The sequence below is a fragment of the Apteryx rowi genome, unplaced genomic scaffold, assembly GCF_003343035.1.
Source record: "Apteryx rowi isolate R43461 unplaced genomic scaffold, aptRow1 scaffold_601, whole genome shotgun sequence".
NCBI classification, from domain to species: domain Eukaryota; kingdom Metazoa; phylum Chordata; class Aves; order Apterygiformes; family Apterygidae; genus Apteryx; species Apteryx rowi.
Genome location: NW_020450874.1, coordinates 29,948 through 159,104, shown reverse-complemented (window position 1 = coordinate 159,104; position 129,157 = coordinate 29,948). Strand labels below are relative to the sequence as shown.

The 129,157-nt window shown below is 38.1% G+C and overlaps 1 protein-coding gene across 2 annotated transcripts; it reads left to right on the top strand.

Moving 5' to 3' along the window:
* The first annotated feature begins 34,227 nt into the window (after nt 1-34,227).
* Nucleotides 34,228-83,003, top strand: SNCAIP (synuclein alpha interacting protein). Of its 2 annotated transcripts, XM_026083467.1 has the most exons (13): nt 34,228-34,234; nt 34,791-34,893; nt 40,523-40,595; nt 48,050-48,081; nt 50,402-51,292; nt 52,942-53,121; nt 56,402-56,515; nt 62,138-62,263; nt 66,235-66,404; nt 72,298-72,390; nt 74,871-75,933; nt 77,696-77,766; nt 82,436-83,003. In XM_026083467.1, exons 2-13 carry the CDS (start codon nt 34,837-34,839, stop codon nt 82,518-82,520), a joined length of 2,955 nt encoding a protein of 984 aa, XP_025939252.1. In that variant the 5' UTR covers nt 34,228-34,234; nt 34,791-34,836; the 3' UTR covers nt 82,521-83,003. The 2 variants fall into 2 exon arrangements, with proteins under 2 accessions (XP_025939252.1, XP_025939251.1); XM_026083466.1 differs by lacking the exons at nt 34,228-34,234; nt 48,050-48,081 and having other exon boundaries at nt 34,787-34,893; nt 50,430-51,292.
* Nucleotides 83,004-129,157: the final 46,154 nt, after the last annotated feature.

Here is a 129,157-nt window from a genome sequence, read left to right as displayed (position 1 = left end):
GGCCGGGGCGGGCTGGGCTGGTGCCCGGCGCGGTAGTCGGCTTTTCGTGTCAGGGCCGTTCCCGTGGGGCAAGGGCGAGCCGGGCTGCCGCGGCGGCGGCAAGGGGAGCCCGGCCGGGCTGGGGGAGCGAGCCCCTTCTCCTGACGGGGAGCGCTGCCAGCCGGCCCCGGGGAAGTGCTTTCCCAATGAAATCAGGGCTGAATGTGAGGGATTTTATTAGAGCTAAGTATATACATGATGTCAGTTCTCCGAAGTGCCACTGTAAAAATCATTCTAGTGCAGCTTCTCTGTGAAATCTGAAGCCAATGCAAATTTATTTCTGTTCTGTTCAGAGCCAGACGTCTCTTGTGGGGAAATAGCCTTAAGCACCGTATGTGTTTCACTAGCGCATATTAAATTTTAAAAGAGAATTAAGTGGAAGTTGCCTGTTTATAACTGCAGGGAAACGTTAATGGAAGCAAATACTAAGTTACCTGTTAGAAAAACTGCGTTTTCGGTTACACTTTGGTCAGTCCAGGAGTTTGTTTTTGCAACACCAGAGGTCAAACCTCTTTTTCCTACTGATATCAATGAGAGTTTTTTTTATGTGAGCAGATGCATTTTATATGAAGAAAAGCTTCAGGATCAGAACCTGATTGTTCTGAATAGAGATTAGTTCCCGAATAGTCTCAGGTTTCATTGTCAGTGTTATCACCTCATGGGATTTGCGATGTTTGGCTTAAAGCCACAGCTTTAAGAGACAGATTAATCGGTCACAAGTGCTTCTCCAAAAAAAAAAAAAAAAAACCCAAAACAAACAAAAAACCCACAAAAAACCCGCCCTCCTAGTCCTTATGGTTCCATAGAAAATCTTGGAAGCATGGCCTCATTGTCTACCTAAACAATCCAACCACAAAAAGTAACCAGAAAAGTTAAAAAATATTCTGAAGCAAATCACAGGATTGTTGGACCCATTCATGATATTTAAAAAGCTGAAGAGAGGAATACAATCATAGCATTGGAAAATAAAAAGGATTTTCTGTCTTGTGCAAATAGCTCTGATCCTGCAACTAGTAATTATGTTCAATTATGTGCATGTTTTTAAGTCATTGTACAGTGTGCTGTTGCAGACTTTCATGGGATCCTCCCCTAAGCAAGTTCAGTGAGTATGTGTACTGTATATACTCCTAAGGAGCCACAAATAATATGATTCATCACCTTACTACCACCCATAAACGTGAGCTCTTTCAGCCAAAGATCCCCTGCAAATAGCTCACGGAGCTGCCCGGTAGCATGGTAAGCCACCCAGTTTTCTCTTTAACACTAAGGGTGTGAGTATGCCTGTGTGTGCTGTATCTGGGGCCACACTTTGAGGTTTTTGCAACTAAACTTAAAATCTGATTTTAAGAGCAGGGTTGAGGTGTCCCTCAAGAGGGAGTTTAGACACATTCAGAAAGACTTTTTATGTGAATAATAAAATTAGAGTTTAAGCTAACTTATTGTCAAAAACCCCTCTATCTCACCACTGTAGTTATGCTTTCAGTATTATGTATTTTTTCCTTTACACATCCATTCAGTTAGCACAGAGGCTTAGCACCCATGCCTAGTGTAAAAAGGAATAATTTTCAGCACTCTTCATAAATTGTGGTATATTTAATTTCTGCACATTTTCGCATGTCAAAAACTGACCTATGCAAACAGGGTCATCTTTTTCACCCAATCATTAACCACATCATAACCCAGCAGTTCAGTCATCTTTCAGATCTTTATGATTTCTAATCTCTGTCCCTGACTCAATGTGCTGCAGAAAGCAAATGTGGCTTGTAGTTTGGCCAAAAGACAGATAAAATAGAACCACTTCAGAGGAGGTGGGCAGTGGAGAGTGATCTCCTAATCTGAGGAGACTCTAAGGAACTGGCCTGTTAGGAACTCCTTGCTTGAGTGAGTGGGCTGTGCTATTTTAAGTGGCGTTTTAGAATAAGGAGATAGGCAGTCTTTCAGATAAGCAGATCACATAGTAGGTAGTAAATTTATATTAAACAGAAACTTACCAAAATTTTTTCTGTAATAAGAGAAAATGACATAGTAAGTATGACTTGATTTCTTTTGAGACCGCTTCTAAGTTTACAAAAAGCCACATGTAAAAAGATAGACCAGTTGGACAAGGTGACTGAATGGTGTCTTTGAAGATGCAGTTCCTCCTTTGAGTGCGGGGRATAAGTGATTTATTTTTTCTTTATTTTTTTCATGATTCTGAAACCCATAATAGTATCACCTTGGCACCAAATATCTTCATATTATGTAATCATTTCTGACAAGGCATCACCAGAGTTTCAAGGAACTGAAGTCTCTCTTACTGCGCTTCTGCTTCCCAATTGTCTGGTCTTTCTGGGAGCTGAAACCTGTCCCCATGGTAAAGTCTGTAGCACAAGGTGGCTCTGGTATGTTGGGATCACCTCTTCCTCCATGTACCTGAGGTATGATACTACTCGTGCTGGTATGGCTCTCATTCTCACACAGTCCTCTTCCAGGACTTCCTGGGCCTCTTGTATCCACATCCTCAGCAGCTGTGCCCTGCTTGAACACTTTGCTGATCTGAAGCAGGAAGAGGAAAGCATGACAGCCCCGCTGCAATCGTTCTAGTTTCTGTCCTCTGAGATGGAGACGTGCAGGTAGCACTCTGTCGGCACTGAAGAGATACTAGCAAGTCATGGAAGCACTGAGCCAGAAGCAGCCCTGTGTGGGGGGCACAGCTGTCACAGAGAACAGCACAAGAGTCATACCGAGAATAACGCAGAAATATTGGTACATGCAGTTGTGCATCATTTGGCGTTGTGTGTAGTTGGAATGGTGATACAGATATCAGTATACTGTGCGTCACTGGCACAAGGAGGATTAGTTCCAATGGGCTTTGTGGGCTGCAGCGTATTTTCTCCCCTTACCCTATTCTTAAACACTTCAGCTGACCTGATGGGACATGCAAGTAGAGCTTTATTTCCACCACTGTCTGTCCCTCATTCCCCTCTTGAAGCTCCAGGAGCAATCCATAAATTGCTAACGTGGTTACAGGAGCGAGGAGAAAAAGCGAGGGGAGAACCTACCATTTTGATTTCAACTTTATTAGAATAAACATACAACTATTTCAGGGTACAGTTAAAAGTAAAATTTCAGGTTCTTCCCTCTCTCCTCCTCCTTCCTCTTGCAACCATGTTAGTTAATGTTAAGTAAAATAAAGAAATTTTTATATTTTTCAGCTTAAAATATTTGTGAGGAACCAGTTTGCCCATGCTTTACTGTATATGACTTGGAAAATACAGTGATTTTATACAATTGAAATGTATATTTTCACTGGTAAGATGAAAAAAATATACTTCTCAACAATTTTTTTAAACATGAGATCTTGGAAGGGAATGTAGTTGTTCTTTTCAACCTCTGTCAAAAGAGGACCATAACTAAATTAAAGGAAATAAACACGTTTTCTTAGATATCAGCAAGAGGACTTGGAGGGTTGTGTCTAGGGTTGCACTTTTTCTGGCAGATGTATTTTGTCTCTCAAAGAAGGCAGAGGAGATAAGCTTACATGGAGCAGGTGCATAATAAACACAAGGGAATTCTCTTTGAATGCAAATGTCGTTATGTAGTAGATTTATTTGCACAGTGGAATTATTGGAAACATTAAAATAGAACATATGCATCAGATAACTTATTGATTTAAAGTCCCAAGAGAGTTTTTAACTGAGAGAGAATCTATCAATTACTGTAGTAGAAATATCACCAGCTGCTTACCTGTCTAAGGTGTAATTGTAATTTCATCTTCTAAGATAAAGTTGCAAGTGCTTCCTTCACAGGTATGAAGATTTTACAGTTACCAAAGAGAAGACAAGTACAATCTAGCTTTCATAGTTTGGTAGTTGGGATAATCCTTCATTAAGCATATTTTTTTGTATTTTAAGGAGCATTTACAGAAGTTTTATTTGGAATATGAATTTGGTGGATTTTCAGTTTGTAAAGAATAACTGAATAACGCTTGAAAGTGTGCTTGTTTTTCTGGCTAAAATGTTTGTAAGGTTTGCTCTAAGCATTTCCTTTGCTGTTCCATTTCCTCCCCAGTTCTTGTTTGCAGTCAAAATGCTGGCATTATTTTTTCTTCGTTTACGCTGGAGAAAAAGGCGTTGTCTCACTTTATCTTTTAAACTCAATACAATGTGTTACATGGCCTCTCCTAGTGGATAACTCCCCCTTCTTCCCGTGTGCACATGCGCACACAAGCGTGCGCACGCACACACATACAACCCCATCTGTATTATTGTTTTTCTGTCAATCTGGGATTTACYCTTTAAAATGAAATTACCATCAGGAACTTAACACTTCCCTTCAACTCTCCCATTTTAACAAACTTGTTTATATCTGTGAGTAGAAATTAGGCTYTTCTGCATAGCTTTCTCACACGTGCATGACAGCACTATACACAAGATTATGTGTTGTAGTTATGTTGCTCCATGGTTATTCACCCATGTAATTCTTTTGCAGGATCTAGCCATAATGGCTGGCATTTTTCTTAAGTAATGGGGAAATACATTAAACAACCCAGACTAAAAAAAATAACACTGCTGGCATATTTATACATACATGTACACATCTCATGTTCTCTTTTATAAAAATCTGTTATAGAACAAGTTGTATTTTAGTACATATTCTGCCTTTAGTATGCTACACTGGGAGTTCCAGTGGTAGTCACAGTAGTAAACTTATGAAGAGCCTAAGAATTACTTTCAAATTGGCTCAAGCTTTTCAATATTGAAGTTGCCAGCATAGTGAGAGATTTATTAGAATATATGTAAATGTTGTCTATAAACTTTTTTTTTAACTTTTTTTTACATTTTTAAAAAGGAAAACCAAACTTGGAAACGTAGGGTACTCAGAAGAAAAGAGTGCTAGCAAGGTGTACAGACCCCATATATTCTTTGACCCACACTTCTATTGTGCTTAGACTAACTATACTCAATAGATTTTTTTCTCCTCTTGTACATTCAGATAGTCTTAAGGTACGTGCTTTAATTATGTTGAATACTAGAATAGTATCATTTTGGAAACTCATATTTTGAGCACTGGATRAAGTACAATATTTGTCCATGTTGCTAGGACATGGGCAAAAACTTGTCTTGAGTTACAAAATGGAATCACCAGGAAATAGAGATATACTTACATCATTAATTATTTGCTTTTTATTAACCTAAACCAGATTTTAAATTAGAGGTAAGGGAATTTTATAGTGGCTGAATATAAGCAACTGTGAATAAGTACTGTAATCTTGAACTCCATCAATGCTTTTTACTCTGTATCTGTAGAATCGTGGTTGCCTGGACCCCTTGGCTGACATTGTTCATGTTTTGATTAATGGGCATTCTAGTGATAGATGTGACTAAAGAGAGGCAGTGTACCCGCAGCACAAGCAACAGGTTAGGAAAAGAAGGCTTCAGCTATTCACTGCCCTTTTGAATGTGATACATTCTAAAACATCTTGATGCAGTATTTGCTCAAAGCAATTTGATGGCATAATTTTCAGGAGGCTGAGTTTGTTTGTATTTTTCCATATGCATGCTTGTAGTTATCTGTGTATGGTGTATTGGGTTATCCTTAGGAAAAGGAGAACTGCCTTTTAAAATCCAATTATGATAACAGGAATAGACGTTATGATTGAACAGTCCAGATCTTTGCAAAAAAAACACTGGCAAACTGGTTAGCCACAGGTAAAAAAAGTACATTTGTGATATACTGTTATAGAGTGGATGGTGCAGTTCCAAAAGTTAAAGTTTGGAGGTTATGCATGTAGTTTAATACATTTATGTTGGCTAATTTTCATTTGTGTTAGCGTATCATGTTGTATTTTTGGTGAATGGTAGTGATACTACTTTAGGTGATACATTGATTCTTTAATTTTAGATTCAGGATGGCTGTATACAAATAGCTCAATACAAAAATCTTTGAAACAGATATTTTGGGGAGCGTGAACATCTCAGGATTAATATAAAGTTGTCATTTATTGTTCAGCATTATGAATCTGCACTTGGTAAGTATGACCCAAATTTAGCAGTTATCTTAACTGCTCAGTAGTGCTTTGAAAAGCATTGATAATTCCAGTTTAGTGGATAGATTTTGACACCCTACTTGGTACCTAGAGCTGTCATTCTCCAAGACTGAACGGAGATAATTATTAAACTCTTACCCACCTCCTTACAGTTGTTCTTGAGGGTCGTGAATGAAGCACATTTCATTACAAACAACGTAATGAAAATTACTGTTTTGTCTGCGATGTTCCCCAAGTGGATGGGTTAACTTATTGCCTCTTTGCACTTCCTATTAAAGCACTTGGTGAATCAGGTCTTGAAGGCATTCCATCCAACAGCATTTCCTGAGTGTCTGGACTTTCAGCTGTGATCATGTGCTGAGGTGCCTGGGTCTGAACAGCTAAGCAGAGCATGACTGTGCATGCACTTAGGCTTTCTGCAGAGAGAAAGAAACACGGGGTTCTTATCCCTGCTCCCAGAACTTTCTGTATTTCACTAGCCTGCTTCTTCCCCGGTAGATTAGCCCATATGTAATCCTGGCTGCTGTGGGTAGATTGCTACCAGAATTTTAATTGTTTGGGTTAAAACTAGCTTGTGTATTTTTATATTTTCCTCTTAAGGCAGTTAAACATGCTGAAGAACTACATTCCTTCTGAACTTGTGCTGTGGTCATGATTTAGCAAAATGCACACAAAATCTCCTTTGAGCAAATCACTTGGTACACACTCAGTTTAAGAATGTGCATAAATCCTTTTTGTCACTTGCTGGACAAACTGTGATAAACTGTGGTTGAGGGGCCTCTGTGACTTCTCTGTGTTTGTGGCTCCTTGTACTGCAAACCAGTTGGCACCCTCCCGCATAAGAAAGTAAGTTCAGTGTTGCTGCTGTTTGTTCCTTAAGTGATACTTGGGTGTTGTGCACTGATCCCAAAACTGCTATGTKCTGAACACTTTTATACTGCTATTTTATAATTGCATCACTGATGAATGAGAGTAGGAGAACAACAACTGGGTATGATGTTTGTGTTTGAGAAGGTGAGGGAGGGGGGTGGGATGACAAGGATATTGCATATGCAGAAATGGTTTTCACAGCTGTGAGGGACTTTGGCTCTTGTCTTCTCACTTTCAAGCTGATCTAAATTTGATAAATTTGGAGGTGAAGTCCTGAACTTAAAGGACTTATCATCAACTGCTGGGTCTCTGCATCACAGTAAGTTCTGCCCCTATTAACAACAGTAGTGAATGAAGACATTATTGATATCTTGATGTTCTTCTGAAATAACTGGCCTTGAAACAGTAGATAACTAATGTGTCTGCTTAGATTAGGATTTAGGCATACAGCATTAGCGTCTCATGAAGATGAATGAGTGCCATTTACACTTCCTTTAACACAGTTGCCTCCAACTGCCTGCACAGTATAACAGTGTCTCTTATACAATAAAGCTAGGTGAGTCACTGTACCTGCACAGTCAGGTTAAGCTGGCCTGGCTGCGTGAATCCCCACAGAAAAGGCCAGTGCTTGTTACTGTGTTCTCCAGGAATACAGGGGAACAAAGTTGTGCAGGGAGAGGAATTAGCCCAGCCAATACAGTTTACTGAAATGGACACACTCTCAAGCATATGTTCCTCATCAGGTCCCCCATATGCTTTGCATGTATGTTCCAAAGCTTTTCTATTTGCAAATACAGATTTTAGATGACTGTAGCTACAGTAGCACAGTTCTCTGGATGTGTACACTGCAGTTGAGATGTGTGACTGCAGCACATGTGGACAGATCTATACTAGCTTTAATCTATAAGTGATGCGAAGACATGCCCACCTAGACTTAAGAAAGGGCTGTCCAAGTCTGCTGGACAGATTGTTAAGCCATGCTGAAGTCTGCTTTCATCTGTCTTCACTGCTGTTTTTAACTGTACTATTTAGATTACCACTAACATGGAGATTCCTACACATGCTGAAATCTATTCATGACTACACGTCCACTGCTCCCCTACTAGTGAGCTTAGTTGTTTATGCCGGAATTTGTCATCTTGTTATCTGAATGATTTGGGACAACAATCTCACCTTTGAATGGAATTATAGAAAGGGTGCCAGAGCGTGGGAGAGATTTCTGACCGTTTCCCGCTGCAAAACTCATGTTATGATCTGTTCCCAGAGTGATTATTTAGTTCAGCCTTACAGAACCTCCAAACCAAGGCCACAGATTTTTGCAAGAGCTAAAATCCAGGTAAGAGTCTAAGTTGACTGAGCAATGTTATAAAGCTAGCATTTTACAATGGTCTTTGAATTTAGAGCACAATTATGTGAGAAATTTTGCAAAATTATGTGAAAAATATCAGAAAGGGCAGTAATGTGGCTACTTGTGAGTTTATATAAAACGTATTTGTTCTATATAAAGCACAGCTCAACTTTATTGAAGGACTTGTATTTATTTTTAAGAGAAGTTATCGTGTATTTTTTTTCTGTGTTTCTCTGCTAAGAACTTTCCTTGAATTTTTTGTTTGTTTGTGTTTGGTAATGGATGTAATAAGGGTTAGTTTTGCTTTGTCAGTCAGATTAATTATTAAGTTATTCCACGGTCCTGCCTATGAAGTATGCTTATGATTAAGATATTGTGTTGCAACAACTGTGTCTGACCACAGCAAGTACACTTCCCCATCAGCTTTTAGTATCTTTTTTTTTCTTTTTTAATTTGGAAATATACTTTCCCTTCCTCATTTAAAAAAAGAAAAGAAGAAAAAAAAGAAAAGCTAATCTGTATCTAAGAATATAGTCTGAAAAGATCTGTTGAGTATCAAATTCTTTGACTGTGCAATTTTCATGCTATTTAACAAAGGCAAGGCAGAAAAATCACTTAGAAAATGAAGTTAGGGCATAGAAAGATGAATTCATGCAAATGCTTTCATGCCGCAAAAATATGTCACATAAATGTGATTATTTTCAAACAAAGAAAAATAGAAAATAGACTATAACAAGGCATGTTTCTGTGGCATAAGACATGTCATAGAAAAAGGTGAAGCTGAGCTTTTCAGTCTGGTAGAATGTTGCAGCTTACTTATCTGCCAAGAAAATATTTTGTCTCTAGATAAATGGACTGAAATAAATAAAATATTCTCTCATCTTTTCTTAAACTGTTCTTTAAAAAAGTATTTCTTATGTCTGAGCTTGACACCCTCATGAGGAAAGAGAGCAGCCTTGGTACATTGGATGCAGCACAAGAATGCAAGTATATAGCTACAAAGCCTGATTCTTGCACCAGGTGATCTTGAATAAATTATCTTTTTCATTTATCCACCTATAAAATAAAGATAAAAGATTTTAGAAAGCTGGGGTAGCAGATATTTTAATAGCAACATTCTTTTTAAATGCAGAGATCTAACAGTGCGTAATGCTTTTCATCATTAGAAAGACTTGGCCCCTTCTTAAACAGCTCCAGCACCTTCATAGTTTGAAGCAGATAACTGGTAAAATGTTTTGAAGTCCATAATGTTATTTTCCACCTTTTTTGCATATAGATTCTGTGGGAAGCTACTTTTGCTGGATATGGGACAGTTTTCTTGTGAGCCGGTCATTAATATCCATGGTCTTCAGACTTAGGCTTGCAGAGATTACCTCCCCTTGTGTACTTAGCCTTCTTCAGTTTCCTCTGCTGGCCTGCGTGATGCTAGGGGAGCCTTCCTGCAGGACTCTGCTCTAGACTGAAAGCTGGTTATGTGCTGGAAGCGGAGAACTTGCTGTGTCTTGTTGCCAGTCAAACTGTTGAAGAAAAACAGCTACCATCAGCAATAACGTGAGTGCTTTAAAAGACTGTTATGACAGTTATGAGGTTAGGTACTCTTAAATTTAAAAAATGGGAGAGGTAAAGTTTACCATGCAACTTTATGCTGTCTTTGCTCATTCCCTTTCTGGCAGGTTGGGTTGTGGTCAGGGATGTTTAGCAGATATCCTTGACTCATCTGCAAATAGTGCTAGAAGGCACATAGATACCAGAGTAMGCAACACTGGGAAGAGAAGAAATGACATTGTAATTAATACAGGCAAGTCAGCATTGATCAGTTAATATCCCTGCTTCTGTGATGGTGTTCTTGTATGATACTAGGCAAGCAACCCAAACCATTGTGTGGCAGGTAGCTACAAAAACTGTATGCTTTCACATTTGGGGTGCCTAATCTGATACGTAGAAGAAAGGAACACTCATAACTGCAGCTGAAGCCAGTGAGAGTTGACTCGCGCTCCTTGCAGTAATCGATAGGGTCTGGAGATACTGACAGATATGCAGGTACCCTCATATGCTGTTTCTAATCCTCGCACTTCTTCTGTGTCATTTGGTGGCTTCATGTGAATTCCTATGTCTCTGTTTCCATTTTCTAAATAGGGATAATAATACTTTCTCATCTTGCAATGGAGTTTATGAATAAATTAATGAATGGTTGTGAAACACCCAGACAATATAGATGAGCATCCTTGAAAAAAGCAGTGAGGAAATAAATGATCTTCCATTCAGTGTACGGCTTACATAGACTAAAATAAGTAATACAAGCTAGCTAAATGTGGGATGGGGGGGAGAAAAAAAACAGAAAAATTGGAAATAACAATCTAATTTTTGAAGTATTGATTATGTCTTGCATGAGGCAGGGATCCTTTTGTAAAACACTAAAATGCAATCATGCAATTAGATTCGGTATCAAAAGGACAAAGAGGTGAACAAAGGGATGTCCCATATTCATAAATCTTATAACTTTCTAGTTTTTGATGTAGTGACATTTATTTCTCTAACAGAGTTTCAAAAATGTAGTTTAATACTTGTAAAATGTTTTAGGAATCTCTAAGACAAGGCTCTGCAAAATCACAGCTTAAAATAATATTACTGCTTTTATAGTTAGTATTTCTACCATCAATCTCATCCCATCCTTTGGTTAGAGCATTAACATCTGTACCACTAAGTGCTAATAGTGAGTCATATCTGCTGCTTATATTGTTTAAAACAAATAGTATTGGTATCAACATAGCAGTGCTCTACATGGTATAGTATTGTCTAGGTGCAGAAGTTCAGTTGCAGTCTACTTCTGATTTGTGTAATTAAAAAAGTTGATGACAGTTTCAGAAGTCCACATTCTGATCTCAGTGTCACAGATGTAAATCAGGAATAATTTGACTGTTCGTCACTAAATTTTCCAGTTTCCACCAAAATTCAACTGAAATCGAAAGTTCTTGCTATCTTTATTTTTGACAGTGTTTGAATTTACCACAGTTTACACTGTTTAACTTTAAAGAATTATAGCAAAAAACATCATAGGCTTTGTCTGTAGAACCAGATATGAGAAATGGTCACTTTTGTTTGTCCTTTCTTCATTTTAAATTTATCAAAATATTTATCAAAATAAAGATATTTGCATAGATGTTAATAGTCAAGTGCCAGGACAAATTATGAAAAAAAGTGAATAATTTAATTTGCAGTAAAATTGTTGAACTGCTTTTTAATAATATTCATTGGTTTTAAAAGTATATACCTGTAATAATACTTGTATACAACCACATTTATGTAATTCATTAAGTAGTCTCAAATGAAAGTGGGCTGATTTGCGTGACAAGAAAAGTGAGGTTTTTATGAAAGAACTTCTAAGTTCAAGTTATGTTTTTTTGGCCCATGGCCACAATATGCTTAGACATATGCTCTTCATAACGTGCCCTGCCTGCGGCTAACTCACTCTGAATAAAAATCTGTTGCTGGTTACTCACCGATGCCCCAGATCCCGAGTATAAGTAAAACCCGCTTTACATTGTTGAGAAGTTTCACCTTTAAATTTCGAGTATTTCAATTTGTATCCCTTTATATTTTGCTTGTTAGAATTTATCCTTTGAACCATCTAGCAAATTTTGATGTGCAAATGGTGGGGCAGTAGACTGGATTATCCAAAGGTTTAAGAAAAAAGCCAGGGCAGAGTGAAGACTTAATAATAGAATACTGAGGACAGAATAGGAAAATGGTTCAACCCTGGTCGTGTTGCAGAGAAATAGTCCTTTCATGTGTGAGCAGGGAGATGCAAGATTTTATGCAAGTGGTGGATACACCTGACATACTGTGACCCTTGCAGGGAGTGTGAATTGCGTAAGACTTTTCCCTTGAATTTGTAGTTAAAGCTAACATGAAACAAAAATTCATCATGGGACTAAATGCAGGATATGTGTTTTGGCAAGCAAATGTAAATGAGGCAAGTTCTAAATTACTAACTTTTAATACAACATTTGAATGTTATAAACTTAAGTGAATGCCATTTGGCATTAGTTCTTTCCCAAGATGTTTCTAAAAGTAATTGCACAAACCACTGTGGGATTACAAGGTGTTGAATTTCTAATGGATGATTATTGAGTTTGGGTTGAGGAATTTAAATGAGAAAATGAAAGATGCAGGGAAGTGTTTGAAAGATGCCTTTTTGTGATCTTAAAAATCAAAAAACAAAACATGACCTAACAGATGCTATCAGCATTCAAAATATATTGAGCAAAATTATCTCAGATTACTTAGTCTGTTGAAACAAAAGTTATAAATGAAATGTGTTCTTCAATGAAACAAGAAGCTTAGGAAGATTTATGGGGGTGGTATACTGACTAAATTAATTCCTCTTTTTTCTCTGATCAGTGCCAATGTAGGAGATAAGGTTAATAAGAGTGTTGCATGGCATTAAGGAGACCAAAGCAAGGATTTGAGCACTGTATTCGCAAACCAGCACAAATGCTGTGAATTAATTGAACTGGTTTTACTGCAAGTAGATGCCTCTTCTGAAAGATCACTGCCCCCATGGTGCTGTCATTGATTCAGTGGAAAAGCGAGAGACCTCAGTTTCTGATTTAAAATGAGAGTGCAGTGAGTCACATCTGCTTTATTAGAGACCTTGACACAGAATTCCCCACCTCCTCCCAAACCAGCACATGGTCTGGAAAGACTGAGCTCTGCTATGCTTGATTTCACCCTAGCATAAGTGCTGGAGCTTACATAGTAGTGGTAGTTGCAGTAAGCCCTTTGCTGCTCTGTCTTATTTTGGGGCCAAGTATCTGGTTCCTTGTGGATGCCATTACTAGGGTGTATTATTTTTGGATTTTTACACAAGAACTAGGCTACCAAAAGAAGGCATCTTTTTTTATTTCTGTAGTTCATGAACTTGTAGCAGCGCTACAGATGTCGAATATTCATTACCTTTGCCAAAATACTTTAGAAGTTGTGAAAACTTTTATGGCACAGTACTTTTCAGATTGTACCTGGAGTAAATTGTGGCTAAAGCTAAATAACATGCACGTCCATATGCATCAGTTTCTTCTCAAGTTGATTGGAAATGATACGTAACCATTAATTTTCTCAGTGTTATGTTTAATTTTCCTGAGAACTTGTGTTTCTGAATTCTTGCTCTAGTAAATATAAGCAGTGTGTGTACACTCACACGCACCTTCTCAAGTGACCTTTCTTTGCTTTGGTAAATTTTTAGGTTATCATGAAGTGTTTTTAGGTCATGCCTGGGCTATGCATTTTCAGCAGCATTCAGAATAAAATGGTTGAATTTTTGTTTTCCTGTACGTTTTCCATACAGGACAAGTAGTGATTGTTGTTCTGACTAATGGTTCATAATGGAATCATGTTGGAATACTTGATGGGAAATGTGTATATGTGAAGCAAGACTTTGTTAGTATTCAAATAGTTAATTCCCTCTTATTTGACAGTGTAACTAAATAGCTGCACAAGGCTCTCTTGTTTCTTTGCTTACATTAGCAGGATACAGACCGTGTCAAATAATTTAGGAGCACCGTAAGTTGATCTCCCAATTGTCATTTAGTACTTTGCCTCCTGAATTAAGCAAAAGGAATAAGCATCGGTTTTCATGTGGAGTGCACTGTATTTCAGTCACTAGTATTCTTTGAAATAATAAAGTGAACTGCAAATAATCTTGACATGAAATAGCACAGCATTTTATGTCTCTCTTTCAGTGGTCCAAGCAACCATGACTTGATTCGTATAAGTCTTTGGTTCAGTCTCAAATCGAAGTTTGATGGAGGATTTACAGAACTGTTGGACAGCACTAGTACTTGTACATGATTGATGCAGTGTTCTATATATATTTTACAGTTCTGCATTATAAATTATTTGGTGTTTTAGTATTAAAAACAGATGACAACCTATAGCTTTAGTATTATGTATGCATGGAAGATGGATATATACCCCTGTATACTGTCTGTATTTGTGATTGCTGAACCTCTATACTGTATTAAAAKGTATTATTCATTTCTGCCAACAAACATGAGTCAGTGGAAACTGATGGGTGCAATCATTTGAAAAATGCGCATTCACAATTTGCCTGTATTCATCTCAAAGTTCAGGCTGCAGATGTGTAACCATTCATTTTACTCTTCTCAGTGATGCGTGTAAGCCTCCTGAGGATTCACATTTATGAATTTCCTGCATTGTTATTGATATTTAAAGTAGACCAGATAGGTGACATGAAATAAAATTTGTGTCTTACTGATATGAGAAGTAGTTGTAAAAAAAAAAAACAAAAACAAAAAACCCTCAATCTGATTTTGTTAGTTCATCTGCTGTGTGTTCATTTGTAAAGTTAGAAATTTAGTTTGCAGTGGTTGTCTTTTAGTAATCACAAATACCACTGTATATGTGTTTTCTCCAAGGGCTCACACTTTGCAATAAAGTGTTGGTCGTCTCCCCCCCTCCCCTAAAATTCTGTAGGAAGTAGAGAAAAAAGATGGGTGTCTTTTAAGCTTACTTTGCTAAGCGAGATTTTCAGGTCAGAGTTCACATTTCTAAAATGACTGAAGTACAGATTTGCTAATTCGTGATGTTTCTACTCAATTTTTTGTCATACACAATCTTGTGATCTGTATGTGAATGTATTATTTTAACCTAGGTTTAGTGTTGTAATTAAATTACTGATATTCAAAACAAATATACTTGAAGACTTCTTTGGGTAGCTCTGTTTAAGAAAATATTTTCATAGAGTATAGGAGGTACAATGGACTAGTTACTAGCTGTCCAATTTAAACAAGAGACTTTGTACGTTAATTGCTCCAAAATACATTAATGGCAGAGATCCCACTGTTACGCATGTTCTGTTTTATTACTGATTGATCCAGATTGTGCTTCTAGTCTAATTTATTCCTATTCATAGCTTGATAGGAAATCTAATTATTCCTTTCCTTGGTTCAGTTGTTTTGTTTAGTTTTAGACCATTCGTTGATCTCTCATCCTTCATGTATGTTCACCACTTCAAGCAAAGAGTTTAAAAAAAAAAAAAAAAAAAAGGTCCCATAGACCTTCTTAACAGAGCTGCTCCTTATATGTTGTTGAGACCTTGCAATTTCAGAGCTTTTTTTATTGGGCCAGTGCCATGTGGTTAATCATAAATTCAATGTTACAAGAACTTGCATAAGAAAGGATTGCAGTATCAACCCATTGCTGTGATTTTGGCTCCTGAAACAGAAAGTTGGGACCCAGGAACAAGTTTTTTTTTTTTCTTCCTTTTTAAGTTTAAAAGCATATGAAGATTGATTGCTGTGATGGGAAAAAAAGTGAAAACTCTGTTTTAGCTACAGTGTAATAGTGTATAGTGTAATATAATGTCCCCTGAGTGTGTTCTAGATTTGCAATTGCAATGTGAAAAATAGTTTTTGTGGGTTTTTTTTTTGTTGTTGTTTTTTGTCTGTTGGTGCTGGTGAAACTTATTTTTCCCTAAATGCAGTGGTTTAAACCAAACAGGATGCTTGAAAAATTACAGCATTTACAAAAACTTCTAGAAAAATTTGCAAATCATAATCTTTTCTAGACGTGGGGCTCCCAGATGGGAGCATAATACATAATCTGCTTTGAGGGAAATGGCTTCCATAAAGCTGAAAAACTGAAAAAATAGCCAATATTGTATTTACCTCACCATAATTCCGCAGAGAGAAGAAAGTCATTCCCTTTCTAGCTCTGAAAACTAAATTTAGTGTATGTTAATGAAAAGATAGTCATCTTTTTTTATTACATCCCTCACTCACACCCTATGGAATACTCTGAAGTGCCCTGTCCTGGCTGAGAGAGATGGTGATTTGGAGCCAGTGCAGCTAATGCCAGAACTGCTACTTCATTCCTTGGCATAAATACAAGGATAATCAGCACCTACTCTCTTCTAGACTCAGAGGTAGCTTTTCAAAGATCTGAATTGAGAAGTGCACACATCTCACATCTTTTAGGGTCTCAGTTCTCTGCCCCTGAGTTCAGTTTTTAAGATTTACTGACTTGACAGCACTGTTCTTCAGTCCAGTAAGTGAATCTCAGCTACTTTAGCAGCCAGTCCTTTTTAGCTGTTTAGTGTAAATCTGAAGTTTAGTCTCTGTAGCATATGAGGTGGTGCATGGTATTCAGTAGAATTTCTTGTTACATGCATTCCTGTTTTCCTTATATACACAAACATACAACACTATTTTCTGTCATAGTGGGCCTGCCAGCTGATTCTAAAAAAACACATGGATCTTAATTAGATCCAGTTTCTTCAGCATGGAAATAACTGCTTAAATGGTCCTGCTTTATTTTTAGAGAATTTGCACAAGTCTTGAGTAACTTTCAGGCAAATGGAAAGTCGGGTCATCTTGCAGAAGAGAATGTGATTTAGTAAGTATTTTGGTGATGGGCTCTGTTAGTGTGTGAATCTATCAATTAGAAAGACACATTATTGTCTTTAACATTTATGGTTCTACAGATGTGCCTAATCTCTTATGGAAACTCTCCCATAAGTCCCTTAGTAGTAATGGTGTTTCTTTGTGTGAATCTACAGTCAAGTAGTCCCTTTAGTGGAATTGGTATAATCTCTGTGAATTATAACTTCTTTGCTCTGATACTGACCTGAGATGCATATGAAAGAAACTGCTTTTTTATGGTGTATTAAATATGAAACTATTACAGTTTGGTCATGAAGTAGTTTTACATCAGAACTCCATCTGAAGGTGGACATAAAACACCTGACCAGACAGTTTCATTGAAGAGTTTTTCTATCTGGAGACCTTGTTAAAATCTTGTTGTCAACTGGTAAACCACCTATTTTGAAAAAAATGATCATCTCTAGCATTATTTCACAAGAAGGTCTTTGTGTTAAATACAAAAGAAAGAATTGAATTATAGGAAGCAATTCTGTGTTTTATTGTCTTCATAGATACTAATTTTCTCTTGTTATGTTAAATATAACAGCTTTTTTTACTATTGTTTTTGTGGTACTGAATTGGTATGAACTAGATGGCTTTGTCCTTTCAGACTGCATACCATGTTTTGCAGTGATGTCCAGATTCATCCCACTTAACTGAGATGCCTAAGTTAGAACTCATGTAGGGTTCCTCTATCACAGATAACTACAAATAGGTGGACACCATGAGCAAACAGCCCACCTCATTCAAAATCTGAATTACCTGTGGATGCCTGCCTTGCATTTACTATAGAACAAACCTACTGTGATTAGCTTCCTCATGTAAACTTCCCAGTTGCCTAAAATGAGGTGGAGTGAATCCATGCCCAGGGTTCCCATAGTGCCTTGGTTTTGCTTATTAAGGTTTCTGTAACAGTTATGTTTCTGTAACAGTTCAATGATAGAATACTTGCACTGTGTTCAAACTGCTGTACCCAGTAGTGCTTCCTAGCTCATCTTGTAGATCAGTTGTATACCCACCCAGCTTCCAGGTCTGTGTGAGCGAAAGACCCCGGCTCGCGCGCTCCCTCCCATAGTGACTGGCTGCTGTAGACAAAAAGCCCAAGTGTWTGGGCAGGAAGAATGCAATGCTGAGCTCTAGCCAGTTCACTGGAGGAGTTCAGGAGAGCTAAGTTCACAGAATAGCCTTCAGTTCTCCCATCAAGGGACTGCTCCCACCAGGCAAAAGGAGGAAAACTTGCATGTGGCTTGCAATTCCTACTCAGTCCCAGGTTTTGCAGGGAAAAATAGCTCATGCCTAGCGCAGAGGTACTAAAAAGATTGTCTTTCCCCACAGTTCATCTGATTGGTCTGCTTTTGTATAGCGTGGTTCCTCAGAGATAGAGCCTCCTGTTTCTGGTGTTTTGCCTTCTGTTCCCATCTGAGTTAAGACTCAGTTAAGAGCAGGGTGTTAACTATGTGGCAGTAGAAGTGTAGTAGTTCTTCATGTGTATCATTGTAAATCCCACTGTTAGGTTGCATATGCCTCATGTATGTGTGATCCAGGTCTTTTGGAGCTGCACTTCCTTTGCTTCCGTGTGCTTTTCTGCAAATCCACAGCAGATGTTACTGCTACAAAACTCAGTTTCTCATCTGCGCCTGTGACTGTGCTGGATCTCTGAGCATTTGAACAGCCGCTGTTGCAAGTGACTAAAATTCTTCATAAACTGTCAGAACATTCAGAACATGGCTGGTAGCAATAGAAATTGTGTTGGGTCCAGAACCTTGGGCAGATTCAGAATTCATTTGCCTGTGTTACTCTACTTCTCTAAATTCAATATAAATTGCTTTAAAGCAAACCTTGCAAAATATACGTCTGAATAACAACCTATTCTGTCCAAGATGTGTAGTGTAGTTCACATAGGAAAAACCCTATGATATTGTGACTATTCACAAGAAAGAACTGATGGTGGTGACAAAAAGAACATGAACATTTTATGTGAGCTTGAGTAGCCAATTAGGAGACTGAGCATGCTGCAAACTAAGTACTCTTTTCCTTGCCCAGCCAGGGCTCTTCATGAATTGTAAGGCCTCGTATCTTATCTCCTAGGACTGTTCATAAGAACTGCAACTGACTTCTGACTAGCAAGAGCCTACATACTGGAAGACAGATTTGCTAGATAATAGGCAGCCTAAGATCATATTTGTGAGAAGCAGTTAAGTGCTGAATTGACATTGCAATCCTGAGTTCTCTTCCAGACTGTACAACTATGATAAAGATCAGTGAATCATCTGTAGAATTGAAACTCCATATGAACATCCTGGACCAGAGAAGGTTCCCAACTGTGTTGCAGTGTTCCATAATGCAAATTCATGGATTGGCAACCTTTTCTTCTGTGTAGCAAGATATATGAGCCAAGAAATCCTTGTTCCTCCCTGCTTACCAGATGTAATACCCCCTTTACCTTGCAACAAGTGAATGGAAGAGGTTGAGGCTGGTTTGAAARGAACAATCTCTTAAACAGCTGCAACTGTCACTGATTTGTTCTGAATAGTATTAAAGCTGTCATCTCCTGCTGGAACTGGGACAGATCCTACCTGGAGTGTTGTTGCTTGTTTCAGTTTACGTGTATGGGGAAAAATAGGTAGTAACAGGAATATTCCTTTGTTGGAAAACTTGAATAACAGTCTTGTAACATTGCCTAGCCAACTGCACTTATTTCCAGTAAAGCRACTACACTTGTACGTTGGTCACATGCCAAGACAGATGATGTGTTTTATAGATGCCGAAAATTATGTTAATAAAACTAGAAATTATATAATGCTACTATCCCCAAACATAAACTTTCCTATGACAATATTGTTTACTTAAAAACTAAACATTATAACATTAATGCTTAATTATGTGCCCAGATTTTAAACTAAATCTAACCAATCAGTGTTTCTGCTTACTTGTCAGTTGCAGATAACTAAATATTTGCTAGTGAAGTTAAGCTGCTGTCTGCCAAATGTTCTCAGTTAGACTTTTTTCCTCAGTAAATAGATGTATTCCCAGTTTCTCGTTTTATTCTTTTATGCCCTCCTAGGACTAGAAGTGAAATGTTACTTGTAATTTTTAGTGGAAAAAATGGAGATTGTGGTATTTGGACATGCATGCTTTCAGTAATTGCTGTCAACAGATTGTACTAAACATAACAGCTGTTCCTGGTAGGCCCAATAGTCATTACTACAGAAGAGTTCAAGAGTGCAGTGCAGGCTATCTCAGTGGAGGTGGAGGAGTTGGAGGAACTGGAAATGAAGATGGTAGCTCAGGGATAAGAGCTTTCTGTATGATAAGCAACTCAGGCATATAGTTTGCGTAACTTAAAGCACATTCCCTTTCAGAGCTCCTCCTGTGCAATACGGTTGCCTAATTTTGCTTGTGAAGGCCAGAGGCTAGGTAGGAACTAGAATTTGAAATCAGCTAACACCTGCTGGAGATCAGAGCCATCTGTTTTTAGCACACTTTCTTGTTGCATTGAGCTGAAATGTCGTAGCTGTAGAGGAAAAATTAAGCTACTGATAAGAGGAAGAACACTTAGTCTTACAAATCCGTCACTTCAGAATTATATCTCTGTTGTCCTTTTTTGTTTTTTCACTTAGGCATGTCTGTCCTTCTCTATTGTAAAACTACCTAGTTCCCACTCTCTAGCTTGCTATTTAGTTTGATACCTTTATGAGTGTGACATTCCTTATTCAGTGAAGTTTGAGTAGAATATATAAAAAGAAAATAGAATGCGTCTTTTACAGTTTTGAAGGGTYCATCCTTATTAATATTTTTGGGTTTTTTATCAGTTACCTTCAAAACTTTGRAACCAATACCCCAATTTTTTCCTCCATTTGAGACTAATTTTTGCGCCATTCAGCTTCTTCATATGCTTGAACAAGAGGCACTTGACTGTTCCTTTCAGCTGCAAACATTTCCTGTTATCCTTCTCCAATTTTTCCTACTGTTGTCACCCTTGTCCCTCTATTCTGGTGATTTTCCAGACAGTAAGGCCGCTTTTTGGCTCCTTCGTTTCTTTTCGATGTGTCCTTAATTAGCAGTGACACCCACTGAAGTAGCTGGAGTCCTTTAGGCAGAGCACTTAAAATCTTGGGCTTTAAGGGAGTCACATGTGATGGAACAGAGAAGTCTGAGTAGTTGTCTGGAGAATACAGTCCTGGATGGAAAGTAACAGAAGTGGGAATGATAAGTTTTTCTGACTGTTTGTTTTAATAACTTATGGTGTGGAGTCAAACCCAAGAGATAGATTTAAAATTTAACAGTAGGACATCTGTGGTCTAGTTTTGAACTGTAGTAGCAAGTCATTGTGGCCAACAAGCATCCAAAGAGTTCAAAATACTATTGCAATATTTTTGTATGTGGTGAAGGAAAGCACACTGGTATAAAAGCTAATCTTACCATCTGCAGTGTCTCAACGTTGAGGGCGTCAGTTATAAATTTCTGTACGTTCATTAAAGGTCTGATTTTTTTCTTCTCCTCCTTCTGTAGCTTCTGTATCTTCTGCAGCTATTTCCACTTATACAAAGTGTAAATGAGAATAAAATACCAGTAAGTCAGAATGGAAGAGTTCTACATCTACTTTGTACAAGTATAGTAAATTACGCAGTGTATAAAACAGGAGTGAATCCCCCTTCTTGGTATTTCCTTATCTTTATTGCCTTTTAAACACAGGATGTAAATACAAATAGTAAAAGTTAGTATTGCTCCAGTGAGTGGAAGACTATGAAGCGTGCCTGTTTATCTGTGTGAAGTATAGTTTTGGAAAAAGTGGTTAGGAGGGGAGTTGATACATTCTTTCAGAGACATGTACAATAGTCCTAGCAGATTTCCGACTGTTACTTGTTCTGGTTTTGGTATAAATAGATAATTGCAGTAGATGATACTGATCTGGTATGTTCAAGGACCACATATTTAGAATAAAAGTTCAAGATAGTTCTTGCATATTTGTTTTTCTCTGGTTGCATTCAGAATGCTCCCATGTCTCATGTGATCTCATTTTCTTTTTTAATTGAATTGTCTTGTTTGACACTAGAGGATGAAAACTCAGAAAAGWAGTAGTGAAGAAAATATATCTAGGAACTGAGGGAATCATGCTGTCCATTTTAGATTGCAACAAGTGATTACATTGTTCAAGTGGCAGAAATTTTTAAAAATTTTCATAATGAGTGTTCCTTATTTACAAATTTGTGACTTTTATATGTCCCTAATGGCTTATAGATATTTAACTGAAAGACAATTAGTAAAGGAGCTGTGTTGATCTGTTTGTGTTCTTTTTGATATATCAGTCAATAGTAATAAAAAAAAAACTGTAAGATCAATTTCAAAACCTCTTAGCAACCACATAAAAAAAATAACAACTTTATTGATTCTCAGATAATTGTTCTGGAAGGTACGGTAGGAGCTTAATGACACAAATGTAATGAAATGCATTTATCAATGGATTGTGTGGTGGTTATACTGCATTAGGAGCCTCCGTTAAGGTACTGACAGCGGGGGGGTCTGGCGGTGAGCTTTCAGGGGCTCTTTCACAGACTTACGAAAGTGGAGAAGTCATGCGAATTGGGGAGAAAACAAATATTGCAGAATACCTGTAGGAAAAGGCAGAAACAGGAGGAAACATAAGAGCTGTGTTGTCTTTATTAATCTAGCAAGTTCCTTAAAAGGGCATGAAACATAGTCTGTTGTACATATGTTCTAGGTTTTATAGGAGAGACTTTGTGAGAAATATTTTCTGAGCCTGCTGGGATGTAGTCAGGATTATGGCAATTTCCCATAAGAACATGTGTTTACCAGCACCAGCTTCCTTTTGAAACGCTGTAAAAAGTTGCTTTCATGAATAGTGTTGTTTTTTTCTTTTTGAACAGGCGAAACAAACAGGATATCTTGGTCATAATGAGCAGCATAATGAAATGATAAGTACGTCCTAATTGCAGCTTGTTTATTTAATGGTTATGCAAACAATTACTTTAATATATGTTTCAGTTTCTACAAAGCCTAAAAAGCTTTAAGCAATGTTGTCTCTTTTTGTTCTTTTCTCTGTTAAAAAATACTGTAATTTTTAAAGAAGGACACTAAAATGAAAAAACACTGAAATCATGGCAATCTGTAAAAATGTATACAAAATGAAAAATCAGTGATCATTTCTGCCTTAAGTTTAATTGTCAGCATCAGATATTCTACATTACTAGTGTTATGATATCCAGTAAGCGTTTGAAATGTAAACTTTTTTTTTTCACTTTTACATAAATTTATAAGCTAGCAAAATACTAAAAAATAAGATCTTGGAGAAAGCAGTAATGGTTAACAAACACCCACCAGTACTAGTGTGTACACTACATAGTATTTTCAGGTACGTTTCCTGCTCTCATTTGGAATGTGTCAAACAGGGAGATTTCCATTATTTCTTTAGTAGTTTATTTTACAGTCTTAATAGATGTTACCCATAAGATGTTTTCCCAATGTATATTTTTTTTGTTCTTGGAGAAAAATGCTAGCTTGCCATCATCTTCCATCTTAATTAATGACTCTTCTTCCTTGATGTTTATACCTTTAAAATACTTTAACATTTACTACTTTGATCCCGCTTTGTGCAGTGGGTTTGGACTAGCTGATTTCTGGAGGTCCTTGCCGACCTGAACAATTCTGTGATATTTTGGGGGAAAATGTTGTTCAGTCCATGGGTTATTTCTTAGGGTATATAAAGCTATTAGAAATGTCTTTCCTGATTTYCCCCCCCCACATACACACTTTTTCCTTTTGAGAAAGTAGTGCTTTTCTGAAAATGGATTTTTGTTGACTGAAAAAAATATCTTACTGAAACAAGGTTCGGGGTTAAAATTTCTGTTTGTAAGTGCACTGTTCCACTCATGCATCCTCCTTTTTGAAAGCACTGGAATGTCTCATATGAAAAAATAAAGCGTATTTTTAGGGGGGAGATACTGACTTTTTGTAAGGAAAAAGTGGCCCTTTCATACCTGAATGGTAAGAACATCATACTTTGAGTAGGGGTTTTTTTTTATATATATTTTGTATATCTCCAGATGACAATTTTAAATTTACAAGTAGATAATTTTAAAGGAGACTTCAAATTTCTGCTACAGCAGAAATACTAAAACTAGTTCACTACATATTGAGTAAAATCACTTTGTCRTTGTAGTGTCGCACTGTCACAAAATTTTTAGTTGGAAGGCTGAGCAAGTTCATTTTGGGAACAAGTCTTAATTTAATATGACATGATTAAATATATAATAATGCTTATATAGCCTATATAACCATTGATATTAAATATAACATTATGTAAATTATAATTGTTAAATAATATATAATCGTTAACATCATTAATTATGTTAAATGTATAATCATAAAATGGTTTAAAGGAAGAAGCAGAAGCTCATTACTGTTTAAAGAGTCTTTTTTAAATGAAGTGAACAGCCATCCTGCCCAAATAGGATGAATCTTTGGCAGGAGGTAGTAGTCAGCAACTTAGTAGGTAGAATGAAAGTAGAAATGGAAGTAAGTTAAGTAAAACTACAGGATATTTTCTGCTTTTGGCTAGTTTGGTGTGCTTTAACAGAAGATTGCTGAGACAAATGGATAGTGCATTGTTTCATTTTATATTCCCTCAGAGGGAAGTTGGCTTTTTAGGTGGAAAATTATTCAATAAGGAATGAGCATACAGAAATTATTGCTTAAAGTTACTCTGTGGCCCCTGTATGCGGGTAGTAGAATGACAGGTCATAGAGGAGAGGAAAGGATGCTGCTGCGACGCGCTCAGCAGCACCTGTATCACTGGGCTTAATACCTCCGTGAAAGCACTGCTGTTCCACTGACCTGGCTGGCAGGTGGGTGGGTGGCAGCGACAGACCATGTTCCAGATCTCATGCAAAAGTGAAGATTGTTGGAAGCTGAAGGAAATCACACTTCCTCACAGTTGAGCTTGGGATTGTGTCAAAGGCAGCAGTTGTACGTTCCCCTCCACGTGTGCAGAGAATCTCTAGGGCAGACACAGTCTCAAAGACTACAGAAAGAATTAGCTGACTGGAAAAGTTTACAGATATTTTCTGCATCTGCAGTTGACATGAAAATCATCCTGCCTGAAAAAGTTGCCTTACAGGGGAGAGTACAATGAAGCAAGCATATTACTCTGAGTGTAGGGTATTTCATATTATCAGTGAGTAGCTTTGTAGTAGTTCAAAGGGAATACAAACATAAATTAATCAAAACGGCAAATCAAAGGTCAGTCTTTAAACAGATCACTGACCTCTTATTTATTTTGATAGTTTCATTGAGAATACGAGGACAGTGCATTAACTTTTGTACAGTCCTTGAATCATGTATGCTGTTACAGTTTTAAGATAACAAATACTAATTTTCAACTCCAAAGGTTTCTCCTTCAAGGCTAATTAAAACAAACAAGTTTATTTTTCTAGGCCCCCTTCCAAAATGCAAGTGCATGCATTCTGACTTAATGCTTTGAGTCCAATATTCTTTATGCTTGAATCTCAAAGGAACTACAAACTGTGGAGTGGAAAGGATGGCACTTACTAGGAAAAATTCAGAGTTATTCTCAGTGAGCTTATCAGATGTCTTCATAGCTATGTTACAATGCAAACAACTTTTCAGCTAGCACTGAAACACCACTCAGTAGCCTTGAACACTGCTTTCTTTTTGTTAGGTTGTTTTCTTTTGGAAGTGAAGAAATGAATTTAGGTTCTTTAATATTAGAAGTAATGCTTGTTCATGAGAGCACTAAATGGAATAATATTTAGAAAAGCAGGTAAAGGAGTCTGTAGGGAAGCACCCTCTAACAGCCAGATACTCCTTGCCTCAAGGTAAGTAAAGTCTTAGCCACACAGGGATTAATGGCAAAGCTTTCATGTACTTTAGTGGAGCTCAGATGTCATCCTCTGAGCTGTACTTTGCTTTTGGAATAAGTAAATTATGTGGAGTACTATTCAGGGTGCTAAAAAAGCATGAGGAATTGACTCTTAATGAGCATACTTTATCCTTGCTCTGTGCCTCTTGACATACAGATTACTTACAGACTGCATATCATCAATCATTGTAATTGTTAAAAACATTTGATGTTAACTCAAATTGTGGTGAATTTGCTGTGCAGTTCATGAAGGTAGAAGATAAGGCAGGTGAACCACACAGTATTTCTACCTCCACATGACTTCTTTAAATAATCTCTCTTAAGACTCCATGGAGTCTGAACCCAAGTTGTTTTATGGTCAAGGTTGGATAAATCTGCAATCTTGAGGTCTAGGTAGATAGCTGGGAGAGGTCTGTCTCTGTTCAGCCAGAAACAATTACATTTGTTCTCATCTAAACCCAATGCTAAATGTGCATGGACTTCGTTAGGAACAGAATTGGGTTGGGTATTTCTGTCTCTCCAAGGCTGTGGATGGATTGTTTCTGTATGCCCATAACGCAGGGTTTTTTTTCAGGTAAAAATTAAAAATAGCATCTTTTGGTTGTTGGAACAACATTGAGCTTTGCTGCATTCCCTACTCCTGTCCTATCAGTGTAACTTGTGTAGTACTTGTGTGCTGATTAAAAGCAGTGCTTTTACTTTGACTTGATTCATAAGTACCGTACTATTATAAATTGCTGCTGCGAACTTTTGAACTCAGGGAAACTTCTGAATAAATGTGATAAGGGATAAGGTAATCCCAGTCTCAGAATTCATTCCTTCACTGAAATAAATCACATCATTTTTCAGTCTCACTGTTAACTTCACTTTTTTTTTTATGATAAATTGTTATTTCAAATTCATCTTTGCTCTTTAAAATATCTCCCCTCTCCCRTTAAGCTTCCCTCCTTTATATTTTTATATTTTAAAGTTGACTGGGCAGATAATTTCCTTTGCGTGATATATTTTTCTTGGCTTACATAAAAAGAAGAAGAGTAAATAAAACAAACTAGTACAAAAGAGGTGCTCAGTCAGTGAGAGAAAATCCAGACATTGAGTGGGACAAGTAATAGAAACAATGTTATTTCACATAGTGAGAAAAAAGGCTCTGGGAGCCCTAGAAGGTAACAAAATTGGTTGAACAGTGCACTGCAGACTGCATTAGAGTATCACAAACCCTCATATGACTTATTAGTGTCAAAATAGTATCACAGTATGTCAGGTTGTCATTTTATTTGAATGCATGAAGCTAAAAGGGAATGCTTCAGTAGCCAGTGAACCTCAGTTTGAGCTGCAGTGTCTCACTTTACAGTCTCAAGTTATCTGTTTGAATATGTATTGATTAAACCCAAGTAATTTCCCCCTTGGAGTTAATAAAGAGAATGTAAATATGAATGAGAAGCTAGGGCTTTGTAAGAGCACCTGTATTTATAGTAGAAAAATTATTGTTCATGCATGTGACATAAAGATGGAGCTTCAAGCTTTCTATGCTTTTGGTGCTGGCTTCTTCTGTTCTGCATTTATGGCCTCCAGAGCTACCATCTATATTTGGTGAATAAAGACGTTTCAGTTGTTGCGTGGATCTTCTGCAAAGCTTCCGATATGACCTTTTCCAAAGACTATTGCAGCATATTTGCATCATGTTTATTGCTTAATTGGATTACTCTTGTAACAAGGAGCTCTGTTCATAGACAAGGATGCAGACTATGTAAAAAAACCAGACAAACATAAAATGATTATATGATCCCTGTCCCAAAGAACATACAGTATTTAGTATGAGGCAGTGCACAGATGAACACCAGGGAGCATAAGAAGCGGTAAGACAGTGTATGACAGCCGGAAAGGAAGTGGTCTTTGCCCAGACTAGCTTTGTTAGGACCCGCTGCCCAAGCTTTCTTGCTTACATCAATAGTGCATCTTCACTGTTTCCGAAGTATGGTAGTGGTCCTGAATATATTAGAGTGCTTTCCTTACACTGCGTAGCAAATTAGGGCTACAGGGCCAAATACGTATTTGGTAGAACTCCACTATAATGGGGGAATGAGGAGGAGTGGAGGAGTTGAATTCAAAGTCCCAGTTATTTCCAGCTGCTGAAAGAAAATGTGCCTTCCTGAACTGTGGATTTTAACTGGGTGCTGAACTTTTCACTGTATGCTAAATAGATTTAACATAATGAAAAATTACACTGTTGTATTTGTTTGAACAAACTTGGTTTTATGCTCTTAATATTTCTAATGTTAGTCAGGGAATAAAACTCAGACACTTCCCAGGTTTCAAGCATTGCTTGATACTTCTTTATACTGTATACAGTGCTGAAATTAAAGACGTAAAGCCTTGCCTTTCTGCCTGTAAAGTTTGTTCATAATGAGCTACTGTAGCATCTGATGCTCAAGAAAAGGCAATATGTGTGTGTGTGCGTGTGGGGGGGGTGTTTTTATCTCAGACCTATAATTGTAAAATTTAATGTTATCCTGTAATTAAAAGCTACCATCACGACATTCTGGGATTTAAAGCTTAAAACTTGAATATTAACTGTTGCACATGTGTGCTTAAAGAAACCTAGGCTTTTGACAACCACTATAAAAGTATTTACAACTGATTTACTTTATATTTGATTGAAAGTTTAAGTAGATCCCCAAATATTTTGGTGTAGTAGTATTGGGATGCAGAAAATAACATACTACATGGCATTTAGCAGCATCTTTTTAGAGTGACAACTGAAGTATATATTTAATTGAGCTGATCTTTTTTTTTTTGTTCCTATTGTTTATGTATCCATAAATAATTAAAATGATGCATTCTCAGTTACCAGTGGTTAGTTGTTTGGGGGCAGGGGGGAGGGAGGGCTCAATAAATATTTCCCTTTATATACCTCTGTGGATTTAGTCCGTCCTGTGCAGTGCTGAGACCCTTCTTGACTATGATGTTGGATCGGATTCTTTTCTGAAGCTACCAGATTCCCTGCATCTTTGCTACAAATAGGTCACTACAATCCGGTTACACTTTTTTTACTCCACAGCATTGCACTGAGCGAACAGAACAAGAAACTGAACCTGGTGCTTATTTGCTTTCTGCCTGCCGTACCAGTGTTTCCATTCGCTCAAGTTAATCAACAAAGAGCAGATGCTCATCTGTATGGCCTTTCTGCTGCCTTAAGTACGTGAGCGTGGCTAAAAGCATGGCCACAGGCTTCACAATACAAGGTCAGTGGCGGGACTGGCTTAGTGTTCCCACAGTCCCACATCGCGTCGTCTTCATCCTCGCGCTGCCCCACAGCAGCTCCTTGGCTTTGCTGGCGTGACTACTCGCGAGGCTGTGTTGAGCCACATTGGAGGCTTGATCTAGCTTGAAAAGGAACCCATGAAAAATGTCACCTGTGGGTAGCGCACACCATCAGTTTACATTGGACTTCTACTTTGCAGAAATTCTGACTTGTTCCCTGTACCTATTACATTGTTGCTTTCTTTTTGCCTTTTACTGTGAATTACTTTACTCTTTTTTCCCTACTCACCTGATTGTATTTTATTTTTGTCAATAACAAGATTTCAGTTCAGAGAAACTGGTTTTAGCTGGGAAGAATAATAGCAGAGGAAATGCTATGTTTTGGGAAAACAGAGCTCATGTTTGAAAAGGAGAAGGTTAATTTCTTTTGTTCTGCTCTGTTTTACAATCTAATCATTGTTTAGTATCTGTTACAATACGACATATGCAAGATATTATTATACCAGTGCTACTATTACTGCATTTCTGTGTGCTAATTTTTGGTTGGATGATTTCTTCATGATTTCCTAATGGAAATGTGTCATGAAACAATAAAAACACTTTTTCTTGAATACATATGGATGAAGTATTACAGGGTTTTCTCTTTTCAGCTTTGAGGTCTATGAGCAGACAGGATTTCTTTTACCTGTATAAATATATGTGTGTGTGCATCTTTCTCTCCAGGCTGAAYTGCCAGAGAGGAAACACATTTTTCTGGCTGAAAATTTTACAGAATATTTAACATCCAGCTTTACTTAGTTAAATATCAGAAGTTTCTGCTAGCATTTTAGAGAAAATAATCTGTATTGCTCTGATGTTGAAAGTAAGTTGTTCATCTGTTGTCATCCATTGCTAGCAGTTGCAAGTTTAATTGCAATTAATTTTATTTTGAATTTGACCAGTTGCTCATGATCTGCTTGTGAATGCTGTTCAGTTTGTTTATACCTCTGGTGATATGCTGGATTCAGCCATTGCAAAGCGCTCAGAATAATCACAGCTCTGAGTACTATCCTCACCATATGGTTTGCATTATATATAGCATAGTTTTACTATGTTAAATTGTATCAAGAAGCACACCTCCTGAATAAGATTCCAAGTATAGTCATGGGAAATCTTATTTGGTCATAGTATTTGTTCTCTGAGGTGTTGCCCAGTTTCACCACATCAAGAAAAGACTGAAAAGCTTATTTTAGAGAGCAGAATGCATGAGTCTTTTACCCTTTCTTTACACATAACTGAAGACTGTCTTCAGACAGAGAAGTTTTCCATAGAGAAAATGTGTTTGTGTTGGTTACCAGTTTTCTCTTCAGAGTTTTGGCCTTTCTGTGTTTCACATGGTCTTTATATTTTCAGAAGACAGAAGATACCATTTGGGGGGAGGCAGTGTTGCAGGACTATCATGATGAATTTTGTGCATCTCCAGGTGAAATGCAGTCCTGCCGTCAGCCACTGACGGAGGCACAGTTCTTTTGCTTCTGTGGCTTCTTGCATGCTCAGTAGCACCAGCTGATGGAAAAGAATGCAAATTTAACAGCTAAGGGGAAATATTCAGTGGGAAAATTGTTGCCAAAGGTATAAATTCTATACAGCATTTCCTCCTTCTACCCTACTTTAATTGCCATAAGTCAGCTCCTGATGACTGTTTTGCCAGCTCCTGACTTCTAGCTAAGCAGTAGGAAAATGAGAGACAGTTCTGTTCACTTTCACCATCAAAGGGAGAGGACAGTAGCAAATCTTCTGTGTATTTACTGCTGGCCCGTTTTGCCAGGTTACCTCTTCATATTCCCTGAAAACCTCAGAGACAGTGAATTACAAGAGTTGGAGTTTGCAGGCAGCCTTTATTTAAATAAAGAATCACAAACACACTTTCAAATGCACTGGATTTTGAAAAAAATAAAAAAAAATAAAAAAAAMCCAAAACTATTAAAACTGTTTTTGAAATATGGCAAACTTACATTGAACCCTCAATTTATTATATTTAAATTAGCAAAAGAAATTAACTAGGCTGTGCCCCCTGCTAAAGTTTTAAAGAAAAATGAATATTTAAACTGGTGGACTTTGCTGGCTAAGCACCTGCAAACAGACTTGGTTGAAGTGTGAAACAACTTTTGACCACAGTAGTTGTTTCTGTACCTTTAGAGAGAGTATTTATTGTGTTTCTGTTTATTTGGGTAATAAAACTCAATGATTAGTTCATTTAAACTTGAGACATCTTGGGGGGTATACAAAAGAGAGTATATTTTCATCTTTCAATTTGGAACTAAAAATTAGATTTGAAAGGACGAAATCTTTTTCTTTTGAAATCTTGAAATGTGTGGTAACCAGGAATAGCCAGTTCTTTTCTGTTGTTAAAGCTATGCTTCCTTTCCAGTTAAATTCCAGTTAAAATTCCAAGTTAAAAACTCAAATTCAGTGAAGCTGCTCTGGCTGTTTTTTAAGCTATTTGTATGTGATATGGTCCATAGATGTCTTTTACCATTAAATTTTGGTATTTTGATTTTCATTCTTAACTTCCTATATGTACCACCTTGTGGAATGATACAGGGTAGATTCTGAAATCCTGTAATTTGTGCAATACAGCACATATGCTGTTGGCGTTTATTTTACTTCTGAAACTGACTGAGTTTGAGGTTGTATCAACAGCCACAGTGATAAACTGGCAGCTCGTCTGTACATCTATGGAGGACACTTAGCAAGGTTGGTGAGCTATAGAACCCACCTCAAGAGCAGCATTATCCTAAGAAGATCTGTGTGTTCCCACCCCTGCCCCCCAAAGGAATGGCAATGACAGAAAAAAATGAGAACCGCCCAAACTGCTTGTTGTGGGAGCATGTTTTGACAAATGTGCTTGCTTTTTGCAGAGAGTCTATGACTCAATATGTTTTAGTGCATTGGATAATACTGTATCTTCACTTTTTGAAGAATGAGACAGTGGTATGAAAGTGAACTTAAAGCCATTCTCCCACGAAGTACTCTCTGAAAATTGTCTCAATTCTTACAGTAGGAGGCATACAGAAGTCTCAAGTGACAAATCTTAAATAAATATTACTTAAGCAACTAGGATCTGAAATTATGGATCTCTGAACCTCTTGCTCTAATGCAGATGATCACATCCCTAAAATGAGAATGAAGTTCCTTCTCTCATTGCAGGTGTTACTGGGGTCATTCTTTTCCAAAGGAGTGATGTTTCTAGGTAGTTCTGGACAGAAGGGCATAAACTCATTTCATTTTAAAGTTTCAGTTTTCTGTAAGTGCAGTTATTATTTGATTGTACTAACTTATATAATTGCATTTTTTTTTAACCAGTAGACAAGCAACTTCTGAAAAATATTCTTCTTCAAACCATTCCCCAACTCTGTCACTTTTACTGATACAGAAATTTTGTATTGGTAGTGAAAATGATCGTAGTTAAGAGATTTCAGAAATTTTCCTTGTGCAAGTTCTCTAGAAGCCCGTTGGTTACTTTAATGGTGATATAATTACCCTCAGGGGAATAAAGTAGCCTGCTGTGCGTTCTTTTTTCTCCCTGTTTCTCCAGCCTAGTTACTCTTGCATACTCTACCTTCTGTGTCCTTGGGTTAGCCTCTGTTCAAAGATCATGCCTTCACTTTCCGCTTCAAGCAGCTTGCAAAGCTATTACTCAACACATCAAAGTCTCATTTCCTATTTCTCACTGCTCTCTGGAACATAAACTTGGCTAGGTTTTAGGGAGGTGTGTAGTGTACTCTGCAAATACCATTAAGCATGTCCTTGCAGTCTTGTGCCATACTAATTGTCACCCTGTTCCCTTGCCCTAATCTGCTCATCTGCAGGATAAAGAAGATTTAGTAGTTCTGCAGAATCTGTTTCAGCTCTTACATTGCTCACTATCACATGGTTGACAATAGAGGAGAGGTTCTGTATGATGAACACAGTAGATATACATATAGATACAAACAAAGCAAGACTTTTTTTTTTTCCTGGGTCTTGTGCTTGCAAAAGCAACTTGATTGTTAGTTTTGTGATGGTATAGATGACAGAATATTTTACTACATGTAAGCATTAATGTCACCCCAATACAGCATGTTAAAGCACAAAGTTTAAAATATACAGAAATTTTATGTTTCTGTTCATAAAGCACAACAGTTGATTCCTTTCACTGCAAGGATTTTGTCTTGATTTTAGTGGTCTCCTCTAAGAATAAACTTGGTATTTGGGGATTGTTCAAAATGAACAGTTTCTAATTAGGTTCACATTATAGCCACTTCTGTTTTCTCATATAAAGTTGGAGTGAAGGCTTTACACTGTTCTTTTTTCCTTTTTGTAGCCATCTCCTTTCTCTCTGCTTCACTCAGATCTAACAACTACAGTGAGAGCCAAAAATAGGTAGGTGAGGTGGTTCTTACACACTGCCTTCCTCCCCAGCTACTCCTTACATTGCAAGGAGGGGAAATATCTAATACATTAAAGAAAAGCCGTGTTTTTTTCATTTAAAGAGAAAATGATACTGAACAATCCTTTATCTTCAGTAATTTGATGAGAAATAAAAATTAGGTTTTCCAGCTTTTGCAGTTCTGCAGCAGAAAGCCTGCTTCTCAATTCTTCTTTTAATAGTTTTTCAAGAACAGCTGTCTTAAGACCAGCTTTGTGGTTGGGGGGGTGGTATGAAGGAGATTAATGATTGAGGTTTTGTCTGCCAATGAATATAACACCTGCAGAAAAGTATTTTCTTCAAAATCCTTATGTTAGGGCATTCTTAACCACATATTAGTGATTCATACAATGATTTTGTTTAGACCTGCACAGCTGAATTTTCATTATTCATAAACATGTTTCTTGCCAGTAGTCATACAAATAAAGTGGGACTGATATTTTTTTTTCCTTCAGGCATTTCCTTTTATTTTGTACAAGTACTAGAAGGATTAATTTGCTTCCATAATAATACTTCTCACATCATTTAAAAATGCATTATCACCTTTCTTTATTGGCTGACTTTAAAACAGCTTCCTTTTCAACTTTCAGTTCTGTTCTACTTGTCTTTAGTGATAATGCATGCCTTCATTCTGGTTAGGATTGAGAAAGTTATAAATGTTTTATTGTCCTTGATCTTCTGAATTGTTTAAGCTCCAATATATTCAGTACTCTATATTGAATTTTCCAGTCAAATTTCTTGCTTTGCTCCCACGTAGAATTTTCTCTTCTTTTTGCCTTTGCTGTGAGGAAATGATGAAGAGTCCTGAGAACAGTGCACTTAGATATATTTCTGCTTTATCCTTGCTTATTGTTTTGAGGGAGGTGCAGTCGCAGACTGAGAAGAGAGAAATCATCCATCTGTAAAGCACTGTCATCTTTCCACTCAAGGATGTTCTGCATCGCATGTTAGTCTGCTTCCGTGGAGAGGTGGACATAAGGTGTGATAGGATTTTCCTTCCTGTGGACAGCATGCTTCTCTCTTCTCTGCCATCCTGAACTATAGTAACACAAACTTTGGTAACACAAGTTGCRACGTTCAGGCCAGTAAAGTAATAGCATCCTTAGGAGAAGGTACATCATTAGTACATCTATAGTTGCAAGTCAGTGAGAGATGAGGGTCCTCAACAGCTTGGATGTTTACACCTATATTGAACTTCTGGGAGGACTGAGGGATGCGGGATCAAGTCTTTATGACTTCCAGTTTAATTACTACATAGTTATCCTCTCCTAATAATTGGAATGGCTTCTTCAGGTATGCAGATTATAGGAGACAAATCATGTTTAGCTTTTAAGATAAAGTTATGAAAGACTTTGCTATGTAAATTAAATGTTTTCAATATTCTAGTAACTCTGTTAAAACATTTCTGTGTGTTTTTGACACTCTAGCAGATAACCCTTTTCTCTTTTCTTAATTAGGTCTTTGCTACTGTTCTGACTCACCCAAAATGTCCATAGAAGAATAATGGAAGCCCCTGAATACCTTGACTTGGATGAAATAGATTTTAGTGATGATATATCGGTAAGTCCAAGTCTTATTTTATTCATTCAAGTTGAGACAATCTTAGGTATCTTGGTCGTGATACAACAAACAACACTTATTAGAAGCCACATTTCTTTTTGCCTCATATATAGGAAAGTTTAAATTGTTTGAATCCAGAATAAAAATAAGTTATCTTCTAAGAGAAGTCTCTTGTGACTTTGGAAGAACTACTTCAGTTAGTAAAAGTTACTTGCAAATCAAATTAATAAATCAGTATTATTTCTGCATTGCTTATGTACTCTGTTGTCTTGAATGAGTTACATGCTCACTAAAGCCTTAGTCACCAAAATGATACTTTGCCTGTTTTTTTAATTGTAAAGAGTTCCCAAAGTAGAAACCTTCCTGCCTCTCTCACCTCAGAATTGCTCCCCCTTCATATGATTTGTTACTCAGCCCTTTTCCACAGCAGCCATCTTCAAATCCAGCAAGGTTTCCTAAAATAGGTGTGATGTTGCTACTTGTGACATTGTCAAGTGCAGCAAGAGGCAGAAGGACYTTTGGGGATTCAGAGACAGCACTGATCCTAGCGTTACACCTAGCAACTGTAATTGTAAGCAAAAATACTGCTCTTGTAAGTTAGTAGTTAGTGCTTCTTATAGGAAGCACTGATACAGTATATTACCTTATTCTTAATAATACTTCTGCCAATGTTTCTGCTTTATTTGTACCAGACCTGCTAACATGTTGAAGGTCTGGTTAACCAGGGACTTGAATACATAAATTAAGTCCACCGTTATCAGAATTTATTAATTCAATCTTCAGGTCTTGTTTACTGTCAAAGACAGTATGACCCTATCTCCCCCTGCATTCTTTATATACATATAAATATATAATATAATATATATTTATATTTTAACCAAAGGACCTTGCTTTCTCTGTAGCATTTGGGACTCTTGATTCATTTTAAAACATTCCAGATGCTTTATTTGCAGACAGATTCCTTTTGGAGAGGATTTCACTTCTACCTATTGTAACACTGAATTTTTATGAAAGCGGAAGAGGGCAAATGCCTGAGATATTACAAGACAATGAGCCAATCCTGAGAGGATACCTTATTCTGGGCAACTTTCTTTTTATTGCTGTTATATGGTAAATCGTGTCTTGGTATCTGTTTCTGTACTTAATTTTGTAAAACTCTAAAACATGTTATATGTAACCTCTCCATGTCTCTCCCATTGTGACTGTTGCTGCATACTGGTGGGTTAGGTTACTCACTTTTCCTCTGAACGACTCAGACTGCCTTTTAACAGGCTGTTCTCTGATGTGATGCTGAACCTTGAATTAAAAACTAGCACAAATTATAGAGGTAGCAGTTTTACTCTCCACCTTTAACAGGTAGGGGAACAAAGATTTGTTGCCAGAAGCAACATAAAAAGGGAATTCCTGGTTATTCCAATACTGTCCTCATCTCTTAGTGCATATAATACACAGATACCTGGTCTCCACATTTTACTGTTAGGCAGCCATGGAAAGAGCAGCTGCACAGCATTGGTGTTAGCAATTTAAATTGTTCTTGACAGCCCTCTGGTTCTAATCCATTGCAAAAAAGTACTGACTAAAAATAATGGTGGCAAGAACACTGCTATAATGATGTACTTGTAAAAAGTACATGCATTAGAAAGCCACTGTCTTAGCCCTGATCCTTGTAGACCATTTAAGCCAAAAGGACCAGAATGTAATAATTGTAGAAAATAGACCAGGATCTGTTTTAAAAGGCAAATAGAGACTTAAATGTTTTTGGTTTGGTTTTGATTAATATTGCATTTGTAAGTAAATAAAACTGCACATTTCTGAAAATAAGATGCTTATTTTGCAATCTCAGATGGTGCCATTGCACATGAATCTGATACAGTTGATTTGAGTGTAGCTTAGACAGAATAGGTTTATGGGACTCTTGCTTACATTGCACAGAAATAATCTGTTCACAGTGACATTAAGCAGCCAAGCTGAATATTTTTGTTAATTTCTTCAAGAGTCAGTAACTATTCACACAAAGGAAGAAATAAAAAAATTAAGACCTGTGAGCTGCATTACATGTTAGATACACTTTAAAAGTATATTTTAAACTTCCCCTTTTTCCTTTCACTGCTCTGATTTTGCACATAAAATTATCCCTGCTCATAAGTTGTATGGTGGTGCTATAGTTACTTGAAGGTTTCCTAATCCTTTTGCCGAAGTGCGGGATCTTTATTGCACTGGCATATTATGCAAATTGAAATGATTTTATTTATCGGTTTACAGAAGTAATACCAAATGACCTATAGCAAGGGCTTCTGGTGCTAGATATTTGTAAACTATTCAGAGCTGAGTTCATAGGTTATTGCTCTGATTATTCAAACAGCTTTGTGTGAATGAAAGACTGGCTCTGCGATGGCAGTGCAGAACTGGACCTAACTTGCAAGTTTCTGCTATTTCTTGGATACAAGTGCATCTTGCACTCGAGCGGTGCTGCATAGAATGGCCTTGCTAGAGACTGATGTTTTCTTCATCATGTGTTATGTTGTGTTAAATGTATTCAGTGTGTTAAAATCTGAGAACCATGTTAAATTTAAAAGGTTGGCATTTTTATTTACTGAAATTCTGTAGTCCAGTTTACATGACTAGTTTTGTTTGAYGAGAGAGGTTCAATTCCTCCCCTGAAATGATAGTGTCTGTTGAAGAAAAACAGGTTTATCTGCATTTGCATTAAATACTTGTTACCATCACTTGTCTCTTGTTTGCTGTTATTACTGTTCTTCCACCTTACAGAGTTCCCAAGGGGTTTACTGAAATTCACTATGTCAGGTTGGAGGCATGCTTTAAAAGCAAAAAAACCATCACCACCAACAACAGAAACAAAAACAAATAACCCAAACCCCAAACAACAACCAAAATGCTATTACAAGCATTAGTCTTGTAAGAAGCTCTTTCCTGTTTCTGAATTCCACCGTCGACCACAAAATATTTTTATAAAATAGCAGAAAGCAGAGTATGCATTGACTAACGAAGCAATCTGACGTGCTTATCTCTCACACTATCACTTATGCCTTGGGGCATGGCCCTCAATTCTTTGTTGATGTGGTTACTCTTTCTCTAATGGGGCTAAATAGAATAAACATCACTTTGGAGAAATGGAGCTTAGTTTGGTATGTAAAAATAATTTAAGATTATTGACTGAAAAGTGGAAAATAATTAAAATGCTATTTTAATGTCAGTGAGACCCAAACAGTGTACCAGGGAAGGGTTGTGAKTTCCACCTCTTTTGCTGTCACTTTGTGATACCCCTAGCAGTCTTGAAATTTTGGCTTGAAGAAAAGCTAACAATCATTACTGATAGTTCAGAACTGGAGCTAGAGTATGAGAGAAGTTAATTACAGAGGGAAGCACTGGCAATGGATTGTGCTTATGGTTGGGAAAGGTCCATTTTAAAGAGTAATTTCAGTTGCTTCCTGGCATCTTTATAGTGTTTCAACTGAAAGCCAGTCCTCTGTCTTGACCACAAAATACAGATGGCAGAAATGTAAATGTACAAAAGTCTTCTTGAAGACAGAGGAGAGTAGGAGGAAATCTGTTAATGAAATCAAATCAGTATGAGTTAAATGCATAATCAAATTTATAACTTATTTAATAGATTTTTGTTGTTGGTGGGGCTGGTAATTGAATACATTTTAATGCAATGTTGAAGCAGAAAGAAAATTTGTTCTTCTGGGAAAGTATAGAAAAAAGAAAGAAAAATGGCTGTCTGCTTTTGAGGGTGCCTGACAAAACACATAGCAATGGAATACAAAAGGCCTAATTCTAACTGAATTACAGACTGTGTAATAGTTTAAACTGCACCAGCTGGTCTTATGAAGCTACCATATTCCTTGGAGACATGTTCCTTGGATTCTCTTTAAGAATCTTGCTAGACCAGTTGAGCTTTGCCTTCTGAGTTGTTGTGCTGAAACAGCAAGATGTATAGCTTAACAGCTCAATCTTTATTAAACAATAACTACAGTGAAACAAAGCACATGGTGTTTGTGCATGTGTATGTTTAACTTGTATTAATTTGTATTTAGTAGCATCTTTCTTCCTGTCTCCCTTCTTCTGCTGTTTGTTGCCTTAGACTGTCAGATCTTAGAGCAGTCATCACAGCCTTATATTCAGCCCCATGTTTAATGGGGATTGGAGACACTGGGTAGTTCTGTGGAGTGCTGCTATGCATTTTAATTAATAAATTCAGTGTTAGATACTGGGAATGCTTATGAGAGATTCCTACTGTCATAGCTGAGTTTTCTCAGTATCTCTGTGAATCGGGCTGTCAAAGAGAGAAAAAGGCATTGGAAGTTTTTGAGGCTGAATAAAGTAACTATGATCTGTTGAGTAACAGTCTTACTTAAACTCACTTGCATCAGAGAAGTAAATTACTTCTGCRATTGGTCAGATGAGGTTTACATTATATTATTTTGAAGTAGATTGCCAACTGTTTGTTAGAAGCAAATTAAACTTTGAATGATGAACTGTCAACAAAAAGCCAGGACAATGGATGACTATTTCTTTTTTGTGTGGAAAGCTGATGTTTTTATGTATAGTTGTTTTGCTTCACTGGTCAATAGCACACCAGCTAAAAATATCTGCTTCTTTTAAACCATATGGTGCTTATATATTCTTTAAAAATTTTCAGTTGTGCTAATCCTAAATGCTTTTTTTTCTGTTTTTGTTTCCAAAATACTGTTTTTAATACTTTCATATGTTCAAAGCCATTGATTTTTCACACACATAATGATTTTCATTTGTTTAAATGAAGATTTCTGTAAGACTTAAGCATTAGATTAAGGAAGATTTGGTATTAAATAACTTAATTTCTGTATGTCAGAACTTGTAGTTTTATAGCACTGGTACATGTGCCTTATTCAGGTTATTCCACAGGTTATAAGAGGAAAAATTGCTGTTTGGTATGTATAAGCATATGCCATCCTTGTTCTTTCCCTTTTTAAGGTTGAATTCAGAGAATAACATACTGATCAATATCAGGTGTATCTGTCACACCAAAGTAGTAATGCATATTTGCTTTAATAAAACCTAGGTTAGAGAAAGGAGCCTGTGGCTTGATATGTTTATGTACATGCAGCACACTGAAATCAGTTCTCCAAGGTGAAAATATTCTGCATTACTTTTACCTACTGCTTTGTAAAGGCTTGAACTCCAAGTCTGTTAYGCATGAATTATCATGCAAAATAAATGCTGTAATAGGTGCCCAGGTGAGTGAAGTGAGACCCTTGAAGTTTACTGTCTAGCCTAGAGTTATTCTCGCCTTTGATATATCTATGCATCCCATGGAGAGAATGGATATGCAAAGGATATTTGTGACTTGGTCAGTGGTAATCTACAGGAAAGAGAAATCTGAGTTGGGAGGGCGCTCTGCTGTAGCTTAAAAAATCTGTTCGATATCCTTTGAGGTAGGACATGGTTGTGTAGGCCAATGACACCTGATTTCTTTCATGCTGCTTGTGAATGGCATCAGACTGACAGAAGTACCCTCAGCTTGGTAAGTCTAGGCTATGACCATGACATTAGGAACCAGTTGAAAAGTCTTAGTTTTTATCTTTTTAAATGAGTTACTTCATATACATTTTTGCCTTTCTTTCAGTATTCCATAACTTCTCTCAAGACCATCCCAGAATTATGTAGACGGTGTGATTCACAAAATGAAGACAGATCAGGTATGATGCCCACTCCTGTCCACCCATCATTTTCCAGACTACTTTTAACCATGTTCAACTTGGCAACAATTGCTTCTTGGCAGTGTTCTGTTGTTTTGTTTTCTTTCATTTTTGTGCAGCTTTCTGGAAGCATGTTTTTTTTTTTTTTCAACAATGTTACTTCATTAGAAGGAAAAAAGTTCCAAAAAAGGATTTGGCTTTATACAGATAAATGTAGGGCTTCATCTCAGCAGCTCCAAACCGCAGTATATGCAACAATTTACTTGAAAACCCGAGAAACCATTGGTGACAAGACGTAATAATGTAGGCGCCAATGAAAAAATGTTGGATACATTTACTACCCATATGGCCACGACTAGTTTGAGGGATGATGTTTTGCCAGAGTCTGAAACTCTATCAAGGATGCTACATGTTAGAATCTACTCAAAGGCATACTGTAATAGTTAAGATTAAAGCAGGGGTTTTGAGTTTAATAGTGTAAACTAAATGAAGAATCATGGCATATAGATGAGAACCAGCTGGGACCCCGCCCCCCCACCCCCCCGACAAAAAGTGCATTCAGTGTTGTTTTTCACTCTGTAAATCAGATTAATCCTCTTTTGTTTTTCTCTTCCCAATGGACCAAAATGAATTGGTGAGAGGTACACTTTTTTGTTGAGCTATGAAAAGTTTATTATGCTTTCATTTGATGCTTTAATTGCACTTCATTAATGTTGTTGAATCTAAGACATTTATAACAGAAACCTGAGACCTGAAATTCGTGGGAAGATAGAAGGCTTTAAGAACTGTGCTGTACTTTGGCAACTTTTATTTTTGTATTTCCTTTCAGAGAGTTGTAAATTACCAAGGTTTGTAACTAAGTTGAAACTTTCTAAGAGCTACTTCTTCTGCCAGAATCATTAAAAGCTAAGTCATCACAGCCCTATGCCGCTGCCCTGGGGAATAAAGGGAAGTGAAGCTTTCCTTAACATGTATACTCTGAATGTTACTGCCTGCACAGGGGTGGGCAGTGATTGCTCACATAGTGCTACCTGCTGCAAGCGGAGAGGCAGAGAAGTGGAAAGGGAGAAGACCCTTGATTTTTTTTTTTCCCCTCTCTCCTATTGCTCTCTCCCCTTGCTCTCTTTCTTTGCGTGCCCTCATTCTTGCTCTCACTCTTTTTCTCTCTCATGCTCTCTCACTCTCTCTTCCTCACTTGCTTTCTCTGCCTATCAGTATGAACAGCTGATTATGTGCTTGTGGGATGTAGATTCTGCAGAAAGAGATAAAGCAACAGATTCACTCAGTTGCTCCAACAGCAAGGTGAACTGGAGAAAGAGGGCAAGAATAGCCACTAAGCCGTTTTTTGCTGGTTGGTCTTCATGAAGGCTGCTAAGCCAGAGTGGCAACTTAACTAAGTCTGCTCTGTTTTCAAGAAGTGTTTAGTTTTAAGAGATTATCCTTAAATTAAAATACAAGCCAAGAGCAAGGATGGAGCGTTGGTTGTGAGCTCTTCTGAAAGACACTTGGACATTGACAACTTATTCTCAATTGCTCAATTGTTTCATGATCCCCTCTGCAGGCAGACATTTTCCACTGATGACTTTAATTACATCTGCATTCATCTGTTGCTTTGAAGAGCAGTTGAGAGAAGTAACTACAGGCATTGCTGGAAGACAGTGGTAACACCAGGAAGTCTGCCAATGAAACTTACTTCAGAGCCTTGTTTGAAATTCTTGAATCAAAAAAGGAGTTTTTAGCACTGATAATAGTTTTGGCAAACTGAAAATAGTACTAAAATCTATTTTTTCATTCTTTTTATCACTTACCCATTTTGGTGAACTGAAAATAATACTAAAATGTATTTTTTCACTCTACTTATCACTGAATAAACATATACACTGTTGAACAGGAAGGTATCACTTTACATCCCTGCTGAGACTTCACTGAAATATCAGTCAAGTTGCACTCTACAAGGTTCCCATCTTCTGTTTTTCATAGTTGATTTTGATGCAGTCAAAACGATGCATATCATGGACCATTAAAAAAAATCAAACAAACACATTCCCAAAGTTATTGTTGCTATATGCTGTTTTTGATCAAGATRAATTTTATCATAAATCCTTAGTATGCATGGCAGACCTGCAATTGTATATTTATATTACATTCACAATTTAAATGATTACATATAGAGTAACTCAGAGGTTTTACCACAAACTGGTCCAGCCCTCTACTTCATACCCTCTCCTGTTTAGTTAAAGATTGTATTTTTCTTTAAAATAGAGAAGAATGTGGAAGTAGAACTATCCAAGAATTATCTTATAGATGAACTAAAAGTTAAGTGCAAGTTACTAGTAGGACTACATAAGTTGAGATCCTAATAGCCTTAAAAAATAAGGATCTCTGAAAACTTTGTCTCCAAAGAATATCACTAAGACAATTAAGTCAGAAGTATAGAGAAAAGTTTTAACTTTGTATTTAAATATATATATAAACATGTAGACAACCATATTCATCACAAGATTGTTTGCACTGATTTAAACCATACAGCTGATCTTTGTGGAGTTAAATTTTTTAGTTATCTTACAGATAACATGGGGTCCTTATTATTCATTGTTCACAGTTAAGTTTAGTAAATAGCCCTGAGATCCCACTTGCTTTCTCCATTTCATTGAAATGTTGAATAGTATGTTAATAACATAGGAAAATGTTAGGTTACATTGTTTTCAGATTGCTGTAAGCTCCTTTAATCCTAGGCAAACATATCAGTGCTTACCAGTCAGTCTGTTTTCTCATGGATTTCACATAGACTTTTCAACACACTTTTTTTCCACCCCATTTCTTTCTGCCTGTAATTTTTGGTCAAATTACTTATTCTTTTGGACAAGAAGAGATTAGAAAGTCTGAGACATGATTTCCCTTCATATCCCCTCTTCCTGCTTATATCGATCAGCTTCACRTTGTCATCTCCCTTTACAGGAGCAGACTGGTTGAGGATCTGTGCCAGCGGGAAAGTGCTGTATTTCCTTCCTCACTTCTTTACAAGATTTGCATGAAACTCATGCTGTTAATACAATCTCAGTACTGACTTCTCTGTGATCTTCCTTGGATATAGGAATTCTGACTCAGGAAAATTCCAAGGGATTCTTGAGATCAAAGTATATGTCTCACTACCCCCAGGTTACCAGGTGTAAGATTTACAGGGTAGGAGAAAAGGTGTAGGGCAAATGCTGGCTTATTCATCTTACATGGACCATAATGCATGTTTAAGGGCAAGCATAAATGTGAATTAAATATGCATCTAGCTACCTCATTTTTCTGAAACGAAATGACTGACCAGCCTGTCTGTTGATTTCCAGTATTGTCTAATGCAGAATGATGAATTGAAACAGAAATCAATCCTTTATGCCTTTCTTCTTAAGCATGAAATTAGTTGCTTGCTTTCTGGGTAGATTTTCTAAGGGCACTTGAACAAATGGTTCAGGACATCTGTGTTCAACAAGCTTCACTGAACCATATCATTGTGTTAAGGTATATTCTGTCAGTTAGGATGACTTTTGGTTGTCATTTAAATGTATGCCTTGAATGAGGACAATATTCTACTTGAAATCTTTATTCACATGTTGATAAAGTTCACCTTTGGTCTCCAGAAGGTATCCTGCTGTACTGCTTTATTAATTGCCAAATTAACTGTGGTTCACAAAAGTATTCAGAAGGTTGCTTTCCTATTTAGGAAAATTAATCAGTGAATATGGTAATTGTATATTCTCCAGTGTTTCAGGTTGCACACAATTCCTGTCCCAAGCTCTTGGTAGTTTTTTAACTATAACTTAAATTATAGCAAAGCTTTGATTTGGAGTCAGCATTATTTATATAGCATTAACTTCTGAGAGTTGTGTTCCAAATATGTCCCAGGTAAATATGTCTGAAACAATACAAAATTGATTGGGTAGTTCCAGGCTTTGAAAAAGTCGTAGAAGACTGAAGGATTTTCTCAGRAAAAACAGTAATTAGAATCATGAGTATGCATTGAAACTTGTGATAGCTATACAGACTCTTTTCCTAACTAGTTTTCACATCTTTGCTTTTTCAATTTTACACATTATGTGCCATGATGAGCTCTTCTGATTTTTCATTAGAACTTCCCATGTTAGTACCCATTTATATCCCCAGATCAGTCTGGAGAAGGGTAACACCAGTTTGGAATTGGGAGACCTCAATTTGTCCATTCTGAAAATTTCTTTCCCTCTTCTACATTCRCTACTTTGGAAATGACAGCTTTTACAGTGTTCTTCCTCAAGCCAAGATAAGAAAAATGATTCATTTGCTAAGGCTTGTGTTAATGTATGGATCACCTAGAAAAGGTGCAGTTTGAATTATTATTTATCTCTATTGCTGTCATTTCCTAACCCTTTCTTTCTTCTTTATAATAGCTTCAAATTTCACTTACAAAAGGGAACAAACCCACTCTGTTCCTCTCTGTTCAGGGTCATTCTTTAGTTCAGATTCTYGTGCTGTAGAACTTGCATTAAAAAAAACAGAAGTACTCTTGGAAGCTATTAATATATTAAAACTGTAAAACAGTGCCACCTTCAGTTAAAATTGTTAAATATTATTTCAGTGATATTAATGAAATAGTAAACGGAAAGATAGTCAGAACTGGTTTTCATTATTTTATTGATGTGTGAAGGACATCCCTTCCTCCCTCTCTTGGAGTTCCAATACTGCTGCCATTGTTGGAGATAAATCAGTGTTTAAAAGTGTGAGGAATTTTCTGAAAACTTTCATAGTGCAGACAACACCTTGGTGTCTGTAAACAAAGTCCAAGTCACAGTGCTCTAAACGGACCTGGAATGAGTACAAGTCTTAATTGATTCAAGAGGCTCTACTGAAGTCCTATCACAAGGAAGAAGGTCAGGCATTTCTTTTAAAGGACAGTAAAACTCAACATGTGAAACTATGCATATACTTACTGCAGGCCCTCAAATGATTATATGGTGAATTACTGCATTTAAAAATATATTTTATAGACATAGACAGCTGTCAATACTAAGCCCAGGTTTCCTTAATGATGATGGAAAGTGGAGTAAACCCCACAGTAATAGAAATTTTAGAGCAAGGAAGAAGTGTTTCAGATATAGGAAAGTYATTTGAATCCATTCATCTTTCAGTAGTGATGGAGCCAGTCTAACAGAGAATGCTCTTGTTTGTAAACAAACAAAGCCTAAATGGTGAAGAAGCTCATTGCTGTGTTCTTAGCAAGGGTAGGGAATACCTCCTACTGTTTTGTACCAGAAGATTTCTGGGCACATGTTGACAAGTTCTTAGGGTGAAAGCCTTCACCCAGCCTCTTCTCTTGCGTCTTTGCAAGTTTCACACATTATTTGCAGTCTTGCTCCTACCTGGATGCTGGTTGTGCTCTTGTGGGATGGTTACATTGTAATCATAGAATAGCTTAGGTCAGAAGGGGTGTTTGAAGGCCATCTTGTCTGGTTACATCAGGTTGCCCAAGGACCTATTCTCCCTAGTGAATGCTGCGATAAGAAACATTGCAACCCAGTTACTTTGAGGAAGTGTGCTTAGGGAAGCAATTATAGTGCTTCCAGTTCTTTGTCAAAAAGAAATAAGCGTGATTCAACCTCAGAGATTCATGGACATTTGAAAGATCTATTAGGCATGATAAAAGCAGCAGGTGGTTTCATCATATTCTGCAATTGGCTGTGAGCTCCAGGCCCCAAGCAGCATGTTGTTCGCCATTACTCACAGTTTTCCTCTGGTTTGTGACTGCTCAGGTATGGAGTTTGCAGAAAACAAAGGTTGAAATACAGAGAATTTAGAATTAGCACAGTTTGGAGGCAGATCAGGCTGTTGGGCAGAAGCAGCATTAACAGCATCGATGACTGATTCTGACAGCTGTTGGGATAAAAGAAAGTAATCTGTCTTTTCCTCCTGGACAGTGGTTCAGCACAGCTGAACATGAGATACTGCTGTTTATCCTGAGAAAGAACAGGGATAGTAGGCTAAACAGTCTCAAAGATTTCAATGAGGGATACAGTGTAGCAATGGGCTTGCCAGATCCAACCCACAAAAGAACAGGAGTGAATCAATGTTCATTTTTATTCCTGTTAAATGTTGCTGTGTAGCTGTCCCGTGACTGAGTAGAACAACATGACTCAATTGCCAGCTCGTCTGCAAGTGGCTCAAATCCTTGTTTCCGCTGAGCTGCCTGCCTGTGCCACTGCCAGTTGTATGGCCCAGTTGTTGAGCAGCAGCAGTCATGACTACAGAATGTTGGTCAAAGCTTAAACTTAAATGAGTCTGTGGTGATGGTGACAGAAACGCACAGTTAGAAGTTTGACCATTCCCTGAGAACCACAATCAGTCAGTGTTCAGTGACTGGGAATAGATCCCGATTCCTTGTTAGGTGGATCCAGAAAGATCTTGCATTGCAGCATCTTTTCAGTACCACTTTTCAGTATCTTTAGTTCATCTCATCACGGTACTGATGTATGATATACAGCCCTTGCCACCTCCTGTTTGTGTCACAAGTGTTGTAAGCTTCATGAAGCCATCAGCAATAAAAGGATGTTACTGCACGCTTTTGGCAGGGAGGTGACCTCTTGCATGCACATCAGCAAAGAATTTCAGTTGTACGTTTCCTATTGGACTGAGTAAAAGTTGAGTCATTTGTTATCTTCCTTTATACTCAGGGCAATTTAAAGCTATTCTAATATTTGAGCATTTAAACTGTAAGCATCACAGAAACTGCCTGTCACAAGGGTAAGGTTTCATCTGTGTATGACAATCATGATGACTGGACAATGCACAGGCACTCACATACCAGATGAAATCTCTCCCTCTCACCCCTCCACTGCCTGGATTCAAAGATGGCATCGAAGAATGCTCTGAAGTCAGCAGATCCTTCCAGTTGAAAACATAAAGATCTTTTTTAGAAAGTTCCAGATAGATAAATTTTGATTTCTAAAATCAAATATGATGAAGCAATTAAATTGCCAGAGAAGTTGCTTCCTAATTGTCCCCTTTTCTGACTATTCACCCCAAAGCAGCTCTAGGATGCAAACAAAAACAAACAAACAAACAAAACCCCCTATGAATACACCTACAGGCCTCTTTATTCACTTCTTGTATTTTGCCTTTTTTAAGAGCAGAGAGCACAATATATGGTCAAGAACTACTTTTGCAAATTTGACCCTTGCAGGTTTTTATCAGACACCATTTTCTTTAGTGTTGAGGAAATGCTTTGCCACCTCAGCTCTGTCAGGCAGCATTATACTTCTTTATTATGTCGGTGAAAAGTCTCCTAAGTTCTTCTGTTCTTCTTTCTTTGTACTTGKATGATCCCATGGCTGTGTTGACTAAGTCTCTGATCATTAGTGCATAAAAGTTAGGGTCAGAATTTTGACAACATCTTCGGAAATAAGAAATTTTGTCATCTTTGAAATATTGGTGCACAGAAGCAATATGGCTCATCCAAGATGATATTAGTATTATTTGATGGATTTTGGATTCAAGTTAGCTGCTCCAGGTTCTAGTCCCCTGCCTTAAACACAGACCATCCTGTGCTGTTGTTTATAAAGGAATCAAACAGTATTTATTTGACCCAGACTTTCAGTGGCCCCTGCCTGACTTCATAAGTGTGGAGAGATGAGCAAAAGGCTTTTTCCCCGGAATGACTGTTAGGACTACTTGCATAACAACCCCTGCTGTACTGGTGCTTTGGAGGACATAGGCACTGCTTGCTTCTGCTTCCTCAGGAACAAGCATTCAGGGTTTCAGCCATGCCCTAGTCCACTCTGGCCCGTGGTCTCAATCTCGTGTGTAGGGGGAGCCATGCTAAAACTGCCTAAGCTTGGGTGCAGCATATACAGCACCCAAGGAGCAGAAAATAGCTCAAAGAACGATTGAGTCTACCAGTCTGATTTGCATTACTCCCTACTCCTTATGTGGTTAAATGCCACATTCTAATCCTTTATTAAATGCACTGTAAATTCATCATCCTAATTAAGTAAAGAACATGTTCCGAAGTTGGTAAAAATATTGCTAATTGTTCTCAGTGTTCCAGTTTTCTTTCCTAGTGCCAGTGTTTGTAAAGAGTTGCTCCACCAACATATTGGGGAGAAAAGCAACAAAGAAATGTCAGTGCCTTACTCCACTTGTATTGAAAGAAAAGAGAAATACATGACTGTGCCATGATCGAAGACAGATTTGTAACAAAGGTCATTGCTTCTTTGCAGTGTCAAGTTTTACAGTTTTATCATCAGTGGTTTATGTAAATATGTGTTATTAAGGTTAGAAAGTGGAAGAAGCCAGTTCAGCCTAGCAACAGAATAAATGTAAGCTTAAAGAAAGTGACGACAAACAAAATGTTGATGACTTTTTCTTTGTCTAGACCCCTGTGTTGAAAGCAGTGTTTTCATAAAACTCAGAGAGAATTCATTTCCATACAGAGTGCTTAATAGTTCCTGTCAGAACAAAACAGCTGGGAAACATATGGTATCCATTTCCCTGTATCACTTGGAAAAAATTTCACATGTAAATAAAACCAACATAAAAGTGTAGGCCTTTGAACTTAGAATCTTATACAATGCATAAATAAGTCAGTACAATGCGTTCTTTGTATTGGCCCACTGTTACATGCCTTTTGATTATTATTTTTAATTTTTTCTGGGGAAATATACTTCTGAGCACTTTCAAAAGTATTAAGATAATTTTCAGACCATCATAACTACTAAGCTATACTAATCTTTCACTTCAAACATTAATATTTCACTGAAAGTGCCTATATCTGTTTCTTTAGGAAGGTGTTCATGGCAAATTGTGTTTTTTGACCACAAATTAGATCCCACTGATAATGTAGTTAGCGTGTGTAATAAATCTGCTATGTTTAAATTGTCTTCTTGCCTTTGAGAATGTGTGAACTCTTGGTATACATTAAAAGGGCCATAGAAAGGAAAAAGAGACTAAGGGCTTTAGTAGTTTTATTGGAGTCACCCTACTGAAAATAATAAAATAAAGAAAACTCTTTGCTTGTGTGCTGCTGATTATGGAGATCACGAATATCACAGACTGGGAATGTGAAAGAGAAAAGTTCAAAAGGAGTAAGCATTCAGGTGCATTGAGCTCCCTTCCTTCTCTGCAACTCAGATTCCCTAGCTGAGCTGTATATCCTGCAGTGCGCTGAAGATAATGCACTGGAAGTTCCAGAGCTCTGTGTGTGTGTGTGTGTGTGTGTGTGTATGTACGTACGTACATTATGGGATGGAAAGTTTGACTAAGAACCCCAAGATACAGAGAAGTGGAAAATGAGACATCATACCTGACTAAATAGGTTTAATTTTCAGATGAAAACAGATTTTCCAGTTCTTGGAAGGAATATCCATCTTCCAGAGAAAACAGGCCATTAAAAAAAAAGATAATTGTTGCTGTTGTTAAAACAAATCCACTAAAAAAAGTTCAAGGAAAGAGAATTCTGACCAACCCTGTTGTTGACCTCCCAAAAAATCATCCTACTTTTCTGATTATCTCCATGGAATAAAAATAGCCGAAGGCAAATTAACATAGTCTGGCAAGGCTGGCATGAATGCCACTAGCCACCACTCTTACTGGTGTTGATTAAAAATTACTTTTTTTGTAAGTAAACCTTCTTCCTGTTTAAGGTTTCTTTTCTGCAGTGTTAATTTCTTCAGCTGTTGTAATAGAGTTGTCATTAAATCTGCTTAGATGTGAATGCAGCATGCTCTGTGATTCTTGTTTCTAGTGTTTGGCCAGGTCTATCTTTAAAGATGCTGTATCATGTAATAATAAACAGTTCTCAATCCCATTGCTCTGTTTTAGTTTCCAGCACCAGCTGGAACTGTGGGGTCTCAACTCTTATCGGAAGTGCACAGAAACCAACAGGCATTGCAGATATGTGCAACAAATTCAGACCGGTGAAGAGGGTTTCCCCATTAAAGCACCAGCCAGAGAGCTCCGAGAGCAACGAAAGCGATGACCAAAAGAACCAGAAGGGGGAATACCAGAAAGGCAACGATTCTCAGTCTGCACCTCYGAATGATGACCAGAGCCCAGGAGAAGGAGAGAGCCTTAAAAGTAAAAACATTGAGCCTGCTGTTCTGCTTGGGGAGCTCGAGCACTATGACCTGGATATGGATGAAATTTTGGATGTGCCTTACATTAAGTCAAGCCAGCAACTTGTTCCTTTTACAAAGGTGGCTCCTGATAAAAAACTTTTGGGTGTATGTTCAACAGTGAACGGTGTCAGTGGAAAGAGCTGCTCTGCAGGGAACGCAGAGAACTTGCCCGCCAGCATGACACAGTTCTGTGTTCTGTCCCCCRTGAAAGGCTCTCAGCTGAGAAAAACGCAGCCCATTGTCCTTGAGCAACACAAGCATTTAACAGAAGAATTGGAGCTTTCCCAGCCTTTAGTTAAGTGTAGCTCCATCCCTGAATCTGAAGCCCAGGGCAAGAGCTTCCTCAGCAGGACATTTGTTGATCCTCAGGCTCATAAAACTGAGAAGAGTATGCCAAACTGCCATCTGAGGACTTTTCAACTGCAGACTGCAGTGGCAGAAAGCAAGCAGCTTGAGGAACTGAATAGGAACTGGAGCAGCGCAGGGGGCCCAGAAGAGAGGAATGAAGAGGTGAAAAAAAGTAAGAGCATCTTAAACATTGTAAAGGAAGGCCAAATATCATTACTGGTAAGTATCATCTTAATTTCATAATCTGTGTAGGGTAAGAGATTTCAGTGATGTAGTTGATAAAGTCAGCAAAGCTGATGAAGTACATATTTTGTACTGCTGCTCTATTTGTCTGGTATTCACCTTAGAAATTGAGCATATGGGTTTCCAAACAGCAAGGTTTCATCTTTAAATCAAATACGTAGCAAAAACAATACATCCATTTTATGTAAACATGGACAAGATTGCTAGCTCATGCAGTAAATTGATATCATATAAAATGCAGGGTTTTAAAACATGAGATCATTTGAATATCAATTTTAAATCTTAATTGAGTTCTGCCTTTCACAACATTTGTGAATTACTTTGTTTAGTTATTGGTGGTTTACCTCAGTTGCTATTTAGAGGCCGACCATGGGAACAGAGGGGCTTCTGTTGTATTCTGATTATTATTCAGGAGTGTTAATGCTGGCATATTGCAACAGCATTCTCGGGCAGGAGCTCTCTCTAAAGCCTCCTTGGCCTCTGACCCGTATGAAGTTTTTAGTTAGGTCTAGTGCTGTGATCAGACATTATCAGCGATGGTTTCCAAAGTAACTAGGTGCAAGTTAGCACAATGATGCAGAACAAGCGATCTCCACTCAGAAGGGCTGTTGGAGGCACAGTGTATGTGTAAGAACTGTTTTTGTTAGATTTTTGTTTAGCTTTTCTGTTTAACAGCTAGCTCAGGCGCAAAGGCAGACTTATTCAAAGACTAGACAGAGGCAGAAGAGTGTATCAGAGTGCTCAGTAAGAAAAAAAAAACAGAGAAGAAAAAAAATTCACCTAAAAATGGGAATTAAAAAAAAACAACTGAGGTTATCCTAGGTAGATAGATAATACATATTTTTTCTGAACAGGCCAAAACTTCTGACTGAAGTAGACTGAATGAGTTGTGTGCTGGCAAGTCTACACTACTCTAGGAACTTATTGCTGTTACTCCTTAACTCTGTCTTCCTTCTTCCATTTCCTTTCTGGATTTTCTCAATCCACTTGTTTTCTCTTAAAATTAGATTTGGGCAGGATTATATATTAGGTCATGGTTATGTAGTACTTTGTTCAATATTCCAAGAGAATACTATAATACAAATTTTATTATGGAAACAAACTACCAAATAAAAGCCTTCTGTCTTGTGTTTTAACTATATTTTAGATTGTGCTTAGCACAAGCTGCCACTTTTACAGTGTGCAAAGTATGAACTTTTTTTTAGGAGTCATGGATGTTTTCTGTTCAATTACTCATCAATATAATGCCAAAAAAGAAAGAAAAGAAACCAACTGCAAAATACACAGAAATTACAAAAATGTGGGAGTGTTTGCAGTTACGTTATTGAACACACTGGTATGGAGATGTAAAGCTACACAAGACCTTGTGCTGTTACATGGCAATTACATTATGAAGAGAGAAACTCCACAGTGAATCAAGCCAGTAGGCATCCTTCCTCTCTGTCCTATCTCTAATAGTAGCTAGGGAAGTGGAAAGCTCCTGGTTTTGAGAGTTATAAAAGAACGTGCCTATAGGAAAATATCTTTGGCTTGTATCTTGCACAGTGAGGCTTAATGTTCTGTGTATGTTTTTATCACTAATTGTAACTGATATAATGAATTTTTAACCATTTCTTTTTTAACAGCCACACTTAGCAGCGGATAATCTGGATAAGGTTCATGATGAATATGACAACAATCTGTTGCACATAGCAGCATCGCAGGGACATGCAGAATGCCTGCAGCATCTCACTTCCTTGATGGGAGAAGACTGTTTGAATGAACGAAACATTGAACAACTAACTCCAGCTGGGTTAGCAATAAAGGTGACTTAGTCTCTCTCTCTCTACTGTGATGTGATATAAAGGTGATTTAGTCTCTTTCTGTGATGGCTGTAAGTAATACATCCAACAGAATGTTTTTTTTCAAGCGTTTTGTTAAATTAGAGCAGAAAACATTTCTGCCATTGGCTGGTACAACAGAAGCAATTAAAAATGCATTACTGTGCAAGATACAATGTCTGTTGTAAACCACTGGCACTTCATATGTTGTTGTCAGTGCATATGCATTCACTTTTAAATCAGTTAACTGGCTCCAAAAATATTTGCTTTATTTCAAGGAGCTTTTATTTAATTCAGACCTAATCGTTTCTTTAGACAATGTAACAGTTTCTTAGGGTTTTTTTTTTTTTTTAACAAATAACTATATAACCTTGAAAGACAAGTGTGAGAATGTATTTGCAAAGCCTGATAACGCTTTGACTGTTTCTAACAATGGTTTTTGTCAGTGTGCCGCATCTGAAGGTGAAACTTCTTGGGAGTCTAGAGCAATTGCATCAAAGTTAAAATTTACATCTTGCAGAACAACCTGTCATAAACTGCAAAAATTAATGCCCAAACTTACAGGAAAACCTATTATGTAGGAAAACGGGAAAATGTACAGTGTTGCTGTGCTATAGTAAAATACAGTGGTGTACCAAAAAGCTGAGATTTTAACCATACTAATTCTGGGTCTTCAGCAAGTAAAATTGAATGGTTGAATGCTATCCCTCAGCAAGAAACAGAAACAAGCGTTTCTGTCTCTTCAGGGTTTTTAATTGTTATTTTAATAGTTATTAATAGTTGTTATTAATAGTCTTTTTGGAAAGACTTTAGAAAATGATGGAGGACTGGTGGATTCCAACCTGTGGGAAATGATTTTTATTCTTTGAGAGGTGTCAGTCATTCCAGTGACATAGTGTCCTAGGGCAGGAGTCAGGGATATATGTAGGTATGTGTATGTGTGTGTGTGTGTGTATGTATATATTTTTTCTTTTTTTCTTTTTTTTTTTTCTTCCCCTGGGACAGGCCATATGAATGAGAAATTAAACTGATATTTAGCTGGTCTGTACTACTGAACTGCTGTTATAAAATGAGGCATTTAGCTTCAATATTCTGGCCCATGTCTAGTCTGAAGAGCTATGGTTTGCCAATCTAAAGTTGTTCTACAATTTTAGTTGGAAATGTTTTTTTCTCCTGTTTTTTTTAATCTAGGTAGATGATGTATTTATAAGCTAGTAACATCTTGTATTTTTTCTCCTGAAGGTTGGCTTTCTTAACAATAAGCAARGGGTTCCTTTAGAGTCTATAACATTTTGGGCATGCTTTCACATTTCTAGAAATTTGTGTAAATATAGCTGAATTCTCCCTGAATGTGATGGTGCTCGGGCACAAGTGTTACTAACAATGACCTGCATGGCCAGAGTTGTCCTGGGTCTTTGCAAATGCTGTCTCAAAACCTTAAAATTATTTGGCAGAAATAAACTTCATAGTTCCTGCTCCTTATTTCCAAAATGCTTTGGGCCCTGGTAGAATCAACTTTATTCTTCTTGCTCTTAGATTATACTGTTATAACTGCAGTGTTCTGTAAGAATCATGAGTATCAGAATGAAAGAAAATTTGTATGCAGGAACATAGATTTCCATGGAAGGGGGTTTCAATAGGCGATTTACTGATGATGTGCAACACTTTTCAGTAAGGAATGAGTTAATTATAACAATCTCGTTTAAATCAGAACCTCTTTCTGTGCTTGAGTTATGAGCTAGAGTGAAAATAAAGCGGTGTGTTATGGCCAGTCATATTGCCATGTTGACAGTTTGTTTTATTCATTTTGTTTATTTAAAGCGGCTGTGGAAAAATCCTCTGCAAATTAGCAAAATTGTGTTATTTAGTAGGTACTTCATTTTATTAATTCATTACCTTAATTTTAAAAGTACCATAAGATTATACTCAGTTGTGATACAAAGGAAAACACAAGGAATATATAAAGTTATCTGTGCTAACTAATATTTGAACCCTGATTTGATGTATGAGGGTTTTTCTGGAGTGGTTAAAAGAACACAGTAGTTTTCGTTGTTTTACTTCATTTTGGAAATTGAGAGAGATAGAAGAAAGTAAGTAAAGTAAAAGTGGTGTGTGTGTCTATGCACATGGCACATATGCAAGGAATAACATAACATTTTTATGTTATTCCCATATCATTTTAAAGTTGGTTAATAATTATTACATTCTTTTGCTTGTTTTTATAAGAATCAACCTGAAATGGAAGTTTCTTTCCTTCCCAGGATATATTTTTTCATTTTATGCATGCAAACAGCTTTATATGTTTCATGTGTTGACCCGTGTGAAGTCTTTATCAAGCACTTGAAATGTTTGTGTTAGCTATAAGGAATAACGTGGCCTTTATGAAAATGACCATAGAAAAGTAAGTAAAAGAAGGCCAGAACGTGGTTATGCCAAACTGCATTTACTCAGGTATCATCACTGAGAGGGGACACTGCAGCAGCAAGAGAAGCTGGTAAAAGCTCTTGCCTTTACACTGGGCCACAAGCATGCTCTGCAGGAGATGTTCATCTGTTCCTGCAGCATCCACATCCTGCTTCATAGTAACTTGCACGCTACTACCAGTGTGCACAGCAGCTTGGGAATCTTGTGCCCAGGCTGTAAAAGGTGTTCAGGGCAAGAACCATCTTCTTGTTTGTGTTTGTACAGTGTCACGGTTAGGTCCTAATCCAGGAGGACTAGGTGTTCAGATACTGCAAGTAATACATAATAATAACCGAGCATGCATTTAATTACTGAACAGTGAAGACTTTAGTGTGTAGGGAGAGAACCTGTTCACTCTAATCCAGCGAATAGTCTCATTTAATCATTGAGCCTTGCTGTATGAGTGATGGAAGCAGAACTATGTTTTTTTCTGAATGTCTGAGAGTAGGGGGCAGATAGTGTGTAATACCATTTCACTGCCTCTTGAACTGGTGTCCCCTGGGGTGCCACTCAGCAAAGGTTCTGTACCAATATGTATACACAACTGTAGTTTTAGGAGGTTAAAGATGGAAAATGTAGGGCAAATTTAAACTGACAGAGTAATATCAATAGCCAAGCTATATTTGATCCAGGACAGCAGGATAAATAAGTGCATTACGTGAAAGCAGATAAAAGAGCACACTTTCAAACAAACTATAATGTTGTAACATATTAGTGGTTCTGATAAACCCTTCCCTGTTTGGTAGCTGTGTTTGGAACTGAAACAGGTGGAATTTTTTACTTTGTTTTTTTCTTTATTTAGAATGGTCAGCTGGAGTGCGTTCGGTGGATGGTGAGCGAAACAGAAGCTATTGCAGAATTAAGTTGCTCAAAAGATCACCCAAGCCTTATTCATTATGCGGGTTGCTATGGTCAGGTATGGCTTTCATTCACTTTTTACAGAGATTGATATGCTCATACAACAATTTCAATTAAAAGCATCTCTATAGCCAAATAAGCATTCTGTGGCTTTTAAATGCAAGTGTTCATAATTACTTCAAAGTAGGAAGATCCAGAAGACTTCAAAGAAAGCAAGATCCTTTCCCATTTAATCTGCTTATTTTTTCAGTATTTTCTCCCTTAGGTCATTTTTTTGAAACTTTAAGTAATGGCAAAGAAAAGATTAGATGGCATATTAGGCTAACCTATCAATCGAAGAACATCGAGGGAGTTTAATCATCTCATTCTGGTCCATAGAGGGCTCATTGGCCACATCAGAAAATCATCAAACACTCTGGGATAGTTCACATTCCCTTCCCAGGAGAGATTCATTTCAAAAAATTTTGGCAAACTGTGACAGTTTAGGAATTCAGTATATTGGCACTGAAGTCAAGTGTGGTGAAACTTGAACATCATCTGTCTAGCTCTAGCCAGTTTTATTGAGAATTACATATAAAAATGTGTTGTAAACCAATCCTGGTCCACACCTAACTTATCTGTAAATCTAATGATGGGAAACCTCAAAAATTCAGCTTTCAGTGCTCTGCTAACATCTGGGGAAACATACACCACTTAATCGCACCACATTCTCTTCCCACAAAGTCTGTTTTTCCTAAACAGACCTTGCAATAACCCCTCTTCAAAGGACCTTCTCCAGGATCTCATATGGAAGGAATAGTGATCCATTATTGTTCTCTAATCTCTTTGGTGGATGGGCCACTTTCTCACCCGATGCTATTTTTTTTCTCTCTTACCAATAAAGAGAGAACAAGCAAAATATAGCCACTCATCTTAAGAAAGTTAGCTTTTTATTGCGACATGTTTCTGCTTTTAATTGGTCCTGTCCAACGATGGGTTTACTGGAGGCAGAGGGAAGGAGAGCAGGCAAGTGTGGGAGGCTAGAGAGCTGGAAGTCCTCCCTTTCTCCTGGTGCTTCCTGAGGCAACACAGACACCCTCATTCACACACAGACCAGAAACCTCTATTCCTTTTCTGCCTCCCACGTACTGTGCATATTACTGGTGCAAATTAGAACCCTGCTGGAGATGCCGATTGATTCTGTCCTTCTGTGGCAAGTTTGGCCTGTAAATCTAACACTGAATATAAGGCAGCTGGGTGTCTGGTCAGAACTGGGTTCGAGAAAGGAGTGTTTGTTACTGGGAAGAAAGTTTGGAAGAGAAAACTTAATGTGAACTTAGGTTCATGTCTTCATTTGAGTTAGCCTAATTTTGCCTTCATCTCTAAAGATGTTTACACAAACTAAATCCAGTGAAGCTCTGTTTTTTTCAATGGATTTATGCTGTCTACTGCCAGGAGCAGATCTGGCACACTGTAACTATATTCCGTTCAGAGCAGGAAGGAAGCTCCACCAGTTAAGAAACACCAGCTACAATCAGCCACCCATGAAATTTAAAAAGGTGATATAAAAATTGCTGACAAATTTTCATAGTTCACTGAATGTGAAAGAAAGTTCACATGTATTGTCAATTATCTTTTTTTTTATATGCAATCCATAAATGTCTTGCAGACTTGAAAGAATACTGAGGCTGAAGGGAAGCCAGACTAWCTTACCCAACTGTATTAAGAAAAAGTTGTTGAGAAATTCAAATGTAGGGTTGGCGCTAGAAGGTTTAACTTATTTTATCATTACTTACATGAGAGATAATCTGTGTAAACACTGATCTTGGCAGAATTACAAGAGTGCTATTTTTACAAGGAAGACCTGTTGTTCAAACATTTTCTAACGGAGTCAACCCATCCATTATTTCCCAAGGCATTACGCATACATGCCATATTCTTCTTCAATAAATATCATTTAGTATGGGCAGCAAAAGGGAGCTTATTTCAAAGCTCCTATGTTAATCGTGGTCAAACCACAGTCATGGCCAGACTCCAAATACAGCTCAACAATACTGTGTTCTTCATCTCTCTCTTATCTGCTTTTATTCCATGAGAGAGGGACTGTATAAGTTCATGTGATGGGTGAGGAGAAGAGCTTAATGCCAGCCTGCAGCCTGGTCTGCATACCTCCTAGCAGCAGCCTCTTTTTAATTATGGAGCCATGCAACCATGGAGGGATTTGGTGAAGCAACCTGGTTGACAGAAATCCCCGTATCGGGTGTAAGTTGTTGGTGTATTGCAGATCATGGACCAGCTATGTCTGGCACAGGCACCATGTGGTAGGAAGGAGATGGTGCTGCAATCCTAGGTGCACTTAGTAGGTCCTGACTAAGAGCTTCACAGGGATGTAGTTTCTTTCCAACACAGATGCTGCAGTAGCAGGGACTGCACAGGTTAGAGAGAGAGGGTGGGGAACACTGAAGGGTTTGTTACCGCTGGAGCTCCAGTGAGCCTAAAGCTTCAGGGGAACCAGAGCTGCAGCTTGACTGAGAGCTTAGGAAGGGTTTTGTGTGCCTCTTGGGGGTGGTGTAGGGCTGGAGGCTGCAATGGAGAGGAGTGTGTGGCAGTCAGGCACACAAATGCCTAACAATGCACTTCTTTGCACCTCAGGATGTTTGCTTTTCCCTATCCAATGTCATTTTTGCAGGGATAATTTGTGACCTTTTCACTCACCCCATAGTTCTCTATTCAGAACACCTAATACCTACTGTGAAAGCATACTGGGAAAGGGAGCTAATTTAGTCAATATCAAGTAATGGGGCTAGGGTTAGATGCAGAGTCACTGCTTTTCACCATGCTAATCCTTCCATTTGTAGTCCAGTTAGTATTAAAAATGCTCTTTGTTAACTGTTCTTTCTGCTCCAGAAGTCAGCTGTGGGAGCTGAAGTCTGCAACCTGTCCCCAAACAGAAAGAGCATATTGTGACATTTTTTCCAGAGTCTTCTCTTTGGGGACATTTGACTTGTAGCTCCAGAATATGCCAGAGGGTTGTTAACCACTGTTACAATATAAGATAACTGCAGATCTTAAAATTATTAAATATACTGAATAACTTGTCAGTATTTATCAGTTCCTGTTGCATAACAAGTATATGATTATTTTCCATTATCTTAATCTTATAAATGAATTTTCTTACTATCTTTCATTTTGTTTGAATAAATTGAGTTGATGATAATATATCTAAGAACACTTTTCTTCCAAATACATAATGTGGGTGTTACTAAAACAGTCCTTTGATGCATGAAGTTTTCATTTTTTCTATATGTAAGTAAAGAAAATGGTAGTTTTCCCTGTCTATGTCAAGGATACATCTGTGGGAAAACAGTCATTTGAGAGAAACACAAACTATTTTAATGGGCCTCTAAAGTTGTGCCTGTGATCGATTGATGCACAGACACTTCCAAATACAGATGATTTCATTTAGCCATCCAGGCACTTGATTTCTGTGTCTGATAAGATAAATGCCTAGAAAGCATAGTTTGTTCCATGCTGACTGTGGTCATAAAATTACAGACCATGCTCAACATTTTGGTCCCTATTAAATTCTGATGAAATACATAATTTCAAAGCTTTTGTTGTCTTCTCATTCTACAGAGAAATTTCTCTAAAATACTTTTTTTAAAATTATTGAAACATAACAGCAATTCACAGGAGCAGCATAATCCTTCTCCGCTGCTGGCTAACACCACAGACATCTCTAGAAATTGCTCCAAAGTATTTTAAAAGGGATATGTGATCTGAAGTCATCCCTCCATGCTGGCTCTCAGCTGTATTTGGCATTCAGCCAAGAGAAGTATGAGTATCTATCCCTTCACCCCGTAATAAAACCAAAACTACTGTTAGAGGGGAAATACAAAGAAGATAAATTCCAGAAAGACTAACCATCTAAAGTAGTGAATGGATATCAAGCTGTTTGAATGGGCAGAATCATTTGGAGGAGACCTAAGAAGTCTGAGGTCCCATCTTCTTTCCTTGATGTTAAAATTTCCGTGGCCTTTTTTATACAAGAAGGGACTTGTGCCCAAGATACATAGGCAAAGCTTCCTTTCCCCATGTTTATTGTTTCTCTTTCCTACTTGATTACTGTTCAAAATCCTAGAGATGCTGCATTTCAGCACTGTTTGTTTAGCTGTGCCTCAGTCTTGCCCACACATGTGTTTGCCTGTGTGTGAGTATGTACTTATTGCCAAAACTACTGAAGTGCTTAAGGTTAAGTGTTTGCGCTGGTGTTTGCCAGCAGCAGCATCTACAAAGCCATTTGGAGCTAGAGCTCCTAGCCAGTATTGCACATGACAGATATAAATAAATATATAAAAGGCATAAAATAGTAAAAAGATATAAATTGCAGATAATAAAAAAATACATGTTTAGGTAAAAAAAATTGAGATAGAAAGTAATTTATTCTTTATTAAGATGCAAAAACTGGGAACACACCTGCAGTCAGTTATCATCTAAGGGAGCTAACATTTTTATGTAATGCATAGCAGTGTTATAGATTTTCAGTACGTATCACATTCAGAAGGGCACAATCAAATTTAATCTAGAGAAGCATGGAAGCTTGCTAGGGTAGGGAGTAGAACAGTTTTCTGAAGAAACCTACTGGAGAAAATAAGAAATAAAATAAGCTTAGTGCAAATATGTAAACTCTCCATTGTTATAAAGGAAGACCCCTATAAATTGTATATTACACATGTGTGCACACACAAAAAGCAATGTTAGAAAGAATTAAGATGGCAAAGTCAAACTCAGGAAATCTAAAGTCTGCCTTCTTGTGTGTATGTGTATGTTCCCAGTCCCCTTTCTGGCTGGTCATAATTCTTGCCTATGAGCAGCTTCTTTTCAGGTCTCCTTAATTCATTTTCCTCTTCCCCAGATTTTCAGTCCTAGTCTCCTTTCCCATCTATGACTAGATTCTTGCCAGATCCTTAATCTAATTTAATTCCTTCTTCCCATTCCTAGCTACTAGTGCTTCTTCCATATTGCAGATTCCTGCACCATGCAGCACCAGCTTGTTTTCTCTCTCTCTCACCTCAGCTCCCAGGCTTCCACCTGCAAGTTTGTGGTCCAAGTCTCCCCATCCTTCTCAACATGCAGGCACATACGTATCGTCCACTGGTCAACACACTGAGACTGCAGGATAGACAGATTTCCAGCTTTTAGTTCTGTTGCTTCTCCTCCTACACAACAGCCCAGAGCTGGGGCATGATAATAGCTTTGGAGAATCTAGCTGCTCGGCTCTGTGATCTCTGTGCATGCTCCTGTTACGGTTTTTTGAAGGGGCTTATGAAATTTCACCAAATTTTGGCAGATTTTCAGATTGATCTACAGGCTGTTTTGCCTCAGGTCTCATCTCCAACATGAAGACACTCATGCTTTTCAATGTACAATTGTCAAAATGTGTTACGGTGCACATATTTCTCCTAATACATCTTGTCTTAAAGTGAATGAAGTATTTTTGCTTATTTTCTTGAAAGATCCAGCTAGAGTTAGGCCCATGCTACACTAAGTCTGACAAAATTAAGAGGGATTGAAAGCAAGGATTTATAATAGGAAATATGGGACAGATTTAGTAACAGGTGATGCTACCAGTGTTCCTATAGTACATTTAATTTTCCATTATTTCCTTCTTTTTGTGACTTTTCTTTCCCCCTCCCCCTAGGAGAAGATCCTTCTGTGGCTTCTTCAGTTTATGCAAGAACAAGGGATTTCACTGGATGAAGCTGACCAAGATGGTAATACTGCTGTTCATGTAGCTGCTCAGCATGGCTATCTAGGATGCATACAGGTATAGTACTAGCTACATTTACATCAGAGATCTACTTCAAGTCAAACTTGAATGCTAACAACCTTTAAAATGAATATGGAAGATCTTATAAGTAGGAGAAAAACTTAATACCTTAAAATTTGCCAGAAGAACAAACTTTAAACCAGTAGAACTCAGACTGAAACACCAGAAAGCTCTATATTTTGAATTCTGTTCTCAGTTATGCTGTTGTAAATCTAAAGTAACCTTTGCATTGCAAGAAGAAAACATCGTTATGTTGTTCATACATAAGCAGCCAATGAGTATGTTTTTATGCTAAGAAGGGGTGGCCAGAGTAGATATGTGTACTTTGATATCAACCTTCTTACTATTCTGACATTTTCTTTCTGTCTCTTTTTCTTGTAAATAATTGCAGCTCTCCAGCTTAAAGAAAATCTAACAGTTATGCTTTATTCCATGTTAAAAGATTTCCACTTTGAGCAAGCCATCCTTATCCTTTGAATATATCTGTACTAAAAAACACAGTGTGACGATGATTTCTAATAGTTCTCAGTGAATAACCTTGACCACTGAGAGCAAAATAGTTCTGTTGTACAGGGCTGCTGAAATGGTTAATTTGCCCTGCTGAAAAGGCTGACACAGCTACAGTGCTTTTGGGAGCTGGATCTGAAAAAGCTAGTTTGGATGCCTCTATATAGTACCAGTGTTCAATGTAGACATACCAAAAAAGCTGCAGAGTTGAACTAGATGGCTAGGTCAAGCATCTCTACTTTGCATTGAATCATACAACACGGATGTACCCATTGCTCATGAGAGTCACTAGAATCATTACTCACAGGAATACTTTCCAATATTTGTTGTCATCACTTTGAAAACTGTTTGGAGAAGAAATAATAATAAAATTAACTTAGGTGGTTGCAGAAAAATACTTGAGAAACAAAGTAGTCATCAGAGAAGAAGAGAGAAAAAAGTGGATAACCCCATGGCAGAAAGCCAAGAAACAGAATTCAAGGTGGGATTAAGTCAAGAGGGGGAAGAAAACATGTCCAAGAAGCAGTAGTAATTCTGAGCGTCTGAGACCTCAGGTATATACAGAGACTCTGAGAGCTCAGATAAACATGTTAAACTTATTGCCACACATGAGCTGATAGACAGCAACCCTTAGAGCATAGTGAATGCAGGGGATATTTTTTTAGTTCAGTCTCAAAAGAAATACAGCTAGCCAAGTCTAGCTAGCTAACCTCTTTAGAGAGCTAAAAATATTTGTGTGTGCTGTTCCATTGAATCTACTGATGTACAGCTGCTTATTACTATGGCAATTTATTTATATGCCTGGACACAGAGAAGACCTAATTATATGAAAACCAGTTTGGGAGTCTCACACAATAAAAAAAAATAAGTGGGTGATAACTGAGCTGAAGGAGTAGACTTAGAAGAAAACAGTTGCATAGGTTTGGAGGACATGGCCATCTCTGCATTTTCTCAGCTGATGGGACATCTTTCTTTTAAAGATGTCAGAAATATCAGAAATCCTGTACAAACTCTTAAGAGAATCATAGTAAAGAAATCAGCACATTTGAGCTAAAGCTAGTGTTTTTATTATTATTTTCCAGACAATTGCTATGATCAGCTGGAAAAAAAAGTGGATGGAGGAAGTAGTTGAGAGTGCTGTTGTGGTAGATCTGTGTTTAGGGCTGCTAATTTTTACAGTGTCTCTTCAAGATGTGCAATGGATTTGAAGGAGAAATGAGTAAATTGTTTTAAACAGAGTGGTGAATTCTGCAGGCTATTCTCATGGATAAAGCTAAATCAAAAAGAGAATAACCCTGCTTTCCCAGTGAAGAATGAACTTTAATAAATGGCCTAGAATTTGTAAAACTGCTTTACTGTAGATCAATTTGAATATCAGCAACAAACGTTTAGTGTTGGTGAAGCAAAGTCATAGGAAATAAATCATGAAAATATCTATTCACAGCAAGAATATACAGTTAGTGTATGTCACTAACACTTCAGGGTGCTAAGTGCAGCTGATACTCTGTTGTGCTATGAAACAAAATAAGCCCGCTGTCCAGTGAGCTTAACAGTCTAGTTTAAAACAAATCACAGTGAACAACTGGTAAAAAGGAAGAAGCGATAAAGTAGGGGGAATGTAGGTAGCCATACAGAGGATGCAGTGTCATTGGCTTTCAGTGATCCCTCGGCCCTCTTAGTCACTGTTCTTGTGAGCAAGTGACATTCTTGTCTTGTTCCAAATTATACTATTGTTTTTTACAAGGTCATAACTCCCCACTTCTTGATATTCTTTACCAGCAAGTTAACCCCAAATCGCTGTCATGAGCTGCAGTGCAAGACTATTCAGAAGTTTTCTTTCTATACAGATTCAGTAGACAAGAGAGACTACCATTCCTCTCTCCTGTGAGAAAATGTAATGGTCTCTGTGCCTGCTATTCTGAGTCAACAAAGCCACACTAAACTGTAGGCAGACTACCAACTCCCTGGCTCTGCCTGGAAAAGTCAATCAGGAGCTGAGCCACCCTCTTCCTCTTCTGCATGTGTATATTAATGATGCTGTAGTTGCTGGATACATTATGGTTTTCTTCAGCATTTTTTCCAAAATGCTACAAGCAATGTGTGTGTTTGAACATTACTGAGTACAATTAGGTCCTATTCTAGGCATTACAGTAAAGCAAATAGTATATAACAGTGATTATTACAAACAAACCAGAAAAAGTGAAGGTTTGGTTTGAATTCTTGTTTCAGTTATTGCATCTCTTGAGGTCAGCCTGGCAGAACTTCTTTTTCCCTTGCAACGCTCTGGATTCAAGTCCCAGAGGTCACCCAAATGCCATGCTCACAACCTGAACAGTTCTCCAGAAGTAAGCTGGGGTCCTCCACTAGGACCGTGGGTACCACGGGGTACACATCAGACTGCGAGCTCTTATTTCACCTAAAGTCTGGACGCTGACAAATATTTCAGGATCTTTTAAAAAGACATTAGGGAAAAGCCAAGCAAGTACAAAGCAATGAGACTTTCAGAATCAAAAAAAAAAAGATGGAAAAAGTCATTGTACATATTTCTTTCTACAAAAAGGAAGTTGTGGCTGTGTGACCTACTGGAGTTATTGGAAAGTATGTGCCATGCCTTTCATATCCAAATGTCCCTTGGCTGAGGAATCAGGACATTGAGACTGGTATACTGATTGTTTTAAACACAGGGATTCTGCTGTGGTAGGAAATTGAGAGCTAAACCACAAAAAGAGTCAGCAAATATTGTAGCAAAGGAGTTCCTAATTCAGATTCTTAGGATGTGTTGCAATATGCTGCAGTGCAGAAATCCCCAGATTAGCAGGCACCAGAGCTTGTAAGCATTTACAGCTCAGCATCACCCTTTAAAAACYGGCTAGCAATGTGTTGGTGCTGCCATGGGCCCTGATCTTATCCAGCATGGATGTCCTCTGAATTGCGCTTGCTTGCATCTCCTGTACTAGCATCAGCATGTGCAAATTTAGCACAGTGTTCAGTCATACATAGAAAAGTTCGTCTGAAAAAGTGTATTGTTGTATCTCAATGGAGAATCAATAGATACCCAAATGCAAGTGCTCTCTTTTCATTCAGTGGTCCCCATCACAGTATGAATGGTACAAGTCATGCTATGCTACACAACAAGTTAGCAGAAAATGCCTTAATTAAAGTGGAACACAGAAGGCAGAGGAAGGAAAAATACAGTTTTTAATAATCATCTGAAAGAACAGCACACTCTGCTGTGCTAGCCTTGGACCTCAGCGACAGATTTTTTGGTAGTGTACGTTGGGAGTTCTGGCTGCATGCAGACTTGTCAGGGTGATTGAGTTTTAAAAATGGTCAGCTTGGACCAATGTTTTCAAACATTTTATTCAGGAGTGCTCTGGGCCCAGCAGTTCGTGTTGTAGACGAAAAATCACAGCAGAGATTTACGTTTACAGCTCTGTGTGTTTCCTTCTGTGTCTTTACAGACGTTGGTTGAATATGGAGCAAATGTCACTATGCAAAATCATGCAGGAGAGAAACCCTCACAAAGTGCTGAGCGACACGGGCACACCATGTGTTCCCGCTACTTAGTGGTTGTGGAAACTTGCATGTCATTGGCCTCGCAGGTTGTGAAGCTAACTAAGCAACTGAAGGAGTAAGTGTTTAATTCTTAACAGAGGGATCGTTGTGAAAACAAGAGCCTGGTAGGTTGAAACACTAAATATGCAATTGCTTGCTTTTACTGTGGGAGCAGTTATTGTGACTGAGCATGTCAATTACCTCATAAGATGAAACTCTCAGAAACCATCAGCATTGACCTAACTTTTGGTTCCCACTTAAGGACATGATCAAGTGCTTTTTGACTACCACAGACCATGAAATAGCTTTTGAAAATCCCATATTTCATGGTGACCATATCATTTTATGCAAGCAGCATGTGGTTGAAACAACTTTTTGAGTTGCAGACTGCATATCTTGAAAATAAGGGTAGAAATGTTTATTGTTTTTTCTCACTTTTGCTATAAACATGCATATATTTTGTATTGTATTACAACAGAAAGAATATGTAGTAGCAATCTGCTCCCTTGTCATTACAGAATACCTTACTGCATTTGAAGTATGCCTTTTTTTGTTTGTACCTCTAAGTAGTTATGTTATAGAAGCATTTTCTCTAAGCTTCACTCTTCTTTTACGCTTATACTCTCACAAATATGAAACAGTGAAATCGAAATTATCATAAGTTCCACAATTTTGATAATTTTAGTCTGACACAGTGTAGTTGGTTCATTTGCTAAAAGACACACTGAAATACACAAATCAGCTGCTATAAAAAAAAACAACAGAGGGTAGGACATTTCCTAAGTAGCCTACGTCAGCACCTGACTCATCTCAGTATCCAATGAGATTTATATTCCCTATAACTTAGCAAAAATAAAAACAAGAAGTAGAACTGGCAACCATGAGTTTTCCATGTTTCAGTTCTATACAGTGCTCTCTCAATATTTGATTTAACTGTTACCTCTCATATGGAAAAGAAAGACTTGTTCTGTTAGTCAGCAGGCTGTTTACTCCCATAGACATAGAGCCTAGTTCTGACTTTCCTGACAAGAGCATTAACACTTTTCAAGCCCCCTCTGTCATCTCTTGGGCTACAAGCATAGGAAGTCATTTAAATGGTTGTTATTTGACTCCTGATGGGTTCCTTTGCTTGTCCCAGCTGGAATTAAATCTGCTTCCCTTCAGCAGCCTATTTTTTCAGGCTTCAGATTTAGCTCTGCAAAGTGCAGCAGCTGCCTTTTCTTCCTCTCCTACAAAGACAAAGGGCTGTGAGTCTCTTGGGCAACCCTGTTGCAGTTTACTGAGGCAGTAAAATATTCTATTTTCTGCTTGAAAGAGCAGCTTCTGCATGGCTGTTTTGCCTACCAGCCTCAGGCCCCAAGTAGGCTCTGATAGAAGCAGTGCACTGTGCTCAGAGGCCTGTGCTCAGGAGTCAGAAGGGATGATGAAAGAAGGCTCCTGCCCTGTTTTGTAGCCCCATCAGAGGGAACTACATAAAAATCCAAGGATGTATTCATGGCCTGAAGGAAGTGCTTGGCGCAGTTTCTCAAGGAGCCTTACCTCTAGCACAGTAGGAAGATAGAATGGCCGTAGCACCTCTGAAGATCCCAAAAGTATCAGATGGCAACAGGCAAAAGACCAATCTGCAGTCTAAGGTACTTCAAACTGCTATTGCATTGGAAAGGCTGCAATTTGGGTAGCTATGCTGGCTTTGCTATATTTTCTCCACCTACTTCTGCTAGTGTTAATGGATCTTGTTCTAGAGGCAGAGAAGTTATGGCTGGATCATGACAGATTACTTGACTGTTCAGGACAGCTCAATACGCCCTGATCTGCCTCCCAACCTTTCTTCAGCTGTTTTAAACATGAGAAAAGCTTTAGAGCAGCTGAGTGTGCAGGCTGTCTTTAGACATTTTCCTGGGCTCTTTATCAGCCAGGGATAAGGCCCTCCACGTGGTAACACTGTACATCACCGCAGAAAGATGGGAATCGTCGATGTTGCACTAGAACAGCATCACGCTTGACCATACTTTCCGTAAGGAAAGCACACATCCAGACTGCTTTCAGAACAAACTGCCTTAGACTAGGACCTAGCAACACCTACCTTCAAAGGCCCTAAAACAAAGAAGGGAGCGCTTCTGTGATACTCACTTTGTGAGCACGTCTAGCCATCAATGCAACACTGAACAGTTCTAGAGAGAAATTGTCCCAGTTTATCATGCTCTTTGGAGCCCTTCCTGAAAAAAAGGCACAAAAACAAAATGATAAGATTACAGTCTGACGAAGGCTTCACATCTTGCGACTCCTGATGCAAAGCAACTCAGATTAAAGATATAAGAAAGTATGGCAAAACCTTTTGAGTTGGATCTAAGTCTCAATTCAGAGGGAAAAGCTTTGGTATTTGAGAGAAGGAAAGACATGATAGCTAGAAATGTTCCCTTGAATCTTCACAAGAGAATAAACTGAGACCTTGCCCCACAAGAGAAAGAGACCCAAGAAATTCTTTCCCTAGGTAAAAAGAAAAATACTTCACAAAAGCTGCTCTTACTGGCTCTAGAATAAAAGCTTTGGTTTGCCTCTCTTGCTAAGTATAGAGATTTGGTCAATTCAGTAGGATTTTCAAACTAAAGAGGATACCCAAGACAGTCACACAAGTTTCTAACAGAGCCTACGCAAAACATTGGCTTCCATTTTACTTCCTGAGGTCTCTGTAGGTCTTACAATTTTAGTTATTCCCTCACTGATCTCATCAGTAGCATATTTATTATCTAAAAAAGCCTTAGAGACCAGAGTCGAAAATTCCTGCTTGCACAAATACATGCTTTTCATCACTGACAATATTAAGAGTGATGTATTGTTTAGGCTTTCCTAGCCTGAAGAGATGCAGTCAGAACCAATGACATAAAATAATGCTTCTCTGCACTTCTTTTACAATGCCACTTGATCACAGACCATCCTCCCTGGATTCCCAAAGGATTGGAGCTGAATGTGCAAAGCAATAAATGAACCAGCCCCTTACTGATCTTTTTGATACACTATCAAGCTGAAATCTCTAGCAAGGCAGTGGTCAAAACAAACCTTGAGTCAAAAGATGAGGATCGGAAAGTGGCTGAATATTCTCTTTTGCCATCTTTCTATGTTCTGTAGACAAAATCCATGATTCTCCTGAAACTTTATAGGAATAGCTATACAAATAGCTGAATAAATAAAAATGATTATAGTGGTAAAATATGGTATGTGCATGTTGTTTGGTTTTTTTGTGTGGTAATAAGAGCTATATAAAAGTATAATAAGAAACTCAATATAAACTTTACAATGTTTATCTCTTATTTACTTAGATGAGCTGTTTTATTTTCAGCTATATAGAGTGGTCATTGTTTGTTTCATTTGAAACCAAACAAAGCAGTAAGTCGGAATACCACGAAAGATATTTCATTAGTGCCCAGTGCCTCAGCATGTTTCATGTTCAGTGACTGAACTCCCTGACTTCATTAGGAGCAGGCTTGGGTCTATAGTTATCTAAGGAGACATGCCAAGGTCCTTATATAGTGCTTAGTGGGAACATTATCTAAACTAAGWAAGACCTTCAGAATTTGGACATTAAATATCATAAAGTAAATCTGACCCTTAAAGCTACAGTGATCTTCTTACCTACTGAATCTGTCTGTTTTTAACACTTAGCAATATTGCTGTCCCAAGAAGTTGTGATCCTTTAATTTTCGATGTTATCTTAGATATGTATATATAATTTCATATATATTTATTTATATAATATATAGTGTATATATACCTATATTGTGTGTGTGTGTCTATATATACACTACGTGCGCACACACACACACACACACACATATATAAAATGTATCTTCAGGGATCATGCTGGAAGGATGTGTGGGTTTCAATGCTGGAAAATATATACTAAATAGTCAAACTGAGAAAATGGAGGAAAATAATTCTTTTAATATAATAAAATGTTTACCTAGAATGAGGGCAGTAACTCATTAGAAGAAGTGTCAAACATTTAAAGGCATAAGAAGCTGTTATCTACCTCTCTGGAAGAATTTTCTTTCACATTAATTCTCACTGTATATAATTACTAGACTTCACTATTATTTAGATATTCAGAAATAGATGTTGAGGAAATCATAAAAGACAAGTAAAACAGATAAATTGTATCACAGTCTAATCTCAAATGAAAATTTCCCTGGCTTTCAAAAGAGAGTATCGGGGGAGTTGCAATATAAGCCAATGCTGACAGATGGTAGGAGTGATTTTAAAATAGTATAAGGAAATGTGTAGGTGAGAGGAAGGAAGAGGGGAAATTAAAGGAAGAAAAGATCTATATAAGGCGTGGTTGTGTTCAAAAATGTGATGGCAAGGCAGTATGTCAAGATCCCACCTTTATTTCTTTAGTACTTTTCAAATCCACTTGGATATTTTACAAGGAAAGATGTTTATTTTTTCTCAGCCCTGCGAGTACAACCCACAGCCTAAAAAGTCATCTGGCTTCTTTCTGGTGTTGACGTTGCCAGCTATAAAGACTCTGCATTTGGAACTTAGTTAACTATTCTGCTGATGGTATGTGAGCTAGGAAAGAATCCAGCTCACTGTCGGAGAACTGTATAAGTTCTGCAGGTCTACTAAGATTAAAAGTACTAAAAACATATTACTTCTGCAGCAACAAAAGCAGAGACTGGAGGAAACAGATAAAAAGTCATTTTTACATAGTCATTTTTTATAATCGGAACCTCACTCAAAATAACACATCTTCATCCATGAATGAAAGACAGGAAGTAAAACTAAATGTGCCATTTGTGTTCCAAGTAAAAGACAGGATATACACAGTAGTGAAAAGCTGGAAGTCTCTGTTTTCCAGTAGTTTCCCAGTACTTGTATCTGTGCAGTGTTTAGAGGTGCTTGAACTTAAAATATGTTGCTAAATGAATAAATGTTACCTGTTGTAATCCACAAGCTAAAGTGATATTTACATCTTAGAATGGAAGGTCAAGATTGGATGCGGCAGGGAAAGGGAGAATTTTTGTGGCAAATTGATTTATTCATTTATTTTCCTAGAACTACCTGAAGATTTGCAGAAGATAATCTTGTTAAACCAAGTGAACTTTTTTCAAATTAACTTTTGTGTTTATAGGTATGTTATCCTTGATAAGGTTATGTTCTGCTAGATTCTGGTGCCAATTTATACCTACTATTATTTTTTTTAAACATTGCTCTCTAAAATTGTTGAACATAGATCACAGCGTCACACTGAAAGTGATAAACTGCAGTACATACAGCACTACTAAATATAAGGTGGGTGCAGAGCACGCATTGGACCTTTGGTAAGATTGTGCAGCAAGCAGATATGTTTTTTCCTACTCTGCTGGAATACAGAAAGGACATACTTAGACCTGTCCTGAAGGCTGAAGCAGATTGAACCAGTCCTACCCAGTGGGCAAAAGCTCCTCTCTGAGTTCATTTGCAGTAAGAAAAGGAGAGAGCAGTTTTGAGAGCCATTGTTCAGCTGAGTAAAGGCCATCCACCAAATGTGGGAAGAGACTTCTTAATCTGTCCCCTTCCCCCTCCTTTATTCAACTGAACAAGAACCAAGCGGCCCTAAGTTCACTCTGACATAACATGCTTGTTTCTGGGATATTAATTTTTGTGAGTCACTCAGTTCCAGCAAATGGCTGCTTATGATCCTACACTTATCCTTGTATGTAGTATAATAAATAATTCTGGTAAGTAAGCATCTCTCAAATGATGTTGTACAGTGATTACACAATGTGCACAGGGATTCAGAGACAACTTAAAGGAGAACTCACTCCCTCTGTTTATGTTAATATTTAAAATCTGTATTTCCTACTTAAATTATAGGTGAATGGAGCTTCTCTTTTGAATACGAAATTGAACAAATGGTATCATTTATCCTTTACTGTACTAAGGCTGACAATTTTAAGATACAGGTTAAACAATCTTATGTTTTCTTGCAGGCAGACAGTGGAACGTGTGACATTACAGAACCAACTGCAGCAGCTTTTAGAAGCCCAGAGGTCAGAGGGCAAATCACTGCCCATGACTCCAAGGTAACATGACTGGAATTCTACTGTATCTTAGATTTGAGCAGTTTCATGATATAATTATTATCAGGAGAAGCTGTGACCTGACTAAATATTAAATGTGTTCTGTCAAAGTAAGCGTGTTTCTTTTACCTTATGGGCTTGAAGCTGAGCTGCTAGAATTTGACAGTGCATGAAGTGGTATAAATATTGGACATTTTGAGTATGAAATTAATAGTCCCTGTTCCCCAGAAGAGTAAAAATCAGATTTACAGTGGAACAGAATATATTTTGTATTAGATGAATAGCAGAGAATCGTAGAAACCCCTAGAAAAGTTGTAAAGTTTGACCTTGTGGTGGTCCACCATACGTTCCTGCCAGCTGTAATTTATAAAGTCAGTTACCAACAAAACCTGCTTTCAGATTAATAAGACTCCTTACGCTCATTAAATTTTGCCTGTAGTAGCTTGTGTAAAAAATCAAAGCTCCAGAAATTTTATGTTTCATTTATATTCTGTCAGTCCCAGTCCCAGAAATAGACACAAACTGAGTAACCTGAAAGAGGAGGAAAGGGACCCTTCCAGTAAAGGTACAGGACTGGAGCCTGAAGTCTCCTGATTCTGCCATAGACTTCCAGTGTGATGTATGTAAGTCAAGTAAGCACACAACTTCACTTGGGTAGCAATCTCAAGCAGATACTGAAAGGGAAAAAGTAACTCAGATGCAAACAGGACTCATTTCACCATTATTTTCTAATTCAGTTTCTCTATCTAAAAATATATATATACAATGTTTTTCCTTGTTTCAGAGTTGTAGGGAGCTAAAGACATGTTAAAGTATAAAGCCAGCACAAAAGCTTCTGCTGGCATCAATGGTCTGAGCTTTGGGCCATCAAGTGTGAATGTGTAGGAACAGTGACTGCTTTCTGTTCTGTTTTTGTTAAATCTAATGCACCGTGTGAAACAAGTGCTCCAGGTTTCTGAAGTAAATCTGTCAGTGCTTCGTGCAAATGCAAATCATTACAGAAACAGATGACAAGTAAAGACATTGGGTCTTTATTTGGTGGCTTTATTAAAACCACACTGGGAAGAGTTGTTCTGTCCTTTTTTTAATCAACTCATGGTCTTTGTCTTCCCTGTCTGCCAGCTCAGCAGAGACAATGGGACCAAACGCTGTCTTCCAGCTCATTTGGTTTCTGTGATTTTTGCTGGCTGGAATTTCCAGGTGATTTCACCTCCGAGTAGTGGTGAGCACCAGGACTGTTTCAGTATCAGATAAGGTCAGGTGACCTCTCATCATTCATTATTTTTGTAGAAGCGTAGGTTTCAACACCTTTTTAATTAAATGGGTTAGTCTGAAGATGGTACTGTATTATTTTAGCTTTGATTTCATAGTTGGTTGCTGCCTTTCCTCCCATCTAGAACTCATTCATGGATACGATCATCTTTCAAAGAGGCAGTAGTAGATATAATAGAATCTAACCCTTTTAGTAGGAATGTCTCTTCTAGATACATGTATACTCTTTAGTGTCATCATTTCAGTTTGCATATATTCCCACATAAAAAAAGCTCATATGGATTGAAGATGAAGTGGCTGGTAATATATGTGAATTTTGTACACTGTTGGAACTATGGACTCATCAGAATAGAATTGTCTTGGAAATGGGAGGAAATGAGATTCATGGATTTAGTTGCTAACACTAACATTAATTTTGCCACTTTACTCAGAGGAAAAGTAGTTTATAATAAGAATGTGGAGTATCATGAGCTCTCAGATATGTCATGAGGAAAGAAATGGTCTCTGTAACTTACATTCTTTACAAATCAGACTTGAGACTGCTGTTTCCTCACTTTGTAACATTTGGAGTTCTAAATTTAATTTATTGTTCTAATAGTACTAAATAAAGTCTTGTCACCTTTTTCATGCTTTCCGTATTTCATGTCTGAAAAGGTTTCGAGTGTGAATGACCCTGACTTTTTATGTAGTCTTATATGGCTATTATTAATACCGGATGAAGTTTAAGATTTATGAAATCACTGCTATGCAGAGAGCTGGTATTTTTGCTGTATTTAGAATAAGCTACTTTTGTATTATGATGTGACTTGAAGAGTAGAGCATTTTGCTTTATGTTTTTTTTTTCTCTCCTTTTTAAACATGTCAGCCCTCACAGAAATAAGAAACAGTAGTTCTTCTAAAACTATCCTCAGAAAGTCATCTTTGGTGTTGAAATGACCATTCTAAATTTTGGTTTTAAGGGGTATTCTTTGATTAAAAAAAAAAAAAAAGGAGACTCAAATCCTAATTAGGAATGGAAGCAGGGTCACCTCCTTCATTGTGTAATCTTCACTCTAGCGTCAGAATAATGAATTCCATGTGAATAACGATGAAAAGGATAAGTAACAATAAGCTGAGACAGACGTGAACACTGGAAATGGCAGTTTCACATTTTGTATGTTCATTGATTTGGCTGTGGTACTGAAATTTTCTCCTCCCCTTTTTTCTTTAAGCTCACCATCATCTCCTGCTTCTGGCAAACCTCAGTGGAAACCCTCTGAAGCAGATGAATTGTCTCTACCAAAAAGTAAATTGAACAACCAAGATGGGATTCAGATTCTTGGCAGCCTGGGAACTTCTAGCCGCACTCGGGCCAAGATAAAAGATGAGGACTCAGATAAAATCCTGCGCCAGTTGTTGGGAAAGGAAATCTCTGAAAATGTCTGTATGCAGGAAAAGCTTTCTTTGGAATTTCAGGATGCTCATGCTTCCTCCAAGAATGTGAAGAAGATTCTGCCAGAGAAAAGGGAGCTGAAGTTAGCCAGGCTGAGGCAACTTATGCAGAGATCTCTCAGTGAGTCTGACACGGACTCAGCTAATTCTGAGGACCATAAGAACACTCCTGTGAAAAGAACTGACAAACCAAGGCCTCAACCCATAGTGGAAAGTGTTGAGAGCACAGAAAGCTTGCATCTGATGATTAAGAAACATACTTCAGCAGCAGGGCGCCGCTTCCCTTTCGGAATCAGAGTTTCTAAGCCTGTGGATGGCCACAGTCCTTCCCCTACTTCAGAGAGCAGCGATCCAGATAGCGAATCCCAGTATCAGTCTGGTACTGTATCTCAGAGCCAGTTTTCTGGAGACAACTCTCTATTCAGCTCTGACAGTGCCGCTGCTCAAAAGGTTGCCACAAGCCCTAAGAGTGCTCTCAAGTCTCCATCTTCAAAGCGCAGAACCTCCCAAAATTTGAAACTCAGAGTAACCTTTGAGGAGCCTGTGGTGCAGGTGGAGCTAACAGAGACAGAACTGAATGAGGAAAAGGATAAAGACCGGGGTAAAGCACTTTTGCGGACTCCACCCAGCACTGGAGAACCAGCTGGGGACCAGCTGAAAAGGCCTTTTGGAACCTTTAGATCCATAATGGAGACACTAAGTGGTAACCAGAATAACAACAACAACTGTCAAACAGCAAACCTGATCAAAACCTCATCAACGCTGCCTTTTACCTCATTAGGAAGGAAGACAGCAGACAGCAAGGGAAATCCAGCAACTCCCATGAAAAGAGGAAACAAGACAGTGAGTGCATTGAAAAAAGCAAGGGCCTTTTCTGCTCTTTTCTTTTTAAGTAATGAATAGTTTTGAGAGTGGCTTATTTCTACCTTACTATAGCAAAAGGATACACACAAATACTCTACCGTATTTGAGCAGTGGAAAGCCAGTCCACTCTCTTAATTTTGGAAGGCTTTTTCAAGGAGTGGCAGGTATTGCTTGTATGCAGAGTCTGTTCTCTAGCACACACAGTGCACTTGCTCTCTATCAAAAGCTCTCCACAAAGATGTGATTCATCTGGAATGGATGTTTGGTGTTGTGAGAATGTCAAACTTGAATCCCTGGAATTTCTGAGGAGTAAATAACTGAAGGACTAGCCCTGTCCTGTAGACATGACCAGTGAGGGCAACAGGATAAAAATAGTTATCAGAATATAAATAGGAAAAATAGCAGAAGGGGTCCTTCCTGCTTTTGTGGGAGGTACAGCCATCCCCTAGGTGCCTAAGCTATCAGTGCCCAATCTCTTTTGCCCACCTTCTCCTCACAGTACACAGTCCTCTCTTGGCAGAGCATATGGGTGGTCTGTAGTAACACGTGCTGAACCCAGATCGTCCCCTTAGCACAGGCAATAGAGTGCTCTTTCTAGGATCACAACAGAAACAGRGGTTGCTCCAGTCAGAAAGCTGGCTCTCTGGTCCAAAGAAGGGAGAAAAATTATTCTGAACAAATATCTCTTCCAAGAGAAAGGAAGAGGTATTGAATGAAAACAGAGGTAGGAAATACTGTGAGCACAGTGTGTTTGTGTATGGCAAAGAGGAGAAGTATGGATGTCTGGAGATAGAATAAAGAATTGAGTGAGGGGGAGTGGTACATCATTTAATCCTCTGTGAAAGTGAGGGTGGGAGGGAAGGGGTGGATGGAAAAACATAAAGTGAAAGAATAATTTCAAGATGAAAAAAAAAGACAGACAGAACATAAAGCAGGCCAAGAGAAGGAGGAGGAATAGTGAATTATATACTGTAAAAAGTATGACAAGGTAATGGGAGAAAAACACAGGAAAATCTTAGGCATAGAGAAGGCAAAATGAGTATGGAAAAGAAAAAGTGGAAAGAGAAAATTAGAAAATAGTGAAAGTGTTTCATATTAATGGATCTGTGGATAGAACAGTGTCATACCAGAACATTAAATGAAAGTAATACTTCAAAGCAGACCTAATAGGCTAGACTGAAGTGGAAGTGCACTTTATTAAGTTTACCATGAATCATAATATGGACTGCTGACTTGAGCCTTTAAATAACACRGATTGTCTAGATGAACTGCCAATTTAACATAGAAATATTTTCATAACATAACAGCAAATTTATTTGAAAGGGTGATTTGTATTTTTTAGTGATAGAAAAAAAGACAATCTGTCTTCAAAGATGTTCTGATAGGCAGTAAGCTCATGAATGGCTTTCATAGTTCCCTAAGAACCTTGAAGAGCTGGGTGAGGGAATTTTAACAGTATTGACACTTGCACTGTAGAATGCATGTTACCTGTGAAAGAGACATATTTGCATGTTACTGTTGTCAAACATCAAAATTATAGAAAAAATAAACTTTCATACCAGCTCAAAGAACCTCGGCACATACCTTGTAGCAGATTTAGCTTCGTTTTATAACTTCCAAAAAAAAACCTGTTAAAAAGTTACTGTGGCTATTTGACTGCATGTTTTAACAGACTTCCACATTATGCATGTGATAAGCTCATTGCATGTTTTCAACTGATTTGTATGTTGTACTTCCTTAGCGGCCTTACTTCAGCTACACCAGTCTTTCCTCTAGCACGTTGAATGAAGAACATCTGTGTAATTATGCTTGGTATGTGCTTATGCATGGGGCAGTTCAGCATCTCTGCCACTTGTTTTCTCTAATTGCATGTTTACTAAAATTATTCATAACTGACATAATAGGATTGATTGATTGATGCACAAGAGGGGAAATAGATGAATATTTAATTCCTAGGAAAATATAAATTTACAATGGATTTTTGCTGATGTTACCAGTGAACTGGCTACGAGATTTCAGTTCTAAGCATGTATAAAAAGTAGTCGTAGCCCTAAATCCACCAGGGAGTTTAGCTCACTTTGGCTGAGTATTCAGCCTCTGTTGAATGGAAGTCAAGTACCAGATGAGAATGGAAATTAAATTTCCTTTCATGAAGACAGCAAAACCACCACAGTTCTTCTCTAACTATAGAGTACAGAAAAGAACATGCAGTGCAATGCTGTTCTTTAAGTGCAGTGCTCTCCTATTTTTGCATGTTTTACTTATTCTCCCTCAGACTTTTGAAGTTAAATCTGTTTTTAAAAAGTTTGATAACTTTGACTGTGTTTAATCTCCTGAGTTTAGGATGTATTCCATAGGGAGTATCAGGCAGATAGATGCCAGTCTTTCAAGATCCATAAAGACATGTTGAARAAAACAGTACTTGACAAGGCGTATGTTTGTTTTATAAGCAAATGCTTTATAGTATTTGTCACTTTTGTTCTACTGTAGCATTTCCAGAATTAATGCAATGATGGGTTTTTTYCTGTTAAACTGAGATGTAAATTCTTTCATGAAGCTTGAAAACAGTTGTTGTTCACACCAAAATTACACATTTGAGGGTACTTCTGCAGAAAATTATAAATAAATCATTCTCTAGTTCAGGAGCTTGAATTACTTTGAAGTTATTCTTTTCTAAATGGCTAAGAGATTTCTTTGCTCACTTGTTTTCTGATGCCAGGAACTTCCCATATTTAAAAGCACAATTTTCATCATTCAAAAGGGAGTCTTGTTCTGAAATCATTGACACAGTGTATGTGAAACCTGAAACAAAACTGTAAAGTTTCCGGAGTTTTCATTCTCTCCTGAAAATATAGGGAAATTCCAATGTAGGAAACTGCCTGTACTGCAGCAGTTCCATGTAGCATGTGTGAGCGGTCTCCGGTCAAAGGCCCGGCTCTCCATCCCCACAGTGGGGAGATACAAGATCTTTAATCTCATCTGTATGTTTGAACCATCGCACGGATGGAGCCAGTTCTTGTAATAGGGTGTTGCCTCACATAAATGCTGCTGTGTGAGAAGTCCCTGGCGGCGTGGCATTTCCTCTTACTTTTCATTGTGAGAGAGACTGCRGGTCTGGCTGCAGCTTTCAGAGTTGCCTGCTGGGAAGACGAGGGTCAGCGTTGGGCCTGCGGTTCTAGCCCTCCTGGCAGGCGCAGCTGAGCCACCATGTCCCCACTCTGCTCCCCTTTATGGTGCTCCCCTGGCAGCGGAGAAAATCAAAGAGTCAATTTAAGGGAGATTTCCAACCATCCCCAAAGTGAAAGGACTGGCGTAGGTGGTGGCAGAGAAAGCATCTCAAGAGCAAGTGTGTGCCTGACCCATTCCTCCTTTCCTGTTTAAGGGAGGGGGAAAGGGGCTGAGCAGGACTGTCTGGGACTGTCTGAAGGGAGCAGGAAACAAGCAGCTGGATACAGTGAAAGCACGGCTTGAAGAGGTTCTCTTCATACCCACTTACTAGGACAAAAGTGGGCAAATTGTGTGCAGCACTGTGTAGCATGAGATTTCCGAAATTCACATAAAAATGGAAACCAAACTGTGCTTGTCAGAAGTCAGAACGCAGACCTAAATGTGCTCAGAATTTCCAAGCCAGCTTTTGTGATGCTTTTCAGTCTGTTTCATGGTTTTTGAATAAGCAAAATGGACGGTTTAAATAAGCAAAATGGACACAGTCTAAACTTTTCTCTGGATGGTGTGGGGAGCCTGCGTAATTATCATTTCAGAGCTACTCAAAAAAGAATCTTTCTGCAAAGTGGTGCAGTCTTTGCAGTTTTAAACCTTTGTAGGTGATTATATTGACAGGTTACATTACTGGACACAGTCCCAAACCCATTTTAACTCAAAGCCTTATATAGGGGGTTTTATTAGCGTGTTCTGAAATCTGAAAGCATTATAGGAAATCTACCTGGAATCAAATTACATTCTTGTCCACCAGATTCCAGCTGCTTTTTGTTCAGCTTTTATTTCTTTTGTTTGCTTATTTTTTCATTCAAAATACCCACTTACCTGAAGGTCTTGTAGTTTGCTTTTTCAAATTGTTCATAGCTTAACAGTAGAAAATTACATTAAATTTTCTAGTGTCCTTCTAAAAGTAGATACACCCTATTTTTCGTAAGAGCCTAAGAAAGAGCTGTGGAGGATGGGTTGGGGTATTTTTTCCCCTTTTGGAAGGATTTGCTAGTTTCTTGTATATTATAATTCCAGGCAAATATTTGTAGTTATTTCCATCTTACATGTAAGTGAAAGAACAGTGAACTGTTCTTTCCCACATTTTAAATCATTTGAGATCTGCAGTACATTAAAGTGAGCACTAACTCACCTTATCAGTACAAAGCCTTGTATTAGCTGCAGCTGTCAACAACTGAAGATGCCTAATACTTCAGGGTCAATCAGCAAAATCTGCCATCAGGGTTCTGTCAGATAATAAGCTGGACWCTCTTAAAATAATAAATGGGTCTAGTGTAACAGATTTTCCACTGCCAGATCTAGTGCTGAATAAATTACAACTTTGCTCCAAATCTCTGTGCTAGAAAAAAGATCTTTATATCTAATAACATTTTAATGATTCAAACTAGTACAGTATAAAATCAATATAAAAATAATTTAGGCCTTATCCCAGACAACTGATAGTAGTTCTGTTATAAACTCTTATGATTACGTATCAATGCCAGTTGTGTAAGGAGATGGCAAGTACTTACCTGGTGGCACAGGCACCAGGAGATACTAGAAATTTGGTTAGTAATTAATAATATTACTAATGTATTTCCCTCAGGTCAGCAGGCAGAGGGGGCAGTTGTAAAAGGCATGTCTGTTCTGCGTTGTCACCTAGAGATACCTGCAGTAGCTAGAAACAACCCTGTTAAAGATCATGGTGCAACTGCAGGGCTGCAAAATGGGGTGTGTGGAGTGCCAGTGCAGCCTCTGCATGGACAGAGCTATGGGGACTCACCCATAATGTATTTCAGTGCTGCAAAGCTAAGCTCACACCGTAGTTAATGACATTGTCATAACCTTACAAAACATCCTTTAATAGAGCTCCACAATTAACACTTAAATGTACTGTTGATAACGGCAATGCATGGTAAGTGTCAAAAAGTTATTGTGGCAAAAACTTAAATGCTCCTGTTTTTCTTCCTCAAATTCATTTCTACCAATTCTACCTCATCAGACTCAGTTCTGTGTCTTTTGCACTTACTTTTGGTGTGCAGGCCACAGTAATTGAGATGAGTGGAGGAGACTTTAAAATAAAATGGTGCCTCATGCCTGCTTACTCGGATCTGCAAGTACAGTCTCTGAGAAGGTCAGCTCCTGTTAAATCCTGTAGTAATCACAAGTCTATTTAAGCATACTAAGTATCAGTCTTTTGTGGGTATTTAGCTTTTTGTGGTGATTGTAGACTGGAATAAATTAAAGCAATCTGGTTTACAAGAATCAGGCTCACAAATATGTGAGCTTCAGGCAAGCTTTTTATAGACATACCCTTTGCCCTTTGCTGTGGGTTTTTAACCTCCCTGCAAGATCTGTCCTTTGCAACAACAAACCAGTCAGTCATGATTGTATAGTAGGAGTTTTGCTGTTAAGCAGTAATAACTAAAAATAAGACATTTAACCCTTTTGAAAGTTGCTGTGGCCTGGATGCTTTATCCAAAATCCTTCACCTGAAGGGAAGAGTGGGGAACAGGTTGGGGATTCAGAACAAGGACTTATAAAAGGAACTGAGGAAACTTAGATGTTACAGATGATGAGGATTTGTTTTTTCTACTTTAATTGGAAAGCTGACATTTGTGTCACAGACAGAGTAGATTTTTAAAAAAAACTTACATGGTATGGAAATGAAGATACATTATAGAGAAGGGGTCTTTATCTGTGTATCTAATAAAAATCTTAATGATCTGAATTAAGATTTTATCTAAATTACGATGTTAAAGAGAGATAGGCCCTGCCTCAAAAAGCTTAAGTCAAATTACTGCTTGCTATTTTTCCTACTGCCTGTGCCACCATCTTCTACTTAAGCAGACACATAAGTAAGGCCTACAGATCATTCATTCACCTCATTTGCACCTACAAATCAATTCATTAGTTGTAATGAATCATTTCATCATTATGATACTTTTCACTAAAGGATCTGGGAGTTTTTGTACATTCTGTCCATTACCAGAACATTTTGACAGTGTCCTAATTCATGATTTGACTCACAAAGCTCCTGGTCTTTCCATTGGTTTCCAGTTTTGATTGCAGAATAGTAGCTTAAAGAAAGTTAGTAAGAATATACAGTATTGAAAAATACTGTGTGTAGTACATGCCTAGACAAATAAGCACAGAGAGAAAAATTAATTCAAAGTTCAAAATTTGCAAACTGGATAAAACAGAATAAACAAAAACAAGACAAATCCTTCTATATTGTTAGTGTTACCATGAGTAATTTTMTTCTTTTTCTCTCCAGGCATGATGACATCAATAGGAAAAGCCAGAAATCTTACAGTCAAAAGAGTACTGAAGAACCAGAGCTGCAGGAATTCTTCCTCTAAACCACATCTCATGATGTCTTACTTTGAAATGCCTGAGATATATCCTTTTGAAAAACGCTAATATGAGACATACCCCTCACCAGCAAAACAGCAAACTGTTAGGATGCCTTAATTTGTAGCAGTTAGACCATATACAAAACTTTTTTATGATATATGTGTATATGTAACTTGTTTGTAAGCTGTACTGTGTAAAGGTATGAGTGAGCAAGAGTAATGGTTTGAAAATTGTTATGACACAGGCAAACCTCCAAAATGTTTGTTGGGCCATAGAACACGTTTTGTACTTCATCTATTGCATGGATATAGTGTCATATTTCTTTATTTCCCTTTCTCAATGACATGTACTGTAAAAGTATAAGCCAGGACTCTGCCTGCTCAGCTCCTCAATGAGACCAAGGCAAAAGCATTGATTTTTTTGAGTATGTTTTGTCTGTTGTTATTTCTATTTTTTGTATAAAGGAAATAAAGACAGTGTTAATAGGATACACTGAGTGCAGATACTTCTCATATTTCAGTCTTCCTTACTTCCATCTTTGGATGGTTTATTGGTCTTTTGGGTGTTCTTTTTGGTGATAATGGGGCAATGTCCAGCACCAGGACTTCAGTACAGAAAATCAGTTGGGTCAAGAATTGCTTTAATGTTTAGCGGTCCTTTTACAGCTTTGAAATGTGAAGAAATCAAAAAATGCATAAATGCAATTTTAAATTACCATTTATTGTCATTTGCTGAACATTGGCAATGTGCTTAGCACTTTCTAAATCGCCTGGTAGTCCTTTAAGACCCAGTTTGATTCCTTCAAAGTTGTTGTGATCCTTTCATTGAATGCACTTGGAACCTTTTGGAAAAAAAATGAATCTTTAATCTCATAGTGAATTAACTCTCTTCTTGTAACTGTCAGTATTTGTTAGGTCTGTCACACAGCACAAGATCCCAAAGCAGGCTACTAGGCAATTCTTACTTGACATATTTATTTATACCAAATATGTATGTATATACTTGATTTATTTTGATAATACTGATCTGTTTCCATCTGAAGACTGCTGTGGTTTGATGAGAAAGATCCTAATACATAAGAATTTATTTCAGTAACTGTTCTAATAAAACAGAGGGAAATCATAGGAGGTTTGCCAAAGAAATTTTGTATCCCAAATAAAATGTACCACAATTCTGAAATTATACAAATTAAATTCCTACAATTACTGAACTAGTTGTAAATAATGTGGAACCCCAAGAGGATTTTGATGAAATACAATGGAGTCATTTTCTGTGTTCTCTTGCCTAACTTTTGCTTTGTAAATCTTAATCATTGGGCTTCATCTCTAGTCAGTGGGGAGAGGTAGATATTTCCTGAATGTGATTCATCCCCCCTATTTTAGATACCTCATTTATAGAAGTTCTGGTCTGATCCCACTGACTACAGGGGAAGCCTAGGTAGCTAACTTGGAAGARTTACTTAGCATTTGGATACCTGTAATTAAATGAGAAGACTATCTTTCTTTGGGTCACTCTTCAGAATGATGTCAAGTTTGGCCTTGCAGCTGCCATGGACCAAGATGACTGAATGCCCCAAGCACCCTGCTTACAGGCTCTGGATAAACACTGAGTACTCCTGAATGAAATGGAGGCAATTGAGAGATCAGAAAGAAAAAAAAAGAAGTAAAAAAAGCAGGATCTTAGAGAAATGAAATTCTGAGTCTTCGTCCACAGCCACAGTTCTTATCTGTCACTTGGCAATGCTTTGTTTTTTTGAGATAGAAGTAATAAACTTAGCACTCTAGCTGACCCGAGCTGTGTTGTTTAAAGAAACAACAAAACCTCCAAAAATATCTGTCAGCCAGGAACAGCGGTACCTCTAACAGGGCCTCCCATCATCTGTGTGCACATGAGAAATCTAAATGCAAAGCAGAAAGAGACACATGTGCTGCAGTTGCCAGAGTGTTGAAAGAGAGCATGAGGAAAGAGAGATCCTGTGTCTGCTGAACAGGCTCAAAACAAATCAGTAATTTGTGTTTTTGAGAATGTGAAGAGTGTTGACTATGACCTTGTGAATGGCAGAAGTGGGGGTTACGTAAGGGTTTGTGAAGGACATAGTCAATTAAAAAAATCAGATATGCGATATGTTTGAAATGTATTAACACTGAGTTATTGCTAGCTTGTTAACTGCACCCTTAAAATGACTGATCTGAAATTTTTGGCTTGTGTGAGACAGTGGACAAAGGCTTGAAGGACAATTTGAATCGTAGAGACACTGAGTTGACAAAAAGGTAAAAACAGTGATCTTGACTGACTGGATATGTGTAAAGCCCACCACAGCCATCTGTAATACTAGCTGCAGCAGGGGATAAAATTGAGCTTCTGTGAAAGGATTTGCAACAGACTAAGGTGTAAGTATCATCAGATTCTGGAAGGAGGAGATTGCCTGTTCTGGAGACTGGGAATTTAAAAGTCGCCTGCTCTATGCTAGGTTGCAGTTTCTGCAGAGTATATTTATTCTCTTACAACACATGGTAAATCAAATTATGCAAATTGGATATTACTAAATGAGGTGGGATTGGGATGCCAGATGATGTTCAGGGTTTGTTGTTAAAGATATCCACTAGGTAATCAATGTAGTGTCAAAGACTCCCATCCCAGATAATTGGATAATACAATACAGCTGGAAAGACCTGGATGTTCTCAGGAGAGCGGCACATACCCTTCATATGCTTATCCACTGTTCTGAGCATATTGGGGCAAAAAGCAGTTTCAGGACTGGCTAATGCCAAAGAAAGGCCAACTTGATGTAAATGTGAAATGTAAAGCCAGAGGATTTTATCTCTGGAGAAGGTGAACTCACATTGTATAAACTGATTTTATCATTCCTAATTTGTAGTTTGTCTCCTGCCTAGGGCCCCAAAGCCTACAGGCGATAACACTCTGTGATTTCTGTAAGAGAAATGCTGATTCTGTGATCTTCAGCTGTCTGAAATGTGTACTCTGTATTTTTGTATCCTTAGTAGCTATAGAGTCCAGGTGCCATGACTGCTGCTGTTTGGTTTATAATTCTCGAGGCAGATCCATCTTGGCATGAATCTAAGTCAGACTTCTGTCAACAAAGCGTAAGCATTTCCCAGAGGCAGAAGAGCTGAGCAGGGATTTTCCAACAAACATCTTCAGAAAATACTAGTTGATCAAAGCTTTTCAAAGGAACACAAAACCCTTTTGATTACAATCCTGGTCAAAAAGGGTCATTCCCAGTCCACTGGGAAATTTCTGATGGAAAGGAAGCAGTGAAGTAATTTGTTAGTGAACCATTGTGATCCTGCCCTAATAAAACTATTTCCRTGGATGCCAGTTTTATAAAAAGTGGCAGTTCACGTTCACTCATCCCCCAAAATTCAGGAATTTTTCTGTGACCCTCTGTCCCATGAACCTCTGTGTGTATGTCCTGTGATTCTGTACCAAAGCCTRTCTATAGAGTATTTGAGAGATTATTAGTGAATTCCTAATTTTAGGTAATCTCTAGCTATTCTCTTTTTTGAAGAATGAAAATCATTTTTTAGGAGCATCATATTTCTTGGCTGGCTTATTTGTTTGTTTGTTGCAGGTATTTGGGAGGGTCTTTTTGGTGGACACCGTCTGGATATGTGCAGTTTCAGGACTGTGAGTATGGCTCCTTATTTCATCAGCAGGATGCTGGACTATGCTTTGCTCTGCATTAGTACCTCAGTAATACAGCAGCATTTTAGTAAGCTTTTTGTCAAAAAAATTAGAGATTGAACCTCATTCGCTAGGTTACTAATGAATAAAATATACTATATTCAGCATAGCTGGAGTATGAATGAATTGAAGGAGACAAGTTAGACAAACAATTTAGATTTAATATTCATGCCACCAAAGCTGTCATTCAGAAACCTTCTTGTAACATCAAGCTGACAGAAGATCAATGGCATAAGAAAATATGATTGACAGCATAACAGTAAAAGTATGCTCTAGCATCCATTTATACAAAATGGTTACTGGCTTAGAATGTGTTCACTGAGAGCTGATTCATAGCATGTTTCATCACTTACCATTAGAGCAATACCAAAATACAGCCATGCAGCACAGTTGAAAGTAAACTAAAAATGTCATTACATCATGTGCTAAGAACAAATTAGTAGGTTAGTGAATGGATTTCATGCTGAAACAGCTCTTGTCTGCATGTAGACTAGGATTCAGCTCTGAGTACCCCAGATGTATTTCTTAACCTTTTAAAAATCTACTTGATGGAAATCTGACAAAAGGGAGTGTGCAAAGTGTAGTCCCTACATTAGTAGTGTCAAACTGCAAGGCTTAAGTATCTGTCATGAAATAGTTTCTCAATGACAAGATATAATAGGAATCATTTCTGTAATTATGGTGCATTTCCCATTGTAACTTCAGAAAGATCTTTCTAACTGTACATCAACTGTACACAAGTATAGCATGTTATATAATTTGCTTTTGTATAGCCTTGTTTCTGTGTTTATAAATTGTATTTTGAGGTGTAAAGACAAAGTCTCAGGTAAGTGCACAATGGTGCATGAGAAGTAAATAACAAAACTGACATATGCACTGTAACCAAAATGTGTCACGCACAAAAAACTATGTTGAGTATGAATTGCCCAGGTGAAACAAGCGTTAGCACAAACACTAGATAACCCCCAGTTCATCTTTCTCTGCACAGCATCAGTGTCATATCGCCTTCTTGCATACACCAAGTGAATTACCCAACCTCTGTGCACATCTTTTCTCCATTAAATTGACCAGTCAATGTGTACCTTTGACCCAAGAATCACAGATTACCACCAGGAGAAATAAGGTAGGTTCTCATTATGCCAAATTACCTCTTTCAAATAAATAAGGGCTAGACAGCATCCACCATTAATCCTCCTTGCACACAGTTGATAATGCATCGTCAGTTTTCCAGACACTCCAGCCCTCGTAACATCGACTGTTTTTGTCTAACATATATGCACAGCTGTAAACACTAGTTCAAGTCATCTGCTTCCTGAAGAGAACAGTACTGTCTGTCATTGACATCTGTACAGCCACTGCCTTTCCCACTGTAACTGGTAGGTGTTTTGGTTGTGTGCTTACTAGCAAGCAGTGTAAAGAAGGAAGGAAAAGAATTATTCTGGGTATATTTGGGAAATTGATGAGAAATCCTGAGGCTGTTAGAACACAGAGCTACCTTTTATATACGTCTTTTATCAGAGTCAGTAATACTGCGCCAAGAAAAGACAAAATAATATCATGCAAGTCTGGAAGAGGCCTAAAAGGAGTTTACCCTACTTCAAGTGGAGATGTGAGCATAATCTGACACGTAGATTATGTACAGATAGCCACAGAACCTCCAAAATAGAATATAGAATAGAATAACACAGGATTTTAGCAACACAAAAAGCTATGGCCCTGCCATGCACACATGTATCTGTGTATGCAAGCACACAATATATGTACGCACGCTAGCTATCTAAATGGAAGTGTTACTAGCAAGGTAAGACAACCTTTACCTTTTTTTTCTCAGCTGTGGATATGGACAGCAGACTTCAAGAAATATGTTAAACAGTGAAGCACAAATGTGCCAGAGGTCCCTCAGAGCTTTAAAGAAGCACTGGAAAAAATGACTTAATTACAGCAAAAGAGAGAAGATTGAGGAAGACAAGGTAACTGCCTTCCAATACATAAGCAACTAAAGAAGAGGATGGGAATAAATTGCCCCTCTCTATGGCTCTACACATTGTCTACTGTTTGTAGAACAAGCAGCAGTGACTATAAAACTATAGCAAAGGGAATGGAGGTTACATGTTAGGAAAACTTTCCAAGAGTAATGATAGCTCGGGAATCAATAGCCTGGGGGAAGATGTGGAAGAGTCATAATTGGAGGATTTTAAGAACAGGTCAGAGAAGCAACTGTCAGGAATGAGATGCCAGAAACAACTGTCAGAAATGCCATAGGGCAAGGGGTTAAACTTAGATGACCTCCTGAGATCGCTTTCACTCTGCGCTCTCTTGATGGGTCTGTCATTCAATTGTGGCAGAATCAACTTAAGATGTGAAAACTGCTGAGGTCTTTTTGCCAGAGATCTGTAATATGACATTTCTTCTTTGAGAACATTGATCAAATAATGCCCACGTATGGGTTTTCTAAGGAATCTAGTAGGTCATATAACTCCTTTAGGCTCCCTCGAAAATGTCTGCCTAAATTATGACAGCTTCTAAAATAAATTTCTGGTCCATTAAGAAACCAGATAAAGATTTCTTCTCAACAGCACAGGGCTGCCTGTCCAGTTTTCACTGAGTACCATCTTCCTGAGCTGAAAGAAAAGGTTCTTGTCCAGGATCCTCAGACTTCATTGCACACACAAGCTAATGGTGCTGAAGAAAATAGGAGAGAGATCACTTGTTGAGGGTGACCCAGATTTAGTGAAAAGGGAGAGCATCCAGCAGCAAGCAGAGTTGCCTGTTTTGGTGAAGAGAAGCTGCTGTTGCCCATGCAAGCTACAAGGGCAAATGCAGGGTGAGAGGGTGGCAATCCTGGAAGTGATCTTAGTTCTGTATTCAGCCCTTTTTCCTTAGTTCTCTTCTCTGTTGCTGRAATGTGGGTTCTGTCATTCCCCTGCTGGAGACATGGATAAAAAAGCAAGCTAGGGATATCAGCAAGGTAAATGTGGCTTCTCCCAGCAGTAGAGGAAAAAGTTAATTTTGTCATCCCATTGACACAGGGTTGGGTTCTTACCATGAAAAGGGTAGAAAGAAATGACAACACTGGGTCTGAGCACTGGTGGAGGGCTCTTGAAAGCCAGACTTGCTGCTGCTGCCAGATTTTGGGAGGAACAGAGGGCAGGAGAGCTGTATCCTCAGTGACAGCTGCTGCCCTAAGCACTTCTGCCTCTCCCTTAGCACTAGCCACCCTTTTCACTGCCCTGACACTCACAAATTAGCAGCAGGACTGCAGTCATGCTGCTCTTCTTAGGCTAGYGCCCTAGGCAGTAGCCCACTTTACCAACAATTGGAGTCAAAGAGTTGCACTCAGCAAGCATATGTGTAAAACAGGCTGTTGATAGGGCTTTTTTGTTTTTCAGAGGGAAATATTTGTTAGATRCAACTGGTAAATCTGTTAGAGTTACTGCTAGCTCTCTTGGGACCTTATTTTGTGGCACACATGCTGCACCGCTCACTGTCTACTGCTACTGCCAGGGGCTGATTCATTGATGTTGCTGAAGAAGGTTTCACTTAGCAATGTACAACAGATGGCTGGTTACATGTTTGTCTCTCCAGGTCCTTTATTTACCTGGGCAGCACCAGGTGTATCAGCCAAGTTCTCTTGTCTTCTGCGGCATGATGCCTGACAGTTCTCCTAGAGGAGACAATAAACTTCATCTCAGAGTGAAGATATGCACCTCAAAACAGTAAGTAAAGGAAATGGCTGAGGCAGCTGCGTTTATATGAATTGCTTTCTCAGATGCTTAATAATGAGCATACCATTTCCTTTAGAGCACCCCCTTACAGATGATATTACAGTTCACAACTGTACTTTAACTTCATAAAATCATAACAATAGGAAGAAACACTTTCAAAATGCATAACCTGTAATTTGTGGATCCCTTATTTTTCTTGGGAATAGGTTTGTAGGAAAACATTTTAAACAGACTGCTTTTTAATAAATTAACAGTGCTTCTGGGTTCAAAGTACTGACTCTTCTCAGCTAAAAGGCGCTTGCATATGTCAGTGACTGTTCCCCAGCATCCTTTCCTAAGTTTCTTCTCTGAAGTTATTTTCTCACTATATTATGAAACAGTTAGAAAACAGTCAGCCATGTTCATGGGCAACTCTAATTCTGATGAAAACCTGATGATGGAAAACTGCCTTCAACAGTGACAGCACTGGAGATAATTTCCCCCCAGTTCTCAGTAGAACTATCTGCTATGTCTTTACAGACCTGTAGGTGCTGAAGGTAGATACTTTAAAGCGTACTTCAAAGTATTAAAAGACACCACCTAAAAAGAAAACTTCCAAAGAAATTCCAATGTATGTATCCACACTGGAAACTTCTGCTGTATTCACATGAATAAAGCTAAGCAAACGYGTAACTGCAGCAACAGAGACCAAAGTAAAAGAAACAGGAAGAAATCCCTTCTCATGCTGTAGCAATAAAAAGCATTCTCCTTCTTTGCTTTTTATTATACTTTTACAGCAAACATAAAATTTGCACACATTTCATGAGGCAACATTAAATAGACAAAACACCCGTATGGGGATCAAATGTTCATATATACTCCAATTTACTTTGAGATTTTGTTTATAGAAGCTCAGTTTTTTCCACTACTAGAAAACTAGTAATGCTTGCTTTTTTAGAATTTCCAGTTTTCTTGGGTAAAAAGAATTGCCACACTGGGGGGTGTGTGAAATAATAGGCATCTTTAAGGAGGTATTGTTTACCCGATTCTAGCTTTTTTAATAATAAAAGGGGAGAGCTCTACTTGAGCAGAAAAATTTTAGGCCAGAAATTAGGTATGCTTAACATGTGTTATCTGCTCTGAACAGCCTTTCTAAAATAGGGACCAGGCCATATCCAACAGAGACCTAAGGAGTAGAGAACTAGGTGTAGATTAAAAGCAAAGAAACAAAGCTTCTTGGGGATCTCCATTGCTGTCTCTTAGAGAAGTGCTTGGCAGTCAAGAGGCCACTTCATGCTYTTCCTGTAACAGCACCTTTTCAAGCTGTTGGAAGTCACCATCTCTCAGACTATTAAGTCAGATATGAACAGAATGGATTTATTCTGAGAGCAGATAGAGCACAAGAGAACTCCATCTCTAACAGTAATTGATTTTGCACTTCTGCTCTGACAATGATCTTAGGTCTCTTCCTTAATATATTTAAAAATGTATGTGTATCAAAAGATTTTAAGACATAGCATAGGTGTAAGATAACATGGCAGTTTCCTGTTAAATTAACAAGTTTTCTCTGGCATTTTGTACTCTTCATATACATTTTTGTAGCAGAACATATGCCAGTCAAACATGGCATGTTCAGAATAATGGTAGCTGGCTTCAAAGCAGTGAAGGTGCACTGTGCAAGGCTCCAGGGACCTGTATAGGTATTTCAGAAAAAACAAAAACTCTTAGGAGCCAGATTTTTCCTAATGATATATATAGGATTTTATTTAACATAATTTTGGAAAGCTTTTACATATAAATTGTTACAATGTAAGTTCAAACATGTGAAACTCAGTAATTGCAAAATCATAAGTGAAAGGTATGGCCATCCAGTTAGCATATATCCTTAGAGTATTAGTTTTTGTATTCCAGATGCTTTTTGTGTGCCACTGCAAGTGTAGTGTGCTCCAACTATTAGAGTGTAGCTCTTTAATATGATTTCCAGCTTCTGGCATTAAAGTATTACAGGAATATATTTCAGCAAACTATAGACAAAATGATTATTGCAGGGAGTTGTTATAAATTGTTATGGAGTTGTTATAAAATAAGGTTTGCAGAGAAGAATGCAGACATTGCTTGCATTCAGTCATTTATTCATTAAGCGTAAAATGAACTGTATCCTGCCTGTAGAACCCAAGCGACAGAGGAACTACAGCTATAGACAAACCACAGCAGCACAGAGATGCTTCCTGCCATGTGGCCTCACTGATCGCCAGAGGGAGACAGAGTGTGTAACATTTCAGGACAGAACTGCCAGTGGCAAGCAGCGCTCAGGACAGAGGTAGCGTATGATTGTGCCAGTTTCTGAGACACTGATAGAAATGCATAATAATCAGAGGTCACTGCTTTGCTCTGTTTTCCTCAGGGTGGGAATGCATGTGACAAGAGAGATAAGAGTAACTGTGTATCACCTGAGGAAAAAGTATTTCTGAATACAAGAAGATTCATTGGCAAAAACTTTTCTAAGTTAGTGAAATATTTATGCATACACTTATAGTTTGACTAAATCAACACGGAAGCATGTGCCTGTGTGCTTTGTTGGAGTGCAACCTTATTAAGAGATAACTAAATGGATATTAGAGATCTCATTTTCAAATGGAAGGAAAGTTGTTATTAACAAGGGCACACCTACACTGATATTTAACTGTTTCAATACTTGTTAACTAATGATAGTGTCGATTTTAACATGGACAGTATATGAGGGAAAAACATGTGAATTCTGTTTTATAATCACAGTAGTAGCGTTTGTTGGAACACGACTGAAAAGGCAGTAGAGATGGTCTCTGTCTGGGCTCCACAGCCTGACACCTGCAGAGCAGTGAGATCAGGCTGTGAATTACRACCTCAAGCCTTCCCTGTTTCATCAGCCAAAATAATGATATGGCAGTGTACAGTGGCTGTAACAACGACTGCTAGGAAAAAAATCCAGCAACTGAAAATCATATTAAAAGGTTGAGACAAGTGTCGTATTCTGTCTGGAAAGGTATGCTCATCTCTTGCATTAAGTGAAAAATAGCAGTGAACTAGAGGCATACCTAAATGTGCAGGCTGTCAACATACCATCTGATCATGAGCCTACATTTACACACATCAAATGCCACTATAAGCTATTACAGTTTGCAGACCAGAGTGTATAATGTACATACAATATAACGTACACATAATATGTCTTTTACTCTGTGAGGAAGCCAGTCTAACTTATTTCTTTAAACACTAATCTTACCTCAGAATCAGGAAGTCCAAATATGCATTGTRGTCTGTTAGCTGCATTTGATCAGTTGGGAAATTTTAGAGGGCAAAGAAGGACAGAGAACTGTAAATTTCTGAGAGTTCTGTTGCTACCAAAAGTGCAAAGTTAGTTTGAACTCTTTTATTTTAGGAGAAGGTAAACCTTGATTGTTTTCCTAGGAGAACAGAAATAGGACAAGAACAAATTGTAGGAACATTCCAGTTCACTTCCTGCCTCAGCCAATAGACCTGCAAATCTCAGAGGCATCCTAATTTCCTGGATGAGGTGGCTTCTCACAGCTACCAAAATTAATTAATATCCTCTGCTCTCAAGAATTAAGATTTGCTAGTTACCTGTCTGGCTGGACACCTCCTTTCTGGTTTCTTTCTTATCTAATTGATAGGAAAAAAAATTTGATGTCTTATTTATCTGTACCTGGTTGGGCCATCAGATGCTGTTTTTCACTGAAAGCCGATTCAGTATCATTTCCCTGACATGTCTCAGAGCAAAACCACTCTTTCATGGTCAAGATAATGTGGAATCTCAGCTACTCACTATTTCAAAACACACATAGAAAATGTATTTGTCTGCCCCATGAATGTGGGAGGAATAGACTACTAGCACAGTACTCAAGTTAACAGATACAGTACAGTTTTCATCTATTCAAATCTGTTAATATGAAGAGGTTTTTTTAAATATAGGAGAGAAAAAGAAAGACACAGAAGYTTCCATGGCACGGAGTTGTCCTTTAAAGTAAAGAAAAGATCTTCCTTTTAATCAGATAGCTCATTTTGCTCCTTTCAGAAAAGATGACTCTCGCCTTAATTCCTGTTGGCTATTGCAACTGTTTCAGTTTTAGTTTGGAAAAAGGTGTTCCATATGCTGCTTTCATGAACCATTTCTTTTGCAGCATTTAAATGAATGCCATTTCTGTATTTTTCAGGCCAACAGTCTTACCTGGTTGTTAATTGCTTGATTTTGGCTGTCTTGGAAGTTTTTTCACTTTAAAGAATAAGCTTAAACAGATGAGCAGGCACATACTATTCTATTATTCTACTGCTTCTCAGATTTGCTAAGTTTCTGCTAGTTCTTACATCAGTTCTGCATAATGGGTAAAGAAAAGCCATATATTTTTAGGGGCTAATACGTGTATTCATCTCTCAATATGAAGTGAGCTGGAGGTTTTTGTGTTAGTGCTAGCACAGTTTGCTTTAAGAAATCTCTATGTTGGTGTAAACAGAAAGTTAAACTGAGGACACAGTTTTTCCTCGAAGGCAAAAGCATAACACTTTTACCTATTTTGAGCATCCTTTCTAAGAGTGCTCTGGAAAACATACAACATTATTGCTTTTATTTCATTATTTCTTTTCATATTCTATTTCTTTTATTTAGTGATTTACACTGTTTCCATCTCTATAAAATTTAGCCATCTGTTCTATGTCAAATGAGCCAAATATTCCTTCTAATGAGGTCCATGGGAATTCTGTCATTAATTTTCAACTATACTGGGAGTTTTTYCCAGTATTTTACAATTAAATAATGTCTTTTATCTCCAGAGATCCTCAAAGTTTTTCACGTGCTATAGACTAGCCCCCAGTATTCTTAGTTCTTCAAAGAATTTTTTTCCAGTTAGGAGCTTTAGGTTTTTATTCAGCACATGCAGTTGTATGTAGTGGGTTTTTTATCAAAAGCAAACACAGTTTTGTGTGAGTTTTTGAGTCTGTACATGTACAAACACAGGTTATGTGTTTTAAAGAGCTATTATTTCATTTACTGGCAAGGTGTAACACAGGAGTGGCTAAGTGAAGAGAACTAAGATACTTAAATATTTTGGACTGGGAGTCAGGAAGATAGCTGTATCCAAACACAACAGCAGGGATAGATCAAAGCAGCAATCTGATGTTTTCTCATCATCTGCAAAAAGATTTTCTCAGCTGGCTGGTATAGTCTGTTACAGACCCTGAATGAGCTCATGTTTATGGCTGTGACACAAAGCTTCCTGTTACAGTATGTGGAAAGCCCATTTTCTCTCACTACAGTTTCAGGCAACGCTGCTAATGAAAAGACCTCTGGCAACATGAAAGTGGAACATGCGAGCCTTCCTATAAGAGGTCAGCTTCAGAAAGTTAGTTTTATGCAGTTTATTTAGTCTTTTGATACAGAAGTTAAGTAACATTTCGATAGTAACAAGAAACTGCTAATAACCCTTCTTAAATTTTCACAGTTCTTGTTAGAATCTAAACTGTCTCAGTGACAATTCATGAATTGCAATTCAAATTCTTCTTCGTCTTATTCTGTGTTCTTTCTCCTTCCCCCTCTTTCTGGAGGGAAGGAAGGGTTAAGCTGATGTCCTCACAGAGGAGTAATAGTTCTTTCTGAAAGACAAGTCACAAGCAAACTATTTAATTGTAAATGTCTCACTGAAGAATTGGTACACGACTGAGACATGACTTCATCCTTTAACCCACATGCTTCACTGGTCTAGGGAACCCTGGTGGATTTGGCCCATTTTAGTCATAGTTGTCATGGAAGATCCTTAATGACTTAGTAAGGTAGCTTAAAAAATCTCCATACAGAATCCAGCATATGGTATATTTATTGGCAAATGCTAATCCCCCTAGGAATGAGTTCTGTAGTAACAATTGATGAATTATGTGGCTTCATAAGCACGCGTGTCATCAAATGCAACATTGACGTTTTTACATTTTCAGGGGGATTTTCTGCTCTGTGTAGGTTCTCTGGTTTGGAGGTGGAACAGTTTAACAATGTGTCCTGAAGGGAACAGGTAATCAATAATTTCAGTTTTGGTTACTGTAAAAGGTAAATTAGATCCATGTATTTGTTGGGCAAGTAAGCAAGCCAGGGTTTAGTGAAGCTTAAGCAGGGGCTACAGAAGAACATGAATACTCATAATACAGGAACACAATTAGAATTCCTTGTCACTAGGAAGAAAGTAAGAGTAAGTCAAATAGGTCTTACAGTGCCAAAGAATAAATTGTTTATTTAAAGTGTGCTTGTTGGGCAAGAAGCAGATTTGGGCAAGAGGCGGATTTGGGAAAATGTCTCACTCCAGTGAAGAAATTGGTTCTGAATTTTGACAGAAGATGCTTATAAGGTGGCCTGCAGTTAACATCCAAGAGGATTGGTCCCTATTTAGATTAATCTGATAGATGGGTAAAATCAATTGCCTGGACGCTGTGATTAGAATTTTGGTCTTGGGCTTGCTAAGACATGGAAACTCTAGGAACAGTGTGGAGAACAGGAGAAGAGCTGCCCTTAATGACAAGACCAAGCAGAGAAGATCAGATATGGTCTTGGCTGGCTGTCCTCACAGCTCAGAGCCAAATCTGCCCACAAGAACGGCAACTGAACCATCTATCCAGTAAAATAGTAAGAATGCTGCTGGAACAATAGCACAGTTTCCAGCAGAATGGTTTTCCAAAACTAACATTTTAAGATCTGATAGAAAGGACCAGGTATTAATATGTGTGTATAACAAACACAGATCTGCGTGTGCAGTATGCAGTCTGTGCTGCATGGATACTCACTGACTGCAGTATAGACAAAACTGGGGGAAAGAATGCTTTCTTTTTCTCATTGACCATAGTACATGTGAAATTCAAAACTATACCCTACACTGAGCTGCCTGGTGAATTTGAGCTGTTCTGTCCTTGCGTCTATCACTGCCACAGTCTCCAGTACCCAGAACTATTTCTGCAGACTGGGTACTAGAGCTGGTATCAGGTCAGGGAGTTCACTTGGGAGAAACTTCATCTGCTGCCAAGTGAAATCAAGGCATTGGTCCACCTATATAACAACTCTGGATATTCAAAATGTAGTTATTTTTGGTACTGGTCTCTACCTGTGCACTGTGCAATAGCTGAGAGGAACTAACATAACACGGTAGTGCTATGCATGTATGTGCTGCCCCAGCTGTGGGCAGGAGACAGTTTACTGGTAATACATTTTTTTCTTGTGGCTGAATCTGTAAAAGGCATGTAAGTAAGCAGTAAGTTACCCTGACTGTAATTTAGCCATGAGCTAGATGTCAGCAGAACTCTGCAAAAAGCTAATATTTATTTACCACAAGTTGCACTGACACACTATATCCCCCTAAAACCAGTGCTAAAGAATTGTTTAATAATCAGTCAGAGGGGAGGGTAAACTGTCAGCTGGACTGCCACCAGCATTTCTTTGTGTTGCTCTTTTTCCTATGGGGTTTTTCATCTGGAGCCTGATTGGGCCAGACCATGCTTTGCTGCAGAAGTTGAGCAGGGTCTCAGATAAAGTTGAGCTAAAAGTATTACCTTTGTTACTCTTGTCAGGATTGAGTATAAGCGTAGTGCAGGTACAGGCAGTTGGGCCGTTCTCCCATCGTATGACTCAGACTGCTTGTCCACCAGAAAGTGCTCACCAGAGACCTGTCAAGCCCTTCTGCTCTCCAAGAGATGTCTAGCCCTGCTTCTCACCCTTTCACTCCTTCGATCCTGAGGTAAGTAGGTGCCTTGTCAGCATCACAGAAATGATTCTAAAGGTCCCACTTGCCCTAGAAATATGAGGCAAACCACACTAGACTAGCACAGGCATACTGGAAAACAGAGTAATTTAAACAGACTGAATTGCTTGGAGCTCAGGCTGCCAAGAGAATTTTTGGGCCCTGAGAACATTTATACACCCTAGGCCTAGACTGCCTTCTTCATCCAGTCATGACTAATAGTCCTAATTGATTGGAACTGCCAAGTACTGGTTGCCAAGTAGAATATTTTTACAATCCTGGTTCTATTTATGTGCTGATAAATACAAAACTCAGTGTCAGAAAAGAAAGTGCAAAGCAGAACTGAGGGAAAAGCAAGAAATCTACAGAGAAGACCATGAAACAATGGACAATGAGAAGGCACTAAGAGGTGATACCAGCTGTGAATGCTTGCATTGCTGTGAGTGTGAGTTGATAGGGTTTCTAGGAACAAGACTATAAGGGTCTTTGAAATACCATTTGGCACATATTTTGAGAATTAGTTTTATTTTGAAATATTCACTGGCCTCTGCTGGAGATACCCTTGCTTTTCTCCTTTTAATCTTTTTCAGGGACAAATGCCACCCAAATTTGTCACCTTTATGGAAGCACTTTGAAATGCAAAACCAAAACTGTTAGCAAAAGCCACAAAGGAGCTCAGTAACGCCGTCCCCCCCCCCCCCCCCCCCCCCCCTTCAGAGCAGCTTGGTTTTATTGTTTGTGACAAAAAGAATCCATTCATTGGAAAAGACCATTTCTCTCTCACAGCAGGACTGCAGCTTGTTTAACTAGGCAGAGAAAATGGTTGTGCCTTGGTTTCGTTTCTTCTGCTAGCCAGAATAATTAGTGCATGTCCAGACGATACTTGTGAGAGAAATCAGTTTGGGGAACATGGTATTCCTGGGGCTGGATTTTACAAAATTGAGTGTCTAGGAGAAGACTAGCAGATGATGACACAAGCATTTACTACAGCTGATCTGAGCTAAAATATATTTATCTCTCTCATTACTACCTACAAAAAAGCAAAGGAATAGTAACAGCTTCCCTCACAACAGCTCCTCAGTTCTGCTGCCTGTGTCCTGACACCAAGTCTTCACAAGCCCATTTGACTTATGTTTGTTCACATGAGGCTATCCCTTCAAGTATGCTTATTATAGTTGTATGAGCGCCTCAAGCTTAAATAAATCACTTGGAAAAAGACAATATTTCAGGTAGAACCCAGGAGGCAGGAAGATGAGGATAATTTGTAAGATGGTAACTCTTACTTTATCTGAGTTTGGATTCTCTCTGCTTTTGTTCTTTTGCAATTTGGTATTACAGCCCATTGCTTCCTGCCAGTCTCTGAGCACAACCCTTTCTATAGCAGAGGCTGTCTGCAACTGTCCATCAGTTTGGCAAAGTCGAGGAGCAAAAGTGAGAAGTGGATGCATTTTCAATACCTGGCAAGAGCTTATCTGAGCTGTTACATTGTTTTCCTCAGGTTTCGTGACTGCAGAAACCAAATGATCTCACAGAGATTGGAAACAGATAAACTTGTCAAATGACAATAGCAAAGCAAGGAGGGCAAACTGAGAAGTGGTGTTACCCAGTAAGTAAATGCAGCAGCGGTCACAACAGGGAAGGCATACTGGCCTAGAATTGCCTTACTGTTGGAAGATGTCCTTTCTCATGCATGAAGTAGATGACCTGATCTTTTAAGTGATCCACCAAGATGGTTTTATAAGCAGAACTGTCACACAATCATTCCTATTACATTGTAGGGTTGGGAAGATGACTGCTGAGTTTTGGCCTTCTGTCTGCTTCCAGATATGAAAATTGATTGTATATTGATTGTATGTTACATTGGCTTATGACTAACATCATAAATAAGGGCTGTAAATCTGCCCACTTGTTCAACAGCACTGGCTTAGTTAAGGGACTGCCTACACAGGATGAGTGCCCTACTGTGTTTTCCCATCTACACACTGGTAGCAGCAGCAAGGGGTAGGAAAATGACCAGTTGTCTCATACGACATAATGGGAGATTATGACATGTCCAGGTAGCAATGGGCACTGGTGGGAAAAAATGCTCATGAAGTGACCTAATCATTTCCTTCCACAAAACCATGCTGAAAAGAAGAGATATCAAACCTTCCCTTTTGCAGACCTCCAAGTTTTAGGGTTTAGTATTCCCTCTAAAAAACACCGTGGTCTCCAAGAGTGCCAGCCTCAACCTAAAAGGCTTATTTTCCCAGGAAACTCATTTCTGCTAGAAAAGCAGTAGAGGGAGCTGTTGTCTTGTTATGAGAAGATAGTCCTCTAACTCCTGCCTGTTCCCTAATTTCGCTAAAATGAGATCAAGCGTCAGTGCCAACGCAGTTAGTATAGATGCTCCACTCTGCTTAGAAATACTCTGAACCTTTTCATAAGGCTACCCTCAAGAGTCCCGTATCTAAAGTGCTAAGAAGGGGTGACAGTGTAAGAAGGCAGAAGAAATGGAACAAACCGGTTGCCTTTGGTTTACCAGCCTGTATGGTGTCCGGCCACCCTGTGAATGCAACAACAGGGGCTGCCTGGCCTGGTGGGGTGATAAGATGAACTGCAAAGCTTGAGATTTGGCTTCTCACTACAAGCTCTGGCAGTAACGCTGCTGCTGGTCAAGTCAGCTCCTTGCTTTACCTAATTATGTCCCCTAATCCATTTRTTTTATCATCTGCAAGTGGGGAGGTAGTAAAGATGAGGAAGAAAATAAAATTTGTCAAGTACTGCCTCTGAGTTAGAATGCACAAGGACACATGGAAATTTTTCCATAACATGGGAAATAGTGCTTCCCAGACTCCTGTCTATGTTGTCCCTTGCAAAACTAAAAATTTGAAGTTAGCACACCTAGTGAGGCCTTAGGCTGAGCAGCTGTGTCTTTCTTCTATTCTCTGCATCAAAGCCCTTTCACTACAACAGGCAATTTGGGAAGATGCTCTTTCTCATSATGCCCCTGCTATTAGTACAGGCATGTTTGATGCCTTTATTTCCTTTACTAAAGCATGGTTTGCATTTGCATGTTTTTGGAATGGGCAGGTCTCAAAAAGAAAGGAAGCAAAAACTAGTGAGACTGAATTTTCCCCTCTGTTTTCAGGAAAAATGGTCAGTTGAAGAAAAAAATTGTATTTTTAATCTTGTGCAGCTGTGGCAGGAAAATCCAGGCAGAAATCAGTGTACTACATAAAGCAAAACTAAAAGCTGGGCAGTTTCTACCCTACAGGGCTTTATAGTTTCATAAAGCACAGGAACAAGGCAAACCAAGCTCAGTGAAAGAAAAAAGTTGACTTAGTTACCATGCCATAATGAAAGGCTGTGCAATCTGAAGAAGTCATTTGCTGACCACCAACCTAACAAGCAGGTTTTTCTAGCGATCACAAAGAAACTTAGGGAAAAAATATGAAAGACTTGAGAAGAGCAATGTTACGGATTGTGTGTGTGTGCGGCTCTGCTTAGGGACTATGAAGTCTGCTCTACCTTTTATAGTTGGTGCTGAATTTGATTCACTTAAACTATTGTTTGATCCTGCTTGTCCATCCGATCAGAAAACCATTACATGCAAAATAGCATATATAAAACACAATGTACAAGATGGAGACGCAGGGATTCATCCCATAGGGCTCACTGCACAGAAAACTCAGAAGAGGATGTATCATATAAAACAAGAACTATTCTTCCTTTTCATGTATTGATTAGATCTTGTGTTGCTCTCAACATCATGCCACAAAGGGTGGCATGCTCTCTATCTGATTTTCTGGGGAAGTAACTTAGAGCAGCATGTGTTTGCATCCGTTATGAGTCAAGAATGACATGCCATGAAATTTGAACTTCCCTTTGCATATCAAGTCCACAGAATGAAATGAAAATATCAAGTACAAAATGAATTTTTACTAAGAAGGTAATAATTTCTTAAACACATGTAGAATTAAAGAATAGGTATAAAAAGGTGATAAATTGATTTAGCACTCATTATCAGAGTTCATATTATCTTTCGGCCTGATCCAACATTCTAGCATTGGTGCCAGTATGATTATCCACAGAAGCAGTCACGGTGGAACCTAGTTGTGAAACCCTATCTTCGTAAAGTATGACCCTGATAACCGCTATCACTGCAGAAATGTTTGTTTTAGTGATTATTATTTCCAGAGGTTTCATGTCCTATACGTGAATAAAAGAGTGAAGAGTTCTCATATATTGTTCACATTTATTCCATTAGTGTTCATTAAGCAAGAACTGTGCACTTTAGCATAAAAGGCAATCAATCTCTGCTCCAACAGGAGCATTTAGAGGCAAGAGAGAAGCAGAAGGGAAATGAATAGTGCGGTGGCAGCAAACACTGTTTTGATTTACATGTAATGTTTGTCCTTTCCCTGGCATTCTACCATGTACAGCTCTCTCACTTCTCAAGGCTTTCCCTCTTGATGTGCAGTGTAATAAACTATATTTGATTCTTCAAATGGGCAAAAAAAATCATGATGACCTGGAAAAGAATTTGCATGGAAATTGTGAAGTACTTTGTTGTTGCTTTTTTTAAAATGTGTGGACAATAGATAGACAGTGAGGGGAAAGAAGGGATAAAAGCATCAGGCTAAATAATCCTGTTTTAATATCAGTTTAGATTTTTTTAGAGAACATAATTTTCTTTTTAATCACTTGYTTATTTAAAAGCTATGATCAGCATGTATTTCCTAGCATTTTTTTCTCTACAGGAAAATTCACAGGAATTATGCAAGTTACCTTGCAACTGATCTTCATGAAGTATAATTCTTGAAGTATAAGGAAAATATGTATTTTTGGAGGAAAATATTTGTGATTAATTTTCTTTGCCAAACACATGGAGGAGAGAGAAAGGTGTTGGGCATGCAGTAGTGATTCAGCTGGAATTCTTGAATTGTCAGGACTGYCAGTATATCAAGACAGCCTACTTTGGATAAAGAGTGAGAACCCAGCAGGAAGATACTAACTTTTAAAGACTGCTRGAAGGAAAGGTGACAAAAAAATGTGGAAAACAGAAGACAGCTGCAGAACTTGAGGCAAAAACTACCTTTCTTTTCCGGAGTTAAGCAGCAAGTCCATCTTAGTGAAGGCATCACAAGGTAGCATCAAGCGAAGCTTGCTTAGAACTAGCTGAAGCTTCTGTATACCACACCTTGCTGCACAGCATGGCCGTGCCCTATGTCTAGCCCTTGTGGGGCCCCATGCCAAGGAACATAAATTCTACAGAGATTTTGTTGCCCCTTGCAGCTCAGGAAACTCAGGRCCTTTATGCTGCCCTGGGTTCTGGTGACTGGGCAGGAGCTACTGCTCTGCAGATCCCTGGCTGTTGCGTGTTTCTCAGCTGCCCGTGCTACTGTCAGCTCCTTTCTACTGCAAGCACAACATCTGTCTCTCCTGCACTTCTCAGGAGGGTGTCTAAGCAGAGAGCATCGCAGCAGTCATGGCAGAAGTGGAATCACCAGAAGGAGGAACAGGTGAGCGTTACCATTACCAGGAGGGAAATAAGCAGTTTGGGAGAGTCATACAGTAGACTGTGGACTTGGGGAGACTTAGAGGGGTTRAAGAGAGAGAACATGTAGAAGTAAGAAAAAGCCAAAGGCTGGCAGAGAGAGAAATCTAAATCATTTGCTTGCATCTGTGTTCCTCTGTAAACTTTTGGCTGCTCCATGTTGCCCCAACTGTCAGACCAGAACTTGGAGCCATTTAATATCCCCAGGTTCCAGTGGATAGCCAAAAAGTGCAAGGAGGCTGGGACTCAGGCTAGCAATTTTCAACCAGTGATAGAGTAACACTGAACACGCTTCTAGGGGCCTCAATGTTCAGTCTTTCACAGAAATTAGTAACTGCTTCTAATGCTTTTCTGAGCTGGATAAGGAAGCACTGTTATTCCTAATTCCCTAATGAAAGAACAGCAGTAGAATACTTAAGTGATTCGTATAGCCTCAAGCATCACGTCTGCAGTGCCCTTCCTCCCAGTCCTTTGCTCCCCACTGTACCAGGTTGTTCCTTCTGCACTAGGGATCACACACACAAGATGGTGGCCCTCCATTGTAGTACATGGGCACCTGGAAAAAGCTAAATCCTCTTTGATATTTACCATATCATCAATATTACTGGGCATTAGAATTTTTGCTTTTTGTTAGATCCTGGCTTTACAAAAGGTCATGTGAGAATTGAGTAGGAGTAATAAATGAACAAAAATATTGTGCAGTAATGATGTTTCCCTGGGATGTGGTCTTTCATAGTGTCCAAGAAAACCAGCTCTTATTGGTTTGCCTTATACTGCTGATGGCGCTGCTAACCTGAAACTAATTTTTCTCCATCTTGAATTAAAAGGTAGCATTTGATTTGGAAACAGTACATTTTTTATTTTAAATGGAATAGAAAAAAAATTGATTTTAAGGCCTAATTGCATGCATGTCAAATAACGTGTCACATTTAAAGGCTGTTGTGGGAGCCAACCAGTGTAATTGTATATGGACAGTGTTATCTAATTTACCCTGGTTTGTATGATTTACTGGTATATTTTGCTGTGGGTTGCATTATTTAGTTGTTTGATAATCTCTTTTCTTTCCTTAGTGATTTATGAGGTGAAATTTCTGCTTGTTTTATATCAGCCTGTTATTTTGTCAATCACAATCTCTTTATGCAGCAGGGATATACAAAAAAGGTAGTGGAGAACAACCCATATAGTATCTCTAGATATTTGCTTGAAATGGATTATTTATGGGGAAATACAYTGGCAGAACCAATCTGGACAGCAATGCCTGGTTATATGCAAAGAACGAAAGCTGTGGTCAGCACTCTGGGTTTGCTTGTGGATCTGTATAATTGTCTAAATGATTAATGAGCACAAAATGAAAATTCTTCTGCTTTCTCTTGAGCCTTTGTACTTTTCCCTTCTTTCTCCTGATGGTGGAGTCATCTCCTCTGTCTTTGCTGCATCACATTTCTTCCTCACCTTTCTAGCCTTGGCTGGTACARAGATGACAGAGGGCCTGGCTTCTCCACTAGCAGGCTGCTGCTGCTGGCTGGGGGAATTGAAGGCTTTGTGTGTGATTGCGTTGCTTTGTGCCACTGTGCAGGAACTGAGCAAGGAAAAGGGGCTGGAATATATCCTGAGCATACACTGTGCATATGTGCCAAAGGCTAGATGTAGAAAAATAAGTTAATCATGGTGCTTAATATCTCCTAGTGAGATGGGAATGCAGATGCTCCACTTGATTTCTTTCTATATGGGTATCAGATTTTGCATTTCATAATGGGTAATTTTACAAACTTTTTTACCGACCACTTACTAAGATTTTATTTGTGAAAATAAGCACAAAACCCAAGCGTTTACTGAAATGAAATAAAATGTATTTTAAAACTGGGAAACACATGGTTAACTGTGAACTCTCCACAAAATACAGCAATGTAGTGACAGCAATGCCAATATGATTATACAAAGCAAAGAGAACAAATTTGTAAAGGAACCCAATGCTTAAAAGAAAATTTCCTATTGAATGTTTTGCATTTTATTAGAACAAATTCTGCTGAGAGAGGGACCCACTCAGGTAATTCCCTTGAGTCCCAAACACTTGATTGATGATGCAGGCCTGCAGGCAGCCCTCTTAAATCACTACAGAGGGCATAAGCACAACATTATATCAGTGTTTTTTCAGTTTTGTACATGCATGAATTCATGGTCCTGTTTCTGGCAATAGCACAACTCAAGTTGGCTTCTGTACACAAACTAACCTGCGATATTCATTTATCAGCTGAAGCCTTAAATTCCTGGTTACAATCTCAATACACTAAATATGATTCAGATGTCAGCATGAAATAATCAGGACTTTAGATGTTCATAAGGAAAAGAAAGGAAAAATAAAAAGAAATTATGTTCTTGAAATTTTCCTCTACTAACAGGGAGCAAATACATATGTTTGAAATAACTACGGTTATAGTCAGCTGGAGCCTTTTCATTGATTTCAAAGAGCTTTGAAAGGAATGTAGAGTAGTTAGTACAGTATTTCATGAGGTGTGCTTATACCTTTAAAAGCGCTCACAGATTTGTCAGAGAGAAAAAGTAATGCTATTTTTAGAAACAAACTTTACTGGAGAAAAGGGAGCATGAGAAAGTGCAGTTCCCAGCCAAGTTGTGAATTGGCATTTCCGGGCTAAGAGACTAGAAGGCTTGATGGCCCATATGCTATTCCTAGCCAAAATTATGTTTCCATGTTTTCTTCCTCTATTTTTATCTCTGTGTTTACAAAGTCACTGGATACTAGACATATAACCAAAAGATGACTGTTTCTTTCCGTGAGACAACACAACTTCACAGGTCCAAATGACTTATAAACTTACAGTGCAGACAAATGCAAGAGTGAAAATAAACAAGCATAATTCTGTAGCATCAGAGTTGCTGCTAAGAGAAATTCAAGCGTATTCTTATTTTTATAAAAAAAATTTCTGGGGTCTCTAAGATCTTCCTCCAAGGATATTAGAAGGCAATCAGGGTGCTGGCTTAGATGGAGGAAATAAACAGGTATGGTATTTTGTTAGAAAATGTAAAAATTCAAAAAATTAACTGCAAAGGAAGTGTTCACAGTGTATGTAAACCAACAGCTTTCCTTTAATCTTTTACTAATCCCTTACTTATCTCTCCTACTGTACATGCATTGTTAACGAAGATACAAATGGAGCAGAGACATGCAGGCACTCTAAAGGAGTTATATTCCACTATTTCAAGTACAGAATGCAGAATACACCCCATGGCTGTAGCATATTTAATTTTTGAGATTTATCAAACATTTTCTAAGTAGTTAGTAACTCCCATATCCATATTTCTGTATTACTGAAACTTTTTTTTTTTTGGTAGATATGGAAGATTTTAAAGATAATGCAATGATCACTTTTGAATATTATATACCAGTTTACTAAGTTCTCATTATAGCTTTGGAATAAATAATAATAATGTAATTAAACTTCCATCTTTCTCCATGTATCTTTTATGAGAGACATTGAAATAAAATATTTACCTTTTGCTATAAAAATATTCCAGTAGAAGAACAGAAGTTCCCTAAATGATATTCCAGTCCATTTCTGGAGTTTAGCTCAAGATGAGGTTTGGTGGAAATAATATAAATTATTGACAGTGAATGCACTGCTTATATTTGAAGAGCAGACCATTCATAGTCATAATGAATTTGACATTTGAGTGTTCAAGAGACTTGCAAGTTTTTGTTAAAGGATACAATGCAACTGGAATTCTCAATCTGCTTAATGTTAAATGTTTATTTCTGACAATCTGAAAAGAGGCATAGCTACAAAATGAAGCACGACTTTGACTATTTAGCTCAATCTTGGTTTTCATTTGGCTTTGTAACTTCCATCTTTTTGACTGTAAATTTGCAGTGAAAGGGAAAACCTTTGCACATATGACTTGTTTAATCAAGCGTTGACTCCACATCCCTTGGTGTGTATTTTAATGTCTAAATGTGAAGGATTATCAAGTCATCAAGTGTGGAAGTGTCTGTGATTATATTATTTAATGCTAGATATTTTTATGAGAAATCTACACTATTGTTCATTTTGCATATGATTTTGGTGCTGGAGGTGGTGTGAAGCAGAGTTACAAACAAAATAAACTTAAAAAAAGCCTCTTTAGAGACTGGATAAATAGCAAGAAGCATGTTTAATACAACTAATTTATAGATGAATGTGGTGCCAAGCCAGAATACATTAACAACGTAAGGCTGCAAGGTCTCTAGGTGAGATAATATATTGCTTTCATTAAAAAGCAATCTGCATGGACCATATCCACTAACACTGGAAACTCTGCAGCTGTCACCTTTATCAGGGGAACAAGAGCAAGCCACTACATTTTAATCACTGGAGTTTGTCAGGAACAAAAAACAGCCTGCTTCCCACAAATCAACAGACGTGTATCCTGATAAGGAGAGTGAATTGGAAAAGGACAGCTACACCCCGCACTACACCACCTATTCTGGAGTGATCAAAGCACTGTAATTGTAGCAGATAAATCTACTGAATTAGGCTCTGGGATGAAACACCCGTCTTTTCACAAAACAAACACATGCTTACATGAGTCATCTGTGACATAATTCACTTTTTAGTTTGAGTATTTCCAGTAGTTCACAAAAGCAGCAGAAGAAAAAGGAGGAGGGCCCTTGTATCCAAAACTGGCAGCATTTCTCCAAAGTCTCCATCCTGATTATTAATATCTGTGCTGCAGTTACTAAGCTATTCTTTTGAGTAGCTCTGCCAATAAAAGTAAACATAATTATTTTTAATACTCTCAGTCTTTGAATTTGTCATATCTGATATACTTAAGGGCAAATACTATTTTTGTATGATGGATAATTATTCTTCAAAGAGACGGCATCAAGGAATTTAGAGGGGCAATGCTTGGGATAAGAAGAGCTTGAAGATTCTTGCAGAATATATATTATGGGAGTAAAATTTTGGCCTTTAATGTAATCACAGTTATATGATAGCTATATGGTAGACAATGATAGTAGATGTGACCCCAGTAACGGATAATATGCTTATAACAAGCATTTCCTGTAATGAAAGAAGAATTAACTGTAAAACTGTCATGGAAGAATCTTTTGTCAAAGGGAAATAGGAATATATTTGCTTGTTTGCAGAGGGGTGGAGAGTAACTTACTTTTTAAGGCAGGGAGGAACTGATGGACAAGTGAAACAACTGTGGGTTTTGTAATTAACTAGCACAGTAACAGCAAATTAGGTTTTGGGGAGAAATTTCCATTTGTAAGAGGTTTGGAATACTGATTAAAAGCTGTATCATGTAACTGAAAGGCCTTTTAAAAGGAATAATTCTAACATAGACTGTGTATAATGAACTTAGAGGATATGAATATATCACCTTCCTAGGATTTACAGTTCTGAACCCCTTCGGAATGTATTAATTTGTTTAGGATTAGCCCACTTCCAGGAGCTGGTACTAGACTTGCTGGCATTGCAGGTGAGAGCGCTTAGCTAAACAGCTTATTACCATCTGCACTTCAGCTGGTTCAGTGGTTCAGCTTCCTAATCATCAGTGAGAGGGGAATAAAATAACTCTTACTTCACAAGGTAGCAATATTAACCTTGCAAAATCTAGTGCACCAAGGATCATTACTGTGGTCTTTATCCTTTACTGTGGTCTGCTCACCAGAAGATCAAATTTAGATGGTACATTTCTTCTCATCTGTAACATTTCAAAACTATTTAGCGTACAGAAAATACTCCAATAAATCAATTAAATAAATATTATTGGAAACCTTCAAGGAAATTCATATATGAGGTACATTATCTCACTGCATATTTAAACACAGTTAACAAAAATCAAATGTCAAAGCCACAGATCTCAGAAATAAATTTGAGTTCATAACTAGAAAAGCTGTTGTTAGGCTATACTCAGGCTAACCCTCAGAGAAATTGTGCTATGGTATAGTCTCCATGAGGACACGCATCCCACCTACAGCAATTAAAAAGCCCTGCAGAGATGCGCACTGAAAGAGATAGGCCACTACAGAGACTTAGAAAAGTGCCTGAGCAGTTAGGCAGAACAGGCATCTAAACCTCCATCCATCAGACATCTTGGATGTCAGGAGTCTAATTTCTGTGGCACATTTATAAATCCTTCTAGATGACCATCTGCATCTTTTGATAGTTTGTAAATGGTTTGTAAATTCAGTATTCAGAGCCCAAGTCTGTAATCCTTGTCACTGCAAGCTCAAAAATGTAAGTCATATATGTAAGGTGCTTTTAGTACAAGAGGGTTTGCAGGATCAGGGGTTGGTGAGAAGCAGAAAAGGGCTATCTGTCTGTTCTACTAACACGTGAGATGTTTTTCTCTTGCCATTTCTCAGTGACYATGTAGCATTCATAAGCAACAGCAGGACTGTTTCTACTCACTTTTATTATCAATTTTACCATCATCAGGTATGAGATCTGTAGCTATGTAACTTCTTCCCCCAGCGACCCTTTACCACACTTAAACGTTTATGTCAGTGCAATAAAACAGAGGTCACAGGACTGTTCTTCCTATCTTTTTACTGCACATAGGCCTGGCCAGCTATCCATGAGAACTGTGCAAGGCGATTACAGCGCTTACATACAAAGCAGGTAGCGAAGCAAACCAGCTCCTGTCACTTTTCCTGTTGTAGTTATTCTTACCAAAAGCTGCACTATCCAGGCTCCTTATAACCTGTCCCCCATACACACAGCGACTGATACCCTCATGGTCAGGTGCGCTATAGAATAAATCCACAAATACATTATTTTCTCTGGTTTCAGTGAGGGATTTTTTTTAAATATTATGGTGGTTCTATATGTCTAATTGCTATTGAGGCAGGCGCATCATGATTTATTCTGATAGGTGTAGCAAGCTCACTGGAATGGCAAAGAAAGGCTACTCTCCTCTATTTTCAGTCTCTGTTTAATTCTACAGATGATCTCAAACTATACAATAATGATGTTGCTAAACTCTTCAGGAAAAATATGGAATCATATTTGCGTTTTCTAAATTCTCCAAAGATTTACGTATGAAAAAATCCCAGACTGAATTTTACCAGATGCTTGAAACCTGTTGGTTAGCTGAAGACCAGAAAACCAAATGTGAGGACAGTTTATTATTACAGGTTTCACCTCTCAGAATCAATTACTTTTTATCTCCTCTGCATTTCAGCAGTGCTTTAAAGAGTATAATAATATCTAGAATGGAATGAGAATCGAAGATTTCCTTTTGGCTATCATTTTCTTTGGAATAAAAATTCCTGTGCTCCATCATCCAGAAAGCTACCTAAATAAAATCACCAATAGTCTGTCAACCCTGCTAAGAAAGTCCCATTGTCTTTCTGTTTTCTTGTCCTTTACAGGAGAAGATCTGAGTATTTCATGTTGATTGCTTGATTGGCTGCACTGGGACTCTTTAAAAATACTAAAAAAATTGAAAATCTAGTACAAACCAAAGACAAGCTTATATCAGTCATGCGCTTGGGGCATTATCTGAGGTTTTTACCCAAGAACATGTCATTAAAAGTTGCAGAAATTAATTGGTGCCATTGGCTGTAATGGCCTTTCCTGACACAGTTTCTCAAATGTAAAGAAAAATTATGGATAAGGCAAATTCCTCATGGGATTTTTGTAGATGTCTGCTTTGTTCTGTTATTGTTTATTGCAAATGTTATTACTGTGATCTATTGCCCCATCATGCTTTGTCTATACTGCTTATGCCATTTTGCAGCCCGCAACAACTGAGGGCTTCAGTCACTGACCAAAGTAGCATTTATTTTTAAATTCTATGTTTTATATATTCCTGTAGCACTCTCTAGGTATTAATTCTGTGTTTAAAATTTCATACTTAAACAGGTCTTGTTTTGATTGATTAAATGTTGCCAACGATCTTCCTTGTACAATTGTGAATCTTTTCTCAGTATGTGCATCTTCTTTTACAGTTGGTTTAATTAATTTATTTTGGTTGACACTTTGCATATCTATGAAACAGATCTGTTACAAGACAGTTTTCATTGTCTTCCCTTTTAAATTTCTTAATTATAATCTTATCTTCTTAATTACAAATTAGATTTTAATCAGGGCTAATCTTCAAGAAAGGTAAATCCTYTAGGACTGAAAAACTATGGAATGCAGCCTATGTCTTGCAGAACTGCAAATACAGTAATAAAAGAATGCAAAAAATTAAATTTGAGATTCACAAAACGTTTCATATTTAATGCCAGCAGGTCTTCTTAATACCATCATTGGAATCGGATTATGCCATTATGCTGCTTTGCATCTTTCATTCTGGGGTTTGAAACATCCACTCAAAGGCACTTGGGAGCATAAATCTTGCTTTAAAAAACTGCTGTGAATTAAACTTTAAAGCATACTCTTCCTCATTAAACCTCTTCAAGTATGCTGTGAATAATTTGTTGGACCTTTAGGTTAACCTGTTCAGAATGTTTTCTGTAAAATGCCATTGATTGAGCATGATATTCTCTGGCAGTATAACCAAAAAACAACAAACATAGGGGAAGAAGAAAACCTACTGCTGTAATACAATTACAGCTATGGAAGGTGGGTTTTTTTTCCCCCTAGGCTAGTGCTTCACGCTTATCATACGCACATCTGAAGCAGCATAAAAGGATCAAAGCTTTAACCATCTGCCAAGCCATTAGTCTGTGAAACAGTGGTGGTTAACCTGTCCTCCTTCAGTTTTAAACTGCTTCTATTGTGTGTATTAGTCGTTACGGTACTCTGTTCTCTGTCTGGGCATTTTAACTGTGTGTCTGGTGATGCAACAACACTACTCTATCTAGTTCTAGTAACTTCAGTATCTTGCTTTCAAATACACATTTTATCTGTTTGTGACTGTCGATTTGTTTTTGTTTGGATAGTTTCAGAGCTGTGCTTATTTGAATTGATTATCCTGTGCTAAAGTTGTAAATCCTCTAAGAGCTTCAGCAAGAGTTCACTGAAAATGGGAAATATGGGTTGCATGGGCTCAAGGGATCAGTAATAGAAACACAGCTTTTCTTTTGTACGTCAGGGGTTTGTGTGGTGCGCGCTGTCTCGCAACTGATATTCTTACTCTAGGATAGGTCTTTAGTGCCCTGTTTTACGTGGCACAATAGTCACAGCCTGGTTCTAATAGTCAAACACCCCCTTAGCAAAAATGACTGTTGCCATTTACACCTTTGCTGTAGTTCTCTGGAAAAAAATTCTACATTTAATAACTCCAGAGGCAAAATATGCCTCTCAGAAAGGCAAATCTGCATGATATTGTTTATTCTTAAAGCAGCTGGCGTACATGTAGTTCTCCAATGCCTAGAACTTAAAGCAATGCATATGTCATGGTGAGATCTTGCTGCCCTTTGAGCATCTCCAAGCTCCTCACTGTTTTTCAGGTGCTCATTACACTTATGATGTTGAAGAGAGAGTGACACTGCTTGTCAAGTGATTTGGCATGTATTTGACCATTGCAACAAAATCTTGTAAGTACCTGTAGGCAGAAACATTTTTTACACTACCTATTCATCATATGATTTGGATTATCCATTATTTTGTGAAAGCTGTGAACCCTTCCCAAACAAAAAGGCTACATTTGTCAAATTGTCTTCAACACACAATTCAACCCACTGTTACTGAGGCCTAGAAAGCTGAAGTGGCATGTCTGAGGTCTCACAGCTACTGTGTGTCCTTGATTGTACTGAAAACGGGGACTCAGCCACATGTCAAGTCCCTTACTCCAGTTACTTCATATTTGTTTAAATTCATAAGAAGGGAAACCCATGAACAGCACTCTATTTTTTGTTTCTCATTTAGATACCGTTGTTCAAATGTACTCAGAAGCAGTGCATCAGAGAGATCCTGGGTGCACATGTTAACCCCTCATACGTACCCCCTTCCTTTGGCTGCCGGCTCCCGAGCTGTAAAGTCCCTGGAGATGTAAAGGAAGGGGGGCACTTCTCTGCTATAGTCATTTCTACTATGCTGGTCATCTGCCCTTCTGCTTTCCACCAGGTTGCAGTAGCAGTGGCCAACAGGTCTCAGGCACATTTGCCCCTCCGTGCTGGTATTTCCCACACGGGCACACAGGCAGTGCCCAGGGTAGGCATATGGTACTCTACGTGTTGCTCTTCTGACAACCATTCTTAGAGAGAAGAGTTATAAAAATCAGCCTGCCAAAGTGCTTTGGGAATGGCGTTAGGTTTTTAGAGGGTATTGTTCTGATTTACTGAGCCTGCTGATCTCTTGACAGAATTAACAGAGAGAAATCTTTGTGTTTATCAGGCCATCCATGTAGTGAAGCTAAAAGCCTGTRTGTAAAGACTCTCTAAGGTATAAAAGAAGCCCTGCTGTGCTACTGCTAACATTGAAATAACACGAAAAGTGTCCACTTTTGATTTCTCACTGATATAGTTCTGTAGTTCCTAGAGTAGCAGAGACAATACGTAAAAGCATAATCAGGTCCATTTAAAGTCCTGGGACAAAGAGATGCAGACCTGAACAATTTTTTTTTTTCAGAAATGAGTGTGGGCTTGATCCTCAGTTTGTGTAAACTGGCACAGCTCCCACTCGCTTTGGTAGGGAATTATGACAATTTAAAACAGTTGAGAATTTGGCTCCACAATCAGAGCAGGGAGAAATGTATGACAGCCAAAAAGAGACATAAACCATTAAAATTATTTTGATAATAGAGATTTTTTTTATATACTGTAGGTTTGACTTTAATCTTTAAAGTTTTAATCTTTTGCTGTCTACTAGACAGAACATGATGTATATTTGATACATTTTGAAAGGTCAGGCCCAAAGTCATGCTCCCTTAGAGGTCTTATGGCTGCTTGTGCTTTTTTGATGTTTGTACCATCATGCAGACCTGATAAGTAGATGAATGACCATGATAAATGTGCGTAATGAGAAAGTGATAAGAATTCCAGCATCTGACATGAGTTATGTCTCTGTTGTCCAGAAATGGAGATGCTCTGCTTTTATCTTTACTCTCTAATTTCTTAATTAGAAAGCATATTTTCCACCAGTGCATATGTATTTGGCAAGCATGTTGTCTAATAACTGGATATCTCAGACAATGACCCTATTATAGATACTGCTGTAATTTTTTGTTTAAAAATGTCTCTCCTCCCTGTAGAGCACAAGCCACAGGACCAAGCTTTATGCAGTAATATATAACAAAAATTGCTAGACATAAAATCTGATGGGATCCTGATGATTTGCAAAAAAAAAAGGATTAGGACATAATCCTGCAAGCTCTTGAAAATACATGCACATTTACTCATGTATATGGTCTGATTCAAGTTGCTGGGATTAGTTACATGAGTAATTACACACACATGTATTTTGAAAACCTAGCTATGCGGATCAGATTCTAATCTGAGATGCCCAGAAAGTCTGGATCCTGAAAGCCTTATATGGACAAACTTCCCTTTGATGAGATTTCTCCCATTGATAGCAATCTTCCTTCAGAAAGGCAACAAGATCAGAGCCATTAAAATATTCCTCTAAAAAGGAGTCATTTCATGCTCTTGCAGAATTATGGCTATGGATTTTTTTTTAAGCAAATACAGTTTACATTCAGGGACCTTAACTTCCCAGAAATCAAATGAATGACCTTAATTAATTTATACCAGGGATGCTTTCAATTCAGTGATGTTTCATTGCCTTATGCCTCTATTCTGCAAAGATTCACAAACTTGCATATTTTTCATGCTAAGTATTTTTAGAGAAAAAGTATATACRTTTGTGGAGGCAGGGCCTAATGGATTCAACCAACTTCTCCCAAGGTGTATGGCAGAATTGTTGACTTGAGTGGGAGAAAGATAAAATTAGCAGCAACAAAGCTACACTGAGTTAAGAAATTCTGCATACTATAAGCAGCAAAAGAGTATTGGCTTCAAAATTATAGACAGAGGAATTAAAATGCATCTCTTAATTAAATGCTGTACAACTTCAGTAATAAAGTATTTTATTCTGCTGTTTAATTATTTGCATTATTTTTCTGTGATAATACCAAATTACTTGTGCTGAAAAGCAAACATGAATAGTTGAATGCAACTATTGCAGATAATTGCAAAAGCATATTGTGCATATTTTTTGTTTTATTTGCATCTAAAACACCAGCAATACTTTGTGTAGCAAGCAGGAGAGAAACATTTTGTGGAGAGTTTATTTAGATTTCCTTGGTTTCCTTTCAAACTAACATTTGTTTACTAGAGGCATTACAATTTAGTGAGACAAATTAGGCTAAACTTTTTATCTCTGGTGGTTTGCACACGCACTGATTGAACTAGTATTTCTTCTAAAAATTGCCTAGGAAGATAAATGAACAAGAGGAGCAATTAGAGTAAGGAAAAACTAAAGATTGGCTGACATGATCTAAGTTTACCGCTAAGGCAGTTTGTCATTTTGTCTCTATAATCTCTATCAGAATTGACTAAAACCGTAAACATAAATCATTATACTAATTTATTTCACCACACTGTGGTCTGGGAGAAGAAGATTTCATTTTTTTCCCCACAGACTTTGGGGGATTCAAGCATTCACTGAACTTTTTTTAATGTATTAAAAACAAGCAAACCTAAATAGTCATTGATTAGTATTTCAGCTCCCTTAAAATCTAGGTTTTTTGATGGTAAGCCAAGAAATGCTCCTGTTATTGTTGCTAAAATAACTATTAAGAATTCAGAATAAATGGGCATGGATTTTTTTTAACTGACCATATAAAGCTTAATGCATGACAAAATGTAATGCAAGACCATCAGTTAATACTTCACACTAGACCAGTTAATAAGCAGCCTTCTCTCTTGAGATACATCAGAATGAAGTCTGTGAGACTGTGGAATACCTTTGTGGGAGGGAATCCAGTAGATACCAGAGGACATCCTGCAGTATAAATCTCCATGGGCTGTCACTAGGCCTGTTACAGACTCTCCAAAAATAGAGCTCTGTATATCTTCATTAGGAACTACACTAACAACGCCATTCGCCTGCAATTTTATTCAGAAGCCACAGTAAAGCAAAGATTATATTATGTTGTTCTTGTCAAGTGAAATATTCCTTATCGGTGACTTTAAGGGATGGATTTTCAAATGCCATTTAGATGTCTGAGTTCTGCTGACTATCCTATTTTTAATGGTCTCATTTGGCTCAGTGGAGCTCCTTGCGTATGCCAGTGGCATCAAGATTGCCACCTAAATTGTTCTCCCAAAGGAGCTCTGTAAGAGATTTTGCCTCCCCTGTGCCTGCACTCCCAAGAGCCCTTATGCTGCAGCCTGCACATTGCCTGACTTCACTGCTAACCAACCAAACCTGCCAAAAACAAAACAAAACACAATTAGCTTCTGGTTCCTAGATTCACTGAAAGGAGGGAGAGGGAATGTGTCTCTGGGTCTGGGAGGGCAGCCTGCAGTTAGATCAAGTTAAGCATATTGTGAATATTCTATTTCTGAATTTGGGTTAGGGGTGACATTTTCCTACAAAACCTTTACTTAAAACTAAATAGTTCTAGGAGCACCAGAACTTAGGGAGTCTGGTTTCCTGTGGATTTGTGTCTCCTGGTTGATTTCCTTCGGAGTCCRAGAAGGAGAATGTCTGGCACAGTCATTGCCTGTGTCAGATTATTTGTAGGGCTCTCTGCTCTTCTTCAGCACCTGTTTTCATGAAACCTTTATGAGCTTAATTCTCTTTCAGATCACTGTCTCTCCATCTACCATGATTCCAGTTACTCAAGCATTCAAACATTATTATGAGGGAATACACAGACAAACATTAYGCGCACCCAGAGCGTGATTGCATAAACCATAGGAAAATATACTAAAACAGGATCCATCAGAAAGTATTTTTAAGCAGAAAGCTTTAGGGTTTGCAGATATCTAGCTTGCCATGATAAATGTTCCAGTTATCAGTCTTCTGTGTCTGTACTCTACTTAATTTCACACTAAAGTTGACACAAGGAAAATACAGCAGAAAAATGTGTCATTTCGTTACTTCACTGCTGCTTAACATAACGCACACATCATAGATATGCATATCTCATTGAGAAATGTATATAGAACTTAATGTTCTATTGATTTCACAGGGACATCCATTGTAGATGGCAGTTTAGAAGGGGCATTACCCTTTGATGCATGGTGGTCCTCTGTAGTCCCTGCAAATCACTAGAGTGAATACAGGGTGGGTGCAAGCACTGGAATAAATGCTGCTACCTTTATTTTTCTTTCCTCCATATGTATACTTTTCCCACCCCATCCCTTTCATTGGAAAGTAGAAGTAACTAAAATGCTGTTCTTACTTGAATTCCATCCATGTTTCTGGACCAGAGCAGTTCAGAATGGCTTTTACCAATTAAGTTCTGTGAACATCTGCAAACACAAACAAAAACCTATGGCTCTGAATAGTCAAATTGTCACAGAAGGCAATAGAGCCACAGGGCCTACTACTTTCTTTCAACTTCACTTCCTACAGTTTTTCTCAAAAAAAAAAAAATGTTGCAAAAAGTTAGGTGAAGTGGGTTTTTCTGTTTTTTTCCTGTGATAGCTGAGGCTGACTATTAGAGCAGGAACAGTAATTTCCATAATTAATGGAAATGCGTGGGAACAAGAAGGAACGGGTGCCCAAAAATGCTAAAGACTTCTAAACTTCTTTGAAATAGTTCTAAAGTCAAGATAAGTGTTAGTAATGTAATGAACCAAGATTAGCTCCGCTGCCGGCTTGGCCCCAAAGCAAAAACCACATTTTTAAGGAGCAAATATTTCAGTGCTTTCTATACAGGTAGACCAGGGAGGGGGGGCTGAGTGAAAGCCAGAAAAATTCCTGCTCAATTGTAAATTGTAAATTGTAAAAGAGATAAATAATGCCAAGTCTTCAGCCTGAGCAGAAAAGACTTTTTCTGTTAAGGGAGAAAATGCTCATCCCAGATTTGAACTCYAGAGGGCAATAGCCCACAGCATGACAGGTATGGAAGGGTTGTTTATTGAAAAAACAAACATTTCCCATAGCTTTCCTGATACTAGCGGTAGCACTGTGGTCATACCAATATATAGACAATAATAGTGGCTGCAGAATCTATGGTCAGGATCACCAGAACCACAGCGGGTAATAGAGTTTGGGGCTAAATGGGAAAAAAGAGCTGTCTTACCACAGCAAACAGTCAAATGGAAGTTCAGTAGCAGGCTAGAGGGAAAGCAGGTTAGGACATAGGTGGGTAGAAGAAGTGTTACAGAAGCAAGTCAGAAACATCAGGTGGTTTGGATAAGTCTTGATGTCTGATTTTTAATAGCTTTAACCTAAGCCTGACAGATGTGTAGAAACTTATGATTATTAATTCTGATTATACCTTTAAAATTGCAATTTTCACATGTTAGAAACACAGGAATTCTTGCAGGCATCATCAGAGTTGCAAACATTCTTGCATAGCTCTGTTAATGCAACACAGTTTGACTCTTGATTAGTCAGAAACAAAAGTATTTTAATACCACTAAATTTTTAATCTTTTAATTATTTTTTAAACATTGCACCAGATAGAGTCTTTTACAAGTACAGCCCCCAATTTTGGCTGTGTCACTGATAATGCCAGTAAGCAACAACAAGTTCAGAATCATAATGGCCTATAAATGGATGCACAAGTAGAGAAAACAACTGTGACTGAAACAAACTGTTCTCTAATGATTTAGCCCTAGAGAGAAAGCCGCATGGGTTTGTATGTTCATTATTGTACTGTTCTTCTATCATATTTACCTCAGCTACAGACCCAAGTGCAGGGCTCTGTTGCACAGGCTGCTCTAYGGGCACCAAGCGGGGCGGCAGCCTGGCTCCAAAGTGCTGGGTCTAAAGAGAGACACCAGCATCGCACCATTTCTTTTGCAGATTACACAGAAATGAGAAAAGTAAATGGAAGCAGAAGTGAAGCAAGAGGAGATACTGAAGCAAAAATACACAGAAGGAGCAGAGGAAAAGAAGAGCGAAAGCAGGCAGCACAAGCAAGTGGGAGGGTGCCAGCCAGTACAAGCGCAGAAAGCCTTCTCAAACCATTCACAGAAGGTCCCTGCTGTGGTGACTCTTGCCACTGCCTGGAGTCTATGAACTGTTTTAATCCCTCACTGAGACCTCCCCTACTCATCTCACCAGCACTGGCCTTGCACCTCTGCCCCCAGCACTGAAGAGAGGTCTCCCTGCCCTCCTCCAGCCCTGAGCAAATGTAATCTTACCTGGGCACCATTATAAGTTTAGTCTCTGGCTCAGCAAAGCAGGGCTTGCTACAAACAGAACTTGAGCAGACAGCAGGCAGATGGAAAAAAGAAAGAAGCTGGTCAGAAGTTGTTGCTTTGAATGTCATTACTTTGTGCTGCCATGAGCCATCTTTTTCAGATAAAGACTTAATGCCTTTGCATTATTTGCTATTACATGCTAGCATCACCTGTCTTCCTGAGCATCAAGGAAGAGCTACACCTGCTTCCTAAGGCTTTGCTCAGAGAAAGAAAAGCTTTTCAGGAGGCAGTAAGAAGTTAGTCAATCACCCAGCAAGGCTTCAGAGAGGTAAAAAAATCACTCTACATAGATGTTTTTGAAAACTGTATTTTTTTTATCCTAAATTAATGGTGTATCTGGATACTCTAGATCCTGTGGCTAAGTGGTTTGTGTTGTCCACATGACTGGCTTTTTTGCTTTATTTTTTAAAATTTTTCTGGGCGTTGCCTTCCCTCAGTAGTTTGTAGAGTGGATACTGTATAGTTTGCTGTAGTTTTACAGAGGCAGTATGGGTATAAGCTCTATTATCTGCCTTTACATCAAATGTAAATAGCATTTTCTCTGCTGCTCACTGAGTAATTGAAAGCTGTGTCTAATTTAGGCTGAATACAGGTAAGTCTGAGATGAATTAAGTCCTTTTTTTCCTTTCAGCATTCTTTTTAAAACACCTGAGGCTTAGGGTTTCTTTTCTTGGAATGTTAACTGGACCAACTGCACCAGTGCTTTACAATTCCACAAAGCTATTGGATGATCATATAATTATAGAGGCAATAAACCTGAAGCCAGAAAATTTCTACCTATCCTGCTAACCACAGAAGTGGCCACAGTAATCACAGATTTGTGATCCCTGGGTGTGGATATTATAACTTACTATTTCTAAAACTGAGACCACTTTACATTAGAAATCCACTAGCAACTACAAAACACATTGACTCAACTTCTTAATAGGTCAGATTCATATTGCACAGTTTARTACTTCCATACTTGCCTGTAACTAAATCTAGACTGCCTTTGTACTGAAAGTCCTACATTTGCCTGTTTTAGATACCTGAGGGTCATATTTCTTTCTGCAGAGATAACCTCATGTGACAGTTGCATTCCACTGTATCTAATAAACTACTAACCAGTGATGAGAAGCTAAGGAGGGTTTTGTTTTTCTTTTTATTCTTCCTTGTTAATAAGGGCAAGGTTTAAGATGGAAGGAATGGCATGATACCTAGTGACAATAGGAGAAATGATCGTATCCAAAATAGAAGTTTCAAAGTTCTATTAAGTTCAAACTTGCATTTAGCTCTTTGTGTTCAATGCGAGTTTAAAATGGAATGAATAATCTCCATCTGACAGTTGTTAAAGCTCTGGCATGTGAGATCACAAGTCAGCTGATAAGTGTTTTTAACACAACTATGAAGTTGAGTGTGGGTACCATATGTTTGTAAATAGCAATTCATATCTAAGAGAGAACAAGTGATCCAAGCAACTTACTCTGACATGAATGCCATGCTAGGATCCAGAACCAATTTTTGTAGGAAGTAATAATTAGATGCAAGATAGGTGAATAGTAAATACAATAAAATACCATGCTGGTTTATGCTAGGGTAGCTTGTGCCAGACTGGTTTGATACATTTCTTCAATAATTGATTTTGTAGAGATGAAAGAAAGCTATCTGAAGTTCAGTAAAGCATTTGATATGCTCTGACATGGAAAATTGTCAGTTAAGCTGGAGATTAGTATAAGGACTGTGAAATTGGTAAGAAATTGGCTAAAAATGAGATGGCAGCAAGTTCTTTTGAAGAAGAGAGTTACATATATGATATGAGGTTACAGGCAGAGTTTCTAAAAAACTGGCACAGGGAGTGATGTTACTTAATAATCTTTGCATAAAAGGTGCAGGAATACATTTATGACATTTATCCAAGATGCAGAGCTGAGAGAAATTGTCAGTAGAAGGAGATCTGAATGTTCTACAGGAAAAACCAAATAACCTTGAGGGGTAAAATAATAGAACTGAAATGAAATCTAATTGTAAGAAGTGCAAGATTAATAATATAGCGAATGGTAAAAATTTCTGCTACAAGAGAGAGGCTCTACACTTGAAGAAGAGAGAGAGAGAGAAAGRACAGTGTGTATTCATTGATCACAGGATAGCCCTRAATTGTAAATGAGAAGGAAAAAGCAATGGTAATATAATAGGCCAGAAATGTTGACAGCAAAGACTTGCTGAGATTTCATGGAGGTGCATGTGACATACAAAGTTTTGGTTTCTGTTAAACATAGATGAAGTCTGCAGGTGTTAAGAAAGATCTTCAAGAAAGAAGAGTAGATGATAAAGTCATTCCCATCTATTCATGTCCCTTCTATKTGTACTTGAGATGAAGAGTGTTCCTGTATTCTTTTCCTTAGTCTGATGTTACAGAATATGACTTCTTTATAGGTGGATTTGTAATTGTCATAGATGTTGCAGGTTGCTTACTATCCTTTCGCTTTCATCCACAGACTCTCCTTCTGAATGTTCTTGTTTCTAGGAAATTTCTTTCAGAGCTCTTTTCCGATGCTGTCTCCTTCTTGAATGCGGAAATGCAGTGTCTTTGGCTTTTCCCAGACTGTTTCTTGTTGCCTTTGAAGGTTTGGAATCTGAAATGTGTCTCATAAACCTCAGTAAATCATCTCAAGAACCTCAACTTTAAATTAAGGTTCTTAGCATGAACTTCATCTGTATCAAAAGCATATTGTATCCCATAATGCCAAATAAGTACTACATTTTTGTAACATGAGTTTCTATGCACTCATTCTGTTTTTTTTTTCCCACCCTCGCCTTTCCATATTTCTCCATTTCATCTGCTTACTTTCCAAGATGCACATAAATTGGATTGTCTTATATGGCAGAATAACTAGTTTTTAATTGCCAATATACTGCATGCACAGTTTTCCTCCCTATGTATTTTAATCAAGATCTTCTAAATTGATATCCTACCTTTCTGACCATTTGGGTCTGGGTCTTCCTGATATTTTTAGCATGATGGGGACTGTAATAATGAGTTATAACCTTATCCTGCACCTTATTCCTTTAAGTGTGTCCTCTGTCATAGTGCTTCCTCTTCCCGATTTCCTAGATCTCCAACGCTTAAAAAAACAAACAAACAAACAAACAAAAAACCCCAAGTAAGTTAGTTTCCACTGTGTTTCAATTCAGGGTCTAAGTAAAAGAATGGCATGAAAAGAACCAAGAGGCTCTGTTTTAAGGTGTCATTAAAACTTCCCACACCAAAACTAGCACGGAGGTGTGTTTAATTCCTTTCACTTGTTTTTTCTAAGAAGGCTTCAGTGAGGTACTATGATACATAAATCCATACTGCTCAAGTATATTTTATTCAAATGCATCTTTCAAAAGGGGAGAAAAGGTATGACAGACAAAAACGTACGATTGCTAACAAGAGCTCACATAACTTTCAAAATGCGACGTGGCAGGCATCTCTTCACACTCTGGGCAAATGGCACATGGTACCCAGAGACATTAGGTTTTTAAAAGTGAAGTTAAACTGATAAATTAGACCTCATTTATTGAACAGCAGATACAGCCAATTGCCCAGGGAGTCATCTGACACCTTTGAAGACCCTGCTAACTTAATTGGTGGTAGTATGGGGGCTGAAGGAAACATTTAAGCCTGTAGCAGCAGGACACCGTGCAGCATGAAAATGGAGAAGACAGGCATTCTCACTGACAAGGGGAGTCATATATAGATTTTTGTGTCCATTGTTTTCGCTTATTTGTGTGTGTGCTTTACTCAGTCAATCAAATATAATTGACACCACTGGGTTCTGTTGTTTTGTGGATGACAGGAGCTAATGCAAGGGAAAAAAGCTGGAAGTAAACTTCCCCCTGAAAGACTGTGTAAAGGTTTTTCCACTGGGCTTGTGACATTTTTTGCTCGATTGTGTTAATTGATGTAGTGACAAGGCAGTTGGAAAGATGATAGATACTGATCACTACACTTTTTTTTTTTTTTTTTTTTTTTGAGGTAGCCAGGCATTAACATAAATTCTGTTTTTGTGCAAGTAGTAGGAATGCAGCCGGTTAGAGTGTAAGGGGAAGGTTTAAGGAGCTGCACACAGAGTATATGGGACCCAACAGTCACTGCTGGACATTAGTACAGAATGAGAAAGAGATGTTGCCTTAGGATAGATTTTTATTCAGGACATTCTCATCTCCGGTTCGACTTTTCTATTTCTTTCCCTGCTCTGGGAACCCTTCCAATTTTGCAGATATTTGTTTCAACTCAAAGAGCATATTTAATTACAACTAATCTGAACTTTTCCCTAAATTTTAGCCTATATTTAGAGTATCTTAAAGTTTAGGCTTGAAGTTTTATTGTCTGAATGAGGTGATAAAGGAGGTCAGTAGATTTTGGTTCTTACAGTTTTTTTGCTCAGGTGACTGGCTTCCAACTCTGCTGAGTACAGGACTGTGGATGACCCCCAGATTCAGAGTGCCTTTCTGTGAGGATGCTGACAAAATCACTCCCACTTTTATTGTGCTGCCTCACAGCTTTCTGCAGAGGACACTGTAGCCTCCAGCAAAAGATGCCCCATACCCAGGTGACCAAATGCAGAGACAGCAAGAATGTGGTAACACAAGTGAAGCTTTGCCGTGGAATGTAGGTGCTTGATGTGGGCTAATACAGACATCAATCAGTTGGTTTCCTGAAAGACATCATCTCTGGAGTTCGCACAGTATGTAAATGGTGAAATCCTAATATTAGTTCTTCTGAAAAGACGCTGATGTCAACTCCTTGCTTCTCAACTTCAGTCAAAAGAGGTGGCTAAAAATGGAGCTTGTAACAGTTAAGACTTTTAAAGGAGAAAATCCTGGGCCTTGATGCAAAAGTGGAAGTACACCTGTGAATCAACACTGGGGGACAATATAGATCATCTCTGAGCACACAAATTGGGTGACTATTGAACTAGTCATATTCTTCTATTTAATCAGTGTGTGCAGCCATGGTTGCTATGTTTACTGTGGTCGGGATGCATTTCATGTGTTAATCTAATGTAAAAAAAAAAAGCTTTAAACATTTCACCATCTTCTTTTGGATCCTGTTACCTACTACTGGCTTAAGAGCTGCAGATGAAAGTGGCATTGCCTAGAGAAAATTCTTTCTCAAGATCTTATCCAAATAAAATCTTTCATTCAGAAAGAGCAAAACCAAGGCAATTTTTTTCATGAAGACATATCCCCATGGATTAGTCTATTCCATAAATATTTGCTGTAGCAACTTGAACGAAAACAACTGTGTCTATGGTTTAAGTGGTCTGACTTCACTTTCCACCTCTATCACTGACATTATGTATGACTGTGGCAATTCAAGGCAAGAGCCACACAGGACTTAGCATCTTGCTTTTGCTGGCGATTGCTGTGCAAAGTCATTCTCCTCTCTCTGAGCAATGAACAGTTTGGTGCCAGGACTTACCTGGCTGTGCAGCAGCAAAGGTGGGGGAGGGCTTTACTGGTAAAAATGTGAGAGTCTGGAGAATTTGGCATCTGGGTAGAGCAGGGAGTTTAAAGATTTCACAGGAGCCTAGATAAGCTGGACTTGGGTTCCAAAAAATGACAGTTTTCTAGATCTTGTCCTAAATTTCTCTGTGCTTCAAGTCCCCATCTTTCTAATTTGGATTGTGTGCCATTCTCACATCTTTCCCTGTGTGCTGATTTGAATTATAAGCTTTTGGAAGAAGTTATCTTTTTCTGAGGAGCTTCTTTGAATCAAAATGATTTTCAAAAAAGGACTTTTTGTGCTGATGGGGTCTTAAAAGGCTACAAATGTCATTTAATGAATAAATCAGGTCTGCCGTGGAAAGCTAGTAAGCTATTTACTGCCAGAAAAGAATTGCAGTCTCCTAATGGTCCCTTCTACCAGTCATGTCCCTCATTTTCTGTGATTGTTTCTGGAGTTAGAATCTGCTCCTACATCTTTAATACTTATCACCATGTTTCTGTTGCTTTAGCTCATTAATTGATTAACAAGAAAATACCTGGCAGATTTTAAAAAATTGTCATTATTCCATTTTTCCCTCAGTCATGATCACCATGAAGAAGAAAGTCTAAAATAGTTTGGTTTCCTATTGAAACAGATCAGTCTTGATATCAGTTAGTTTTATGAGCAACATGGAAGAATAGTCCAAGTCCATTGCAGAAATAAAACACAGAAGAAAAGAAGAAGAAGCATATTGAGGAAAAAAGCATACTCTATTCAGCAAATATAAAGAAATGCATTAGACAACAGATATATTCAGTCAATGAATAAGAAGTTCTTTATAGTTTTTTTTTCATTGGTACATAGAAGGAAGATGGAGATCCATCAGCACAAACCCTTAAGTCACTCTGAAGTATTTAACTGCTACCGCGTCTAGTCTCAGTCAAAAGCCAGTAATAAGCTGCATACAGTTAGACTGTTTCAGTGGTTGTCCTGTGTATTTTTAGTGTACAGGCTGACAAGAAATGCGGGTTCAGTTAGAAATACATTCCTCCTTGAAGAATGCCAAGTTGCTACTGGAAGGAGAGATGTGAGTTTATACTTCGCTGAAGGATAGTGTTGTCTATTATGTACTTAGCCTGGTTTGATTTAAGGGAACTGGATGACAAGACAGTCCTCACTCAAGGATGTGGTGAGCCCATATCCACATCCATATTCGGATGGAATATGACACAAAGAAGTTAAGTAATTTGCCTAGGGTAATACAACAAGTAAATTGCTGAATCAAATCAGGAACTTGGTTCTTGTGGAACTAGAGTGACACTTTGTCCTTCAAAACCCACTGCCATTGCGGTTGGCTGACCTGACTAGTGGCAAGTGGTTAATTAGTATATTGCTATCTTAGTAAATTAGTAGGTAGTGTCTAAAATAAGTGAGTAGAACCAACAATTTTCTGCTGCCAAACAAAGTAAGAAACAGCTGGAATTCCAGATTTCTTACAGGATGCAATAAAACACAGGTAACACAGGTGGTGAAGTCCCCCAGAGGTCCAGCAGTACAGATCTGCCAAAGATAAGGACCTACATGGAAAAGATGATTTAGRCATACACAAGCAAAATCGATTTTAGAATAAAAGGGTTTTTTATCCTTTAGGTCCAATATGAAAGTGTTGGCATCACTGTGGAGTTGCCCTTGTTAATGCCAGCATCCTTCAGAAGATTGATTGTACTCAGATTATACTTTTCAGATTATACTTTTATCAYGTGTTGTATCATTGCATCAAGTAGGAACATGGCCTAGCATCACTGAAAAATTGTGTCAGTGAATGTTTTTTTTCCCGTTTTTAAAAGCAGTTCTATACAGCCCTTGCATGAACAGAGAGATACTTTTTTTCCGACATTCCTGAAATAGAAACAACTCCGTAGTGTTAGTACAGTTAGTATGAAACAAATGCACAGACACTTCCCCCTGCAGACGGTTTTAATATTCTAGTTAATTCTCTCAATGTAGTTATCAAAATGTGGAAAACATTGGTAACAATGGATAAGTCTGTACTCAACATCTTAAACTCCTCTGTGCTTCATTATGAAGCTGGAAATAGTTCCCTATGCTTGGAAAAAAAAAAAGATCCAATATAGTTTGGGAGCTGTGCCTGTAGAATCCACCACCTCTTCATAGTGAAATGGGTTTTATTTTCAATCAAACATTTTTTTTCTGTTATACTTTCCTTGTCTGCATGGTAATTAGTTAAGTCCTTAAGACAAACAAGAATGGAAATCCTAATGCTAAAAATTGGAAAGAAAACTGAATTCATTCAAGGCAAGATTTTACCCAAAGTATTCCATAGTCAATCATCTGTAGGGACTGTGATACCTTCAGGAAAGCTCACTAATGCATGACACAGCTCATCATTCAATTTACCATCCATTATCTATTGAAAAAAATCCATGCACTGTTATTTATTATTCTTCTTGAAGTGTACTGATTGCTTCAGAAAAGACATGGACAAACATGACTCTTATTCAAAGGGCTTTCAACGAATGCTTCAGCTCTATCACAATAAATGCAACAAGAAAAATGAGGTGGCAATGGACATCACTCAGTGTAATAATATATATGTGTATGTGATTCTTCACTGCAATATTGAGGAACTGGATTTTTTTTCCTAAAATGCGGTCTTGTACTGGCGTAGGCCACTTCATGCTTAGTCATGTATGCTATAGCTTCTGACTGGCTGAACATTTCTCATTTCCAAATCTGTGTTTGCATGCTCTTTGAGAGCATCTTTTGGATGCATATCACACCCATATCATAATAACATGCTGATGGATGATGGTGCATGTTAGATGACTAAAAATCTACCTACTACTGTGTTCTTGTATCTGTACAGTACATGCAAGTGCATGGTTGGTGTTTGTGCAAAGCCAGTTTCATCCATTTATGCCCTAGTCAGATCTTACAGGAACAGCAAAGTTGTAGCTGGCTTTCAGAGAAATTTGATGGGGTTGTACTGTGGGCAGGTGTGTGCGGAGACAAGTTCTTCCATACACAGAGATGCACCAAATCCATGGGCATATGCCAAATGAGCTCATAGTAGTCTGTGCCCCTACTTTCAGGTCTTTGATAGGTAAATTTTGTCATAAGATACAACAGGATTGTAACTCATGCCCACTGAAATCAAAGATGTAGTGCAAGCGGCAGGTTTATTTTAAGATGGAGAAGGCTGGAGCAGCTGTACCTTAGCTGCCAGCCAGACCGTTAGCACCTCGTGGCAAATTTCCAGGTTATGTCATGAAGTCACCAGTGTGTCACTATTTCCATTTCCCATCCACAGCACAGCTGAATCCAGTTCTAGGCCTAACCCTCTTGCATTAAATGATGTGGGAGCTAGCCTTATAAACATACCCACTACTGAGAAGCCTGTGTAATTAGGCTTATCTAATAGAGTTTATCAGGAAGCAGTGCCCTTTCACGCTTTGTAACTAGCATCTAAATTATGCACATTAGCTCAAGATTTTAATAAGGCTTCAAAGCATCTAGGTCTGGAGAGTGCATCAAGGAAGTAATAAATATTTTAACAGGCAGCATGTATTGCACATTATGTTCATGTGGGGATTATAATGGCCATGCATTACTTTTGATACTGCCTTAGGTTAAATGTTCTGAAATCAGTACACCTGCAGTATAAAATTCCCTACTTTTCTGTATTAAAGATTTCAGATAATCAGAGCACTTCAGTTCCATTTTTTCACTCAAATAAGCAGGTGCTTGGATGTATATACAAGTAAATTACAGTTAATGGGCCTCGTATGAATGCAAGCAGTTGCCAGAATTGATCATGAAATCAGAACCTTATATAGTAAATAAATAAAAGAATACTTTTGGGAGGGTTTTGTATGGATCTCCTGACACCTTTTTATCAAACTTATTTTAAAAATCAAAGGAATTCAGGCAGAACAGTGAAATTTTGTAAACATAAATGAGAAGGGTCAGGAAATATGGAATGAAGCTGAGCCTTTAAGTTGGTTGTTTTGTGCTTCTGTTTTCACTAAGTTCAGATAGAAACTATGAAAATGTCATATAGGTCTATATGGTGGAGGAGCCAACAAGGAGAGGTGTGCTGCTGGACCTCGTACTAACAAACAAAGAAGGACTGGTGGAAGATGTGAAGGTCAGGGGAAGCCTTGGCTGCAGTGACCA